Genomic DNA, 144,179 nt, shown 5'->3' on the forward strand with positions numbered 1-144,179 from the left:
ACATTATAGAACTTCTTATCTAATTATTTTTTTGTTATCTTACAATGTTCAAAAATGAAAAATATAAAATACGTGTAAACTCATAATTTATAAACATAATATACAAAATAACAAATAATACATTAAAAGAGTATATAATATAAAGAGAGAGATTGCGTCCGACATCAAACAATTACTCACATCGAATAATTCTTACGTTGTTCGATATAAATAATATAAGAATTTTGATAATATAAAATATAATAACAACATATTGGAGGGTTCAAAATATACGCGAGTTGTCCATGCACTCAAATATTAGTTTAGTTTCATTATTTTCTAACACAGAATTAAATTCTTGGAAATATTAGATAATTTTTTTTTTATTAATAAATTATAAAAAATGAATTAAAAATTAAAAATATTTCGATATTTATAAATAATGGAAAACATTTCAATCCGATTCTAACGAATCTTTTGAACGTTTTCTATTGAAGAATGATTGGAATCAAAAGATGTCTTCAACATATTCGCCGGCCGGTAGCTAGTCATCGCCGAGAGTAGAAGAAGAGATTCCGAGCGAGGAGGAAAATGTGGCTGTGGTGCTGTCGCCGGTGAGGTAGCGCTTCAGGCGATTCAAGTCGTCGGCAGCGTCAAGCATGGTGAGTCTGGTCGACGGCGACTCCCGCGTGCACAGAATCCCCATTTCCATCAACTCTCCGATCGCAACTTCCCACATCTTCTTCACTTCCGGCGACTGATCTCTCAGAGCTCTCACCAGTGAGTCGTCCACCACTTTCTCAATCCTTCCATGGTAGTGATTCTTCACCCATTTCTGCAGGCTTAGCCCCCCGCTGAACATGTCGTCCGTCGGTCTCTTTCTTGTTACCATCTCTAGGACTAGGACGCCAAAGCTGTACACGTCTCCCTTCGTAGTTGTGTTCGATCCAAATCCGTATTCTGCATTGACGAATGAATGTTGCTTGAGAACGAAAAATGTCTAGTGTAACTCAAATTGATGTGGCTTTGATCAAATTAGGGCAACAAATTGGATTACAGTGAAAGTGCAGGAATACAAAATATATTTAATTCTTGAAAATGTTGTGCCTTTCCCTATTGGCAGAGTTTCACTTGTGGATCAATTTAGAAAAATTTAACCGGAAGAGTATGATAGATGGCGGAGTAGGGTTTAGTTAACCCTAAAATTTGATGCCTACAGTTCGAGTATGTATGGAGCTTTGGTGGTAAGTTGATAACTATGTTTAAGGCAGTCATGATTTTGTAGCACATAATTGACTGGAATGTGAATTCAGTAGGCCTATTTTCTTACTTCAAACACTGCTGACCATGCCAATCGTCGTTCCTTTTGCATTAGGTGCGGTTTAAAAGGGTTTTTTTCCTTTCCTTGTATATATGTATAGGGCTTGACCATCAAATGCTGATGCCTATCTAAAAAGTTTGCTTTTTGTAACCATTTTCAGAGACGACACCATTTATCATCACAAATATTTAGTATTTGTGACACATGGGTGCTGTTGCCAATCCATTGTGAAAAGTTCAGGAGAGTACTTTTGGCAACGAATCTTATTAACATAAAGAGTGTTTTTCATGGGTGGAGAAGATGAGAAGTCTTTACCTGGTGCAATGTACCCAATAGATCCACATAACATATTTGCAGTGGAGTTCCCCAAGTTTTCAACCACCCCAGCATTTCCCACTCCCACTGTCATGACCAACCTTGCAATTCCAAAATCTGACACCAAAGCTGTCATGTCCTCATTAAGAAGAACGTTGCTTGGCTTTAGATCACAGTGTATGACTCTCACTGGAGAGTGGTGATGCAGATAAGCCATTCCTTCGGCTATGTCACAGCAAATGTTCACCCTCTGAATCAGGCTCAAGTCCAAATACCCTGAAGCTACGCCAGTCCCTGAGTTTGGATACAGCCAGCTGTCCAAACTTCCATTTGCCATATAAGGAAGAACAATGGCCTTGAAATCAGGCAGACTGCAAGCTGTTATGATCCGAATCAGGTTTCTGTGACGAATCCTCTTTAGAACTTGGCATTCTCTATTGAAACTCTTTGTAGAATTCCCAGTTTGCACATGCAGCACCTTCACAGCTATTGCTGTTCCATCTGGAAGAACTCCTCTATAGACTTGTCCATAGCTCCCTGAACCAATCAATCTCTGTTCATCAAATCCTCCAGTGGCATCAGAGAGTTCTTTATATGTTATTCTTGGGAAATTATGAATTAGCTCTGGTGCTGATTTCTTGTCCCTTTCAGCCTTCTCACCAAAACTTATTGCTTTTATGTACCGGCATCCCATTACACAACATATAGTCAAGAAGAGCATTAATGCAGATATGATGACGCAGAAGATAATCAAGAATACACGAGAATGAAATATGTGCTTCTTTTGATGGCAAATGGGAATACCTGGAACTGAACCACAAAGATGCTGATTACCTAAAAATGATAGATATGTGACAGAATCAAAGATGCCACCGGATGGAATTTTTCCAGAAAAGCAGTTATATGAAAGGTTCAGAAAGCTGAGAGAATGAGTTTTATTTAAGTTTGTTGGGATTCTTCCTGACAAGTTATTTCCTGAGATATCAAAGACTTCTAGGTTTCTAAGATCACCTAAGGAGTCTGGAAGTTGTCCTTGCAGAACATTATGTGAGAAATTTATCACCCTCAAGGCAATGCAACTTGATATCTGAGGAAAGATATTTCCATTCAGGTTGTTTGATGAAAGATCCATCTCTAGTACATTTTCCAGCTTGCTGAGTTCAATCGGCAAAGGACCTTCAAGATGATTGTGCGAAAGATTCAGGAAAATTCTGATCTCCTTTAAGCCTGATATTTCTGCAGGAATTCTCCCTGTTAATCTGTTATGTGACAAGTCTAGCTTGGCAAGATCGGTGCACTGCCCCAAACTTGGAGGTATTCCCCCTGAAAGGAGGTTGTTGTTGAGGAAGATAAAATTAACTTGAACCAAATTTCCTAGACTTTTAGGGATCTCCCCAGAAAATCTATTATAAGATAAGTCAAGCAGCCCAAGATGCGGAAACAATCCTATTGCTTCTGGAACTGGGCCAGTGAAAGAATTGTGCGACAAGAACAGTTGTTCCAAGAGTGATAACTGACTAAGTTCTGCCGGAATTGTCCCACTCAACAGATTGGATGTCAAGTTCAGCCATATAAGACCTGTCAGATTTGCCAAACCTGGAGGAACTGATCCAGCGATTTTGTTTTCTTGTAGCAACAGATCTCCAAGTTTGATGCTAAGTTGGCCAGTGGAACTAGGGAGCTCTCCTCCCAGGCCCATGCCAGCCAATTCAAGCTCTTCCAAAATAGAGCAGTTCGTAAGGGCAGTGAAGAAAGGATCAAGGTTAGTGTTGCCATTATGGCTAACCATTTTAGTATATGATAAATGAAGATATCTAAGTCCGGATAACTTTTCCACTATGTCTGCAGGCAATTCACCTGAGATTTTGGTATTCTCCACATCCAAATTATACATGTGTGAAGCATTAGTTATTGAAAATGGGATTTCCCCAGTAAACTGGTTGTTATACAAATTGACGTTCCAGAGGTTGGGGCAGTTTCCAATTTCTGCTGGAATTTTCCCTGTGAGAAAGTTCTCAGAGAGGTCTAAGTTCTGCAGCAAAGTGCAGTTAGAGAAGAAGGAAGGTTGAAGTGTACCTGTTAATCTGTTCGCGTGTAAATTAACAAAAGTAAGGCGAGAAAGGAGGGAGAAGGACTCGGGTATCTGACCGTGCAAATTGTTCCCCATAAGCCAGAGGCGATGGAGATGTCGAAGAGATGACAATTCTTGGGGAATGGTGCCAGACAAGTGATTGTTGGTGAGCTCTAGGACTTGAATCCGGGTGAGGTTTGCTATCAAAGGTGAAAGCGATCCGACAAGTTCAGCATCCATAAGGCTAATTTGTATTACCCGGTGATGCAGTTTATTGCACCGGACACCAGTGAAGTTGCAGGTATGAGTGGACTCATTCCAGTTGAGAAGTGTAGAGTTTGGATCAGCTGAGAGGCTGCTTTTGAATGCAAGGAGTGCAGCTCTATCAGTGTCCAAGGAGTGAAAAGGAGGCTGGTGTTTTTGCCCAGAGATGACGATCAAGAAGCATTGGAGCAGGAAAAGGTACACGCTTCTCTTGGAGACTGTCATGTTCCAATGGAATTGCCAATAATAGGTCTTTCTGTGAGACTTTATGCTGCCCACTCTTGTACGCTCATGGTGCTAAATAGTAAATTAAATCTTACAAAAGACTAGCTAAGCTAACATGTGCTTTTTTGTTTGCCCAGGAGAAAGAAATAGGGATGGCACCGCATAGGCCATAGAGACTAGTTTGGCTAAAATTTTTGTTCTAAATTTGTATCGGGTTTACTAGACTCTAGAAATGGCAGAAGGCACAAACATGTCCCTCAAGTTGGGGCTTATAGCCGTTTGTGCCCCTGAACTTGAATGGGGGACCTATCATGCCCCTCAAGTTCCAATTTTGAACCTATTACATGCCTAAAATCTCAAATTTGGACCGATCATGCATCTCATTGTTCAATCAGCACCACGTGAGTTTCACATGCAGTTGAGGTGCATGAAGGCAGCACCATCATCTTCTTCTTTCCTTATTCCCAGTGCTAGCGAGGGAGGGGGGTCATCGAGGAGGGAGGTGGGTCATTGCCTTCTGCCAAGGCCGTCAATTCAAGCTTGATGCTTGACATGGCCGACGATTTGAATCACTAGCGGCCACGTTCGTCATGGCCAATAGAGGTCCGATCACAGTCACTGGCAAACAAAGGCACGGAATGGCAATGGGAGGTCTGATTAGTGGTTGGTCGTGGCCGACGCTTTGTGGGTTCGTTGTGGGTCGTGGCTCGCCGTTGTGAGTGCGCCATGGCCATGGCTGCGACCTTACGACTTCCTCATGGATTGCCTTCGCCATCGCCTATGGTGGGTCTCATCTTTACGGCACTTCTTTCACTGTAATTTTTTTCGAATGAAATTGACAATTGTGGGCATCGAGGATGTGCTCACCTCTACCGCGACCACATCGTGCTTGATGTGTTCGCCATAGTCACGGCCCTTTGTCTTCTCAATCGGTCGGCCCTTTGAGTTCGCCTAGCAGTGGCCCTTAACGCCATGGACGACGACCTTTGGTCACTGCCAAGGCCAAGAAGCTTCATGCTTGACATGGCTAATGTGACTAGAGGCTACAGGCTTTAGGTGGTCGGCGATGATGGATGAGAAAGGAGAAAAGGCCGACGGTGATGGAGAAGAGGAAAAAGGCGGTGGCAGCAACCTCTATTTCTTCCCCCCCTCCCTTGTTGGTGACCCACTGAAAGTACACGTGTATCTCACACGCACGCATTTGGGATTTCAAGTGTGTGATAGGATCAAATTTGAAACTTGAGAGGGATGATAGGTCCTCATTTAAGTTCAGGGGCACAAACGGCTATAAACCCCAATTTGAGGGGCATGTTTGTACCTTATTCCCTCTAGAAATCGTTTTCACACTCACATAGTTGACTTCTATATCCACCACATAAACTCACATCTGGAGGTCAAAATGCCATCCTCAAAAAGTAGCACAGGAAGGTTGATGGCACGTAAGTGGGAGGAGATCTTTTGGCAGGAATAGTGCAATTTAGGCATGATTCCAGGAATGACCAAGGGCCAATCACTTGTTGAAGAGGTTGAAACCCTGATGAGTAGATTCTCAACTCAATCCAAATGGATTCCCATTCAGAGGACAAGAAGAAAAACGGTAGATGGTGCAGGACCATATTGGTGGACCAGATTCCCCCTTGATTTCTAATTCTCTCAACTTTAACCCTTGGATTCAATGATGTTAAGCATGGTGGGTTCTGGATCTGGCAGGTCGTGCTGACTTTGGAACCACTTTCTGCATCCATGATTCCAGGACCTGCTGACAGCATTTGGAGAATGGAGATAGTAAATTGTGACGAGAACCCAAAATGATTGCAGTGTCATTTCCCCTAATAAGTCAAGGCTTTTGGAAACCACACTTCCGTACAGGATAGGATATATTAGTGGCTCCGTGTTGGTTATCTTAATTGTGTTTTCCATGACTGCTTTGTGGCATAATATAACTATTGATCTATCAGGGGCGAGCATTATCCAGATAAAACCAAACCAATTAGGATGGATTTTGTTACGTAAAAAACTTGATTTTCAGTATCAACACTAGTGCTTTAGTTTTAACTGAATAGAGTGCAATATGTGCTATTGCAATGAAAATAGCCATAAAGTTAAAGTTTATTTACCAAAATTTCATTAGGCATAAAAACCTGTCATCCAGTTGAAGTCTTATAATTCAGTCTTAAATTGACTATTCAAATTTCATCTCTACTCACGTTTATTATATAGTTTATTCCGTTTAATTTATTCAATTAAATTCGATTTCCAAACTCAGTCAAATCCGACCGAACAGCCGAATGTACACATCTTACGTATAGACATAATTAGTTGGGTAAAATCCATGTAACCAACCCAACAAATGTAAATATAAATAGAACCTGACATATTATTATTACTACTATTATGGTTAAACCAATCCAATGTTTTTGGCAGCATTCCACTCTTTCATTCCGTTCCACTTCAATTCCTCGTTGCAAGCAAGTACAACTGTTGTAGCCTTAAAGCTAAATTAACAACAACCAGTAATCACAATATTCATGAACTCCACATACTTCGTCAGTATGCATACTTAGTTCTCGCTCTTTGTGTGCTTAGCCAACTGCAAACACATTTGCAGCATTCCCTACAAATAATCAACCAAAGATCATCCTATACAACACATATATACATCATTTTTCAAAGAACTTGCTAAGAACAGTTTCCCGTAAAGCGACTTCTTTCTCCTCGTCGTCTGTCTCGGGCCCCTCTGGCATGCTCAATGCCTGGCGGATAACAGAATTAACCTGCTTCCTCAATCTGGCATTGTCGATGAAAATGTCTGTCAGCATCTTCCTCAGTTCATCCATCTTCCCCATGTTGCCGTCATTGCCATTGTGAGTTGCAGCTGCAGCAGTATTTTCAAGATCTTGCGCAAGGAGTTGTGCCTGTTCAACGTTAAGAACCATGCCTAAATGATTCAGAAGACACTATGATTGCATTAAACTTGCAAAGAAGACGAGGAATCTGAATCCCAGTCAACTCCAAACAACAAACAAACACTGAAAAACTACCAGGTCTCTGTAATCCAGCAAAGGATTCACTGAAAACGCAGCTGACACTTAAGTCTATCTTGTTTTTGAAATTTTATCAATATTCAAAACTTTGAATCACAACACTGGCATGGACAAAATGCAAGGTGAATTTTGTCCATATCAGCCATGAGTCAGGCACCCAGACAATTGAGCATTGACACAAGAACACTCCCAGAGGCATGTTGGATGTACATCGAAATTTCTCTTCTGACATTCCATAAGTTAGTTAATAAGCATGGGAAGAGGGTTCAAATGAGACTTAAAAGGGGGAGAGAAACCAAAAATTTGTTGAGGCAAAAATGTGCAATGTGGCAGCCAGGATTGCAGAAGCAGGTAGCTAGGTGCCACTCAAGGAAAGTGACACCAAGTAATGCTAGGTGGCAGCCAAGAAACCCATCAGCAGCTTCAAGTGCTTATAAACAGGCTTTCCATCAATTTGTTTTCAACACAAAATGGTAGAGAGAAGCTCTCCACAAGGCAGAGAGAGAAATGGAGGAAAAGAAGAGAGAAGAGAAAGGATGAGGAAAGAGCTGCCATATATACACACACACACAAAAACATCCTACTGCAGGGGAATTAAAGAAAGCTGAAAATGCTTCAGAATATGGTTGCGGCATGAACGAGAGGAACCTGGCTGTTGTAGCATTGCTGGAAGTGGATAAAGAAGATTTGTAATTGTAGAGGAATTTTGCACGAGTTGCTGGGAGTTGGGTGAAGCTACTGAAAATGAAGAATAATAAAATAAAGGAGCAAATATCTATGAGAAAGCTGCTCATAAAGGAGAAGATAGATATCTATTGGTTGTGGGGAAGTAAAAGAGATGTGAGGATTACACAAGTTGCATAGGCATGCAAGTGAGTTGGTGAGAGTAAACAAACAAGGAGATCTTTCTGTACTAATGGAAGAAGAGAAAGCTTGATACAAACCAGTTGGGTCTTTGAAACAAGTGCACGGTTATGGTTCATTTATGTTGGCATTATGCACAAAATAATTTTATGGCAGCTTTTTATGCATTAAAGAATGATTATAAGCTCCTATAAAACCAAAAAAAAACAATGATTATGTGCATATGTATGGGCATTGTGAGCATGTTGCATAATATGAGTCAAGCATGCAGTTATGCAAGCATCATTGCCAAACAAGCGGGTGTGACACCTCTTGGCATGGGAAATGTGTGAAAAGGCCAAGGGTGAGCCTTAGGCCATGTGAATGATGTTGCCAGGTGTGTGGTAGGATGGGCATCAACCAAGGGAGCACCCATTAGAAAAGGAAATAGAACTGAGGCTACCTTCATGAAATGTGTAGATGATTCGTGATGTATGATTACATTGTCATGACATGCCTTTCTGAGAATTCTATTATCATACATTGCATTTTAACATTCTAGATCATGTAAAGGGATGGGAAAGAAGACTAACTTGGTTTAGATAAGGGTTGGAAGAAACCATGCATGTGTCTTTAAATTCATACTAGGTGTTATCTTGGTTTAATGTTTTGATATATATGCATGATAAGAACGGCGAGAAAATTGAAACCCTGGCCAACAAAGTGGGGGTGAGCAAGAAAGACCCAAACTGCTTAACTATACCAAACTGACCCAAACCACAATTTTGCAAAAGAAGCAGTTGGTTATGGTTTGGCAATATTAAAAACCGCCTTAAGTTGTTTAGTTTGGGTTTTGGGCTTTGATAAACCGCAAAACCGACTACCCAAATAAAACTAAGTTAATTGTTATTCAAGTTTTGCATCGAGTGGCTGGAAAGTTTAGAAGGACACAGACATCCTATTGAGGATTATGTGCAGCAGTGGTAATTAGGAAAAGAATCATGCTAGATGTACAATCATTTTGTACATCTTGGGCTACATAAGGGAGTATTATGACCAAAATATCTTGCGCCTTACATGCGCCTCTATACACCTCATGAGGGGTTTTTTTGTCATTGGTACACCTTTATGTAGCCCAAGGTGTACACAAAGGTGTACCAATAACATTTTCCTTAGGAAAATTAGGCTAACTGTATATTATATTGAGGGGTAGTTAGGGAAATGTCCCGATTATAACATCCCTTGTAACTCACTCCCTTGTGTCTAATAAGAGGCATGCAGACACTTGTGATTGATCATTCTCATTGATAGTTCCCGAGAGTTGTATTGTAAGATAACAACAACATATCCAGCCTTTATCCCACTATGTGGGGTCGGCTACATGAATTCTAGACTTCCATGTATTTCTGTCTTTTGTCATATCCTCATTTAGATCCATATATTTCATATCAAATTTTATGTCTCTCCCAAAGTCTTCTTGGGTCTACCTCTACCTCTTTTTGTGACTAATTGTTCCATTTCATCAACTCTCCTCACAGGAGCGTCTCTTAGTCTCCTTCTCACATGACCAAACCATCTTAGTCTAGTCTCTCTCATCTTCTCCTCGATTGACACTACTTCTACCTTATTACGAATAACTTTATTTCTAATTTTATCCTTTCTTGTATGTCCGCACATCCATCTTAACATCCTCATCTCCGCTACACTCGTCTTTTGCTCATGTTGGTATTTGACTGCCCAACATTCTGAGCTATACAGCAAGACTGGTCTTATAGTTGTCCTATTAAATTTTCCTTTCAATTTTAATGGGATTTTACCATCACATAACACCCCCGATGCATTTCTCCATTTTAGCCAACCTGCCTTAATTCTATGTGCGACATCCTCGTGGATTTCTCCATCTTTTTGAATCACTGATCCCAAATATCGAAAATGGTCTTTTCTTTGTAAGATTTGGTCTTCTAATTTTATTATAACATCATCCACTCTTGCATTTTTACTAAATTTGCATTCCATATATTCTGTTTTCTTTCTACTTAATTTAAATCCCTTAGATTCTAAATTGTTTCTCCACAACTCAAGCTTAGTGTTCACTCCTTCTTTTGTTTCATCCACCAACACTATGTCGTCTGCAAATAGCATACACCATGGCACATCTGTCTGAATATCTTTAGTGAGTTCATCCATTACTAGGGCAAATAAGTATGGACTTAGTGCAGAACCTTGATGCAGTCCTATTGTAGTTGTAAATAGTTCAGTATCCCCTCCGCATGTTCTGACCCTTGTCTCTACACCATGATACATGTCCTTAAGGGCTTGTATATAGGCTATTTTGACTCCTTTCTTCTCTAAAACCCTCCATAATACTTCTCTAGGGACCCTATCATAGGCCTTTTCTAAATCTAGAAACACCATATGTAGGTCCTTCTGATGATCTCGATACCTTTCCATTAGACGCCTCAGTAAATATATAGCTTCCATTGTTGATCTACCAGGCATAAAACCAAACTGATTTTCTGACACATTTGTTTCCTTTCTGAGTCTCTGCTCTATTACTCTTTCCCAGAGTTTCATGGTATGACTCATTAACTTAATTCCTCTATAATTTTCACAGTTTTGAACATCTCATTTGTTCTTGTATATAGGAACCAAAGTACTCTTCCTCCACTCATCTGGCATCTTTTTTGATTTAAGGATGGCATTAAATAGTTGCGTTAGCCAAGAGATGCCCTCTTCTCCCATACATTTCCATGCTTCTATTGGTATATTATCTGGTCCCACTGCCTTATGATTTTTCATCTTTTTTAAAGCTTGCCTTATTTCATTTGAACTTATGCGTCGATAGAATGTGTAGCTCACATTCCCTTCGGAATTACTAAGATGTCCCAACCTAACTCTTGTGTCACTACCATCATTGAATAATTTTGTGAAATACTCATTCCATCTCTCCTTAATCGCTCCCTCATTTACTAAAACATTTTGATTGTCATCTTTTATGCATTTCACTTGATTTAAATCCTGTGTTTTTCTTTCTCTTGCTTTAGCTAATTTATATATATCCCTTTCTCCATCTTTTGTATCAAGTCGTTTATATAGATTCTCATATGCTTTTGACCTTGCTTCACTAACAGTGAGAACTTTGTGTATTAGTGAGAGAAGAGGGATTGTGCGAGTGTGATTCTTGTACTTGTTTTTCATCAAGTTTTAGTGGATTTCTCTCTCTAAAAGTGGCTGGATGTAGGACTGATTCTATCAGTTCAAACCAGGATAAAATCTCGGTGCCTATTGTGTGGTTTGATTGTTCTTTACTTTAATCTTTTCAATTCTATCTCTGTTCTTTATTTTTTATTTATGTTGTATGTTGTATCGACTAGTTGTGAGGGTGAGAGTTAGTGATTTGTTGGCTTCTTGAGTGATTTAACAGACTGACAGTGCTCTCAATTCTAACAAATTGGTATCAGAACTGGGTCTCTCATCAAGAACCTTCAAGAATCATTAGAATTTAACACATACCCGCAGGAATGGCTTCTACAGCCTCTACCACACGGTATGATGTGGAGAATTCGATGGCCAAAACGATTTTGGCCTATAGAAGATGAAGATGAGGGCCTTATTGGGAAACCTAGGTCAGGAAGAAACCTTAGAGGCTGAAAACAAAATACCCAAAAGCAGAAAAAGGAAATTAGTGAAAGGAGAAAGGAAATCAACAAGAAAGCATTTAACACTCTAATTCTTAGCCTTGGAGACAAAGTGTTGCAGGAGGCATCAAAGATGACAACCGCGGAGGACCTTTGGAATAGGTTAGAAACTCTCTATATGACCAAAAACCTCTCTACCCGGTTGTATTTAAAAACAAAGTTCTTTTCATTCAAGATGATTGAGAGTCAAAGGTTACAAGATCACATTGATAGTTTTAATAAACTATGTTTAGATCTTGAAAACATTGATATTAAATATGATGATGAGGATAAGGCTTTAGTCTTATTGCACTCACTTCCAAAATCATATGAGACTTTTGTAGACATCTTGAAGCATGGTAGAGACAAATTGGCTCTAGATGATGTTATAAGGCTTTGAATTCTAAGGAGTTACAACATAAAGTAGAGGTTAAGAAGACTGTTGGAGATGTGTTAACAATGAGATTTAGGATAGAAAAGAGAGAGCCTAGAGACATAAAGGTAGATCTCGATCAAAGTCTAGAAGTGGCAAGAAAATTGTTTAAGTGTTTCCATTACCATGAAGAAGGGCATATAAAGAAGCATTGCCCAAATAGGAAGAAAGTTTTCGAAGATAAGTCTAGCCCCGAATTCTCAAACTCCATTTGTGAGTTTGATTATGATAGTGCTGATGCACTAGAGATATCAAGTAAGGATGAGAAGGATGTGTGGGTGCTTGATTCGGGATGCTCATTTCATGACTCCCCATAAAGAATGGTTGCAAAACTATAAGGATATTGGTGGAGGTAGAGTCCTTTTAGGAAACAACCATGAGCGTAGCATAATGGGAGTTGGGGATATAAGACTTAGGATGCATGATGGTATAGTTAAAACCTCAACTGCTGTAAGGTATGTTCCTGATTTAAAAAGGAACCTAAAATCCCTTGGAGAGTTAGATAAGAATGGCTATTCCTATAAGGGGGATGGTGGAGTTCTTAAGGTGTCAAGGGGGTCTCTAGTTTGCATGAAGGCTGTTCTTAAGAATGGCATTTATGTGCTGCAGGCAGCCACATTTGTGTGGTGATGCAGCCTTAGGAGAAGCCAAGAGTTATGAACAGTCCAGTCTATGGCACTATAGGATGGCCCATATAAGCGATCAAGGCATTAAGAAGCTATCTAATCAAGGAATTTTAGGTGCTGGAAAATTTACAGCATTAGATAAGTGTGACACTTGTATCCTAGGAAAGTCTATAAAAGTTAAATTCCCTAGGAAAGCCACCCACTCATCATAAGCCCAATTAGACCATATACATTCTGACCTATGGGGCCCTAGTCAATCCTTAACTCATGGAGGGGCAAGATATTTCTTATCCATAATAGATGAGTACTCTAGGATGGTTTGGGTTCATGTTTTAAAATCAAAAGATCAAACTTTTGAGGCTTTCAAAACCTGAAAAATTATGATAGAGAATCAAATGGGTAGGAAAATAAAGATCATTAGAACCGATAATGGTCTAGAGTTTTGTAATAGAGACTTCTCCCAAATGTGTAGTGAAAATGGCATTCTAAGACACCTTTCAACCCCTGGAGACCCTAGGCAAAATGGCTTGGCAGAGAGGATGAATAGGATCCTCTTAGCGAGGGTGAGATGCATGTTGATACATGCTAGGCTGCCTCATTTTGGGGAGAGGCTGTAACAACAGCTGCATATGTGATCAATAGATCCCCATCGGCTGCAATAGGGTTTAGAACTCCTTATGAGATGTGGAAAGGCCATAAACCAAGCATTGAGCACATAAAGGTTTTTGGTTGTATTGCCTATGCTCATGTGAAGCAAGGCAAGTTAGAGCCCAGGGCCAAGCATTGTCCATTTATAGGCTATCCAACAGGGGTAAAGGGTTACAAGCTTTGGTGTTTAGAGGAAGATATGCCAAGGACTATAATTAGTAGGGATGTAGTCTTTAAGGAAAATTCGTTCTTAAAAAGTGATAAGATAGAGGATGAGAAGGAAAAGGCAAGGAAAGCTGTTAAGAAACAGCTCGTTCATGATGCTGCCAGGGTTGGATTGGATGCAACAAATGGCAGCCAGGATGCTGCCAGCAGTAGTCATGATACTGCCAGTGGCAGCCATGATTTGGATAATGCTGCTTATGACAGTCCAATGGACTTAGCAGCAGGATAGCATGGTGCTGACTCAAGATCCTCTAGTTCTGATAACTTCCAGCCATCAGAAGATGATGATTCTTCTAGTTTTGATGAAATTCAGCACTCTGATAGTGCTGGTTCATCAAGTACAGGTGGTATCCCTAGTATTGATAGGTAAAATGTAGCTAGAGATAGGCAAAGGAGAGTAGTTAGACCTCCATCGAGGTATGGATACTCTGATTTAGTGGCATATGAACTGTCCAGAGCATCAGAAATAGCTGGAGAGGAGCCTATCTCATATGAAGAGGCTGTAAGATCTAAGGATTCAAAGAAATGGCCTGCAGCCATGGAATCCGAGATGGAATCTCTTAGAAAGAATAAAACTTGGACCTTGTTTAATAGACCCTTAGGTAAAAGGGTGGTAGGCTGTAAATGGTTGTTTAAAATTAAGGAAGCGGCTGGATGTGGGACTGATTCTATATGTTGTATCGGCTAGTTGTGAATTGTGAAGGTGAGAGTTAGTGATTTGTTGGCTTCTTGGGTGATTTAACAGACAGCCAGTGCTCCCAATTCTAACATTTTTTATAGTTTAATTTTCTATTTAGTTATATTTTTATTAATGGTTTAGTCAACAACTCCCAAATTTTTTAAGTTTTTTTTAAAACAAAAATAAAAAATCTCATTGTTGCTATGTTTCCTCTTTTTCTTGTTAGTAGTTTTTAATTGTTATAGTTGACAGTGCCCAAACCGCTAAGCTATAGTTTGAGTGGTTTCAAGCACATACTAGTTTGAAAAATTGGCAAACTGCCAATAGTGATTTGGTTTTGAAAAACACTTTTCAACCACCCAAACCAACCGTTGCACACCCCTAATGAAAACTTGACCTGGGACAAAAGGGATCAAAAGAATTAGAGAGACATCCATCTGGGGTGAAGACTCCCATGCAACACAAGGGTCAAAGGATGGGGTTTGAACGGGTGCAGAGCGCCTCATGTCCTAACAGATTTTAAATTTTCTAGAAACTAGAAACAGTTCAGCACTTCCAAGATCGGGCATAGAATTTGCAGCATCAACGTATGGGGGGTGTCATTCTTCTAGTTTCTTCCATGGCAATGGGTAAGAGTTTACCTTTGATTACCAAAGTAGAAAACATTTAGTACCGGGTAATTAGACTGACTAGTGACTATTCAGATTGTCATGACCCTATGAGCAATAAAGGGGTATTATTGTAATAGAGTATAATAGTTTGTTAGGAATATTTTAGTAAGTAGTTAAAAGCACATGGGAGCGTATACTAGACTGTTAGAAGGCAAATATGCGTATATAAGGTTGCTGTAATGGGTTGTTTCTTTATCCAAAAATTAATGAATTGAATTTGTTTCTCCTCCGCCGAATTCTCTCCCTTTTCTTGATCTTCATCTCCTCCTTTTTTGTTCTTCTAATCCCCCCCCTAACACTTGTTCTAATCTCTCTCTCATTCTTTCAAATTTCCCCCTAATTTCCTCATGTTCTTGGCCTTAACTGAATCGGATTCTTCCGATTCCCAAACTAATCCTAGGTTAAGCCCTAGATTCATGACAAATTGGTATCAGAGCCACCGTTCCTCGATGGTTCTCTCTATTAAGTAATTCCAGCGATCGTAACAGCAATCAGCGTCCGACGAATATCCGGCGATACAAGTAAACTCTTGAGGAGCTGCAATAGTACTGATCGAACTAACCAGGAGCTCTAACAGAGTTGATCGAATCCTCAGGAGACCGCACCAAAGCCCATCCTAAGCCTTTGATTAGCTCGACTAAAATAGAGCAGTCGCTCCTCGACTATAATTTCAATCGATTCTAGACATGGAGATGAGGCAGAAGCGTTTACGGAAACCAGCAGTAGCAGACGAGTTCAAGTGGTGATTTTCTTTCCGCATTTCAGATCTCAGTCGGAAGGAAATAAGGATTGATCAAAACTGAGATGCACGAGTGAATTTCAACGTTCGGGATAGAAGTGACCAGGTGACTGTTGGTTGAATCTTGGAAATTGATTCCGCGACCTAAGGAGAAAATTGTTGCAGTAGGTTCGGCTTGAAGAGGAACAGCACTTGCAATTCGCCATTCCTAGAATCAAAGTCGGAGGCGAATTAGGTTGCTGAAGGCGACTTTGAAGGACCGAGGGAATCACAAGAAGTTGATTCTCGGCGGATTGATTGCCAACGGTTGCTACAGTGGCAATCCAGACAAAGTCGCTTGAATTTCGAAGCCAAGCTAGGGTCCTTCAGTCATTGGACGGTGATTGGGTGTGGGTAGCGGCCGTTGTAAGTCTTGATTTGTGGCGGCGATTGCAATATTTCTCAGGTTGTTGATTCTCTATTTCATCGCTGCAAAGTAGTTTCGGCTTGAAGCTGTAGGCGAATTCTGTCAGAGAGACGAATTCCTCCGACTTCGCTGCTTGTGAGTTCCGACACCCTATGTTGCTAATTTCCAAGTCTAAAGGTGTTTGAGATGAGAATAGGAGGCTTTGGCAGCAAGCGAGCCAAGAAGTCGTGATTGGTGTAGGAGTTCCGAGCGATCACGAGCAAGTCAGGAGGTTGTTTATCCATTGCGTTAGTCAACTCTAATGGGCAATTCAATTGCATATCAGAGTGGTGCAACGGATTCCATATGAGAAGTGAATTCTTCTAGCTTATCCAGCTCCTTGATTGTTGGTGCTAGAGGCTGTGAGCAAAGGAAACAAGAGGTAGATTTTGGCTGTAAATTTTTGGCTAACTTGGGTCAAAGTAGAAAGGCAAAGAAGAATGGGTGCCCCAACTATTGAGTTGCAATTGAGGCAAGTATAGGAACTGCTATAACAAGCAAAACAGAAGCATGTATAGAACTCTGGCCATCGAAGTATGTTGTTGGTGAAAAGTCGGCCATGGGTAGCAGTGCATATATGAGACCATTGGAGTCTCAATTGTAGCAGAAGAATGCTGCATTTTCAGTGAAAAATTTTGCTCGTGAATCCATGGGAAGCAGTAGAAGCATGAGGCAATTGGAGCCTCAATAGCAACAGAAAAAGGCTGCAATTTCAGCTGGCAACAACAAAAATCAAGAGCAATTTAGTCGAAAAAATCAGGCATGGGGAAAGTTGGATAATGAGTCTAGCCAAGTTGATAAGGAAACAAGAAGTGTGATACGTGATACGAGCAAGGATTTCGGCCATATGTTACATGAGCAACTGCAAGAGTTTGCAATGATACTAACTAAGACGTATCATTACAGCTTTCCAGCTGAATTCTTCGATGATTATCGTGGAAGTTTTAATAGAGAGAAATTCCTAAAAATGGAGCAGCTGGAGAAGAAGTGCAACATCAGAAATGATATTAAAGGTGAATGGCATTATCCAAAGGGAATCTGTAATGAACAGATTGATAGGGCAGCAAAGGCAAAAGAAGAATTAAAGGAACACACCGATTCTTTTGGAAAAAAAGTTCTCGATCGTGACATTTTTTGGATTCTACAACAAGATTAGTCCAACTTTAGGAAGAAGGAGAAGAGGAAGAAGAGGAGGTGGAAGAAGAGAGCAAGGAAAATGAATTGGAGGAGGGCACTCAATCAGTTGGCAGCGTCTCAAGCACCCTTACTAGTGCTGAGGCACTTGATGCTATTAATCTCTGGAAGCAGCAGAAGAATGAGCCAAAAAAGCCTCTTCACCAAGTACATGAGGAGATTGGGGTTGGCCACACTTTACAAGAACAAGAAGCTTGTGATTCCGGTGATGCACATCCTAATCTAGATGTAAATCATGTTAGGGAAGAAGGTCGAGTTGGAGGCCAGGCGTCTACGGCTGAGAAATCGTTGGCTGGAATTGAAGTGGCGCAGCCCCTAATGTCAATGCTCACAAAAAGCCTTGGTATGAGTATTCAAGACTAGTCTACAATCCTCAATTGTTGCATTTCGAGGCTGTTGTTGATATTTTTGCAACAGAGCATGGCTGTGGGTCGAATGGGAATACAATAACAGCAACTATGGTTGTATATCTGCTCTCCTTACCTGTATTGGACGGTAATGAAATACTAACAAAAGTCACAAACATGGATAGTCTTTCCATTGGACTCCAAGGTTCAGCTACTAGCTATGTTAATCCAGCAGTGGTTGATCATGTCCATAGGTTGGAGACCAATCTTGATTGGATAGCTATTACTGGGGGTGATTGTATTGGGCTGGAACTTGATGAAGTTTTTCCTATTGACGTTCTAGGCCAAATTACAATTGGGATTGATCTTGGACACTTAGGAACGAGGAAGAAGAATAGGCCTAGAATGAGAAAGAAAGAAAGGTAAATTAGATAGAGAAGGTGGGAATTGGATGAAGCAATGGCTACTTGCTGCAAGTTCTTGGGAACAAGAACTCTCTCAAGGAGGAGGGAATTGTCAAGACCCTATGAGCAATAAAGGGGTATTATTGTAATAGGGTATAATAGTTTGTTAGGGATATTTTAGTAAGTGGTTAGAAGCACATGGGAGCATGTGTTAGGCTGTTAGAAGGCAAATATGCCTATAAGGTTGCTATAATGGGTTGTTTCTTTATCCAAAAATTAATGAATTGAATTTGTTTCTCCTCCTCCGAATTCTCTCCCTTTTCTTGATCTTCATCTCCTTCTTTTCTGTTCTTCTAATCCCCCCCCCCCCCTACACTTATTCCAATCTCTCCCTCATTCTTTCAAATTCCCCCCTAATTTCCTCCTGTTCTTGGCCTTAGCTGAATTGGATTCTTCCGATTTCCAAACTAATCCTAGGTTAAGCCCTAGGTTCATGACACAGGTATCAAATTTGGGTTGTTTTGCATTGCTTTTTATTTAAATCCACTAATTTCTTCATTATCTGATATGGTTCTTTACTTGGGCAGTGTGTATCTTTCTATACCATTACCCTACATACTTGATCCTAAGCTCTTCGATAAAACATAAGTATCTTTAGAATATGATTGATATCTTCATTACAAAGATAAAACTTAGTTCTATTCATCATTTCAATCGACAAGTAATACATTCCAATTCTTCAAAGAAAACATAAGATCTATCAACAGAAACAACCAAAAACATATCAAGCCTTAACCACTCTATAGATCTACACCTGTTGATCCTTCATATTTTGAGCTTCTACTGCAAAAATTTTTCAATTTTCTTTATACATAGACCTCTAATAAGTAGAATGCGAATGATTATCTCCTGCTGCAATAATGTAAGAGCAACAAACTTTCTTTCGAAGAAAAAACTATGAAATAATTACTATACCCTGATTACATATGAAAAAATATGGGCCCCAATTGGCTAAAGTTTTAAGGTGTTACAGTTCCAAATTATACAAATTTGGGAGAATGACTTTGTGCAAGTTAGTTTAGAGAACTGTTGTCAGAAAATTTGTTTCAACAGGCCCTAACCAAATGGGCCTTATGTTCCTTTTTTATGTTGCCACCTTGTCAAGTCTTGATTCTTCTAAAAATTGTCACCTCCACATATTTTATTGTGCCATGTCCATGTCGTAACCGTGCATTCAGGATTAAAAAAAAAAAAAAAACTACAATTTTTAAACATATTTAACATTAAAACTATTTAAAAGAATACTTGAAAATTTTTGAAGAAAATGTAACTGAGTAAAACTTGCTAACTGCAGAAGCAAGTGTTGTGCACAGTAATACAAAAGCGCAGAGAACCTTTTGCTTTGAGGAACTCGCCCACCTAGTCAAGTCTTGATTCTTCTAAAAATTGTCACCTCCACATATGTTATCGTGCCATGTCCATGTCGTATCCGTGGATTCAGGATTTAAAAAAAAACTACAATTTTTAAACATAACAACAACAACAACATATTCAGGCTTTATCCCACTATGTGGGGTCGGCTACATGAATTCTAGACTTCCATGTATCCAGCCTTTACAATTTTTAAACATATTTAACATTAAAACTATTTAAAAGAATACTTGAAATTTTTTTAAGAAAATGTAACTGAGTAAAACTTGCTAACTGCAGGAGCAAGTGTTGTGCACAGTAATGCAAAAGTGCACAAAACCTTTTTCTTTGAGGAACTCGCTCCTCAGCTCCCATGAGTGAGTTTTGCTTGGTTACTTCCCTTTGCAAAATTTTGTAGTAGTCTTAAATAGTTTCAAACCTGTAGTATTTTTTAAAATAGGTTCAAAAATTGTATTATTTAAAAAAATCAGCATTCAGATTAAGGAGAGTCATTAAGAAAAAGTTTGTGGTTTCAGCTGAACCATAAAACTGAAGAGATAAAATTGCAAATACAAGAACAGATTGTAATTTGAAAATTACAAAAAGAATAACAAGAGACAAAAGGTACCTCAGCCAGAAGAAAACCAATCCTATTATCAGAAGTAGACAGTAGATCCATAGCATCAGATGGTGAAGAAGCATCCACTATCAGTTTATTTTCTTCCTCAATGAGGAAATTAACACTGCATTCTTCAAGCCGACTGCGAAGGATTTCACATTCATGCAGCAATTTCTCATTAGCAGCATTGGAATGTTCCCATTTTTCCTTCTCCTTTTGTAGAACACTCTAAAAAACACAAAACCAAAAAAGAAGAAAAGAATCCAGGTGGAAGTTTAAGATTTAGCTCTTCAAAAATTATATGACAACAAAACAAAGGATCTAATCACTGTACCTATACATACAGAGATAGCCAGACAAAATGAGCAACAACAAAATATCAAGCCTATCCCACTATGTGGGGTCTGCTAGACAAAATGAACAAAACGAATAAATCCTAAAAGAGTATACAAAGAGAAGAAACTTTATAGCCCCAAGATATGGAAAGGAAAACGAAATGTGAAATAAAGACTATTAACATGGGGATTTATATATAAAACTTCCCACAACTTCTACTCTCACATTGAGAGATGATTCTCTCATGGTTCTCAGACAAATAACTGTCAATCACTGGAAGAACTGTGAAAGCAAATAAGCATGGCTTGATAACTAAAGTATTACCTCAATTTTTGCTTTTTCTTTCATTAATCTGCTAAGTTCCTGCTTCAACTCTGATTGAGAACTCCTGAGTGATTTAACCTCTTTCACTAGGAGCTTAACATCTGCTTTTGATTTCAACTCCAAGTCTTCATGATGTTTCTGCAAGGTCTTAATCTGTTCCCTGGCACTATCCAACTCTTTCTGCAACATTTCATTCTCCTGAACAATTGATACTTTTGTTGACTCCAGTTGCAACTTCTCATCCTAGAACCTCCAACATGTCATTAAATACCCAAATGGAAATTTAAATAAATGTTGAGACATAATGAATATTTATACCTGTTCACATTTCAGCTTCAACTCCATTTCTATACACTTCCTCTGCATTTCTTCCACATCCCACTGTGTTTGAGTAAACCTTTCCCTTTCAATTAGAACAGCTTGCTGCAGGTTTTCTTTGCTACTCTGGTTAGTAGTTTCGAGGTCCACTTCCAAGTATTTGACCTGCAAGAAATCATCCCAATAAGACCGTAATCTGTGGAATGATAATAATATCATATGCCACACTACAAGCCATAAACCAATAATATCCATAAAATATGCATATATTAAATTATTTAAGTATGATGTATGGTTGTCCGGAGGAACTCCATCAGTGACTGAATGCAGGTGTACTGAGCAATCCTTAAATCTTAAATCAATTCACATCCCACAAATCCATTGACATTATTGAGAATTATCCTGTCTCAATATACAGTGATGTCTTTACTGGACTTGTTTGTAAAGCCAAGTTGAGAGAATGCAAGTAGTCAGCTCCTCAGGGTTCATCAGGGAATAAACCATCCAGATTGAAAAGTATGAAAGGTGCCTGGCAGAAGCTAAACCAACTGTATTACACTTTAAACTGAGAATAGATTGTCAAGCTCGTAGGCTGTAGGGCTTATCTTGTATATCAGTTGTAGCAGATTATTTCTCCGCAGAAGATCAGTTACAACCTGTAGCTGATTTCTAACTGTTGATTGGTTAGCTATACATAAAGCTAACCAACTTATATTAAGAATCAACTAAGAATTCAATACAGTTTCTCATTTCTCTCTCAATTCTATTCTATGTTTCCTCCCTAATTTCTCTCTTCTCTCTCTCCGTTTCTTTCTTCCATTCTTTCAGGTTCAAGACTTAGGTCTAGACATAGATGTCTTTGCCCTTGTTTCTACTGCTCATTTTATAAATATGGTAAGTATTTGTCAATAATTTGTTTTTCCATTCAAAGGCAACAATAACAACAGTAACAATAATCCCACTACTCAACAACAACAATAATCCCACTGGACCTCCAATCATCCATATACCCAGTAAGCCTGTTGTATCCTATTTCATGTCCAAGTCCAAGGGTTTCCCACCAAGTTTCTACAGTCTTTGTCTCCCTCTTTTGTTTCAAATTTCCACCATTTCATCCACTCACCTCACAGGCTCTTCACTCAGTGGTAATTGGTTCAGATTCTTATAGAACAATTATCAAGGCAAAATTCAGGTAGATTATTGAAGCCAAATGTACTAGATGAAAGAATGAAAGAGAACTTTATTCTTGGTAATTAGTCAAGTGTCTTCCATTATGAAAATCCATTTCCACTTCATATGTAGCACACGGGATGAAAGGACTAAAAACAAAGAAGATTTATCTATCAAAGAAGTACTACAGTCTACACTTGATAAATAAGAGATGATTACTGGGAATACCTTTGTTGTAAGATACTGTCTCACAGTAAGCTCTTGATTTAGCCTTGCTACAAGATCTTCCATGTCTGTTTTTGCTGTAGCCAGTCTTCGCTGCAGGGTGTTAAGAACTCTATTCAATTTATTATGTTCATCTGATGGTAGAGCAATAGATAAGTCCCTAGCCGATTGCAAATCAGAATCCATAAGAATATCCATGGCTCCAGGAATTTCAAGCCCTTCAGGAAGGTCAAGGGAATTATCACCAACAAAATTTGCCACCCCAAGATATGAATTTTCACTACCTCTAACAGAGTTCACATCACTTCCAACACTTTCTGTTGACAATTGCTGATGATGGCTACCCAATTTGCAGTTCTCTGGTTTTGATGAAGGCTCAATTTCATCCTCACGAGGAAAGGAAGATTTGGAAGTGCCATAAGTGGCCTCCTTGCTATCCAGGGCACTGTTTTCATTGTTTGAATCCTTTGTATGCCAAGAAAACTGTCCTTGGTCAGATGTTCTATTTCCCTCATTAAGTTCAGGATGGATATCCCTTCCATGGATCGTTTTTCCGAGCTCAGATGTTTTATAAGCTGACTCATTGTCATAATCTGATGTTATGGATGAAGTATGAGCACACAAAGAAACATCTGAGTTGGACTGCAATTGATAAGGCCAAACCAGACCAGCAGAATTCGCATCTAAGGCTTCTTGATTTGATTCGTAAAAGGCTGGAAAAGTGTCATAACACCACAAAAGCTTTTTAATATGGTGATTTATATCTTATTTTCTCAATGCCATTTGCGGTTTAATGGAAAATGTTTCTTCGTGAAGTGAAATGCAACATAATACATTGGGACTAGCAGGAGGGGACACCTACATGACCTTGCGGCAGCTTCTAGCTCAAGGAAAATTGCCACTGGAGCACTTCTTGACAAATCAATATCTGATAGTAATTGTCCCATCCAATCCTCTAAGGAATGTCTTCTCTGCAATCAAAGCAACCATTTCAATAAAATTAATATGATAGTTTCTGAAGAAAAAAAAAATATTTAATATCAATAAACATGTAATTAATGAACACTGATTACCAACAAATTGCCACATATGTTCCACTGAACAAACCTGACTACACTTTCAGGTTGCTTGAGTCTCAGTTGTTTTTTACTGTACAGCTCTAAATGGTACCATGAATTCTGTTGAAGTCTTAATGGCTGGCAACCAGCTAAGCATGGGTGGGAACCTTGCACTAGTGTTCAAAAATGCGGCCTAGGCAACCGCCAAGGCGTTAGGCGGCCCCTGGCCACCGCAAATATAGGGAAGTCAGTCTCCTAGGTGCCAGGTCTGATTAATCGGACCCAATTGGCACCTAGCTGCCGCTTGACTTTTTTGCAAGCGTCATTTTGGCCAAAACAACGTTGATCCCCACAAAAATCCCCCCCTTTTCCCTACTTCGCATGATACTTCAACCTTCTCCTCAAAGAAATCCCTAATTCTCCTTACTTTTCCCCCTTCACCGCTGCCACTACAGCCTACATCCGTCGTCTTTTTCCCCCATCACCACACTGCCGCCAAATCATTCTCTTCTCCCTTCGCCGCTATGCAAGTCTCCTTCAACCTGTTGTCGTTCTCCTCTCCAAATCGATCCTGCCGTCATTCTTTTCTTCGAACCCAAACCAACCCATTTTTGTCATCGTCTCTTCGTCGCCGTTTTGTTTGCACTTTGCAGGTATATATATATATATAGAGAGAGAGAGAGAGAGGAAGATTTATATATATATAGATATTTGTATGTGTGTTTGGGATAATATGAATTTTAATTTAAAAAATAACAGTTTTCCTAGTCCCTGCCTAGGCAGCCTAGGTGCTAAGCCCAGTCTAATGCCCGACTAGCACCTAGTGCGTTTTAGAACACGGCCTTGCACCCATGCTACATGCTGAAGGCATGAGGGGGGCATGCCTAAACCTTAAGTGTGGAGGGAAAGCATGAGGAAGGAGGGCAGTGTGTACAAGACAAGGTGCATCCATATAGTGAACAAAGTCTCTAGGTTGCATGCTCTCACAATGTGTAGATGTCTCCCAATAAATAGTCCAGAGGCTGCATGTAGTAGAATATCGGAGCTGCACAAGTGGCACACCGGAGCATGTCAATGTTGCGTGCATGAGGCAATATGCCACACACACAGCAACAGGCCTGCATGCACAAAATGCAGCAGAAGATCCTCGCAAGCAGCATACAGCCCAGGAGTGTGCACAGAAAGCATGACATAGAGACACATGCTCAAGAGCCCACATGGCTACTAGGCAAGCTGGACTCGACTGGACTGAAACTAGTGTCAAACTCGGAATCTGTGGAAGGGGTTCCTCCCGTAATTCTGGAAGGAACAATTTAGGGGGAAGAATTGAGAAGGGAAATTGAGAGAGAGATTTAGAGAGGGCGAGAGAAACGTGAATGAGAATGAGAGGGAAAGGAATCTGTGGAATAATCCTCACATGAATTCCCATCCTCAGCTTATCTTCATTTATAGGAGAGCTACACAGCATGGCGCGGCAGTTAGGAAACACCCCATGCGCGCGCCATTTGAATTAGCAGCTAAAGGGTTATTACAATTCTGCCATTACCCTCTAATTACAATTATACCCCTGGCCTATGACAATTCCCCCCCCCCCCCAAAATATTTCTTGTCCCCAAGAAATTACAGTAGACTTGTACTTCTAGGAAAACGCTGCAGGAGGTCTGGGAGATATTCCCATGAGGTGTTATCCGGGTGGAGGTTGGACCATTGCACTAAAACTTGCGTTAGGGGAGCCTGGTCCTGGTGAACCACTCGTCAATCCAATATTGCTACTGGCTCGGTGGTGGTCTCAATGTTTTCCAATGGAGTTGGCAGTGTGGTGCTGGAACTGTTAGCGGGGCCAGTGGATCTTTTCAGTAGGGAGACGTGGAATACTGGATGGAGGCCCACTCCCTCAAGCAATTGAAGACGATAGGCGACCGGTCCTACCCTTGCCATGATCTTGAAAGGCCCGTAGAATTTAGGACTGAGCTTAGAGATTGGTCCCTTATGGAAAAGGTGTTGTTGGAACCTCTTCACCTTTAAATACACCTCGCTTCCTTCCTCAAACTACCTCTCTGTGCGGTGCTTATCTGCCAATTGATTCATCTGTTGATTGGCTAAGGCCAATTCCTGCTTAACAGCTAGTAAGGCGTCTTGTCTGTCCTTGAGGTATTGATTTGCGGATGTCTCCTGAGGAGAGTAGTGCATTACAGCTAGGATGATGGGCAGCAGGTACCCAAATAAAGCTTGGAAATGAGTTCTCTTGTGTGCAGTATGGTAGTTGGTGTTATACCACCATTGGGCCAGAGCTACCCAATGACTCCAGCTCCTGGGTTTGGACACACACAAGCATCTAAGGTAAGTCTCGAGACATTGGTTGACTCTTTCGGTCTGCCCGTCGGTTTCCGGATGGTAGGCAGAAGAAAGATGAAGTTTAGTGCCAAGCCCTTGAAATAGTGACTTCCAAAACTGACTTGTAGATACTTTATCACGATCAGAAACTATCACCTTAGGCAACCCATGGACCTTGAATACTGAATCCATTAGTTTCCGTACGACTTCCTTGGCTGTGAAGGGTGGGCCAACATGAGGAAGTAGCTGAATTTAGTTAACTTGTCTACTACCACCAAAAGAGTGTCAGCCCCTTCAGATTTTGGTAAGCCTTCAATGAAGTCCATTGAGATTAGTTCCCAGGCTTGTGAGAGTATTTCCAAGGGCTGAAGGAGGCCTGGATAAGGAATTTGCTCATGTTTGCACCGTTGACAAGTAGTGCATTTTGTGACAAATCTGGTGACATCTTTTTTAAGGCCCTTCCAGTAAAAAAGTTGTCTTACCGACTGGTAAGTTACGTTGAGCCTGGAATGTCCCCCTATGGGGGTGTCATGCAAGCTCTGAAGTATCTTTTTCTTCAACAATTCGTCTTCCCCAATCACTACTCTGTTCTGGAACCTCAATAGTCCCCTTATTAATTGGTAGTTAGGATCATTAGTAGTCTGTGCGGAAAGCCTGATGAGTAGCTCTTTAATCCAGGGAGTCTGATCATAACTATGGGTAATGTCTTGCACCCAATCTGCCACCACCGCCGAAATGGCCTAACAAGCGGCTAGCACCTCTCTCCGGGACAAAGCATCGGCTGCCTTGTTTTCCTTTCCTTTACGGTATAAGATGGTGAAGTCAAAGCCCATGAGTCTGGTTACCCCCTTCCTCTGTAATTGGTTGTGTACCCGTTGTTGGGCTAAGAATTTGAGGCTCTCGTGGTCCGTCTTGATGGTGAATCTCTTGCCCTCCAAGTAGTATCTCCACTTCTCTACTGCCATTAGGACTGCCAACAACTCCTTGTCATATATACTTAATCCCTGATGTCGAGGGGCCAATGTGTGACTTAAATAGGCCACTGGTCACCCTCCCTGGCTCAGCACTGCCCCTATACCGGTGTCACACGCATCCATTTCCAAAATAAAATCCTTGGAGAAGTCGGGTAGAGCCAATGTTGGGGCTTGCGACATGGCTGCTTTGAGAGATTCAAAGGCGTCCTCTGCTTCCGGACCCCACCCAAAATTATTCTTCTTAAGCAGCGTGGTAAGGGGTTTGCTAATTATTCCATAACCTTTTATGAAGCGCCTATAATAGCCAGTTAGGCCGAGGAAGCCTCTTAGTTCCTTCAGGGTTTTTGGTTGGGGCCAGGCCTTCATAGCTTCAATTTGGTGAGGATCAGTACTAACTACTCCTTGGCCAGATATAATATGTCCCAAGTATTCAACCTGTCCTTCTGCAAATGAGCATTTAGACCTTTTCACATACAACTGATGGAATCTAAGGATTTGAAATGCCAGCTTGAGGTGGGATAGATGCTGGTCTAAGGTAGTGCTGTATATGAGGATGTCATCGAAAAAAACCAACATAAATTTGCGTAAGTAGGGAGCAAAAATGTGGTTCATCAGTGCTTGGAAGGTTGCAAGCGCCTTGGTGAGGCCGAAAGGCACTACCAAGAATTCGTAATGCCCTTGATGGGTTCTAAAGGCTGTCTTAGGACAATCGACTAGGTTCATGCGGATTTGATGGTAGCCGGCGGTCAGGTCAAGCTTAGAAAAAATGGATGCACCTGTTAATTCGTTTAGTAGGTCTTCAATAATAGGTATAGGGAATTGGTTTTTGATGGTTAGTGAGTTGAGTTGCCTATAGTCTACACAAAACCTCCAAGTGCCATCTTTCTTTTTCACTAGGAGGACTGGCGAGGCATATGGGCTTTGGCTTGGTTGGATCAAGTTTCTAGACAACATTTCTCCTATGAGTTTTTCGATTTCAGCCTTTTGTATGGGAGAATATCGATAGGCCTTAAGATTGACTGGTTCAGTGTTGGGTTTAAGGTGAATGGAATGGTCAAGGATTCGATGGGGTGGCCAGGTTTGGGGAGCGGCAAACAAATCCTCAAATTCCATTAGCAAATTATGGATGGGTAAAGGGAGGTGTACCTTACTGTCCTCTGTTGCCAAGGTAGTGTCCCTTGGTGCAGCAAACTTTTGTACTTCCTCTGACCTTAACCCCACGTCCACAGCATAAATGGAGTGTAGCTATCCCACGGCAGTACTCCCCTGTTCCAGCAATTTTTGGATTCGTTTCCCTAAAACCACCCTACAATCCCCTGTTTCTTAACTCCCATGTAAGGTAACCTGTTGGCCCTCCAGATTAAAGGTTACTTCCAACGTGTTAAAATCGAATATCAAGGGGCTCACTATTTTCATCCAATCTACCCCCCAATACAACATGGCACCCTCCCAACTTGAGTATTCTCAAATCTGCCGAGAATTCTCGTCCACTCATTAGCCACTTGAAGCCCATACATCTGAGTTGGCTGACCATTCTGGTCCCATCAACTATTAGTACTGACAGTGGGGGAGTCTCCTGGAGGTTGCACTGTAGGTTGTGGGTTGTGGTCTCATCTAGGAAGCTATGGGTGCTGCCACTGTCTATCAACACGACTATCTTCCTTTTCCGGGCCACCCCTGTCACCTTTACTACTCTACCAGCTGCTTGGCCCTGCAAGGCATGCATTGAGATCTCTCCGCCTTCTTTTTCCTCAGGAATGCCTTCATTTCCGTCCATATCCACTTCCTCCTCCTCGACTTCCTCCTGGCCTTCCATGGTAAGTAGGAGTTTCTTACACTGGTGGCCTTGTCCATACTTTTCACCACAACGGAAACATAGGCCTAGTTGTCTCTTTTGGTCCACCGTGAGATTTCTTGGTTGGGTCACAGGTTGGAGAACCTTACCGGTAGGTCCTCCTCGCGGACTTTGGAAATTACTTCCCCTATGATATCCCCCATGGGTGTGATCCTCTCTGCTATTTTTGGTCGACAACTTATGTCTCCTCGCAAACATTTCATCGATAGCTCGTGCAATCGAGCTTGTTCCGCTGCTTGTGCCACCGTGGTGGGGTATAACATCTTAATCGTCGGTCTGATTAACTCATCCAAGCCGCTGATAAAACTCGAAACAAAGTACTCCTCATCCAAGCAAGGCTGTGATAAGGATAGCAAGGATCTTAATTCTTCAAATCTAGTTTAGTACTCCTCCACTCTTCCATTCTGTTTTAATTTGTTAAACTCCTCAATTACATCCGATCTGGTCCTCTCTCCAAACCTTCTGCACAATTGATTAACAAACTCTGGCCAACTCAAGTCCAACCTGCCATGACTCCAATTTTGGAACCAAGCATCGGCCACATCATCTAAGTAGGAAGCAGCCATACAAACCTTATCACCTTTTGCGATTCGATGTTGATAGAACACGTGTTCACATCTGCGTATCCACCATCTTGACCTATCCCGATCGAAGGCCGAAATCTCCATCCTCAGCCCCGGTTGAGTGGAATTGATACCCCCAAAACCCCTCTGATGGGCTCCCTCCCCTGCTTCCATTGGTTCTTGTGGTCGCAACCTATTCACCGGTGCAGTCAGTATTAGTGCCGACGTTGACCTTGAGGGAAAATCCGTTGGCAAGCTAACATTCAACTACCGAGCAAACATGCTTAGTGCTGCCGTAAGTTGCTGGCTGAGACCCGAAAATTCTTCTCGCAATCCGGTCACAGCCCGATCCAACGTAGTTGTGTATTCCAATCGACTCCGGTGGATCTCTTCCTGTGTATTCCGAATTCCTAACTCCAGCGTCTCCAATCTATCATCCACCTGCTCCTGATGTTGTCGCAATCCCAACTCGATCGCGTCCAATCTAACCTCCATCTGCTTCGCTCACGTTCCGTCGGCCATTCGATTTGCCAGGTCGCGGGCTCTGATACCAATTGTCAAACTCAGAATCTATGGAAGGGGTTCCTCCCGTAATTCTGGAAGGAACGATTTAGGCGGGAAGAATTGAGAAGGGAAATTGAGAGAGAGAGATTTAGAGAGGGCGAGAGAAACGTGAATGAGAATGAGAGGGAAAAGAATCTGTGGAATAATTCTCACATGAATTCCCATCCTCAGCTTATCTTCATTTATAGGAGAGCTACACAGCATGGCGCGGCAGTTAGGAAACACCCCATGCTCGCGCCATTTGAATTAGCAACTAAAGGGTTATTACAATTCTGCCATTACCCTCTAATTACAGTTATACCCCTGGCCTATGACAACTAGCTGGCAACAGGTTGTATCAAAGTATTCGGACATGTCAATTGTGGCAATAGAAGCACGTGAGTGGACTGAATCCATGAAGGACTCATGGGCAAGTATGGCTGACTGCTGATGTAAGATGGTTGTGTGCAAAAAAAAAGTTTTCCTTGGCTGAATTAACATAAGTGACCTACTTTTCTCCCACTCTCAAACTCTGAGACAATAAGATTGACAATACAATTTAGCACATATAAAATAAGTTTATGGTTAGCAAAATATATATATATAGCACATAAAAATAAAAATAAAAACCATCAGCACTCCCCAACTAAAACATCTATGGTGCTACGCAGGCCTCGGGCATTGGAAAACATGCATATAACATATCCCCCAGCTGCTAAAGATAACTAAATTGCATGTCACAATGTTGTGGGTCCTCTACCAGCCAGAGGCATTAACATTTGTGGAACTCTAAACTCTAATAGTATGAAAGAAATTATTCCATCATATAAGCTTCCCAAAATGGAAAGTTAATCAAAATATCACTCAGCAAAAGAAAATGAATAATTTGCCAGATTACAGTCTGGTCGGTCCCAACCCAGCACCAAATGAAGGGCACGACAAGCCACCTCGGATGAAAAGATATGGAGCAGTAAATAATTTAAAGAGATCAATTGTTTTCTGATATGCTTGCATCTGCATTACCAAACCAAAACCAGAACATTGACTTTATGCCCTTCTCTTTGTTTGTTTGGTCTTCATTTCTAAATAGATATCTGTCAGCTTTTGGTCAGTCAGTTCCTTGCATGAGAGATTAAGCTTACAAAGTGGCTGTCCTATATGCACTAATTTATTCAACCTTATTAGTCTCACCAAATATGACAATACTGGAAACTTTTCAAAAGACAAGGTAGAATCTCATTTTCTCACCCATAAATGACAACATCATGTTATATTAATATGTTGTATTAGAATTCTAGAGAATTCAATGTACTTCAATGTTCACTGAGTCCACATTAATGCACCCAACTCTTGAAAATATCCTAAATTTAAGGGTTGTTAATATGATCTGACATAGACACACACACACACACAAGAAATTCAAACTCTATTCCATGTAAAATATGAAGGCGTCTAAATCTCAAGGAGTCTTTGGCAACATCTCAAAAGCCTAATGGCCAGTTTGGTATCCGTATTAAATGGTAATGGGATAAAGTTAAGGATAGGATAAAATAGTGATGGAAGCAAATAATATTGTCTCACGTTTGCTAAATGAGATATTACCTTAAGTTACAACTATCCCATGTTTGGATTGTCAAATTGTGAATGAGGTATTACCTAAAGCTAATTTGACAATTTACCAATTTGCCCATTTTCTCTCAAGCTCAAATTCAATCCCAAAAATTCCGTCTTCAGAACAGCCTATAAATAATCTGATTAAAACGAATTAAAACCATGTTCTACAAGAGTTTCATGACATATTCCAATAGAAGATGAAAAGAATAAAATCTTTTATGAAACCAAAACATTCAAACTCTGCTCTTCTTTTTGTGTACCAAAAGGTTGTGTCTGTACATGGAATGTGCTCATCTTCCTGGGACTTTAATTGGTGGGAAAATGATTCCCATGTTTGGTATATTAGATACTAGGGAATCTCTTTTTCCCATGGGAATCACATTTCCATGTTTTGTGGGAATCAATTACCCACAAAACTTGGGAAAGTCACTTTCCCAAGTGATGGGAATGTGATGTAAAAATTTTTGGACAGATTTGACCTCAGCCTTTAAAGAAAGCACACCCTTTAACTTCTTCATTTTCCCCAAAACAAAACCCCTAGAGCTGCTGCATTCTCTCTCTTCTCTGTGTAGAAAATTTCTGCTCTTCGCTCTTTCTCTTCCCTGTGCGAACAATTTTTGTTATTAATTTATGTACATTTTTAAATTCTGTACATCATTTCAGTGGTGTTGGTGTCATGGGGTTTTTATTGATTAGTGTCGTTGGTGCCATGGTGGTGTTGATGCTATCCAAGATAGGGATCTTTTGCTATGTTGGATGTCTTGGTCCCACAGGATTTTCTCATCTTTGTGTTGGTTTTTTATCTTTTGCATTAGTTGGTGGCACAGTGGTGACAAATTTGGTTTTCTCCTCCTGGAGGTGGGGTTACTTTTGGATGTCTTCTGCTTTGTTGGGTACCCTTTATTGTGGGTTTGATTAAAAATATTGCTCTGATGGATTTTGATTTATATTTTAATAATATTCCTCCAGTGTATAGCATCTTGTTTATTTTAAACAAATTTGGACTGATAATAATATATAAAAAATAATAAAATTAATTGAGAATTAATAAATATATTATTATGTTATTTTGAATTTTTGGTATTATATTTTGGTATATATTTACTTAGATATGATATTTTAAATTATTAATACTTAATGAATGCCAATTATGCATATAAAATTTCTATTTTAAGCCATAAGGGTATTCTTGAAACTTTCAAATACTTTTCTGGTAAAGTGCTTAAACTACCAAACATACTAATGTTACTTTCCCAGGATTTTAATTCATACATTCCCATGCATACCAAACGCATCAATGTTACCTTCCAGAAATAAGATTACTGGGAATGACATTTCCAGGAATCACATTCCTGAGAAGATGAAAAAGAAGAAGAAAAACCCCAAAACTGAAAATCAAAAAACCCCCAAAATTAGAAATCAGTGTTAACAGTAGAAGAAATCACATCTGGAAAATCTGTCTGCAAATCAACATGATCTGGAAATTGGGGAAGAAGAAGAAGAAGAGATGGTGGCAGCGGTGGTGCTGGTGTGCAATCTGCTGATATGGAGATAGAGGGACAAAGGAACTGATGAAAATGAAGAGAGAAAAGATAGAGATGGAATATATATCTAGGGCAAAAATGGTCAAAACGATGCATAAATTTAATGCCACTGCACCTGGATTATTTATTACCAGGGGGGTTAGTTTATCCCACCTCAGTGGGTTAGTTTTATCCTATCAGGTGGTACTACAAACACAACTTTTTACACCAAATAGGGTATTAACCATTCAGGTAGTATTACCACCAATTAATCTGCCTACCAAATGGGCCGTAAGTAGTCAATGCTAATCTTAGGTTAGTCATCTTTTAAACTTGGCTATAGATGATAGCTCTACATGATCAAAAGTAAATATGCCTACAGAAACATATGATAACGAGCAATCAACTTCAATAGTCTGAAGTTTCGCATGATATGGTAACACAAATGAATTTAAAGAGACAATGAATAAAGCAAGTTGAAGTAATCAACATCTTCATAAAATGCAATTACAAATATTTATCACAATCTAAAGGCAGAAATTTTATGGAATTGTTCCAAAATTCTAGAGGGGAAAAACATCTCAAAGGCTATTAGCAAGCATGCAAATTATACAAATATTTATCAAATTCAAAAAAGTTAGAAGTTATGTACCTCTTCTAACAGTGCCCTGCTTTTATTTTTCAAAAGTTTCTTTGGAGGAGCTGGGGGCAATTTTTTCTTGGGAAATGCCACTCTGAGCTGAAAATAGAAGGCTGTGAATAAAATAAGGATTTCCTAACACAAGTTTAATCACATACAATGAAGGCAGAGCATTAAATTTGATCAACCACCAAAATGACACAACACTAAAATAAAAGTTACAGATTTGAGTTTGGTTAGCACATAATAAAAATTGAATGTAAATTATCCATATTAAAGTTGCTTGACAACTTTGCTACAAGAATTTGGAGTAGAAATTGAAACACACCTCAGAAAATAGCTTCAAGAATTCACTAAATCTACGCAGTAATCCCCGAGTAGTGGTGATCCCTTCTGGTGATTGTATACCAATTTGAACCCTGTAAAACTGTTTCTTAAGAATGTCAACATAGGAAACAAAAAGTTAATAGAACAATTCAGAGATAGCTTAAGCAAGAGTTTTTTCTCACAACTGTATCAAGCAAGAGGTCATGATCACGCAGTTTTAAGTACAGCAGGTAAGGAACTAGCAGAAATTGCCACTAATGCACCCACCAGCAGAAAAAGAAAATGAGAGGACAGACAAACAAAAAAGACTGAAGGTGAATAATCCCTCATGGAGATATGAAAATTCAAACAATATATGCAATTTGTAAAATAATCAACATCTGAGAAATTTGCATAATTCAGTGCAAATAAAAAAAAAAGACAAGCATCCTTTGTTTCATTAATTGCCAAAAAAAAAAATACATCCTTAGTGCCATACTGCTCTTTTCTTCTTCTACAACCAACTTCTAAAAATGCTGAGAAATTTGCATAATTCAGTGCTAATACAAAAAGATAAGCATCCTTAGCTTCATAAATTGTCAAAAATATCTTTTGTGCCATGCTACTCTCTCTTCTTCTTCATAAGTTTAGTTTCTTATTTGTCTAGAATTCCTAACATTTGATCCAATGAATTTCACACTAGTTGTCAGCCATCTGATGCAACCCTCCTTTATCCAGGCTTGTGACCAACTACAAATAGTAGGAACCCCTTCAACACTAGACATGTTGAGGGGGATTACTCAATCCATAGAGGATATGACCATAGATATAATAACCTTATAGAGGATATGGACATGGATAGGGATGGTTAAAGGTCTAGAATCCATGTACCCGACCTACCTTGTGGGATAAAGGCTTGTGATTGTTGGTGTTGTTGATAAGTTTAGTTTCATCCTAGTACACAGAGCATCAAAAACTTCTTGTATCATACAAATACACCACAATTTTTAATACAAAATTTTCAGAAACAGCTAGATAAACCTATCAATCTGCAACTGAAAATTGGCATATCTAGTTCATGAATATAACCATCAAGCAAGGACATAGAATTAGTAAAACAAATCAGCAGAATAAGCAATATTCCCATCCAATGAAATTTTCTCCCTTGCAAAGGATCAATAAAGCATTTATATGGTGCAATGATCAAAAGGAAAAATGACACTCCACCTTATAGTTTCATAAATCTCTCACAATTGAAAAATATAATGATCAAAATGCATCATATGAAATGAGACAATTGCTGCCTCTGATTGATTTATGGGAATTTAAGATAATCTTTTTGTTGTTGTCTTAATACAACAATAAATTTATGATGCAGGAAAGTGCGACGTGGGTGGCTCAACAAGGTGGTGGGCTGCAAGTGGCTGTTCAAGATTAAAGAAGGTGCTGGGAAAGAAGATAAGCCTAGGTATAAGGCTAGACTTGTGGCTAGGGGCTTTACTCAAGTACCTGGCATAGATTTTAATGAAGTATTCTCACTGGTTGTAAGACATACTTCAATTAGGATCTTGTTAGCCATAACAGCACACTTAGACTTAATGCTTGATCAAATGGATGTCACAACAACCTTTCTACATGGAGATGTCATGGTCCTAAGGTTTAGCCTATGACTAGAATGGAAATTGGAAGGATCCGATACAGTGAAGGTCAAGAACAGAATGTATAGAAGGGAAGTTGAAGAAGAATGGGGGGAGAAATTAGAGAGAATTGAGGGAGAATGGCAGAAGAACGAGAGAGAAAGATTGGAGAGAAATTGGAATTTCTATTATCATTCAACATGAGAATCCCATCCATTTACAGCAGCCTTATATAGGCATATTTGTCTCCTAACAGCCTTGCACATGCAGCCATGTACTCCTAACTAATTGCTAAAATATCTCCTAATAAGCCTATTATAACATTACCCCTTTAATGCTCCTTGAGTCATGGCAATTCCCCCCTCCTCGAGAGAGTTCTGGTCCTCAAGAACTTGCAACAAGTAGCCACTGCTTCATCCAATTCCCGTCTTTGCTATCTGATCTATCTTTCTTTCTTCATTTCTCCTTCTAGGCCTCTTCTTCTTCCTCGTTCTAAAGTGTCCCAGATCAACTCCAAGCCTAAGTTGCCCCACTTCCATAGGAGAAACTTTATCGAATGCAAGCCCCATACAACCACCTCCTCCTATAGCCGTCCAATCAATTTCGGTCTTCCATTGGAAAACATGATCAGCCACACCTGACCTGATATGGTTAGTAGTTGGAACTTGGAGTCTAAAGGAAGAGTTAACTGTATCCATAGCTTCCTTGGATAGTTCATCCCCATCCCATACAAGTAAGTTAAGCATCCCTAGTTGCAGTTATTGCATTTTATGCCCATTGCCATGTTCTATTGCAAAATTACTAGCAACATCCTGGAAATGCAACTATGGGAAATTGTTGACTTGCCTTAAATACTTAGATGAGCCTTGCTTGTGAGCTTCAAAACTAGGTGCTGCCACAACCCCAATTCCAACAGTCGGTTCCTCTGTCAATACAGTAGATAGAAACATGAATTTTCCCACTGGAGCAAGAACCAGTAGAGCAGTTGTAGTTCCATTCCTTACTACCAAACTTTTGGCTTCTTCAGTTATCTCTCTCAGCTTCCCACTAGTTTATCAGCTATCCCTGAAATTCCTTACCCAATCCACACATCTTCACAACATTAGAAGATGTTTCCATCAGGGATACATGCTCAATCATGCCATTTCCAGTGATAGTAAGGGACTCAATCTTCCTTACCAACCAAACCCAGCCCTGAATTGCAACTCACCAACCGAGATTTGAAGAATTGCAACAGCAAGAAACTCCTTTCCCAGAGCTGTTTCCTGATCATTGTCATACACCCCATACTTATCTTCTCCACTTTCCTCTTCCAGCCTTTTAGTAGGTGCTTCCTGAGGTATTATTTCTTCTTCTAACTCCTCAATCACTGCAGCTGAATCCCTCTCCAATTCTAGAGATTCCTTGGTGTCTCTTGTCATTCCTGACAACTGATTGAATGCCTCAAGCATCTCTTGTTTTGGACTTCCGATATTATCATCTAGATCATCCTCATCAACAACCTCCTTTCCAAAGGAATCAGGGTACTCCTTTAATTCTTCTTTTATCCAAACACCTTGAACCAAGCCCTCGGACTTTCTGTTGTTGCTGCCAACACTGTCCTGACAGCCACAGCCACCATCCTTATTAATTCGACCGAAACCAGTATCCTTCTTCCACTCTATTCCAAGGAATTCCTCCTTGTTAAAACTTCCGTAATAATCATCAAAGTATTCCACCGGAATGTTGTAATGATACTTCTTAATAAGTATTATCGCAAACTCTTGTAGCTTCTCGCATATCATAAGGCCAAATTCTTTGCTCGTATCATGTATCCCATTGCTTGTTCTTTTGTCCCCGTTACTGCCAACTAAAAATGCAGTCTTCTTTGGCTGACATTGAGGCTCTATTCCAGCTGAAATTGAAGCATTCTTCTACTGTAATTGAGGGTTCATCTGCTTCATGTATGCACTACTCCCAATGGCCTCACAAGCAGGTCATTCCCCTGAAAATGCAGCACCCTTCTGCTGCGACTGAGACTCCAATGTTCTCGTGCGTACACTACTCCTCCTAGCCGAAATCTCACTGGCTAGAAAAGCAATAGGCCAAGAAACCACATCTCTTTCTATCATAAATCCCCACACTTCCCTTCTGTAACTGCTTCACCCAATCACCTCTAAAATTGATCTAATAAGTGGCAAATTGCAGCCACTGTTATGCTTCAAGATCAAGTCTATTGTAGCAGCGGGAGAAGTCGCACAATTACAGCGACATGATCAGCCTTCTTAAGTCCCCTAGATCGCCATCAGAAGTGAGAATTGATAGCTATGGTGGTCACCTTCACAACCGAGATCGTCGGAGTCAAGGAACTGATCTAGATCGTATGCTACTCCAGATTTCCGTAATCGCCTTCAATTTTCGAGAGTCAAGCTCGTTGCGTCGGAATCCATTGGCCAAGTCGTCTTCCAATTCCAAGCCTCAAATATCAACCGACCTTCCATAATCGCCTTCAATTTTCGAGAGTCAAGCTCAGTGTGTCGGAATCCAATTTCTGCTTCGTCACATGATGATCGACTCCGATGCAGTCGACATAATTTGCTGGATTCAATCCGGAATCCATCTAACCTTACTTCGCACGTCAAAACCGAGCAAGACTTGTTAAAATTCGATGTTGTTCATCAACATCTTGCCTCGCCCATTCCGAATCTGTTGCTAGATCACCTTCGTAAATCACTATTGGAGATTAATATCTCCAAACATCAACCACCTTCTAGGTCACCAGAGTCGCCAGCCCTAATCGCTAACCTATCAAGCTGCAACATCAGCAACGCACCAGTTGGTCACTCCAGTCACAACCCTCCTGGTTGTCTGCGTCACCACCTTCGACGGACTCCCACACCAATCACGAATGCTCCTCAGTTTGCGTCGCCTCTGGTGCTGTCTACGTCACCAACTTCAGCGGATCTCCCGTACCAGTCGTTCGCTCTAGCTGCGAATCCTCCTAGCTTGCTTGTCTTTGATTCTGGACAAGATTACTAGAGCCTTAGCCGCGAGCCAATCCCCTACTTCTCCTTCAAATCCAAGCCAACACTCCCTTCCTCGTGCATCGAAATCAATTTCGAGATTCAATGGCCGTGGATCATAGGCTCATTCAGCCTCCAAACAATTGGTTCCAAATCCGCCTAAGCTGTTATCGATGCCTCCAAGAAAATCGAACAACTCTTCCAGATCACAAGCCGTGATCACCTGTAGCTCAGCTTACCCAATCGCTTCTTGTAACTCGACCAGCTCCGAGAACTGTCCTCCAAAGTAGCCTTAATCAGTTCCAAGGAACGCCTTGCTTGGTGACAATCTGTCCTTAGTTCCTTAGGAATCAGATCAGAATTGCTAACCAATCGATTCTGTTGAAGCTCCTTGACAGTTCACCCATATCACTATATCTGCCTCAATTCCGTCTAGAATCGATTGAAATCACAACCGAGGAACGATGCTCTGATACCAATTTGTCATGGTCCTAAGGTTTAGCCTAGGACTAGAATGGAAATCGAAAGGATCCGATACAGTGAAGGTCAAGAACAGAATGTATAGAAGGGAAGTTGAAGAAAAATGGGGGGAGAAATTAGAGAGAATTGAGGGAGAATGGCAGAAGAACGAGAGACAGAGATTGGAGAGAAATTGGAATTTCTATTATCACATGAGAATCCCATCCATTTACAGCAGCCTTATATAGGCATATTTATCTCCTAACAACCTTGCACATGCAGCCATGTGCTCCTAACTAATTGCTAAAATATCTCCTAATAAGCTTATTACTACATTACCCCTTTAATGCTGCTTGAGTCATGACAGGAGAGTTGGAAGAAAATATTCTTATGGAGCAGCCAAAGGGATTTGAGGTTAGAGGAAATAGAGAGCAAGTGTGTTTGCTTAGGAAGTCTCTCTATAGATTAAAGCAATCCCCTAGGCAATGGTATAAGAAATTTGACTCTTTTATGATTGTCCAAGGATTTAAAAGGAGTGCATATGATAGTTGTGTATATTTCAAACATATGCCTAATGAGGTATCAATATATCTTCTCCTATATGTAGATGATACGCTGATTGCAAGTCAATCGGTCATAGAAATCCAAAATTTAAAACTGAGATTAAGGTCAGCCTTTGAAATGAAAGAATTAGGAGAAGCTAGAAAGATATTAGGCATAGAAATTAAGAGAAATAGACAGCAAAGACAGCTTAGTTTATCCCAAAAGACATACCTTAGTAAGCTGGTTAGAAAGTTTAATATGCTAGATGCAAAGGAGATTTCTATTCCTTTTGCACAGCTCTTTAAACTCTCTCATGAGCAATCTCCAAACAGCAAAGCAAACATGAGAGAAATGAGTAAGATTCCTTACTCAAATGTAGTGGGCAGTCTAATGTACAGCATGGTCTGTACAAGGCCTGATTTGGCACACTCTATGAGTGTATCTAGTAGATTTATGACCAATCCAGGGAGGGCTCATTGGGATGCTGTGAAATGGACACTGAGATATGTAAAAGGAACATTAGATATGGCTTTGGTTTATGGTGGAGCAAAGCTAGGAGAATAAACTTGCATTTTAGGATTTTCGGATGTTGATTATGCAGCCAATCTAGATAGGATGAGATTCTCAACCGGATATGTTTTTCAGCTATGGAATTCTACCATAAGCTGGAAGACCAACCTACAGCCTGTGGTGGCTTTATCCACCATTGAGGCAGAAGAATACATTGCTGTCACTGAAGCAATAAAGGAAGGTCTTTGGTTAAAAGGGATTGTGGGTGAACTCCTAGGAAGAAATGTCAAGGTTAAGTAAAGGTGTGATAGCCAAAGTGCAATCCACTTGGCTAAGAATCAATCCCATCATGAAAGAACCAAACATATAGATGTTAGGTATCATTTTATTAGGGAGATCCTTGAGAAGGAAGAGGTAAACCTAGTTAAAGTTGCAAGAGGAAATAATGCGGCTGATATGTTTACAAAACCGGTTCCTTTGTCCAAATTACAGCATTGTTTGAATATTATTAATGTTTGTTTGTGTAGGTGATCAGGTGCATGTCAAGCTAAAGCCAGAAAGGAGAGCAGGTCAAGGCTTTGATGATTGAAGAATGGAGTGGATCTTACTCAAGACAATGGTGGAGATTTGTTAGTGTTGTCTCAAGTAAATCCAGCATATTGGCAATTAGGATGCATTGGAATTTGGGGTTATAGATAGGCGATTTTTTCCAGCTTGTAATTAGAATTAAGTTTGGGGGTAAAACCGAAAATGTCTATACCGGTTATAAGTTCCTAGTAATTAACGCCCTATTTTTCTATAAATAGGACACGGGCCTAGGCTTAGTCAATGCATAATTCATTCTCACAAGAAAGTCGAAAGAGGAAAGGCTGTGTGTGATTGAATAGTCTTTGTAATCTTGGAAAGGCTTGTAATCGTGAGGGAGAGGGATTGTACTGTGATCATTCTTTCTGAATCAAAGAAGGCTGCTCTCGGGAGGCTTTAGAGATTGGATGTAGGGTTGTCCTAAGGGGCAATCTGAACCAGGATAAACGACTTGTATTCTTCTGTGGTTTGGTTTATTTTTCTGTCATTTACATTCTGCTTTTTTCATTCTGATTTCATCTATGTTATCGTTAAAATCTGAGAGTATGTGCATGTGTGAGGCAGTGTAATCCAACTAAAGAATCTATTTCTAAGTGATCCTAAGTTAACACAAAGAAAGAACCCCGCCCATCTACAAAGTCATTTCACCTCAAAGCAACCATCTCATTCTCCAAGACCAAGCAACCTATAAGAGCATCTTTACCCTATTGTTATGAAGAACCTTCCATACACCATCATAAAATCCTAAAGGCTAAATAATCTCCTCTACCTCTCACTCTCTCTTAATTGCCTTGGTTCTCTCCCTTCCAACCTTTAAGTGCTCTTGGAACTTCATGTTACCCGTCATTACTTCAGGCCTTATCTTACCCAAGTCCACATCAAGTATACAACATCCTAGGCACCACCAAATAATATATTGCAAATACTTCTCACTAACAATGATATGTCAAATATCTTCCAACAATAATTAACAAAAGAACAAAAATATATGACCACATATGTTGCCAACTTAAAAAAAATAGATTAGGAAATTTCAATTAGGTAATTATATTCTTAAAAATTGCATGCAAACAAGTAAAAGTCCTCGTATAATACCAAAATAAATTGAGTATCAAATATTATTATGCATATAGAAATGCAAAGAAGTGCAATGTTCATCATCATTAAAGCCCACAAAGTGCCTAGAGTGAAAAAACTAAACAAATGTGTATACCACCACAGGATCTGATCCACTTGATTCAGGGAGGATGACCCACGAAGGAATTGTCACACAATAACTCCATCCCGAGTGAGGATCATGTGGCCATATGGAGTCTCGTCCGTCCTACATTGGAAGAGAAGAAACTTTTATATCCTACGAGAAATTAGACTTTTTAGAGACAAAATGAATAGCTTAGTATATAAACTATATAAAAGGCCTAAATAACAATGCAATAAGCATAAATATTGGTCTACCTAATCAAATCAAATAACATCACAAGCACCTATAGTCATAACACATTCCATACCAGTTATAGTTGTGAATAGGTAATATATCAATTCTCATAAAAGGATATATATTTAAGTTCTAACATGTCCATGCAAAAATCTCAGACACTTTGTAACACAACTAGCAACAAAATATGCATAAAATGTCACAGCGTTTCTTATTATCCACGGAGCAAAATAACAAAAGCAATAATTGCATCCACATAAGCATAATGAAAACCATTATAAACCAAGTATGTGGTAAACTGCCTAGGCCTTAAAATCACCCACTATCTCTATTAGGATTAGGAGTTCTTTAGACAACTCAATCAATGTTTACACATGCCAATCTCTCACACTCCTCACCCGAAATCTACCCAATCAATAGAAATAAGAAAGTAAAATGTAAGAACAGAATTAAAAGGAATGAATAACAGTGAAAGAAACATGTTATCTTGGGAGCACTTAGAATTAGATTATTTAGACTGAATTCACTGCCTCACAAGTGCGCACACTCACAGTTCAAACAACTACAGAGATCAAATCAAAATGGAAGAAAACATAATGTAAATTGACAGAAAATTAAATCAAACCACAGAAGAACACAGAGCCTTTATCCTGGTTCAGATTGTCCTTGGGACAATCCTACATCCAACTTCTAAAGCCTCCCGAGAGCAGCCTTTCTTTGATTATCAAAATGCGATCAGTACAATCCCTCACAATTACAAGTCTTCAAGATTACAAAGAACTATTCTAATTCGCAGCCTTTTCTCTTTCACTTTCTCATGAGAATGAATACATCGCCTATGCCTAGACCTCTGTCCTATTTATAGAAAATAGGGCGTTAACTACTAGGAACCTTATAACCGGTATAGACATTACTGGTTTTGAGCCCCCAACTTAATTATATTTACAAGTTGGAAACCGCCTTTCTATACCCCCTAAATTCCGATGCATCCTTACTGCCAATTAGCTGGATTACTCAAGACAACACTCTAACAAAACAACCAAACCAACACAAGAGGGGAGTGATATATCCTGGTTTGGATTGCATGAAAAGCAACCCTACATCCAGCCTCAATCCAAGAGCAATTTCACTAGAAATCCAACCTTTGAACACTACAAGAAGTCCCTCACTCTTATCCCACCCAAGTACAATCTTTCTTGGAGATTACAAAGAGCTTTCTTGACACAAGCCCTTCCTCTCACACACTGCACGCGCACAATATCAAAATGAATGATTGGTTCTACCTCAAATGACTGCCCTTAGCCCTATATTTATAGACAAATTAGGGCGAACACTTCTAGGGATAAAACAGGTATTGCAATACCCAAAACACCCCTAGGTTACATGTTACCATTAGAATAAAACAATCTAACTATCGCTTGAAACCGATCAGGACTTTACTGCTCACTTCTAGATCTTCTACTAGATGCAAAACAACTCAACAAATCTCCACCATTTTGCATGAGAGATTTCTAGAATCCGGCTCCACCACTTGTCTTGAGTATGGATCCATTCTTCATCCATCAAAGTCTTGAGCCTTCCAACAGATGAACTAAACCTGCTCTCATCCAGACTGCTACACAAACCTGATCGCTCAAACACAACAAACATTAAGAATATTTAAAACAATGCTGCAAACTTTATCAATAAAACAACCTTGGATAACATTTCAGCTGCATTGTCTATACCTGCAACCTTTTATTTAGGATTAATTCCTCCTCAAGGATTTCCCTATCAATATGATTGATTCTTTTCATGGTGGGACTGAATTTTTTGGTCAAGTGGGCTGCACATTAGCTATCCCAACTCAACTCAACCTAGACATTCCTCTAGGAGTTCTGCTGCATAATCAGCAGTCAATACCCCTAACTGCATGGCTCTTCTTCTAGACTTACTCCACCAGAAACCAAATCCATATCAATGTTTAATTTTACATACCAAGGAGTCCAATTTCACAACATCCAAGTGAACCTTACCTGAATTGACCATAAATTTGCTAGCCATTGCAACAAGTCCACTCCCTTCTATTCCCACATACAACACAACCCTCGTTCTCAAGATTACAAAGCGACCTTTTCTCTAGCCTTTCTCTCAGAACACTCACAGTACTCGTTACAATAGAATTGAGAACTCATAACATGTCAATTCCGGCCTTTAGGCTTTACCACTACATTTGAGTAAAAACCTTACTCATTTCTCTTATGTTTGCTTCATTATTAGGAATTGCTCTGCACTTTAAACTTCTTTACCAGCTTACAAAGGTATGTCTATTTTGGATAACTGACCTAAATCTCAGCTTTTAACTTGAGGATCTCTATGGATGATTACCAGAGAAGATACATTTACATCTCATTAGGCATATCTTTGAAATAATTCACAGCTACCAAATGCACTCATTTTAAACCCTTGGACTATCATAAGAGAATCACATTTCTTATACCAACACCTTGAGGATTGACTTAATTCATAGGGAGACTGTTAGAATTATTAGTATATATTATAATTATTATATGTGTGTTTGTAATTAGATTAAGCCCGTAGGTTTAAGGCCCATTATGCTAATTATAAATAACAAGTTAAGAGAGGCTAGTTTCTTAGGATTTTTTTCTCCTAATTATTTTCTCACATGGTATTAGAGCCACCGGTGAGAGAAAAAATCTTAATCGTCGATGTGTATCGTTTTCCAGCTACTTTTAAACCCTAACAGTCACTGCCCAGACCAAAACCCTACTGTCCGCCCACCACCCTTGAGTTCACCGCCTCCAGATCGACCGACCGCTGAAGAATCGCCGCCGTTGGACCAGCCACGTGCCCCCACGCGCTGCCTCCGCCTCCACGAGCCAGCGCGTGACAGCACGTCTGCCGATCTTCTTTCGTCGGATTCTCTAGATCTAACCACCTCCGACCCCTAAAGCTATTTCTGGTGTCAAAATCTTCATCATGTCTGACTTCAATGACGCAGTTTCTGCCAGTGCTACTCCCGCTTCAATTTATGTCATTACCCCTACTGTCTCTCAATCCTTTGTTGTCTCTAATCTTGGGACAGCCAATATTACCACCATCAAGTTGATAGGGTCTTCCAATTATCTCTCATGGACAGCCTCTGTCAAAATGTGGTTCAAAGGGCAGGGTCAAGCAGATCATCTTACCACGAAGGCTGAAAGTGTGCCAGAAGCTAATCGGGCAAGATGGGAACAAGTTGATGCCCAGTTATGTAGCCTCCTATGACAATCTATTAATCCATCCATCATGCAGCTCTTTCGCCCCTTTGAAACTTGTGTTGATGTGTGGAAGGAAGCTGAAGAGTGTTATACAAACAACATCCAACGTTTGTACACTGTGGTCTCTAATATCCAGAATCTCAAGCAAGAGTCGTCCATGGAATCTTATCTAGGGCAGGTTCGAGCTCTCATGCAAGAATTTGATGCTCTTCTTCCTCTTACTACAACCCGTACCGAACAGATTGCTCAATGAGAGAAGTTTTTTATGGTTATTGCTCTCTTTGGTCTGAAACCAAAGTTTGATGCCATCAGACATCAAATCTTGACTAGCTCCACTAACCCTACCATAAAGGACTCTTTTAAAAGGTTGTTGAATATGATAGGTGCACATGGTATGTCTTCTTCTTCTCATGTTGTTCCTCCAGCCAAATCTTCAGCTCTTGTATCTTAGGCTTCCACCGTTGTAGGAAATAGAGGACGCAATAATAATCGCTCACGTCCACAGTGTACCTTTTGTAAGAAACTGGGTCATCTTGAGAACAAATGCTGGAAGAAACATGGTCGACCAGCTGCTCCACCTGCATCATCTACTAGTGCAACTCATGTATTTCAGAGTGATCCTAGTCTTACTCAATCTCCACCAAGTTCGCAATTGGTACCTATATCTGCAGCTGAGTATAATGCCTTCCTGAAGTTCCAGGCCACCTAGCTGTCTCATCCTGGTAATCCAGTTGCTTGTGTTGCTTAAGGCTCATCTGTTAGTCCTTGGATTATAGATTCTGGCGCCACTGACCATATGTGTGGTAATGGGCTTCTTTTCTCTTCACTTACCCATTCTGATACTTTACCTACTGTTACCCTGACTTATGGTACCAAAACTGCAATTAAAGGGATCGGCCAAATTACACCCACCTCTTCTTTCTCATTAAATTCTATTTTATATGTTCCGGATAGTCTTTTTAATTTGATTTCAATTAACCAACTCACCAAAACTCTTAATTGTTCTGTTCTCTTTACTCCTACCTCTGTTTGTGTTCAGGACCAGGGTACGGGGCGGACGATTGGCGGCAGGTGTGAGTCACATGGTCACTATCATTTTGTTGTGCCTAGTTCACCGATAGCTTGCACTAGTGCCGCTTCCCCAGATCTTCTCCATTATCGTCTCGGTCATCCCAGCCTCTCCAAATTGAAGAAATTAGTTCCTAATTTGTCGTCATTGTCCATATTTAATCGTGAGTCGTGTCAGCGTGGTAAACATGCTCGTCATTCTTTTTCTCGTCGGGTCAATAATAGGGTTGAGGCTCCATTTTCCCTTGTGCACTCTGATGTATGGGGGCCTAGCCGCATCCATTCTAGTCTTGGTTTTTCATATTTCGTTACTTTCATTGATGACTTTTCTCGTTGCACTTGGTTGTTTCTTATGAAGAGTCGGTCCGAATTGTTTTCTATTTTTCAGACATTTACTGCTGAAATAAAAACACATTTTGGAGTTTCTATACGTGCTTTACGTAGTAATAATGCCCCTGAGTATTTTTCTTCTCCATTTATTACCTTTATGACTTCTAATGGCATCTTGCATCAATCCTCTTGTCCTTACACACCTCAACAAAATGGGATTGCTAAGCGTAAGAATCGCCATCTTATTGAGACTGCACGAACGCTCCTTTTACATGCCAATCTTCCCAGCAAATTTTGAGGCGATGCTGTTCTAACTGCATGTCATCTCATCAATCGCATGCCATCCTCAGCGTAACAAGAGCAAATTCCTCATTCCCTTTTGTTCCCTACTCAGCCACTTTATTCTGTTCCTCTTCACGTTTTTGGATGTATCTGTTTTGTGCATTCTTTTTCACCTAGACAGGATAAGCTTGCTGCAAAATCTCTCAAGTGTATCTTCCTTGGCTATTCCCGGTTGCAAAAAGGCTAGAAGTGTTACTCTCCTGAGCTGAATCGCTATTTTTTGTATGCTGATGTCACATTCTTTGAACATCAGTCCTTTTTTTCGGTTGCTCAGCCTGATTCACAACGTCTTCACCAGGTTTTGCCTGTTCCGTTTTCTTTTCTTCCGCTGTCCTCCTTGGATCCATCTGTCTCCTCTGTGGTGCCCACCCTACCGTTTTCTAGTCCACCTACCACGGCTCCTCCACTTCTTACCTATCACCGTCGTCCTCATCCCGCTACCAATGCCGGCATTCCTTCAACCCAGGACTCTCCTGACTCGCTCTCTCCGTCTATTGTCCCTCCTGCCCTGGATCCTGAGCCCGACAATCTCCCTGTTGCTCTTCGCAAAGGTACACGGTCTACTCATAATCCCCATCCTATTTATAACTTTTTATGCTATGACCATTTGTCTCCTCCTTATAGTGCATTTGTTTCGAGTCTTTCCTCTGTTTCTATTCCTACAACCACAGGTGAAGCTCTGTCCCATCCTGGTTGACGCCAGGCTATGTTCGATGAGATTGACGCCTTATATTCAAATGATACTTGGGATTTAGTATCTTTACCACCAGGAAAGACTCTCATTGGTTGTCGTTGGGTATTCACACCCAAAGTGGGTCTTGATGGCCAAGTGGAACGTCTTAAGGCCCGCTTGATTGCCAAAGGCTTTACACAGATCTATGGGCTGGATTACAGCGATACTTTCTCTCCTATTGCGAAAATGGCCTCTATTCGTTTCTTTCTCTCTCTGGTTGCTACGCGTCATTGGCCACTCTATCAACTTGATATTAAAAATGCCTTTCTTCATGGTGATTTGCAAGAAGACGTATACATGGAGCAACCACCTGGTTTTGTTGCTCAGGGGGAGTCCAATGTAGTCTGCAAACTCAGGAAGTCTCTCTATGGTCTGAAACAATCTCCACGGGCAGGGTTTGGCAGGTTCAGCACTGTGGTTCAAGCCTTTGGTCACACTCGAAGTGAGGCTGATTATTCGATTTTCTATCGCCATTCTTCTTCCTTATGTATCTATCTTGTGGTTTATGTAGATGACATTGTTATCACAGGGAGTGATCAGGTTGGAATACAAAAACTGAAGGAACATCTACATCAGCACTTTCAAACCAAAGACTTAAGCCGACTTCGGTATTTCTTGGGTATTGAAGTTGCTCAATCAGGAGACGGTATCTCAATTTCTCAGAGGAAGTATGCACTAGACATCTTAGAAGAAACTAGTATAGTGAATTGCAAACTAGTTGACACCCCAATGGATCCGAATGTCCGACTCTTGCCGGGACAGGGGAAGCTTTATTCAGATCCTGGAAGGTACAGGAGACTGGTAGGCAAGTTGAACTATCTCACAGTCACTCGTCCTGACATTGCTTTTGCTGTGAGTGTAGTTAGCCAGCTCCTTAGTTCACCATGTGATTCTCACTGGGATGTTATTATCTGGATTTTGAGATATATCAAAAGAGCACCAGGTAAAGGTCTACTCTATGAGAATAAGGGTCACACAGATGTTTGTTGTTATGTAGATGCAGATTGGGCAGGATCTCCTTCTGATCGTCGGTCAACTTTTGGATATTGTGTTCTTGTGGGAGGAAATCTGGTTTCTTGAAAAAGAAAGAAACAGAATGTAGTAGCTAGATCTAGTGCAGAGGCAGAGTATCGAACTATGGCTAATGCAACTTGTGAGCTCATTTGTCTTAAACAACTCCTGCAAGAACCCAAGTTTTGTAAAGTGTCTCCTATAAAGCTTATTTGTGATAATCAGGATGCCTTGCACATTGCTTCCAATCCAATATTCCATGAGCGGACTAAGCATATTGAAATCGACTGTCACTTTGTTAGAGAAAAACCGGTTGAAGGTGTTATTGTTATAGAGTTTATTAACTCCAATGTTCAACTTGCAGATGTCTTCACCAAGTCTCTAAAAGGTGCTGGAGTGGAATATATTTGTAACAAGCTTGGTGCATATGATATCTATGCTCCAACTTGACGGGAAGTATTAGAATTATTAGTATATATTAGAATTATTATATGTGTGTTTGTAATTAGATTAAGCCCATAGATTTATGGCCCATTATGCTAATTATAAATAATAAACTAAGAGAGGCTTGTCTCTTAGGTTTTTTTTCTCTCCTAATTATTTTCTCACAGAGACCTTCTAAGCAACCATAGTTGCTTACCCTTTCTCTCTAACGTCAAATCCCTTGGGCTATTCTATAAGATCATTTCCTCTTAAACCTTCATGGAGAACAGCTGTTAGTGACAACTATTTAGGCAAGAATTAAGTCTTAATGTGTTGTCATAGCTTAATAGCCACTAACCTAGTCTTTTACCTAAGCTTTTCTCATTTCCAGCACCTACCTTAATCTCAAATAGTCGCTCACAGCTCACAGCCCACAGCCCCTTTATCCTAAGGGTTCATCCACTAAAGTACAAAGCAACTCCACTTCTCATTTCATGGCACCCTACCATTTGATGGAGTCTTTGAGTGCATCTCCTCTTCATAGAAAAAGAGGTTCCTTACGTGCCTCTTCTATAGCACTTAATAGTGCATAGGAGTCTAAAACCGAAAATTCCATACCTCACCGGTGGTCTTATGTTCCTTTTTACCCATCCTAGGTAACATTATACCTTCCATTCCCTTTCTCACTGCCTATACTAGATGATCCTCCTTTCCTTTCCCTTTTCTAACCTGGATTTTGATCAATGGAGCTGTCTACATCATTTTCCAGATTGTCTATTTCTAAGTCCTGGTTCATGGGGCTATTTAAGACATTTTCAAGAAGTTCTACTTGCTGTTTATATTACACAGCCTTCTAGATTACCTTCCTTGACATTAGTTTTATCTAATTTTATGTCTTTCATGGTGGAGTTTCTATCACAAGTTCCTTAGCTATAAAAGACCTAGGCACACCTACATCCAGCCTCAGTCCAAGAGCAATTTCACTAGAAATCCAACCTTTGAACAGTACAAGAAGTCCCTCACTCTTATCCCACCTGAGTACAATCTTTCTTGAAGATTACAAAGAGCTTTCTTGAAACAAGTGTCACGACCCTAGGGGATAGTACTGTAATTGGGAGGGTATTAACCTTATAAACCGTTAGGGTCTAACTAAAGGAGTTGGTTGGTTAATAGGCGGGAATGGGTTGATTGTATAACAGTTTGTTGTTAGGCTACTTGTTAGGCAAGAGTTGTTGCTGAATTGGCTAGAGGTTCTATATAAAGGAACCTACAGCATTGTGGAGGGATATCGGTTGAATGAATAATCAATTCCTCTATTTCTTGATTCTCTCTCTCTCTCTCTCTCTCTCTCTCTCTCTCTCTCTCTCTCTCTCTCTCTCTCCTTATTTCTCTCTCTGTTTCTATCTCTCTCCCTCGTTCTTACATTCTATAGTTACTAAAATTGCCAGCCCTAATTCGAGGGCTTGACAAAGTGGTATCAAAGCCGGCATTCTTGGCAGCCGGCAAGGTGGGTTAGGTATGCGAGTCGGATGGAAGCAACAAGGCCAAACCAAGGGTACGAGGATAGTACGAAAGTCTAATGACGGATTTTGGTTGCAATTGAATTCCAACACTCTTGGGGGTTAGTGCATTCGAAGGTTTTGGGTCGGAATTGGAGTTGGAGTCCGATAGGAATTGGAAGGCGAATTTTTATTTTTTTTTATCAAAAGGAAAATATGTATAAATGATCAAATGAATGTACAAGTACACTGGGCATACCCAGAAAACAAGGGATAAAACCAATTACATAAGACCCATAGCTAGAGACTCATATTGGACTAAAACATAGGGATACAAAGTAAATATTGCCTTGTATACACAGGTTTTAATCCTTCTTATGATGCACTCTACTATGGGCTAAGAATCCTCAAAAACCATCTTGTTATGAGCCTCCCATAAGTAATACACCGTGCTGCCAAAGGCCATATGTTTAACAATGCATTGCCAGGTTGAACCTTTCGCCACCTTCTTAAGCCATCTGAAAACTCTGTCAAGGGAAGACAATCTACGACCCATACCCATCCAATCCATAATATGGAACCACACACCCAAGCTAACACGACAGTGAAAGAACACATGCTTCACTGACTCCACCATTACATTACATGACGGGCATGCACGATCAATGTCCAAAAAAGGGAGCCTATCCCTGGTCAACAGCTTTTCCCTGGAGCACAACCAAAGAATGAAAGCGTGCTTGGGCACCAAGCACGAGCTCCAGACAATCAAAGCCCAGGGCACCCTCTGGCCTTTAGGCCGAAAGAAATCATAAACTGCAGAAAGACAAACATTATCTCTTCGTATCCAGCTTGACATAATATTAATCGCATCTTGGGGGGACCCCTGGTCTTGAATAAGTCTATCTCGGATTCCAAAAATCCTTTTCAGCAAAGGCGAATCATCCCTTCTGCTTGATTTTGGTTGTGAGTCAGGCAGTCAGTGAAGGTTCAAGATTCAGTCTTGATTGAATTTCAAGACCGATGCTTCTTGTCTGAGAAGTTCGGCCATTTCTGAAGCAAATTCCGACTTGGGTCGAAATTGAATGCGAAATTGGAACAAAAATTTCCACAGGTGGGACTGAACTCAAGCCAATAGTGCCGGGCAGAAGCCATCGCGGTGTTGGGCTTCTTGAATCTGTAGCGATCAGGAATTGAAGGATAATGGTCGGTGTTGGGTTTCTGGAATCAATAGCGATTGGAAATTGAAGGCGAATTCAAGCGATCAAGGACTAAAGCTGGAGCAAGCCCAGATTGCGACCAATTCCATTGCGGACAATTGGCCGACTTGGGAGGCAAGCAACGACTCTCGGTCAAGTCCAGAAATCTTGAAGCCGCAAAGAACCGCACGCTGAGCAGGAGGTAATCTCTGGGAAACAAAGTAGGAGGTACTCTCGCAGCCTGGAATTTCGTTAATTCACAGTCTATATTTGGGATTCAAGAAGCAATTTTGTTAAAAGATTCAAATTTCGACTGATTCCGATGGATTTCAATTGAAGCAGAATTAGTTGGCAAAACCTGAAGCCGCTAAAGAGGCGAATTAGGTTTACCAGAACCAATTTTGGTTGCCAAAGGGATCCTTAAAAGCTAATCAAGAAGTTGTGACAGGGGTGAATTCTCAAGAATTGAACCTATCAAGATGGCCGAATAACTTCTTGAAAGTGATCAGCCATTTGGGAAACATTTGAGGAAACATGTGATGCGACGAGGGAAGCAATCAAGGACATCGACAAAAAGTTGGACAACCTTTTGATTCTAGTTTCACTTAAATTTCATGTTAGTATTCTAAATGAATGTTTTTCTAAGGACTACTCTGCTTCCTTCAACCAAATCGGAGGTAAGAATTACATAAAGGAGCTTAACAAGCTGAAGCAAGAGGGATTGGTTTTGGAGTATTTGGTCAAATTTGAGAAATTGAAAGCAGTTGTGCTCAAATTCCATCCAACTTTAATCGAGTCTTATTTTGTGTCAAAATTCGTTAATGGTCTTAATGATGCTCCGAGGCTTAGTGTGAAAATGTTTTGCCCTACTACGGTGGAATAAGCGGCGGAGAAGGCGAGGTTGCAAGAAGTGGCACTGAAAGCCATTTATAGAAAGCACGGGCTACCATCAGAAAATTATTGTAAGAGCAACTCGCAAGTTCATAACAAACCACATGTCGCTACAGGAGTTTGGACGGAACAGTCAGGGCTAGAACAACTTTACAATAGCTCTAAAGATGCCAATACAAAAGCTATTGAGGGTGGACAGGCAACCGATGAGGACTTGGACCAAAGAAAAAAACTGGAGGCTAAGGGCAAGAATGGGTTGGAGGAAGTAGATTCTCAGAATATTGCTGCTTTGCATTCTGTTGTGGAAAAAGCTGAGGAGTCACAAGTCAAGGAAATTCCAGCCGAAGAAATAACCTTGCCGTTTTGAGCAATTTTGATCCCGAGTATGACAGTATTGCTATCATTTCACCTGGTGTGGACCAGATTCGAATGAAGAAGGAAGAAAAGGTTGTTGCTATTTGGTTAAAGAGTTTTGACATTGAAGAAGGGACCCTTAACATGTATTGCCTTGGAGTTTACATTTTATTTTGGCAGCAAGAACAAAAGCAACAGAACACAAGAGAAGATGGGACAAAGCTAAGGAGAAAAAAGAAAGTAAGGAAAAAGAGGAGAAGAATAAATCCGATTGTTAAGACTGGAATTGAATGAAGAACAGGGATTAGCAGCTATCAATTCTTGGGGACAAGAATTGTTTGAAAGGGTGGGGATTGTCATGACCCTAGGGGGTAGTACTGTAACTGGGAGGGTATTAACCTTGTAAACCGTTAGGGTCTAGCTAAAGGAGTTGGTTGGTTAATAGGCGAGAATGAGTTGATTGTATAACAACTTCTTATTAGGCTGTCAAGTAGTTAGAAGAGTTGTTGTTAAATTGGCTAGAGGTTCTATATAAAGGAACCTACAACATTGTGAAGGAATATCGGTTGAATGAATAATCAATTCCTCTCTTTCTTGATTCTCTCTCTCTTTCCTTATTTCTCTCTTTGTTTCTATCTCTCTCCCTCGTTCTTACATTCTATAGTTACTGAAATTGCCAGCCCTAATTCAAGGGCTTGACAACAAGCCTTTCCTCTCACACATTGCACTTGCACAATATTAGAATGAAGGATCAGTTCTACCTCAAACAACTGCCCTTAGCCCTATATTTATAGACAAATTAGGGCAAACACTTCTAGGGATAAAACGGGTATTGCAATACCCAAAACACGCCTAGGTTACGTATTACCATTAGAATAAAACAATCTAACTAACTGTCGCTTGAAACCAATCAGGACTTTACTACTCACTTCTAGATCTTCTACTCGATGCAAAACAACTCAAGAATCTCCAAATTAATTACTGTCTCCCTTTATGTATTTGCTTCTTCAAAGTGTAATTTCAATGTGCCATAATGTATGTCCGTTTCTCCACAAGTAAAAGAAAATGATCCTTGGCAAATGCTCTAGATGTGATCTTAAATATGCTTTGCAACTTTTTAAGTAAGTTTAAAATGCATGTCTTCCACCTAGTTGTAGACTTTTAATAGTTGTGCTCATGTATAAACAACAACAATCACGAGTCTTAACTCCACTAGGTGGGTTCATGATAAAAGATTCAACAATTTTTATACCAGATATCAGCCATCCAACACAACCATCCTCCTTTATCTAGGTTCAGAAGTCTGAACCAGCTATAAATAGAAAGAATACCTTCAATTCTAGGCGTGTTGAGAGGATTGGTGTTAAGGAAATTACACAATGCTAGAATAGCACTCATGTCTTCGAATCCTTTCAAATTAGATACTTGAGAATAAATGCTTCAGCTTTTTATCACAAATTTATTTTTACTCAAGCTCAATAGACTCAAAATTAAGCAGTCTTTGCAATCATGCATCATCAATTTTAAGCCAATAGCCAACCAAACAGAAAGTATAAGCTTTCAGGTAGCTTTAGCCAGCTTTGAGTCCAAATAAGCAAATCCTGATTGTTCACATATCCAATTATTGAACTATGATTGGTAGCTCAAAGCTTTAGGGGGCAACATCAATGAGTTGAAATTCTCAAATTTTCTAACTAAAAAAGAAGGGCGCGCACACACACCAGCTTCCAAATTTCCCCCAAAACCTCTGCTTTCTTACAGTTCATATTTATAAGAAAAGTTCCACCATCTTTTGGTCCATGTTCATGCTCATGCTCATGCTCATTTTACACATATTAAGTCTAGCCATGCAGCATCATTTTTGAAGTGTTCCATTGGATATAATGTATGATTCATGCAGCAAAACTGATATTTGTACATCTCTATCATATGTGTGGTTCACCAATTACATATAAGAAGAAGTGCATTACAATTGCTATACAGCCATTGCGGGTTTTGGATGCCAAATGGGCAAGCTCGCGAGCCTTTTGAGAAATGGTAGTCACCAGGATTATGGTCAGGTCACTATAAAATAGACTAGGTGAAAGTAGAGGTGATATGATATATACATAGAGAGAGAGACAGACAGAGACAGTGGAGGTCGGAAAATGAAAACCAAAGCCTCTACAATTGAAGATAAAGGAGGAGGGTAAATGAATGACTTTGACACATGAAAATGGAGGCTCTAATTATAGTGGATCATGGGAGCTATACACTTGGTCAAGCGCTCGAGTGGAAAAAAGAGGAAAACTACCTTAATTGCTTAATGTGGCAATCTGGAAATAGTAACAACCACTGTAGTGCTACGAGAATTTTTAAGAGACAAGAATTGTTTGGTTAGAAATTTGTCAGCATAGAGTGTACGGAACTATAAATATATCTTTGACAGAGTATGCCAGACAGACAAGGATGGTGAAATAGATAGCGTGGAGATCTGAAGTTGCCAATTGTCGCCCATAATCCAATAATCCAGGGAGTAAAGGATATCACAGCGTTTGACATAAAGTCAGCTCTGTTATCTCTAAAACCTGTAGGTAACAAACTTAGCCACTAGTTTTACCAGACGCTAGCACAAACACATATCTTAACACATGAATTCAAATCCAATTGTGACAGTGAAATGATCAATTAAAAGTAACTCGATAGAAAACCCTAACGAGCAGAACGAATCCCACAGGACACGTGAAAAAACAACCAGAAGAACATCAATCATACCCAATGTTGGGGAGGAGGGCTCCAGTCCATGCCAAAAGGCAGCGGGGAAGTTCCGTCGTGGCGGTGCCTGGGAGGAGCGGTGGCTTTCTTCGGCAATACCGGCGGCCGTCCATCATCGCCGTCGGCTGCGGCGGCGGCGGCGGCTCCTCTTGGTGCTAAATAAGGGAAAGGACGGTATAGAGACCCGACGATCGTCGGATCGGCGAATCCGAAATCGTACATGCCCGGATCGAGCCCGTACAAGTTCATCTTGGAGTCTCTGGTTACAGCTTCCTTCCCAAGTCCGCCCCTTCCATGCTTCTTTCACTCTTTTAGCAATCCACCGCCTCCAATCATCCAGAACCTTGCCGGAATTTTTCCCAAAAATAGTATTTTATTTATCCAAACTAATTAGTAATTCCTTAAAGTAGCACTCGTCTTAATTATTTCTTTTATAAATCATTTTAATGATTTTTTTTCAAAAATACAATAATTTTAAATTTTTATTTAAAAAATAGTACAAATTTCAAACTATTTACAAAACTACTATAAATTGTTCTAATTCGGCCTCCACCAATGCCCCTATTAATTAACAAAGTAAAACTCTCTAGTACATTTTCATTCTATTAAATAGTTTTAATTTTTTGTATTTTTTTTAAAATATTATATTTTAACGAGCTGAATTGTACACTAAAAAACATGAAAAAGTTTAAAAGTATCATTTTATATTTTTCATGAAATATTGGTTATCACAAGCCACAACTTTTTTCTAGTATAGTTGCTTAACAAATTATAACTGTTAAGTTGACTTGTAGTTCTTAAATGCTAGATATATATATATATATGTGTGTGTGTGTGTGTGTGTGAAAGAGAGAAATAAAAAACTTATAAAAGTTTTAAGATAAACTGCAACACAATTGAAATTAACAAAAATATAGTTATCTCTAATATTTAAGAAATAAAAAATATCTCATGGATTTTGTAACTTTAGCTATATTTTTTTCTCTAGTTGTTATTTCACATGTGTTAATAATTTTAATATAGTAAAAAAAAATTCATATTTTATCTCTCATCATTCTCTTCTTCTTCCCCTATAGTGAAATAGTCGGAATTCAAGTATTTATTAGAGTGTATTTGATTGGCAGGAAAAATATGAAAAATAAATTTTGTTCTAACTAAATTATGGGTGTTTGATTGATAATTTTTTCTATGAAATTTGTTTTCCACCTAAATACAAAAATACCATATTTTTCTCAAAATAAAGGAAAATCAATTATTAAAGGGGGGTTGGTTTTAATTTTCTTTGGAAGTTGAAATTTATTTTATTTTTCACCTTGTGCAATCAAACACACCCTTAGTCTCTCTTTTTTCAATTCGACGATGATTTAGCCGTTATCAAATCAAATATACATATATATATATTGACAAATTGTTAGATTATAATCAATTCACCAAACAAATGATAAAGGTAGATGGAAAGCAAATATGAGAATTTTCATCATATTAACTATCAACGTTCAAAATTGGTCGACCGTGATTCATTAGCCCACACTGGTGTAATGAATCCGAGAATGAGAAATGGGGTTATCAGGTTTGGTTTGTTGATCTGCTGGCCGATCAGCCCCTACAAAATACTCTAATGCTTAAGTAAGTAAGCAAATAAGGAAATGTGGAGTATCAGTAAGTTGGTAGGAAAAACATACCTTGGCTCTCGGGAGAGCTGGCTGATATATAGGAGAATGAGATGTATTTCTACATATGTTGTACGTCTGCAGGCGATGGGATAGAATATCCGGCGCCGGCAAAAGTGCCCATGCAGCTGCAAGGTACCGACATGACCCTTATTAATGTCGATGGGATCCGTTATTAATGAGGATGGGATCTAAGGTAGGCGTGCGGAAATCCAAAAATGGCTATAATGATGTTGTTGTAAGGGGCCAATATGGGACCGACATGGGCCGAGAGGATGGGGCCAGGCTGGGCCTGAATGGCCCAGCTAGGATGGCTCTTACCCCTTTAATATTCTCTGGCATATAATCTTCTCGTTATGCAAGCTGATCGATTAAGCTGTTGAACTGCAAGAGTCGTTGGGAGGTTGCTCGAATTGTAGTTGGCAGCTCGTATCAAGCCCGCTTGGTCTTGCGATTTGAGCTCAGGTTCTAACAATGTGCGAGCTCGCTTCGACGAACTCAGTTCGGGGTTTACTAGGCTTTATGCAATTGGGTCGACCTGCTAGGTCAAGCCCAGCCCATAAGGAATAGAGCGGAAAATACCTATAATATTAACAATGTTAACGTCGATAGTATAAAAGGTTATCTAAAGTTGTAAAATTTTGATTTGTCATTATTATTTTTTAAATATCTAACGTATTTATCTTTTTTTTTTTCAAAATTTTTTAAATATTGAATGTAATATTCCAAAATCAAACTTTAAGGGTAAGGGTAAATTACCTAAATTTCAATTGGAAACTTAATTTTTCATTCAACGTTTGGACAAATCATCAAACCAACACATATACAATTGATAGAATAAAATGAAACTATTAACATGTGCCAAAATAATTAGACGCGATCACGAAGTGTTATGAAATAATGTCAAAAAATTGAATTTTTTAAATATTTTTTATATATTATATTTTAAAAACAAAAATAAACTATATCAATAAGATTCAAACTTGTGATGTTTAATTATAATTAATTTAATGTTACCATTATACTAAATCTTTTCTCATTTAAACTTTATCAAAAAAATAAAAATTGAAGTACAATTGCCAATCGCCACATCATACTCCTTTGTTTGAAATATATTATTTACTTATTTACATATATATATATATATATATAACATGAATCACACATCCAATTGCTAATCGCCACCTAGTACTCCGTTATTATGATGTTTGGGACCATATAGGGTTTTTATATTATTTTGAGGTTAGATGATTTATTTTATTTATTGATGATTATATTCAGATGACTTGGTACATCTCTTAAAATATAAGGTAGAATTTAGTACCATTATACCATTGTTTCATAAGGTGGTTTCTACCTAGTTTGGGTTTCTATTAGGAGATTTTGTATTGATAATATTTGTGATTATTTTAATCAACGCATTCATAGCTTCTTTTAGCAATAAGACATTATTCACGAATCCTCTTACTTTAATACACTCCTAACAAAATGGGTTACTGAAAGAAAAATGAGACATCTACTCAATGTTACCTGAGCCCTCTTACATTATCATCATACTCCCAAATTTTTTTGCAAGGAAGCTGTTTTAATTGTAGCTCATCTCATCAATAAGGTTATTTTTAAAATTCTTTAGCACCAAAGTTCGTTACAATGTCTTTCTTACCACTTTTCAAATTTCAGTATTCATGCCTCTCTTCTCCTAAAAGTATCTTTGTTCATATTCATAAACAACATAGAGACAAATTTGATTATTGGGCCCTTACATGCATCTTTCTTAGCTACTCTAAAACCCAAAAGGGATACAAGTGCTATTATCCTATTTCTTAAAAATTATATATTTCTACGGATGTTACTTTCCTATAAACTAAATCTTTTTTTGATTCCTTTCTTATTGGTCACTAGGGGAGACTCTTAGTTGTGACTTCCATTTTTGGATTCACCTTTAAGATAGCCAAAAACTAAACTAGAAATCAAAACTTCTTCAAACCTTTCTATACCAATACAACATATTATTGATTCCTTAGTTTTAGGTTTGGGTGAGCAAGATAATAAAAAATAGAGTGATTCTTTAACAAAATAACTATTGTTGCCACCTATTGTCAAGTTTAAAGGATCTTCTTATGTTTTCAAGAAAAATCCCAACCCATTCTAGATTCCTAGCATGTGTTAATATCTAATTCTTGTCCAAGTACTGAAATCACTCATTCATCTACTTATAACAATTATATTCCCAGTGATTTGGACTTACCTATTGCTACTAGAAAATGAACTAGATGTTGTATATAGCATCCACTAGCCAATTACGTCTCCTATCGTCGGCTCTCACAACAATATAAAATCTCCTTGTCATCTTTTAATGTCATTATCATTCCTAAAACAATTGAAAATGTATTAAATGATCAAAATTGGACATAAAGAGCTTTGAAAAATAACCAAACTTTTGATATGGTGCCTAGGACAAATAGAGTAAGAGTTGTAGGTTGTAGATGAGTGTTTGACTTAAAATATGAGGCAAATGGGATATTAGAGAGATATAAGGCACAGTTGGTTGCTAAGGAATACACACAAACCTATGAGGTAGATTATTTAAAGATCTTTGTACCAATGGAAAAGATAACAACTGTATGGATTCTCCTATCGTTGGTTGCATGTTGTGGATGAAATTTATAACAATTTGATGTAAAAAATGTATTCCTCCATAGAGATTTCAAGTAGGAAGTTTTTATGAAGCCATCATTAGGGCTTAATAAAGAAGCTTTAGACAAGTGTGTAAGCTAAAAAATGTTCTTTATGGGCTTAAATAGTCTCTTAGAGTATGGTTTGACAATTTCACTAAAGTTGTGAGAAAGATGAGATATTAGCAAAATAGAGGAGATCATACCCTCTTTTTTAAACATTCAATAAAATGGAAGGTAATAGTCTTGCTTGTATATATGTATGATATCATAATTGGAAATGATGTTGTGGGGGCAACAAAGACTCGAAGAAAGCCTTGCAAGATAATTTGAGATTAAGGATTCAGGTAAACTCAAGTATTTTTTTTGGAATATAAGTAATATATTCCAAAGAAGGAATATTTATTTCCTAAATAAAATATGTCTTAGACTTGTTGAAAGATACTAGATTATTATGAGGAAAAACAACCAACACACCAGTGGAACCAAACCTCAAACTAGGTGAGAATTGAGATTGTCAGCTGGTGAACAAATAAAGGTATAAAAGGTTGGTTGGTTGCCTCATATACCTATCTTATACTAGACTTGACATTGCATTTGCTAGTCAATGAATTCATGCATAATTCGAATGAAGAACATGTGTAGTTAGTCAGAAGGATTTTGAGTTATCTAAAGTCCACACGTGAAAAAGGAATTCTATTCAGTTCAGGTAATGAACTAGTTATTATAGTTACATAGATGCAAACTATGCTAGTTCTTTGATTGATAGACGATCTACTACCAGTTATTATGTGTTTATAAGAGGCAATCTAATGTCTTAAAAAGGTAAAAATGAGGACATAGTTGCAAGGTCTAGTGTTGAGACAGAATTTTGAACTATGACCCTTGAAATATGTGAATTATTATGGTTGAAGATTATTTTGGATGACCTAAGAATTGCTAGAAGTCAACTAATTAAGTTGTTTTGTGATAACAAGTCTGCTATCAATATTACACGTAATCTAGTGTAATATGATATAACAAAATATGTTAATATAGATAGACATTTTACAAATGGGAAGGTGGAAGCTAAACTAATTTGCATTCTCATTATATGATCCAAAAAATAATTGATCAATATATTGACAAAGAGATTGCCTACAAGAAAATTTGAGAAGTTATTGTGTAAACTAGGAATGAAAGGGAATGGTGATTCCCATTAGAGATATAAGAAATGATTCATTTGTAATGTTGATTTGTAGGTTGATTTTAGAGATAAATTACTAGACTAATTACGTTAATTTATTTCCTATCTCTTGTACATATAACCTTTTCTACTATTATACAAATGAAATGTTTTCCATTTGTGTAAATCTCTAACGGGGGTTGTATTAAACAGGTAAAGTAAGTCGAATACAATCATTCACTCATTATTTATTCACAATTAACATAATTTGTTTAGCATCAATATTTTTTCATTCATTCTACCCGAAACAAAGGTTGTTTCAATGGTAGATATGAATAAATTCCATTCAAGAAATGTTTCAATCAATTGATAAAACTTGACACGTGTATAAAGAGACTGATTGGAGAATCTTAGTGAAAAAAACGAAAGAAAGACGAGGGTTCATGAGGGAGTGATTGGAAAATCTTAGTAAAATTAAAAAAAAATAAAAAAAAAGTTTCATTGAATTGTCTATTGTCATTGAAGCTCAAAAGAGAGAGAGATACAAACATCATCATTGACCATAGTCAAAAGGAAAAGGAAAGAGAGAGAAAGGATTTTTGGATATTTTAGAAATTTTAACGATTGTTGAATAATTAGAAAATGGCAAAATATTACAAAATTTTAAAAATCAATAAATATCTATGCATTTGTCAAGAACACATAAACAACTCTAGTATTTTCACTAAATCTCAAAAAATGAAGCACCAAAATGACAAAGATGGCTCGAAAAGCATTTTGCTGCTTCAGTGATTTGTGAAATGTATTTTGCGGGCTATTTATGTAATTTGTGAACCGTTTCGTAAATTATAGAAAATTGTCGAAAACGTATTTTTGGCGACCAAAGTCTCGAACCCCAAAGTTCCCTCTTTTCAGTCTTATTGTTCTTTTTATTCTTTCAATTATTTGTTTCCGATTCCCGAAGTTCATTCTCTTGGTCATAAAAAATTGTTGCTTCGGTACTCCACCACCACTATTGTTCTGGTACTCCAAAAGTTCTCTTTCTTGGTTATTGTTGCTTATTGCTCCCTTGCTTTTGGTTGTTGTTCCTTCATTTTCGGTGGCCATCGTTGCATGGTTGTTCCCTTTTTTGATCGCTGCTACTCGTTGGTCTTTCCCTTTCTTCTCTTGGTTGCCGCTAATTATTTCCTTTCAGGTATGTTTCTGTAATTATCCCTTCAAATAGTATCTCATATTAGTTTCCATCTTGATTATAACAGAGTTACCTAAACATATGCTACCTAAAGAGGATCAAGGTGAGAAAATGAGTGTGTGTGGACGGTCCAGTGTGAGATTTTCTGCTTGTGTTTTTTTTTTTTTTAATCTTTCACATATAAGGCATTTTCTTTTTTAGCTTTATTTATTTATTGGGTTGGGGAGAAGCTTTCTTTTATTATTTATGTTTTACTTTCCTTTAGATCCATTGTATTGGGAACTAATACTAATTTTTATATTTTTCCATATGTTTCTCATATTAATTTTATTATGTTTAAATTATTTTTATATTAAAAATTATATTTACAAAAAAAATTCAATATTTTTTTAATTTACACTTACGTTTCCATTTTTTTAAAAAAAATATTATTTCTTCGTTTTCATTTCATATAAATAATATTTTTTATTTCTATTTTCATACAACCTAAATATTAGCTTGCCCTCTTCTAAAATTAGAAAAAAGAATTTGGACCAGCCAACGATCCGAAACTGGACTGGGCTAATGGCATTATCAACATAAGACCCAACAGAGCTACGGCCCCATTCACCGACTCAAATCTTAAACCCTTCTTAAGCCCTTTCATCACATTGACACAACGGCTTTGATTCTCCGTACCCGTCGGCCGGCCGGTCGATCTTCCTCGTCATGGCGAATCGTCTATGTTGCCGACCGTTGCGCACAATACTTACGCCTTGCGTCTCTTCCTGCTCAAAGTACAGCAATGGTAACAAAGCCCCAATTCCTCTTCCTCCCTTCGTCTCAGCTGGAAATGGAAGCAGAAGCTATAATTATATATCCGAGATGCGAAAGTCGGCCTTGGAAGGTAACATCATCAGGCTTCTTCGCAATGAGATCCAGTACGAACTCGATCGCTCTCCTTCGACCTCACTGGTAATTTATCGCTCTGTCTGTCTCTCCCTCTGTGGTTATTCAGCTAAAGAAAACTTAAGAGAGAAATTGGAATTCATTTTGTTGGCGTGTATAATGTAATATGCTTGTTTCTGCAGCAGCATGTTCCCGAATTCAATTCATTTACTGTGGATGAACGGCCGTGTGAGCAGTGGATTAGATTGAGTAGGAAATTTGGAGAGAACGAAGAGATTAAAGTCGAAGTCACAATGTTTGATGGCTCTGTTCCTGTTGAGAAGCCTAGCAGTAATGTTCCCGCGCCCACAGCCGAAGATGATGTAAAACTTCATATTACTCTCATTGTTAGCATCTTCAAGGGGAAAGGAGAGCATGCCTTGGAGTTCGTGTGCTCAGCATGGCCAGATTGCATTGAGATTCAGAAAGTCTTCACGCGTGGTCACCATCACAATCGGATGGCGCCTCTGCCTTACACGGGTCCTCCATTCAAGTAAATGCTCTTTTCTTTTTCTTTTTTTTTTTTTTTTCAATTTCCTCTCCTCGTCTTGTTTACTGACAATTGGAGCAATGGATTTCATTGATTCATAATTTAAACCAAGACAATTTCTTATACTTTTTTGATGCAAGTAGAGAATCACTAATATATGGAATCTCACCGGTACTGTTGGCATTAGAGGCCATGGTTCATGGAGAAATGCTGTAAAGAGGGGGAAGTTTGTGGAGTAGGCGAGTAGGCAGGAGGAGATTGGTTCTTACAGTTCAGGTCGAATTTCCCCATCTAGTAAATTGGCTCTTTGGCTATTTTCCATGCTTGCTGAAGATCAAATAACTACTTAAAAATCATCTGCCATGCCATGCCAGTAGTTTTTGGGGTACCTCGTCAGTTTGTGGTTTCAAGAATTGTCTTTGTTGGACAACTGATTTGTTCATAAACCTCTCTTTGTGGTCTTTCCTAACCTTTTGTTGTTGGTCAAGGTCAACAATTAAGAGGATACAACAATAAGAACAACAATATAGGCCTTAATCCCGCTAGATGGAATCGGCTACATTAACTCTAGTTCAATTTATAGCTATATTTTCTATAAGGCCATTATATCTATATCATGTCTAAGGGTTTTCCATCAAGTTTCCTTCGGTGTTTTTTTACCTCTTTTGCTATACATATGCCATTGTGTTGGTCTTATTCTCATGTATCCGAGCTATCTTAATTGTGTTTTGTGCATTTTTTTTTTCGTTTAGTGCTTTGTGTATTTTATTTTCAATAGACATTACTCTAAGTCTAATGTTAGTATGTATTAACCGCAATTTTAGTTTCATCTTGTCTTGTGTAGCTGTACATTCATTATAATGTCTTGATCTCATTATGCTCATATTTTACATGTGTTGGTATTTCATTGCCCAATATTCTAAGCCAAATGACAAGGTTGGTCTTTTAGCTGTTTAATACAACTTTTCTTTTAGTTTTAAGGGTGTTTTTCAATCTCATTAAATGTTGGATACATTGTTTTATTTTAACCGTCTTGCCTTGATATTTTCTAAGTAATATCCACAATAAATTCCCCCCCCCCCCTTTTTTTTCAATTATCAATCAAAGACATCTAAACCAATCTTAGGGATAAGGAGGATCAAGTGTGAACTATTTCTCCCTCACCGTGGAGGATGTCTTCACAAGTTGATTTTTCACACCTTGAAATTTGTCTCTTTGACATCTTTTTTTCTGTGTGTGTATGCTTGCTGCAAGGTCAACTTACTAATTGGCAAGTAAACTCACCTTTCATACCATCATAATAGGGAAGTGCAGACACTTCATTTTTGGTATAATAATGTCTGGTAGTGTGATAATGTTGGGCATATGGAATATTTTAATCAGTGTAGTTGAAGGCAAGAAAGGCACTTCCTAGGAGCTCAGGTGACGCAAGGCGCCATGGAAGTGCCTCATGTAGTGCTAGGGAAGGCCCCTTTACTTGGGCACATCATAGGCAAGCGCCTCTGATGAGGCGTCACCTAGGCAAGTGCCTTTGATGATGTGCCGGGCACCATAGGTGCTCGCCTAGGCTGGAACCAAGAAAAAACAGAAAAAAGCAAAATGAAAATGAAATGTCATTGGCTCCAAAAGTCAGAGAAGATCGTGTAATGTCCCAAAAAAATATGATAAGAGGAGGAAAAATAAGAAATCAAGTAGAGAGAAGCATACTCAAGCTCGTTTCTCTCCTACAAAGCACTGTAATTTTCTTCCAATTTCTCCATGTTTCGTGCTTTTTGACAGCTGTAATGGACATAATCTTGCAGATTGTGTAATTCACACTCTCTGTTTTTTCTTGTCTCTCTTCACTTTCTTTATTTGGTTTTTTACATCATTTACCTTTATTGTCATTGGCAAAAGGATCATTTCTTTTGACATTCTTTTTTGAATTCGACCATGATTTCTTCATTGAGTAAGGTATTTGTTGAGAATCACAAAATCACTGAATAAAGTAATTTCCTCATTGTGTTCACTTTGTGGTTCTTCCTCAACAACGACTTATTTCATAGAAAGAGTTGTTAAGCTCCATCTCATAAGTTTGAATTGTCTACACTTTAGAAGCCTTGGCTTTACTCCCTGCTAGATTTGGACCTGGGTGCACTATGTGAATGCATATCTAGACAATAGAGTTCTCAGACAAGTGGTCCTTGCAGGTGATATTTAGATTTCTCCATCTATTGATGCAGTTGATGACTAACTTATCCTTCTTCTGATGTGTTGTTTTCAAATTTTATACTATAACAGTGATCGACAAAGTATTATTCTGTTTGTTCTTAAGTTTCAATGGAATTAAGTTCTAACTTTTGAGTAGTAGCAATACAATCTTTGATGAATTTCCAATAACAAATATTAGTCATTTGATTCTTCTCTTCAAGAATGTTAACTCAAAAGGTTAATTGTTTGTTCACAAATTTAATAATAGGACCACTTTTAATTTGGTAAAAGGAAGAAAAACTTTGTAATTTTTTTACTAGAGGTCTTGATAGCCTACTCAAATGGACAAAGAATCTTGGTGACTTTGATGGATGACAACAAATTTATATTTTTGTCTTGAAAGCTTGATATAATGTTCCTAAATTAGACAAGGAGATATTGTTCAATTTGGTAGAAGAGGACATTTTGTTGGGCTATGCTACCAACTTTTGTGATTTAAGCTTGATAGTTTCAAATATCTTATTTGATAATTATCTCTATTTATCGTATGGGATAATTATTGTGTTTTGAGAGGAGAAAAGTTTTCTGATAATTTTTATTCACAGTGAGGTATATATATACCAATCTACAAGGTACAACCATGAGACAACATATCTTTCTAATATATATGTACAACACTATCCAACATATATATTATATATGTACAACACTAGTTCTAACACTCCTCTTCAAGTAGACGCATATATATCATATGTGCCTAGCTTGGTGACAAGGTCTTAGCCTGACAAAGGGTAAATTCTCCTTGGTGAGGAGAATTAGGGTTGGTTTTGAGAGAAAAAGAGAGAGCGAGAGGGAGAAAAAGAGAACGACAGGGAGAGAATTGAGAGAGAAAGAAGGAATAGAGAGAAATTAAGAGAGGAAATAGACTGTAAATTCATCAAAGTATTCATCTATGGTTCTTATTGAGAGGGAAAGCCCTTTATATAGGCCCATCCTCAATCGTTACAACCACTTAACTCTCCCACTGTTATATGTTACAATCTTCCAACTATATCAACATCCTATGGTTACAACCTCTAACTACCTTTTCCACTGTAGGGTCCTGACACTTGGTACAAATGTAGGCAAGCCGTGGACCTCGTAATGATTTGGTAAGAAGATCAGCTAACTGGTCATTAGAGCCAACAAATGAGGTACTAATCTCTCCAAAAAAGCTAACAGTCAATCTCTATGTGTTTGGTTTGTTCATGAAAAACTGGATTAGAAGCAATATGAAGAGCCGTCTGATTATCACAAATAAGATGCATACGCCTTGAATCTCCAAATTTCAATTCTGTAAGAAGTTGTTTGAGCCAAATCAACTCACATGTGGCTAAAGCCATGGCCCAATATTCCGTTTCTGCGCTAGATCTAGCCACAACATTTTGCTTCTTACTCTTCCAAGACACCAAAATTCCTCCAACCAAGATACAATAACCAGAGGTAGGGCGCCAATCTGTAGGACAATCATCCCGATTTGCATTAGTATATCCAACAACCTGCTTATGTCCTTTGTTCTCAAAGAATAAGCCTTTACCAGGAGCACTTTTAATGTATCTCAAGATACGCACTAAAGCATGCCAGTGACTAGCACAAGGGGAGTCCAAGAATTGACTTACCACACTAACAACAAAAGAGATTTTTGGCCGTGTAATGGTGAGGTAATTAAGCTTCCCAACTAGTCTCCTCTATTGCCAAGGATCCTCCAATGGCTTTCTCTGTCCTAGTACAAGCTTAAACATTAGGATCCATAGGAGTATCTATAGACCGGGAATCAAGCATACCAGTCTCTTCCAAAATATCTAAGGCATACTTCCTTTGAGAGATGCACACACCATGGGCAAATTGAGCTACTTCAATGCCAAGAAAATACCTGAACCTGCCCAAATCCTTGGTCTGAAAATGAGAATGCAAATGAGTTTTCAACTGCCCAATACTAACCTCATTGTCTCTTGTAATAACAATGTCATCTACATATACTACTAATAATATGACTCCATTAGGAGAATGACGATAGAAAACATAATGACCAGCTTCACTTCTATACATACCAAAAGACTGGATGACAAAACTGAAGCGACCAAACCAACATCGAGGGGATTGCTTCAGGCCATATAAGGATTTCTTCGGCAATATACCAGTCGAGACTCCCCTGAGCAACAAACTCGGGAGGTTACTCCATATACACTTCCTTTTGAAGGTTGCCATGAAGAAAAACATTTTTAATATCCAACAAATAAAGAGGCCATTGTTGAATAGTGGTTATAGCAAGAAAAACACGAACAAAAGCAATCTTAGCCATGGGAGAGAATACAACAACAACAACAACAACATATCCAGCCTTTATCCCACTATGTGGGATCGGCTACATGAATTCTAGACTTCCATGTATTTCTATCTTTTGTCATATCTTCATTGAGATCCATACACTTCATATCAAACTTTAATGTCTCCCTCAAAGTCTTCTTAGGTCTGCCTCTATCTCTTTTTTTTTTATTAATTGTTTCATTTCATCAACTCTCCTCACAGGAGCGTCTCTTGGTCTCCTTCTCACATGACCAAACCATCTTAGTCTAGTCTCTCTCATCTTCTCCTCTATTGGCACTACTCCTATCTTATTACGAATAACTTCATTTCTAATTTTATCTTTTATTGTATGGCCGCACATCCATCTTAACATCCTCATCTCCGCTACACTCGTCTTTTGTTCATATTGGTATTTGACTGCCCAACATTCTGAGCCGTATAACAAAACTGGTCTTATAGCTGTCCTATAGAATTTTCCTTTCAATTTTAATGGGATTTTACCATCACATAACACCCCCGATGCATTTCTCCATTTTAGCTAACCTGCCTTAATTCTATGTGTGACATCCTTGTGAATTTCTCCATCTTTTTGAATCACTGATTCCAAATATCGAAAATGGTCTTTTCTTTGTAAGATTTGGTCTTCCAATTTTATTATAACATCCTCCACTCTTGCATTCTTACTAAATTTACATTCCATATATTCTATTTTCTTTCTGCTTAATTTAAATCCCTTAGTTTCTAAATTGTTTCTCCATAACTCAAGCTTAGTGTTCACTCCTTCTTTTGTTTCATCCACCAACACTTTGTCGTTTGCAAATAGCATACACCATGACACCTCTGTCTGAATATCTTTAATGAGTTCATCCATTACTAAAGCAAATAAGTATGGACTTAGTGCAGAACCTTGATGCAATCCTATTGTAATTTTAAACGGTTCAGTATCCCCTCCGCATGTTCTGACCCTTGTCTCTGCACCATGATACATGTCCTTAAGGGCTTGTATATAGGCTATTCAGACTCCTTTTTTCTCTAAAATCCTCCATAATACTTCTCTAGGGACCCTATCATAGACATTTTCTAGATCTATAAACACCATTTGTAGGTCCTTCTGATGATCTCGATACCTTTCCATTAGGCGCCTCAGTAGATATATAGCTTCCATTGTTGACCTACCGGGCATGAAACCAAACTGATTTTCTAAGACCTCTGTTTCTTTTCTGAGCCTCTGCTCTATTACTCTCTCCCAGAGTTTCATGGTATGGCTCATTAACTTAATTCCTCTATAATTTTCATAGTTTTGAACATCTCCTTTGTTCTTATATATAGGGACCAAAGTACTCTTCCTCCACTCATCTGACATCTTTTTTGATTTAAGAATCGCGTTAAATAATTTCGTTAGCCAGGAGATACCCTCTTCTCCCATGCATTTCCATGCTTCTATTGGTATATTATCCGGTCCCACCGCCTTATGATTTTTCATCTTTTTTAATGCTTGCCTTATTTCATTTGGACTTATGCGTCGATAAAATGTATAGCTCACGTTCCCTTCGGAGTTACTAAGATGTCCCAACCTAACTCTTGTGTCGCCATCATCATTGAATAATTTTGTGAAATACTCCTTCCATCTCTCCTTAATCGCTCCCTCATTCACTAATACATTTTGATTTTCATCTTTTATGCATTTCACTTGATTTAAATCCCTTGTTTTTCTTTCTTTTGCTTTAGCTAATTTATATATATCCCTTTCTCCATCTTTTGTATCAAGTCGTTTATATAGATTCTCGTATGCTTTTGACCTTGCTTCACTAACAGCTTTTTTTGCTGCCTTTTTTGATTCTTTATAATTTTTTTGATTTTCTTCATTGTTACACTGATATACAGCCTTCTAGCAATTTTTCTTATTTTTAATTTTCAATTGCACTTCTTCATTCCACCACCAAGACTCCTTAAGGTTAGGGGCTCTACCATTTGTCTCTCCAAGCACTACCTTTCTGTGTTCTCAGGGCATTAGCCATTTCTCTCCACATTTGGTTTGTCTGTCCTTCTCCATTCTATTCTCTTCTACCCCTTAATTTTTCTTTGAAGATTAGTTGTTTCTCCCCTTTTAAATCCCACCACTTGATTCTTGGATTTTGTTTTATGTGATTTTTTCTCTTCCAATTTCTTACTTGGACGTCAAGTACTAGAAGTCTATGTTGAGTAGTCAAACACTCTCCCGGTATCACCTTACAATCCCTACAACATACCCGGTCCTCTTGTCTCATGAGGAAGTAATCTATTTGGGTGCTTGATGTGATATTTTTATACGTGATTAAGTGTTCGTCCCGTTTTTTGAACCTAGTATTGGTTATGTTGAGCCAATATGCCATTGCAAAATCTAAAATAGACTTATCCTCATTATTAATTTCCCCGAATCCATACCCTCCATGTACCTCTCTATAGCCGTTTTCGTCTCTACCCACGTGACCATTTAAGTCACCTCCTATAATCACTTTCTCTCCTCTTGGTATCATTTGTATGAGTCCCTCTAGGTCCTCCCAAAATTTTGCTTTTATCTCCTCACCTAACCCCGCTTGTGGTGCATATGTACTAAAAATATTCATAGTCATTCTTCCTAGAATAACCTTCACCATAATAATTTTATCCCCTATTCTCTTTACATCCACTACCTCATCTACTAAGCTTTTATCCATAATGATCCCCATTCCATTTTTTTGCTCGATCATTTCCTGTATACCATATTTTATATCCATTTCCTGACAAAGTTTTAGCCATGGGAGAGAATATATCACCATAATCCAGGCCAAAAATTTCTGTATAGCCCTTAACAACCAACCGAGCCTTCAGATAATCAACAAAGCCATGTGGACCAACCTTAACAGTAAACACCCACCGGGACTAGATCTTACTTCTCATTAGCCAGCAAGGGAGACATCTCCTCATCCATAGCATGTCTCCACCAAGGTTGAGAAAGAGCTTTCATCATTTGTCTTAGGAGTAGAAACAAAAGAGAGAGCATATACAAAAGTAGAATAAACAAGTGACAAACGGTGATAGCTCACACAAGTATAAATGGGACCAGGATTTCGAGTGGAACGTGTACCACGATGAACATGAGCTTGGGCAGAGTCAGAGGGAGACGAGATAATGGCCCGAGTTGGAGGAAGACATGAGTCTAAAGGAATATCATCATTGGCAATAGGAGGAGTTAGAGCTAGAGGCACTGATGGAGGCTTAGAACAACGCTGATAAGTTTAAAGAGGAACATGTATTGGGATAAGAGGAGGAAAAGAAGGGACGAGAAGAACCTCATGAAGGGAGAAAGAAGACCCATCAGATGAAGAAGAGAAAAAATGTGTAGACTCAAAAGAATGTGACATCAGAAGAGAGAAAGTATCTAGCAAGTTCAGGGGAGTAGCACTTGTATTTCTTCTGATGACGAGAGTAGGCTAGAAACACACACTTGATAGAGCGAGGAGATAATTTATCACGACCAAGGGAAAGAAGATGGACAAAACAAGTTGATCCAAAGACACGAGGGGGGATAGGATAGATGGGATCACGAGGAAAAAGTAAAATATGTGGAATGGCCCCATTCAAAACAGTGGATTGCATCCGGTTAATTAGATAACCAGAAGTGAGAAGAGCGGCATCCCAAAAAACAATAGAAACATGCATATGAAGGAGAAGTGTCCGAGTAGTCTCAATGAGATGACAGTTTTTACATTCAACCATCCTATTTTGTTGTGGAGTATAAGGACAAGAGAATTGATGAACAATACCCCGAGGTGAGAGAAAAGCTTGAAATGCGTGAGAACAGTATTCCTTGGCATTATCACTGCAAATGATCTGAATGGTATGCCCAAATTGAGTAGAAATTTCATTACAAAAGGAAGTGAATAAAGATACAATTCAATACGATCTTTCATTAAGTAAAGCCAAGTATAACAAGAATGATCATCAATGAATGTAACTAAATAGGAGAAACCCTATTTAAACTTGATTTTACTAGGATCCCAAATGTCAGAATGTACAAGATCAAAAGAAGCATCAGCTCATTTATTAAGACGACTAGAATAAGAAGAACGAACATGTTTGCCTAGCTGACAAGACTCGCATTCTAGAACAACCAACAAAGACAATGAAGGAATCATCTGTCGAAGAGTAGAAAAATGAGGATAACCAAGCTAAGAATGAATTTGAAGAGGAGATGCCCTTGTAGTAGTACAAACAGATGCCGTAGATGACAGTAGGGCAGGATGGTAAAATCCCTCAAATTCACATCTGATGCCAATCATTCGTCCTATACCCCGATCCTACACAAGAACAGAATCAGAATCAAAGATGGCACAACAATTCAAAGAACAAGTGGGATGACTAACAGAAATGAGACTATATGGGCAACTAGAAACATGTACAACATAATTAAGAGAAATAGACAGAAGTGGATCAGCCCTACCAATATTAGTGGGCAGGGTTTTAGACCCATCAACCACAATGATAGGAGGAGGGGAAGCAGAGGAATCAATATGAGAGAATAAAGATTTATTACTAGAAATATGTTTTGAAGCAGCAAAATCAAGAATCCAAGGACTAAGTTGAGCATGAGTAGGACATATATGAGGAGTACCAGTGGGTAACACAACAGAAAGAGACCCTTGGGCAATCGAAGCTACGGGGGATGTGGCCTGTCAAGCTACCTTAAATTGATGATACTCAACCAACTCCTTAGCAGAGATCATATATGTAGAAGCTGGTCGCTCAGTATGAGAGGTATCAGGTACCATGGACTGTGCGTTTGCACTCTCAGGAATTGCAACATTCGCCTTGGGAGGGCGACCATGGAGTACATAACATGTATCCTTATAATGACCGGGGCGACGGAAGTAATTACAATAAGTGCACTTACCACTGTGGCCACGCCTAACACCTCTACCACGACCACCTCCAGGTCTAATATCCGAGAATCCAGGAGTCTGAGAGGCAAGTATGGATTGCTTTCCAACTAAAACCTCATAAAATGTTTGTTTTACTACGAAGGATTTGGGCAAACGCCTCTTTTATGATAGGTATAGTGGGACTGCTCAGGATCTGAGTGTGAACACCCTCCATATCGGCCCCAAGGCCTATGAGGGTAAGCACCATAAACAACTTGTCTCTTTGCTTCTTCTGCTTAGTGAGATTGGCTGTAATAGGGAGCATGGCATTAAAATTTGTCACAACAGACTGAATACGACCCAAGTAAGTAGGCACATCTGAGTCCCCCTTCTGAATACAGAACAAATTACTAATGATAGTGTATAAATGCACAATATCATTAAGTAGTGTTTGTTAACTAAGATATAGATTGGAAAAAGTGGGATATGGAAAGCATCCTGGACAAAAGTGTTTTCCATTATGTTTGTTAAATTTATCTAGAAAGAAGTCATGTGACTTCTTATCTTGAACTTTCTAGATAAATTTATCTCCCCCCCCCCCGGCCCTTCATATAAGTTATCTTGATGCAACCTTATCGTACTCATTTTAACAAACGCTACCTTAGTATATAGTTGCTGAGCATGAGACCAAATATTAAAACAATTCTCGTAGACACGAAATAAGGAGAATAAATCAACATCTATTGACTGCCACAACAATGTATCCAACTGTATCTATGTAATCCCATATAGTCCTATTTGCTTCAGCGATGTCAGGAAGTTTCGTCGTCAAATGGTCACTAACACCATGCCCACGAAACCACAACAAGCGTTGACCATGACATATAATTCTTACCATTCAATTTTTTAGTAGTAATGGTTGTAATACCAAAAGAAGACGGTATATGCATAGGAACAATCATAGGTACAATTACAGTCGAAGGGGAATCACCACTTCAGGATTTGAAGAGGTCATAGTGCAAAACCCAAGTCCAACCAACAATAGCACAACCCCAATCTGAATCAAAATCTTACAAACCAAAGTGTTCTGAACCAGATCTGAACCTAATGGCCCAAAATAGATCTGAAGCTGCTGCAAACTAGATCTGAAGCTGTAAAACCTAGATATGAAACCAGATAGTGCTGTAAACTAGATCTGAAACTGTAAAGCCCAAAGCTGGTTCAAGTTGCTAACGATGATGGAGGTGGCCGACAGCGACGGAAGGAGAAACGGTGGTGATGACAGATGGAAACAACTAAGCTCATGTTGGCCTCTTCACGTCTGTGGCGAGCTGGTTCAGGATGAGGGTCGTTTTGGAAAAGAGAGAGGTGGCGATGATAGACAGAAATAAATGGTGGCGACGGTAGACGGAAACAACTGAGTTCATGTCAGCACAAGATGAGGGTTGTCTTGGAAAAGAGAGAGAGATCTGAGAGTCGCTAGCCGAGGAGAAAGACACACACCAAATCTAAAAGTCACAACTGTAGATGCACGAGATGTCGTCAGGAATCGAGTCAATCGAAGAGATATGTGAGACCAACGTTGGATAGTGGCGGTGGCAGCAGCTAATAGAGTTATCAGCAGTGGTGGCGTCGACTAGCGGCAACAACGTTCAACGACAGTGGTAGCGGCGGCTGGAACTAGGGTTAGGGTTTGTCTAGTGGCTTTGGTACCATATTGTGTTTTGAGAAGGGAAAAGTTTTCTGATAATTTTTTTTCACAATGAGGTATATATATATACCAATCTATAAGGTACAACCATGAGACAACATATCTTTCTAATATATATGTACAACACTATCCAACATATATATTATATATGTACAACACGAGTTCTCACAATAATAATGGAATATTTACCTTTATTTATTTATTTTATTGTAAAAATATTTCTCCTTGTCCTAAATGATGGTTAAGTTAATAAAAGGGATAATTGCAATGACCTGCCTAAGGTTTGACATAGTGTTTGCAATTCATTAAACTTAAATTCACCTCGTAGAAACTTACTTGGAACATCTTTGATCTAAAAAAGGTATACCTAAGATCTATATTCCCATTCTTGTGGAGGAATATTTTCCAAAATATAAAATAGTCACCACACTTCCCAGGGGCAGGCAATGATAGAAATCAATAGCCAATAAGCCAAGAGGGGGCTGAATTTGGCTTTATAAAATTTATAGTTTTTGAAAATTTTGAAACCCTTTTTACGAACTGAATATGGTTTGCTGAAAAAATAGTAATTTGTACCTAGCAAAAAAAAAAGAAAAAAGAAAAAAAGTAATTTGCAAATGAAGAAAATATCAATACAGTAAAAGAGGCATAAGAACTTATAGTGGTTTGGCTTCTCCCAAGCCTATTACGGTCCTCAATCCACTATTTTTTAAAAAGAACAACAAATAGAATGGTGTATCACAACACCAATACAAATACACGCTAGTACACTACTAATTATACAACCCGCCAGAGTGAATATCCTCACTCTTGCAACAAGAAATAAGAGAACCTAGAAATATAAAGGAGAGAGTGATCCCTAAAGATCAAATAATACAAAAGAAAGCTCATTAATTGAAAGAATATCTTCAATGAAGGCTCTCTTTAATTCTCTTTGTGTATGCTGTCTTATTTTTGCTCTACAATGGTTCATTATATAGAGAATGGGAAACTAGCCATTTTCTACTGTTGAGCCACCTACAACAAACCAGAACTAGCCGTTAGTGTGTGTTAGGCAAAAGACTATTGACAATTTTTGTAAGAATGTAGACTGTTTTAACAACAATTTTATAGTTTCTTGAAAGCTGTTGAAAGACAGAAAACAAGCTTAGTTCATGAACTTGAAAAACTTGAAAACTGTCAACAAGATTTCTCAATTGGTTGATAGTTGTCTTCTTACATTGAAATACAAAGAGCGCTCATTCCATCTGTTGACCATATGATCAAACCTTGGGCCATTTTTCTGCATACTGTGAGAAATAAGAACATGTCATTCTGACTGTCGGCTGTGTCAAAGTCAGTTGATAATTTTCCTATAAACAGGTAGATACTGATTGTTAACTATGTAGTTCCATTGGTCGACAGCTTTTATGCATATAGTCAGATAACATTCTAATTGTTGAGCATTTGTATCAGTTGGTCAACACTTTTGCCTTTTTTTCAAAAACTGTAGAATGCAAGTTCAAATACTATCCAATTTCTTTCAGATTGAAAAATATGAGTTGATTTAAGAACTTGATGTATTAGGCCATGGAAACATTTTTGTTTTTTGTCAAACTTTATTTGCTTGAAGTATTTTGAGATTTTCAACATATTCAAAAGGCTTTACGTGGAAGATAAATTCTTTATTTAACCCCTAAATTTCTTCTTCAAATTATGATCCAAGATTTGCTCAAAACCACATTAAGTTCATTTTCTACAATTTCAAATTTTCATTCACGTTTTGCTACATCAAAATTAAATTGGGTTTAACAAGAAAAAGTGTGGATACAGTTGCAAGTCCTAGGGATCTTAGGTCCAAAAAGTTAACTAAAAGCAATGTTTTGAAAAGTGCTAAGCACAAAAAGTCTACAGAGCTTAAGCGCAAAGTGAAGTGCATACTTAAGCAAAATGAAGAGTATAAACTTTTATAAGTATAAAAAATATAAACTATTAAAGAAGTAATCATTAAAAAAAACTAAATAATAATAAGGGTTGCAAATTTAATAAAAGATAAGATACAATTTTTCATTTATATTTTACACTAGTTTACAAATTCATGCAATCATAGAAAAAACACATAGGGGACATATAAAAAGAATATAATCTGGTCAACTGCTAATCCTGATAGAACTTGGAAGACAAGTTGGTCTAAACTCTTAGTTGAAAGGATTTGAATATGCTAAGGCTTCTTTTTTAATTTTAATTTTTTTATTTTGTTGACTCTTCTTTTGTTTTTTGTAAAAGTTAGGGAAACAAACCCATTCTATTTTATTAATGCAATTTATAAAGAGGATTGGATAGAAGAATAAGGAAAAAAATCATCCATTATTTACAACAATTCCCAATTAATCAACCTGTAATTTATAACAATCTCCAGTCAATTAATTCCTAATTTACAATCAATTGATAATACTTGATTACAAAAATCATGAATCAATCATGAATCCCTAATTTAGGGCAATCTGGAATTAATCATTAATTCCTAATTTACAACAATTAGGAATAAATTAGCAATCCCTAATTTACTTCATGTTTCGTTCAATATTTTTAGTTTGGTAAATACATCCAAGTATTTTTTTTTTAAACAAATATATATATGATTTTGTTTAGATCTTTCTAAGATCTGATAATAATTTTTTTTGGGTAAGGATTCTATACAAACAGCCACACTATTGCAAAAATTTAACCAAATCTAATCATTCATATTGTTTGGTAAAAAAAAAAAAACCAAGTGTATTTCTGAAGCATGTTTTATTGTGCTTCAGAGCTCAAGTAAAAGCACCACTTAAGCACGCTTTATTGGCACTCAGCTAAATTTTCTGAGCCTCACACGAAAAAAGCCTCAAGCATGTTGTGCTTTGCGCTAAAAGTGTGCTTTTTTAAACGCTAACCAGGAGGGGAAATTGTCATCAACCAAAAAGTGGCTTTAGAGGCTTGGAAAAAATAAGTAAAAATAGCATGCAAGTCTCAAGTGTCATTTTAGAGTTGCTGGCAAGGTGGGACACTGTCTATCTTTGTGATATCTATGAGACTGTGAATAGAGGCAAAGGGTTAAGATTATGCTTTGGTAAACTCTTTAGTCTGCTTAAGCTATTTTGATATCACCCAGGGTTTGAGCTGGAATTCTTCAAAAGTTTTGCAACCTGGTAGCTTATACGTATTTATGTAGCAAAAATTGAGTTATACATGTGAATTTTGAAAAATTCCATCAAATTACTTTATGTTGAGGCAGGAAGGTTTGTTCTCTTTCCCTTGCAATTAGAAACAGGAGGTAGCCGTTGAAATTGGGGCAAATTGGGAAAATTGAAAATTTTCTTCAGATCTCATGGATTGAAGTGGCAAAAATCACCTTGTCCTTTGCAAATAGAGATTTGAGCTGGTAAGATTATTCCTAAAAGCAGGAGGTGGCTTTGGGTTAGACTTTAGTGAAGGTTGGGTCTGTCCGAAGACATTTTGTCGAGACTTGGTTGATTGAGAAGAATTCTGAGTTGACTGAGATCCCTACTCTATTGGATGATCCACACATTTGCTCTACTCAATGCTATCAACCGCCAAATCCTTGGAGTACATTGCCTCGGTCAGGTCTCTTGAATGCAACCCTTAATTGATTGAATCAAAGGTAAATAGAAGAATAGCTCACCTCAGTCCAAAATGAGTGCTAAGCTTTGTTTAACTGACCAGAACAAGTATAAATGTCTTACAAAGCCTTAACCAAGGACTTTACTTTGAAACCTATCTTGCAACCCACAAATTTTATCATAGAGGCTGACAACACCGATCCTGGGAATGCAATGACATGGTTAACCAGCACACTCTGATGAATGATGGTTCCCTTGCGGCTTCTCATGGCAAGGCCGTCGGACCAGGTTAGGGCCTGGCGCAAGGTTTCGTAGCAAAAAGAATGAGGATCTAGACCTGAGGTAGGTGTAGGTCTTTGTCAGGTCAAAGAGGGTCTAAGTAGGTTTTTATGAAGTGATAGTTTAATTGAAAACGAATATTATGCCAAAATTTAAGTATATTATCCATTTAAAAAATGCTGAAGATACATGGCCAAATTTTATTGGAGAAACTATCCTCTCAGTCCCAGACATTTTTGTTAACAAAACTGAAGTCATCATAGGAATATTGTATCTTTTTTCACACGACACCTTTGATTAGCCATTGGCATAGTCTTATTAAAGTCCAATGTTATTTTCCAATCGGCCAAAATTAGTGTTTGCAGGTGTATTCCATAACCACATTCATATCTGTTTCTGCATCCATATTTGCACATGTGCTTCTTAGTTGTCACGTACCAAAAATCTCCCTAGAACTTTTGAAGCCTGGTAACAACCAAAGCGAGTATAGCAAAGGAGACTAAGGCTTAGTTTGGCTAGGCGTTTGTTTGATAGCTGAAAAGCCGAGTAGTGTTTAAGTTGTGTAATAGCGTTTAAATTAAGTAGCGTTTAAGCCAATAATGTGTTTGGATAAATATGCTTTTAAGCTATTAGTGTAAAATTATGTGTTTGGTTTGTAAAAGCTGATAAGCTATTAGAATTTGACAAAAAGACTAAAATAGACATGATATTAAATAATGTAAATAAAATTTAAAAAATATAATTTTTAAAAAAAAATTAAATTGATGTATAGCTAAAATACTTACAGTTAATAAATTATAAAACATAATTAAAAATATATAATTTTTAAATTTTATGTATAAATTTGGATTTAATTCATAAAAATCTAAATATATATTATATTAGATTCTTCAAAAATATATTTTATTAAAATTAATATATATTATATGTTATGTGTAAAATTATTGCTATATATAATATATGTTATATACGAACTATAATATATATATATATAGTATTACATGTTATATATATATATATATATATGTACATAGTGAAGAACTGAAGAAGGAGGTCGGCAACAGAGAAGGAGATGGGCGACGGCGTAGGAGGGGACGGCGACGACGCAGGAGATGGCCGCGAGAGGAGGTGAAGTAGGCGGCAGAGACGCGACGGCATTGGGCGGCATGCGGTGGCAGATCTGGAAGCAGAGGCGGCGATGGCGGTAGCGGGACTGAGGTGGCTAAACTAGGCTTGCGATGGCGGTGAAGAAGCCGGCTTGCGGCGGCCGAGCTTGGCGACGGCGACGGTGGGGGCGATGGCGAGGCGGATGGCGACGGGCGACAGTGGCAGTGGGAAATTGGTTGCAGAGGTTGAAGATGAAGGATATTGGTTGGAAATAGATGTTTTGGTTGAGGATAAATGGGTAATTTCCATGGTCAATGTAGCGTTTTCTCCCATAGCGATTTGCAAAAGTTGAGGGGGAGGAACTTTTGAAAACGCTATTCAAATAGCGTTTAAGCTGTTGAGCATTTAAGCTATTTGAGTTTGCCAAACATTTAATAAAAAAAGCTTGACAGCGGAAAAGCTATACTAATAGCTTAAAAGCGGTCAAACCACTTAGCCAAACGGACCCTACATATTTAACCTTCAACCAAATGTATCTCTTGTTTTTCTTGCTTGAAAACTATGTTTTGGGAACATCTGAACATTTTCTGAACACAATTCAAAATTTTGAAAGAATAAGTAGTGACGATACATGAAACCATTTTGCGCTTCCAAACCAAATATGCCCTTCATTTCATTTCTTTTTTTTTGTGGGTCTGGTAATATCTTAGGAGTCTAACTCTTAATCTCATTGGAAATTCTTCAGGGAATTGGATGATGAGCTGCAAGATTCGCTTTATGGGTTCTTGGAAGCAAGGGGTATAAATGATGGCCTTGCTGCTTTCTTGCATGAATATATGAAGAACAAAGATAAAGCCGAGTTTATTCGTTGGATGGGCACTGTCAAGTCTTTCTTTGAAAGAAACACAGGGCTTGGTCATGCAAAGTTACAAAGCAATTGAGATTTACGTAAGATTTCTTCTAATTCCGTCGTTGTTTGTGCTGCAAGTAGTGGTATATTATGATCATATCTGCTCTTGACACTGGAATCGTGTTGTAGGATTTAGGTCAGCCCAATTAGGCAAAGAGAAATTAAAAATTTTCAGATGTGAGAGCTTGGAACTTGCTGTTTTCTTGCAGAGAAACAAGGGAAAATCCTTCTTTCTTTTTTTTTTGGCATAAAAAATGTAGTTGCAGTCGCCCTGGTTCAGATTCTTTGCTTTCTTGCATCACAGATTGCATTAGGTTTTCTTTTCTTTCCTTCTAGAATCACAGTCATGGCCAGCCGCCTGGTTCAGACAATGCTGTATTGAGGCCCATCTTGTAAAATGCATATTATTATCAGAGTCGAAAGCTTTTGAGTTATATTTTATGCATCTGTTGGTAGATTTATTTTTTTATTCAAATCATATAAAATACAAGTTATACACAAAATATATATATAACTAGAGATGTTAAATGAGTTGAGACGGTCAGCCCAACACCCATCACCTGAGCTGAGCAGTGTTGGGTCTAAAGTATTTGAAGTTTGACCCACCCAATTAAATGAGTTAGATTATTTTGGAATTATTGTTCTTGTGCGGTCTTTCGCTGTTCGTGCTCTCGATTTTGACAGAAGAAGTAAATCACAGATGGAGACTTTGTTTTGCTATGCAGGGTAATGAATTGAACCCACGACCTATTGATATGAATCACAACTTATGACTCAACTACTTGATCTGTGTCTTGGTGTGACTTAGTTTTTTCTTGTTTTGGTAACGCACAATCATGAGCGCCCGCTGTTGTTCGGTTCCACGATATCAGCAAGAGATGTAAATCAGAAGACTCAGCAGTCAGTTTGATCCCTAGTTCTGCCGCAAACGTGAAAGTGACAAGCAATTTTCAACTTTTAGAATCGCTCTGACTGTTGAACTTTCTTCCCTAACCAAGGCTCGAACACTGAACCTGGAGGCCTAAAAAGCAACATTCCAAAATGTACTTTTTTTGTCAGCGGAGCGATGCCCTACGGGCGACTTAGATCATTTTGATCCATAATGTCTGTGGTTTACTTTGCCAATTCTAAATTAAAACATAAAAAAAAAAATCAAAACTTAATAAGTCTAATTCATTAGAGTAGGGATGAGTAAGAAAAAATGAAAACAATTAAATTGATCGCTTCAAATTGCTATCTCACAAAAAACATGGATCATTTTAAAAATTATTTAAAATAATTTAATTTATGATTTAATAAACTCTAAAATCCACAACAACCCTAATAAAATTAAGTTTACCTTCTAATTATAAAACTATGAATTTTAATTATTTATTTTTTGAAATAATAATTAATTAAAATTTATAGTCTTGGTTTTGAATTTTAAATAATTGCTAAGTGAAATATTAAATTCAAAAAATTTCAATTTAATGATTTGAAAAAAAAAAAGAACTTTCAAATAATTTTTTGGTTTAATAAAATTGAAATAGTTGTCAAGTAAAATGCCATCAAATTTTTTTACCTCCTCAGCAATGCTAATTAATTACTTGGAAAGGGTTGGTTGAGTCACAACTTCCATGTTTTCCTTTTCTTCAATTTTTATTTTAAAAATAAAAATAAAAATATTAGTGTTATTATTGTATTTTCATTTTCTTTGTTAGTTGTCACTAATTGTTATACTTTAAACCACTTAAACTACTTATGTCACCTAAACCAGTTGGAGGGGTTTCACACATATGGTGAGTTGATTGTGTTTGGAAAATAGGTGAACTATTTATGGAGGTCTCATTTAAAGGAAAATTTCACATACCACTTTTAATTTTTGCTTAAATTGCATTAATCATTTTACCCCTTTTTAAAAATATGTCATTTTCTCTCTTACTTTCTGTTATTTTTTTTTCATTTTCTCCACATCGTTTTATCCCTACGAGGTCTTGCCAATCATTATTGTTATTCTTCTTTCATCATTGTTCTTATCTCGCAAAAGTAAGATTTTTTTTCCTTTTTTCGAGTTTTGATTGTGAACCCTTATATGTCAGTTTCAATCAAAACTAATTGTGTATGATTCTCTCTTATTTTTCATCTATTTTTCTTTTTCTTTTTGTATATGTGCATGTGCATGAACACAATCGTTGGTGACGAGGTTTAGTTAATACCGATGGTCTTGATTCGATACTTTGGATTAGGATTTCTCTAAAAACCTTAATTATCATTTAGGGCTTTGCAAAAACTCCAATCGTTTATAATGATTAGAGTTTTCTCTTAAAACCCTAATTGATCACAACAATTAAAGTTTCTTTGGTAATAAAAAATAAAATAGAAAAGTAATTGTTGGATCCATTATTTAGCAATGGTGATTGATGGAGATGGGTGACTTCACGATGGCTAATGGATAAGAGAAAAAAGGTAAATAAAAAAAAGAGATAAACATAAGATGGAAATAGTCGACAAATATCAATGGTAACAATGTCAAATAGTCAAGCAAATATAACACCCATGAACTATTGATATTTTCTCTCAATCACCGATGATAATCTCTTCTTTTCTCTCTATTTCTCTTATCTGCTCTTTAGATTAAATTGTGGACAATGGTAATAGCAATTGACAATGATTGTTGTCACCATCGATAATTTTTTTTTTATATAGTTGTGGTGAGAAAGACTTGGGAAAGAAAGCCAAGAGGGCATTTTTGAAATTTGAAAACAAAAAATAAGTGGTGATTTTTTATAGTAAAGGGACATTATTGCATGGTAATAAAAATCAAGAAATGCAGATATTATTTTCAAAGATGTAAGAGTGATGGGTGTAATTTAAGCAAATACTAGAGAAAATATACTATTTAAAAATATTTTCTTAATTGCCCGACTCTACCGCACCCCTACATAAGAGTACATACAAAATACTTTATTATGAAAGATGAATAATTTAAAACATTGATAATTACAGATAAAAATTTAATTATTTTTTTATAATTATAATAATTTGAAGCAATCAAATATAAAAAGATTTATACGGTAACACTTAAAACAGTTATGACTTTTAAACAATGAGACCTTCATTTTGTTTTTATAAATAACACATTTTGTTAACAATACTATTAGTGTATTATATTTAAATTTTTGTCTCTTTATAAAATATTTTACAATTATAAATTATAAAAAGCTGATAAATTTATCCTATTCTCAGGTTGACGTCTAAATCTACCCCTATTCTCTGCTGAGCAAAGCAGTAAGTTTGGAATGCTTATACAAAAATAATTCTAAAAGTAGCTCTGATTAATATACCCATCATAATATGTTTGCACAAGCAAAAGCCTAAATCTCATTAAAATCTAACCGTAAAGCCAACCCATAATAAGGCCATCCCTTCCCCATGAGTTGAACCTTAAAAGTGGGAAGCTTACAAATACTGGGTCTTGCAGGCATTTATTTTTTTGGCGACCTTTATTTATTTTGATCATTATAACATAGATATTATTTAGAAAAAACAGATCAATCCCAATTTTTTCAGGTCGGCTAAGCTCTGACCAACTTAACACTGCAGGGGACACTCCCATGGAACATAAGTTAGCAGATATATATATATATATAGACAATTTTAAGCTCTAAAAACCAAACCCTGCTGAATTAAGGTTTTGAAACTATCAATAATGCCAAACAATGTTCAACTAGAATTCAGACTGCCGAACAAAATTACACATACCTTAAAAAAATAAAACACAAAAACTGCGAATTCAAGAAAAGCAAGCAAAAAAATTTTTGACTTGGTAGAAATGTTTGTGCTCAGGTCATGAAAATGTTTCCTAAAGAGACTCCCCTCCCACTCCAAAAAGACCAACAAGTAGTCAGAGGAGGCAAGGCTAGGGTTGGTTCTGGCCACTCAATGGGATTTGATATACTCCTGAACAATATGGAGACCTTCCGTTTCCTCCCCATAATCCTGCACAATATATATAACACACATGAGTTTCCCATGAAAAGATACTGCGAGTAGTAGTAGGATATAATAATCCCATTCCATTTGTCGATGATACCTTCACAACAACGCACGAGCAACCCACAACTTTCCTCGCCTTCCCCTCCGAATCAATCTTGCACAACTGCATGCCAATAGCATAACAAAGAGATATATTCGTTAGCCTCACAGTTCCCCACCAATTAAAAGAACAGAGAATCAACGGTACAACCATCAATAGAAGTGATGAAAACTAGAGGTCAACAACCAAATAATTAATTTTCATAAAAGCAGACCTTTACTTCTCATGGTGATCAGAAGACAAAATTGATGATTGAATTGCTGGAAATTAATTACGTATGAAACCCATACCAGTAGAAAAAAGACCAGAACAAATTTTAAAAATTGGACGGGTGCAGAACGGTAGGATACCTGAAAAGGTTCTCCGGTAAACAGCTTGCATGTGGAAAGCAACATTGGAAACAAAATGCATCTACATATCTACCATCTAATCAGGAGTACTGTAGTTCCCAAATTTGCAAATCCCTCTTTTATTAAACATGTTAGTAGGCAGGTTTATATGTTTTGCCCCTCAGAACTTGAAACAATTCCAACTTTATGATCCTCTAAATCAAGCGCAACAATGTAAGACCAAAATTGCCATTTTAGAGTACATAACATTAAAGAAGGCGCCAAGTTTCAGCAAGAAAAGATCAACTGGCAAAGTCATGAATGAAATATTAAAAGGCGAGCAAGAGATATAAATCTCATAAGAACTAGCAAGCTAGCAATAGAGTTTTACTTACACCAGACCACTCGCCAAGAGTTTTAGCACTTGGAACTGTTATCAAGCTCACGTTGTGGTCTGCACAAAGTGCTTTCACAAGTTTGACGTAATCTGGCTGGTTGCAGTCCTCTGCCAGCACACAAAGCTGTGCAGCATGCTTCTCAATCACCTTTGCACCTTCATGAAGACCTCGAGCAACCCCACCATGGGCCAAGGATTTCCTCAACACAAGCTGCAGGGCTGTCATAATGTCCATAGGCTCACCAAGAGCTGGAGCTGGAGCTGGAGCAGGAGTCTCAGCTGCCACCACTGCATCCTCACTGGAAAAGAAATTGACTAAAACAGTGAGTAACTTTAATAGAAAGGAGAACAATCACTGCCAAAACAACTTTTTTTTTTGTTGCTAGATCACTGCCAAAACTTCATTAGAAGTAATAAATGATCATGTCTCTTAATCCAAATTCATAATCCAGATCTAAATCAGGCAATTGCTAAGGAACAAGGAACAAAAACCACACACATAGCAAAGGGTCCTATGAAAATGGGGCAATCAGTAAGGAACAGAAAAAGGAAAGACAAGTCCAAAAAGCATGCCTTGTACATTGAAAATATTATAACTTCCAAACCCTATTCTAAACTAAAAGTGGAGTTTCTTAGATTCTTGCTTAAAGTAGAAAAAGAATGGTAACAGGTGAAAATGACATACCCTGACATTTTGCTTCTTCTTCAAAGTCCTTTATCTCCAATCTGCTCAGACAGAAAATTAAATCAGACTGAAAACAAGAGACAGTTTAGGTAAAGAAATTTTTTTAGCACACAATGAAATTGCAACTCATGCCATTGTAGGTAACAAAAAATTACCATAATATATACAATATATGGGATGACATGTACCAGGCCACTGCCCAGCTGCTACCTACCAAAGTCAAGGATGGTTAACTTTCCCTCAAAAGGAACAGAAGTGGCCATTATTACACAGTAATAAGCCAATGAAGACATTCAAAGACTGGTTTTTCTAGTTTCATTCAGACAGCAATGTAGCATTTTAGTACAATCAATCATTCATGCACAATCTTGTAGTCTAGAAATCTTGACTCCAGGCTTGACATTTCTCCAATTGTTAAATTGGCAACCCACAGGTTCTAGAATTTTCCCAAGAATACTTGTACAGAGATTACATAGGCTAAGTGCCACACAAGCACCAAGCAGACAAGATTGGACATAACATGGACATTAGTTCTAGAAATTTCCTTAAGAATATTCATACATTCTTGACATAATTGTCAAAGGCGCAAAGGTGCTTGGAGCCTAGGCACAAGGTGCAAAATGCAAGCACACACCTCATAAGTCATGAATGAAGCACGCATTTATTCAAAAATGTGTAAAAAATACTTATACACCAGTATTTTCAATATATACCTATAAAGAGGTAAATATGAACAAACAGTCATAAATAACAAATAACCAACATTATATAACAACTATTATTAACATAATTTCAACAATGTACTAGAATATTATTTCATCAAAGTACTAGACATGTAGCCAAACCCAGATGTGTTATAAAATAAAATAAACAATTAGTTTATATAGTTGCACTATAAAAAATAACACAACAATAAACTTAATTGAAAAACAACATAAAAACAAACTTCTGAGACAGAGAACACCATAAAAGAAGAAATAATACTGAAAATAATATAAATTAGTAGAAAATAAACAAAATGTTTCACCACATAAGAAGAAATAATATTGAAAATAACGTAAATTAGTTGAAAATAAAGATACAAAAAAATCAGAGAGAAATTGAAGCAGAAAATAAAACAACAAAGGAAAACCAAAAAGAAAAAGACGCAGCACAGTAGCAGGAAGAAAAATCAAACTGCAAAAACAAAATAAAACAATAGTAATTTCAAAATAGGTCACCGGAGGATGTTTGCCTGCCTCCAGTGACCCTGACAACGAAAGCAGCTGGCCAACACTCAGGCTCACGCTCCTACTGTTTGTTGACGCATAAGCCTCACACGCATATGGTTTCCGGCGCATGAGAGCTCCAGCAGCCTCAAGTCTTGCCAATCTACACATACATGCACTCGTATCGACAAAAACAAATTCAACACCAACAAATCCAGCAAAAGAATTCAGACAAACAAAATAAGAAAAAAAAAAGAAGTTAATGTTGAGTTTTCCATGAGGCGCATAATGCATGCCTTTCACCTGCGCTAAAGGCACAAGCCTCATGTGCCTTCGCAGCGCCTTCTGGATAGCACTGTGACTCACCCCTTCTTCGACAACCATGATTCTTGTAATACTCTTTAAAGACCAATTGTAGATATAAAATTCTCTAGAATATGCTTCTTGATGGACAAAGAGCATAGATATTCTAACATAATAATGGGAAAAAAAAAAGTCTTCGATATTTAGGGAGAATTTTTAGATGGCTAATACTGGCTGTTGAATCAAATTGATCTTAGCCATTAGTTGAGGAGATAAAGCTAGAAATACCCCATCTTTCCTCGCTAGCATCAATCAAGCATTCAAGCAATACAAGAGACTTCTCTTTCTTCGTGCCTACTTTGACTTGCTAGCTACCATCTTCTGTTAGAAGGCAGAAGTTGGAGTTTAGCTACATTAGCTGCCAAGTGAGAACTTGGCTATCTAAATGCCGGAAGACTTGGCTATCTAAGGCCGTGTTTGGCTAAACAGAGAAGTGTCTCAAGTTTCTCAATACCTAAGGTAATCTCACTATATTACCGTACTCTTGTCGTAGACAGGTTCAGAACTAATTGAATTATTTTCACACTAATGTTAGTAGACAATACAATAACAAATAATCGAATCATTCAATCTCAAGCAATTCAAGCACCAATAAAGAAATGCAAAATTTGGCGGCCAGTTCCGAAACAAACAAAAAGAAAAAAAAGGGATTACTATCGTCCAATTGCAAGAAACATGAACATATACATGCTTCCGAATATCCACCTTTTTCAGTTCCAGATCTAACGTTCGTCGCATTGACGCTTAACCCTAAGAACGATAGTGGGGCATGAAGTCAACTAGACCAACACGTCCAGAAAATCAAACAAGATTAGCAGGAACCACAGTACAGGAATTTAACTTGTTTGTTTAGAGAGAAGAACGAACGAGTAAACAGTACCGGTATGGATAAGGAGGATTGGAGATTGGAGAACTCTTGCTGCCGTGCCTGCTGCGAATGCCAATGGAGGAAGCCAAATAGCGCAACGAAGCGGTTAAAAGGCAAAACCCTAGATACGACCCATTCCCTAATATCCATCCGGGCCGGGCCGTCCTAATGGGCCAATTCTCTTCCTTCGGCCTTGGGTGGGTTTGGGCTAAAACCTTTCCATAGGTTTTAGAGATTGTTTGAAATTGTTGTGTTTTTTAATATAAATAAATTATTATTATTTTACTTGTATATATGTGTATATGTCCGGTAAATTGATGTATATATGTGTATCTATACATAGAAATAGAAAAATAATTAATAATGAAATAAGATAAAAGAAAGGGATCTTAAGGTAAATTACTTTCATAAAAAAGGGCTTGTGGATCCTTCTCATAACACTTATGTGACAATTAACCTAAATTGTGAAATATACGATATATAGTTGCCATCAAAATGGAAGGATATTTTATATAAAAAGTTTGAATTGATTACCTGATTATAGGGTAGATAGATAGGTAATTCAATTAAAAGATTGGAGACCAAGATTTGGAATTTATATATATATACAAAAAAAAAGAATAATAGTTTTTACGATTTTTTTGAGAGGTACAAGAGTGAGTTTTAAAGAAAATAAGATAGAAAGTTAGAAAACGAGGGCATAAGCTTTAGCTAAAAGGAAAAGCTCCAAAGCAAAATAACTCTTTGTCGAGCTCACCATCAGAGGGGTACGAATATATTTTCTTTTTTGTATTATTTGACATGATAATTTTGACTTCATGAGTGCTATTTTAAGTACATTGTGGAAAATGATGAAAATGACCATATTTATACTTGTTAGGTATTCTTTGAAAAATGTATACTATATGTGAATGTTTTAATGAATTTAACATTTATTAAAAATGCAATACATGCCAAAACTTCTATATAGTACTTGATAAATTTATAGCTTGCCCCCTAAACCTTTGAGTATTAAGTATGGACGAACATTTTATTTAGTTATAAATTGTAATTCTATGTTCTTTTGAGCTTACAAAATACATAGGTTTCATTTGGTAGGGTTATGTATGAAAATGAATCCCTATGTAGTATTATGTAGACCATTGAAATATTGAGATGAAAGATAACTTTATTATAAATGTTTCGAATGAGAAATCAATATATTTATGTTTAGTAACACATTATTTTGGCTTAAAATGATGTTCCTAGTGTATATTTTATGTTCTCAAATATATATATATATATATATATATATATTAGGATGTGTTACCAAGCTTTTAGATTAAGAATCATTGAAAAATTATTTTTCTACATTTAGTTATGATTTTTTTTTTGTGAAATCTATCCGAATGGTTTAAAACTAAACACTAGTACAAACCGGTCAATTTTAACGGCTTTTTGGGAACAATATAAAGAGCATTAAATTACAAGATAATTGTAGGTAATGTTATAGGAAGTTTAGCCTCTTTAAAACTTTTAGTTTCACATAATTTTAGTTCTTATGACGAAATATATGCTTGATTTAGTATGATTGTGCAGTTATTCGATCAGACCAATTAATTTAGACTCAAATTCAATAAGTTCAAATCTTAATAAAATAAAATGTATTTTTAATATGTTATAACTTATTGAGTGACTTTTCTAACGGCATATGGCTCCCATAGAAGGTGAAGATATGGTCAATCAAATATCCAAAATACAAAAGCGTGTTGTCGCAAGATCAAAACTACACACAATAGATTTTATATAACTTTTTGATGGGTCAAATGATGTCATTTGAAGTTTTTATTTTTACACAAGATCGTCTCATGAGCTTTCTATTTGTCATGAAATTTTCATAAATTTTGATAATAATTTGGATATTGTAAATATTCAACTTCAATGGGATGCTGAATTGCAATCATATTAAAGAAAAAACTTAGGAGTTTCTTAAGCCTAAGGATAGCCTAAAGATGACTAAAAAGAGTATAAAATGGTGATATCACTTAGCTTCAATCTAAGCATGTTTAAATACGTTAAAACTTTGATTATCATCCTTATTCGTGATCTTAGAATAAATTATTACATTTTTTATGGATTAAGGGTAAGACTCTCTAGTGATCAACGATATGAACTTGCTTAGCCAAATGAAATTGTATTAAAGGATTCACTAGACGAGGCAAGGAAAAAGAAAATTAATTTAGTAATGAAAGTTAAATTAATTTTAATTATTTCTTTTAGTAAAAAAATTTCCCTAGTTTTTGATGTACAAGTTACTGAAGACCTTATGGCCTTATGTATGTAGATTTTAATGTTTAAATAGTTTTATTACATATAAGTATACTTTGAATTATTTGCATATTTTTGTACCCTTATTGAAAATTTATATTGTGAGTTGGGTGTATAGGTTGCTAAAGGTCGTGTGGCTTTATGTTGCTTGTTTTGGGTAACTAAACAAGCAAATAAAAGTAAATCCAAGAAAGAAGTTGTCTCTAAAAAAAAATAAAATATTGTTGAGTCCTTTCCATGAATCTTGATGATTTTGATGTTTAACAAAATAAATCATGAAAATATAGATAATAATTTCTTAGAATTAAATTTATGAAGTGACTTCATGTTTAGAAGAAAATTAATCGAGTATGAAATGAAGAAAACCAAGATTGAAATTTTTAGTGTCAGAAACTTGAGTATCGTAGAAAGTAATTCTCAAGTATTTTTATGAGAAATCGAGAGTATCCATCTTCATGAAAATCTCTAGATTTGACTATGCCTTACATGTATGATTTATATAAATGTAAGGGAATTATATGAGGTATTTTATGAAGCATTTTACATGATTAGAGCTTGCTATCTTATTTAAGTATGATTAAATGCATGGTTAAAGTTTAAGATTACTAAACATTCATGGGTTCACGATGAGGTGTGCAAGTATGGGTTTATTCATGGATTATTATTATCAAGATTAGCGTGCCTATATTTTGTGTTGAGTAGGTAAAGCATGCTACGGATTATTCTGTTGGGGTATACACATGGGCTATTAGGGGCCGGGCTTATGTGGTATGTGAACCCCACAGATTAAATCAATGCAAGGCTTATTGGCTCCGGAGATTATGTATGTATTGCGTTCATCCTAATTATGTATTTATTATATAAGCATGAGTCATGTTTTAGTTGCATGACATTGAGTCCCACGCTAGTTTATTGTGGGTGTCAGTAGTATGTTGCACGTGATATCATGACCCATGCCAATTTTTAGTGGATTCATGAGTATGGTATATTTCATATATGCAATGCATGAGATTCAGTTATCTTTTCATGTCTCACATCTTATGTTTCAGTTTAGTTATTCCATCTTCCAATTATTTTATATTGTTTGCTGGGTCTTGTGGCTCACTTTGCTTATGTCATTCCAGGCAAGGACAGGGCTAGAGCAGATGCCGAGCTTAGTGGAGTCTGAGTGTTGATCTTAGACGTGTACAAAGTAGTCCAGAGTTCAGGGCTTCTTTTGATGTCAGCTTTCGCTGTTTTGTTATGCATGGGTCAAATCAGTGTATTTTAAGACTTATTATGTATATATGACCCTGATGTACATAGATTTTCCACGGATATGTATGTTATTTATGTACTCTTGTTGGGGGTTTTCAGTTAAGTTGTTTGGCATTTTTGCTTATGTAAGTGGCATGTACCATCCTTATTGACACTTCCTTCTTAGGTCCCTAAGCTAGGGTACTTAAGGGAGAGGTGCCACACTATCAGGGTGACATCTCATCCCGACACAAATATTGAAATTCCAACAATATTATGCCAATGAAAAATCACGACTATCAATGTAACAATATATATACAAATATGACAAGATGTGCATAAATTACATATGATTTTTGCAACCATCATAAATATCATGCTCCATATAGGAAAATTTTAATATGTATAGGCTTTTGGGAAAAAAAAAAAAAAAAACACTCACCTTTAAATATAAACTCAAATTTTCTCGAAAAGCGTGCACTACCTCGATTTTTGTGCTAAACCTCAAAATTCGCACAAATCACTTCACCCCAAGCCCAAAGCACCCTATCCATTATGTTTATTCAATTAATCATTAAAATCTATTTTTTTCATAATTTCTTTCTATTTTTCTCCAATTTTGCTTTTCTGATATTCTAGAATAACTATCTACTCAAATAATTTTTCACCAAAAATCCTAAAATATTTTTCTAAGAATTTTTTTAAAAAAATCAAAAATTACCTGGCTGCCACGCATCTAGCGCATGAACCATGAGTGAGGACTGGCACGTGTAACCCACAAGCTAGTCGTCTTCTCCGGCACCAGTACACCGGTGATGTTGGCTGATGACCCTGGCTTGCTCTACTTTCTTGGTCAATCACGTTGGTACCAATTTTGGCTTGAAAGGAACATCGGAGGTACCCCAACCAGCCGTTTAAACCCTCGGTCATGGCTACCGCCTCCTTTTTCCGGCGACGCTCGAAACCTCACCAAAATTACACAAAAACTCTCCAAAACTTCTAGAAATACTCTACCACTCTCAAGGATTAAAATTCCCTTATCCTTGTTGCTCGATTTTCCCTCTAACATGCTCAATTTCAAGCTTCAAACTTGAAAAATTTTGGCTACTTCGATTTCCTTTTATACTCAAAATTGACCCTCCAAATGTCGAATCTCACTTAGTCCAAGGCCACTAACGCACCCACTTTCCCTAGGTCGGTCCAAAACCTTGAAGAGAGCTCCCAAAAATCCCATTACAGTGGCCCAAAATTTTGACCACTTTCAACTGAAATTTCAACTATAATTGTCGTTGACATGGCCTTTTGTCGGCCAAGAATGGTCTAGGCCTTGCTCAGAAGCTGCCTATCCACTTTCTCGAGTCTCCCATGGCCGAATTCGGTGATGGGATGGGTCTGGTCGGCCATGGCCGTGGAATTTTTTTGCAAATTTCCACTTTCACCCCCTCTCAACTTTAGAAATTTCATTTCAGCCCATTCCAAGAAGCCCCTGGTCTTTTCATCACTTTCATTGAGACCCTCATGTTCTAAAATTCTCATTTGACCCTTGAAGTTTCAGAAATAACGTCATTTCAACCTCTTTAAGAAAATTTAAAAAATTACAATTTGGCCCGAAATTATGCCTTGATTGCGAAACCCCTTGTTTCATCCCGAAACCACTTAAGGGTTATTTATCAAACCAAATTTGACTCTTTTAGAAGCCCCTTATGACAATTCAATTTTTTAGCCTAATCCGAAGTTGTACCGAAAATTGTCTCCGATTCGATTTCTTTCAATGTCATAAATCATATTTCAATGTGTTCATTAGGGACATACCTATTTCCTTAGGTATCTAAGTTTGCGGGCATTCCCTCTAGCTGATTTAGTCATTTTCTTGGACTATTTTGATACCGATTCCTTTGAAACTTCATATTTCTTCCCATACACTTATTTCAAAAGTAACCCAAAAAGTTTTAGGTATTACACTGTTGGCTTTGAGAGAGGCTTTTGAGGGTTAGAGGCATTTATGACCGAGTGGTCACACATGATTGAGTGGCCACTCAGTCATGATTAAGCAATGACCACCCAGTCACCGCTCAATCTTTCTTTGCTTGTTTTTCCTTATTTTCCTCTTTGTTCGATTAGTTTCCTTCATGCTCGTTTGTGCCTTCATGGATAAAAGGTTTAGTGGGGCATCATTAAATTGCTTTTGACCGAGTGGGCACTCGATCATGGTTGAGTTTAGCCCTTCCCTGACTTTCTCTTGGTCTTTTTACTTTGCCATTTCCTTCATCTCTTAGTTACTCTTCAATAATGGGCCATTTTTAGCCTTGATCCTTCACGATCGACCGAGTGGAGCCACTCGATCATGTCTCATCTTCTTTTTTCTTGTTTCTTCATTGCCTTGCTCAATTATACGCTTGCTTAACAGGTTATGCGTCATGTTTCATCAATGGGTTGATGGGAAGTCTTCATTGCCATGAGCCTTCCATGATCAAGTGGGGGGGGTGCTCCACTTGATTGTGTCTTGATTTTTTCTCATTTTGTTCTTCCTTTGTTGGTTTTTACTGTTGGTGTGTAGATTTCGGTCCATTTAGATATGTATTTGGCCCAGATGCCCACTTGTAGATTGTGACCCAGATCTGCCATTTGGATCAGCTCCATATCTGGATTGTTTTCTATTTGTAGGGCATATCAGAAAGAATATAGTTTTTGAATATGAGATATAGATAAACATTTAATTTAGTTTTGCTTACATATTGTAACTCTATGTTTTTATGAGCTTCTAACTACATAGGTTTTATTTTGGTAATATTTGGATGAAAATGGATCTTTTTGTAGTAATATGTAGACCATTGAAAGGTTGAGATTGTTTGGTGATATGTTTGAAATGCTATGGCACACACCCAAGAGGGGTGAATTAGGTAAATTAAAAATTTGTTTGAAACTTGAAATTCATTTGATGGAAAATAAAAATTTAATGCAGGTGGGGATAATGAAATGCTAGCAATGATAAACAAACCAAATAACACAAGCAAAAGAAGAACACAAAGGATTTATAGTGGTTCGGTTTAACCAAAGGCTAATCCATTATCTTAGCTCCTCATTAAGGATTTTGCAAACAATCCACTAAAAATCCTCTTATCACTCCGAATAGGCCCTTTAGCAACAAGTTAGGAAAAATACAAATCTTACTTAGACAAGTAGGCCCTCTAGCCACCAAAGTTAAGAAATACAAAAAGTGTACAATAAAGAGAGAGTTTAAGAGATAAATATATTAGTTACAAGATCTTTCAAAATAATACAAAGCTTGAAACAAATTTACAAAGATAGAGCAAAGACTTGCAGAGATAAAAATTAAAGCACTAATATAATTTAAGAAGTATGAAATAATTTTTAAGCTCATTTCACTTCATTTCTATCCATTAGTCTTCTTAAGTTCATCATTGATTTGTATTTATAGGCATCCCAAAAGATTCGAGAAAAATATAGCTGTTTATGACCGTTGGGATTTGAAAAACTACTCATTATGGTTTTCTGTGAAAATAGTTAGTCGATAGAAGAAAATAGATAGTTGACAAAATCACTTAACAAAACAAGATATAGTCGACAGATTAATACACTTAGTCGACAGAACCAATTTATTAATTTTGTTAGTCAACAAAACCAAGGAGTTAGTCGACATAAATAATTATTATATTTTGTTAGTCGACAAACTGAAGAAGATAGTCGATAGATGCAAGGGCTTAGTCGACTAAGTCAAGTATTTAGTTGATAGATGGAAAGAATTTAATCGACTGATTAAAAACTGAAATTGTTGATTAAATATATATAAGTTGTTGCGCATGAAAAAGTAAGAGAACATCTAAGAGGAGTGGCAACGCGCACATACTTGCTTGTTGGTGGTTGCCCATTTGAGTCTTATCGAGAGACATTTTTTTATTTCAAAATATAATACATAAGTTTCTTTATATATCAATTAGTGCGCTTATGTAACAAACCAACTTGTAGCTTGAGTGGTTGTGCGAACGTGCTTGATTGCATTATCTAAAATTTAATTATAGGTAATGATTGCTTAGAAAATAAAAACCACCCCACCCCCTTGAAAAATGAATTTCATGAAAAAAAAACTTTAAATGCTTGTACCATACACATTTTTTATTGAAAAGTTAAGAGTATTTGATTGTTTCCATAGAAAATATATGTAATAATTATATATTTTTTATGGTAAATGTGTGTAATCAAACACACTCTAAGTATTGCTTGTGGCAAGTTCGAATGTTGGGACTGCCACTTTTAATGATTATTTATTTAATTAAATTATAAGCTCTTTAAAAAATAATTTTTATATTGCATTTTTAATCAAATAAGAATATAATAATCCAAATGCCATAGAAAATTTTTCCCAAGATTTTTTTACATTAGATTGCATGATAAATTTATTTTCATTTAATATTTTTTTAACATAATATTCCAAATGCTATTAAATAAAAATATAATGTTCCAAATAGCATCAAAAGATTTAACACGAGATTTTTTAACATTTCATTTAATTTTCATTCAATATCTTTGATCAAATAGAAATATAATAAATCAAATGTCATCAATAAATTTATATCAAAATATTGACATTAATTTGAAAAAAAATTATTATTATGCTTAATTTATCACATAAAAATAATTTGAAACACTAAATTAATAAAATAACATCATCATCAAAAACAATTATTTTTCACCATTAAAATGAAATTAAATTTTTGTCATTAAAATTATATTAAGGGCATAAACATTAACCATCAAGAACACACATTATCTTTTGCTTTTGAAACATTTTACTTAATATATCTAATTATTCAAAACTAATTAGTAAAAATTATTTTAAGAGATTTTTTTAAACCCTAAAACTTGTTTGAACAAATCTCCATCTATAGAAAATTATAGATCATTTGGTTTTCATTTTCACAAAAATAATTGAAATTGATTTTTGTTTGAAGATCTAAAAACTATATATTTGACTTAAGATATAAATTATTTATTTTTCATCATCAAAACCAACACAAGAGTAAAATATCACTTGAAATGAGAAATTAGCATATACATATGTTTAGTAACACTTGCTATTTCGGTTTAAACGAAGTTCCTAGTGTATTTTTGTGTCTTCAACTATATATATATTTTTTTCAAAAAATAGGACATGTTTTCAAACTTTTGACACAAGAATCATTGAAAAATAATTTTCCTACATTTAGTTATAAATTTTCTCATGAAATATGCCCAAATAGTTTAAATTAAAATACTACTACGAAATAGTATATTTTCATAGCTTCTAGGAAAGGGCAGGCAATGTATTAAACTATAAGAAAATTTTGGAATATGATTAGGGAAGTCTAGTTTCGGGTAAATCATATCAAAAATTACTAAATTTTAGTGTATTTTTCATTTTGGTTACTAAACGTTAATTCTTTTCAATGTGATCACAAAAATTTAAAAAGTTTTGAAATGTGGTCACATTTAAGATTTTTTAGCCACTCTATAGCCAGAGCAGGTGACGCGACGCTGATGTGGCAAACAATAAAAATATTATTTAATAATATTTTAATATAATAATATTATTATATATTGATACATGGCACTTTCTGATCAGTTGTCATTACACAATAATTTTTATTATTTGCCACATCAGTCGAAAAATCTTATATGTGACCACATTGTAAAATTTTTTAAACTTATGTGATCACATTATAAAAAATTAAAATTTAGTAAATAAAATGAAAAACACACCAAAGATTAGTGATCTTTGGTGTGATTTACCAGTCTAGTTTCTAACAAACTTAGTTTCACAACTATTTAACTTTTGTGGAAAAATGTTTGCTTAATTTGGTAATAATTGCACAGTAGTCACCTGATTAAATTAGTTGATTTAGAGTCAAATTTAGGATATCAAACTTTAAAAAATCAAATTAGTGCTGGATATGTTATAGCTCATCGAATGATTTTTTTCTAACGGTGTATGAATCCTATGAAAATGTGGATATTTGATTAGGCAAATATCCAAGATTCAAAACTGTACCACACTAAGAACAAATCTATGAATAGTAAAGTTTAAATAATTTTTTAAAGGGTCAAATGATGTCGTTTGAAGTTAATATCTTTACACAAAGTTGTCTTATGAATGTTCTAGTTGTTTTCAAAATTTGATGATAATTTATGTATTTTAAATATTTGACTTTAATATAATGTTGAATAATAATCAAATTTTAAAAAACAAGATCATAGTCTCTTAAATCTAAAAGTGAGCTAAACTTGACTTAAAAAAAATGTAAAAAATTGTAACATGATTGCGGTTCAATCTAAACACATTTAAATACGTCGAAACTTTGATTATAACTCTTGATTGTGATTTTAGAATAAATTGCTGTGTTTTCAAATAGATTAAGTGTGAGACTATTATTGAGTTAACTTAATCAAAAGGAAATGTATTAAGGGATTTACTAGATAAGTCAAAGGGGAAGGAATTAGCTTCGTAATAAAAGTTAAATTAATTATTTTATTTTAAAATTTTCTCTAATTTTTTTGCTTAGTAACACATTTAAAAGATCGAGGTGTTACAAAGGATTTTTAGAGAAAATGAGGCTCAAAGGGTTTTGTGGTGAATGAGTGATTTTAATTGGAGACTTTGTTATATGTTTTACTATTTTTGTTTTATGGCCCTCTTATATTACTTGCGTTGGGCAACTCTTATGCAGGGGCCGGCACAAGGCATAGGCTATAATGGCCTATACCTAGAGCCTCCAAAAAATATAGCACCCCAAAAAAAAAATACAACAGTCACTTGAGAGAACAAAGTGTCCCCCCCCCCCCTTCAAAAAAAAATTGGAAGCCTCCAAAAAATACAACACTCTACCCTTTTTCCAAAAAAAAATTATTATCGTCGAGGATTTCATTGAGTTTTGGACCGGCCCTACTCTTATGTTGTTTACAAGAAGTAATGTGTGAGTCTCACATCCTTTATGGGCCAATCCCTTTTTGTTTTATATGAAAAGTCCTAAGTGGGTTTTGCAAACATTTGCTTTATAGTATTGTATTCTATAAATCCATCTCAATCAGACTAGATTTACAGCACAATCATTTCTTGGTTCCCAAAAAGAAGTCAATGACATTACATTATAATAAAATAATATTTAATAAATTTTTGCCTTTCAAAATGAAGAGGCCTAATAATTGGAATTTCATTTACCCTCCACCTCTAAATTATAATTTTGATCAAAATTAATTAAAATTATTAACAAAAAAAAATTAGAATTCTTAGGTTTCACTCATTTATTTGTTTTATTTTTATAAATATCCTCTATCGATCTATTTATAATATATAGAAAATTTTCTGATTTTCTTAAGTGTTTTTCTTGTCTTACAAGTTGTGAAAAAAAATAAGTGTTGAAATCATATTTCTGACATTATTTTAGTTAATATTTTGATTTAATGATTATATTTTTAATAAATCTCATGTCTATATTTTAATTTTGAATATCTAACATTTAAGATTATAAAAATAAAATTAGAATTGATTCTAAAGCATGCCATAAAGTGACCCAGCACGTCCGTATAGAGCCAGCCGTCCATTTGGGGTTTAGTCTAAACCGCACAAAAAGTACAAAAGGCGGGTCCCAGTGGTTCGAACCGAACAGGGTCAAAGATTTGCTGTTTGCGCTGACTGACTAATGTCTCCCTCCCCAAGTCTAAGCGCCACCATCGCCACATTTTAATCTTTGGTTGGCACGTGACTCTCTTGCGGGTCACTCACGCTTCCCCGCCCCCACATCATTCGCTCTGTCACCTCCTCGATCTTCTTCAATTAACATTAATTGAAATGGTTTTAAATAAAATTAATGTATATTACGAATTTATTTTAATACTATTCCTAATATATAATTATTGATGATTAATATTTTATATGAAATTTTATTTGAAAATAACAAAAAATAGGATATTTATATATTTTAAATTTATTAAAATATATTTTTTATAAATAAATATTTCATAAAATAAAAACTCAAAGTATCTATAATTTTATGATAAGAAATATCTCAAGACTCACCCAAAAAAATTAAAAATAAATAATACTAATCAAATAATATATATACATTCGTCGTAACATTATGAGAATGTATACAAATGTTAAAACAAACTTAAGATGGATTTATTTTGAGATTGAAACTCGAGATCTTTATATGTCTTATTTTTCTAAGTATTATATGATTTTTTTCTGCTAATTACTCGAGTACTTCTTTAATAATAATTATAGTAAATAAAAAATAATATCTTTTTAAGGCAAGATAAATATAACATTTAAAATGGTTATTTTATTTTTTTTTAACCTAGGAATTAGAGATTTTGATACATAAAGTTTAGGCAGAGACTTGAATTTTTTTATAACTTGTAAGCAATCAACTAAACTAGATAATCTAATTGTGCTAGGTTAATTTGAGTTTAAGATCTGTGCTCGTTGTAGTGTAAACAATATAAATGTTATGTCGTTATCTGAAATCAAACACACAATCTTGTGGCACTTAATACTTAAATCTTGCACGACTGACTGCTTGAATTATAGCAGAGACTGAAATAGTTATTTTATTGTGATATTTGTTACGTTAAGTACTTAAATTTTAATAGTTTAATTCATGAATTTAACGGTGATAAATTTAAAATAAAAAAAATAATATAACAAAGTTGGAAAAAAAAAGAATGAAGATATTAGAAGATGAGAAAATCACATATATATTATAAATAAATAGGATTAAAAATTGTGCTTGAGAAAATAAATAAATAAATAAATAAGTGAGGCATGAGAATTATAATTCCTTTTTAAAGATTCCGCAGCGAAATTGGCATTTGGAATTGGTCTGGGGCGGGTCAGTGTAAATCCCAGGCTCGCTATAAAACGGCGTGCGTTCGGGTTGCTACTACTAGTCGCGTACTTGCCTTGCAGGAGCAGGACTCTCAAGGGGGAGCAGGTTTTGGAATGCTTCTGCTCTGCTCTGCTGTATCCAATTCCTCTCTCTCATTTTCTTCCTCATCTTGTTAGTTGCTGTACCACAGCGACAATCTATCTTTTCACCTATTGAATTCAATAGGTGCGTGCAGGTTGATGTGTTCCTGTTGCCTATTTCTTTCTCAGTCGATTGATTGAATCGTGTTTTCAAGTGTCGGATTGTCTTCGCCGCTTCGAATAGCGGAGTCCGGTATCGCTATGGCGGCGGCGGCGGCTTCAGGTACTGCGCAGACGCAGTTCATCGTCGGCAATGGTCGGAATCCGAGTTTCTCCAATACGCCTCTCATTGAGAACTTGGAGCCTGATCAGATTGTTGTGCCTGATGTGAGTTTCCTTCTTTTCCCTTTTAAATGGCTTTACAATGGTAGACCTTATATTAGCAACGAGACTGGCGTTCTCTTTTCCTCCTATTTCGTTTGCTGGAATCTTTTGACCAAATTATAGGCTAGTCAAAAAAGGAATGGTGTTTTCTGGACTCTCTCTCTCTCTCTCTCTCTGTGCTTTTAAAAAGCACGGGCGGTAAGACTTAGAACTATTGCGGAAAGCACGGACTGTAAGATTTAGAACTCGTACGGCGAGCTGGAAGATTCAATTTACAGTAGTAATACGGAGCAGTAATGAATAACGCTTTTTTTTTTTTCCCAACTTGGAAAAATTTTGATCTGTAAATCGTTAAGACGAACCCGGAGGATCATCCTTGATTGTACGGGTATAAAACTGAATTTGGTGAAGCAGAATGAAAAACCTGTGTAAGAAGTTGGTTTCGGCACGTTGAATCTGGACATTTGACTTTTCTAATGCATTTATCTTGAACTAAATTTCTCTAGCTATGATAATTCTTTAAAGAGTTGTGGAATGATGATTGGATGAACTGAATATGTTCAACAGTTTCTCATATAATCTGAGCTTTAGAATGGACGGCATTCTTTTCTATAATCTGTTTGTGCACCACCTTCAGATCTTTTATCAACTATAAGGTTTGTTCAGTTGTAGAAAACAACCTCTGTGCTTTGATTTTTTTCCAGAGGATAGAAAATCATTTTCATTGAGCAAAAAAAGTGCTTATTCATCTGGAAAATAATCCTTTGTTTTTAGAATTTATTTTTCACAGAAAATGAAAAATGAAAACTCTATTTCCCATCAAATATACAGACTGTTACTTGAAATGTTTTTATTGTTTTCACAAACAAAAGTAGGTTTTCCTGTGTTTTCCACTTGGAAAACATGGGATTTGTATAGAAGGGAAAATTTTAGATGAAGATGAAAAGTAGAGATGGAAAGTCAAATAAAATATTCTGCAACTAAACAGGCTTTAAAATTTATTTCCCAATTTTTTAAATTTGTGTTGCTACAGTGTTCTTAAAGGCCCAAGGCGCACAAAGGAGCACAAGAGTGTTGAAGCCTCAGGTGCAAGGCGCAAGGTGAGGCGTGTGCCTGGTGGAACTTGGCGCATACTAACTAAAAAAAAGAAAAAGAAAAATATATGTCCTACTTGAAGAATAAGGTATAAAAATAACTCTTAATTCCTAATGATATATTCACAAGCATGTTATGAAGAAAATTAAAAAATTCAACATATACTAACTAAGAAAAATATTAAAACAAGTTACATACCTGTAAATTTCAGCAAAGAAAATCCTATCATATTTCAGTAACTGACATAAAAGCATCACAAAAGTTAAAAAAATCTATGAGAAAATTCTTTAAGTCAACTTAAATTAAATTTTAAACAATTTATAGGTCTTAAATCCTAATTAGGATTAATTAATTATGAAATTTAAATAATCTAAAAATCATCCTCATCATCAAGATCAAACATTTCTATATTTTCATCATTAGAAAAATCAGTCTTTTTGGTTTGAGAATCTCATTTGATTTATTGTTTGTTTAGTATTGGAATTATAATATGAAAACTAAATACCAATTCCAATTAGTATTTAGTTATAATTGAAATTGGAATCTAAAAAGTTTTCTTCTCTTATTGGGATTGGATTCTATTAAAAATTGTAGCAATAAATAAAATACCAATTCCAATAAGTAAATACTAATTCTAATTAGTATTTAGTTATAATTGGAATTGGAATTTGAAAAGTTTCATTTTTTATTAGGATTTCATTAAAAATTACAACAATAAACACTTAAAAAGTTAGAACAGTAAAAATATTTAAAAAAAAACAGCCAGGCACGCCTGAGGGCCTAGGCGCTCTCAGCTTGCCTGCGCTGGCCTGGGACCATTCCAGGCGCAACAGGTGTGCCTTGCGCCTAGGCGCGCCTTTAATAGCACTGGTTGACTATTGGAAAGCACCCTTAAGATGTTTTTTATTGTTTCTTTACAAAAAAGGGGGTAGTTTTTTCCTGTGTTTTCCATTTTAGAAACATGGGTTTTATGTGAAAGGGGAAAACTGAAAAACATTTTTTGTAACTGAACTGGCCATAATGGTTTCCAAACTAATTCCAATTCCATGGTTTGCAGCTTTAAGAAATAATGATTCCATCAATTTTTTATCTATCTGGGAATTTTATTGGCCCATAGCTTTTAAACTCGATGAATTTGAGTATTGTTATAGTTATTCTTGACAAAGGTTTTACATCTGGGTCTCCATGAATGACTGCCGCACATATAAGTTGGAGCTACTGTTATTTAATAGGTATGGCTTGATTGATGGCTTCCATTCTTTACATATGCAGAAGAAAGGCTGGAGAAACTTATTTGCGTACATGGGTCCTGGGTTCCTTGTTTCTATTGCCTATATAGATCCTGGAAACTGTAAGACAGTAAGAGTACTATTTTTTATTCTGTTTTGTAAATATATTTGCAGCTTAACTTTTAGACCCTAACATGATATGACTAACTACAGTTGAAACGGACTTGCAGTCAGGAGCACAGTACAAGTATGGGGTAAGTTTATTTTCTTGTCTGTGGTTTTAATTTAGATTTAGTAGAACTTGAATGTTTTAAACAGAATATGGTAAGGGTTGATATAGCAATGTGTTGAACATTTTGTAGGCGGTATGCGCTAGGCTGAACTCTGATTCAGGGCACCTTTGTTTGTATAGCAATAACTGTCCTTTCTTGAATTTTTTGGACAAATGTGTTGTCAGTCATCATGAAAATTCCATGTAAGATGGTTAACCTTGTTTTTAGGTAGGTGGTTGAGCATTGTAACACCCTAAATTTTTCTAGAAATTCTGAAGAATTAAATTAACTCCGATAAGATTAAAGGAGAAAGGGACAATAAACTGGTTAAGTGGAGAGTAGGTCCAGAAGATGGGCTAAAGAAATGAAGCTTCGGCCAAGAAGTGTGATTTTGCTGAGGCGGGTGTGCAGCCCAAGAAGGGGGCGCTCAACCAATTACCAAGTGGTCTGAGCTTCAAGCACGGTCTAGTGTCAAATGGGTCGGTTGAGTGCTTTCTTGGCATGGCGAAAAATAACAGAGGGAAGGGGAAAAAACAGACTAAAAAAGGTAAGGTTGCAGGTCCATGCCTCAAGGAAAAGACCAGCCGCACGAAATCTAGCAGGCTGCTTGAAATCTGATTGAGGAGACTGCCATGGAAAGCTACTGCCACCCTACACCTTAGAGGCGGGCAGGACAAAAGGAGAGGAGCAGGTGAACAGATGACTGCAGCAGGAATCTGCCACCCTATAGGGGAGCACTCCTAGCCATGCAGTGATGGAAGTTTTTCAGCTGACCTCTATAAAAAGAGAGGGAGAGCATTCTCTCTTTTTTAGCTTATGGGTAGTAGTGAGTGAGGAAGTGAGGAGAGTAAGGGAAGAGAGAGAAAAGGGTAGGAGAGAAAGGAGAATGGGGTGTGCATGCTCCCACTTTGGCTTCTGTTGAGCAAGAGAGCAAAAAGGAAGGAAGAAATAGAAAAGAGATGAAAGAAATAAAAGAGAAAGTGAAGGAGAGAAGGTGAGCAGGGAGGCGGAAGCAATAGAGGGGAGAGCTAGCCAGTGAGGTCAATTGGGAGCCAATTGAGGTGGGATGTCAGCTAGTAATGGGGAGACCATGGGAGCTAGCAAACCTCTCAAGAGACCTTCTTCGAAAGCTTATTCTAATGAGGTGAGGTTCATTGTTTGTTTTAAACTAGCATGTTGCATGATATACTACTATGTAACTGTTCATTGAGGCACCAATGCATGTTCTTTGAAACTTCTTGTTGCATTAAAGAAAATCGTTTTTTGTGCGTACTCATGAAACTATGGCCATAGGGTTTGATACAATGTGTTGAGCGCGATACATCTTTTACAATAGGGTGAGTGTCAAGCACCCTAGACCAATCTTGCAGGTTGGTCATTTGATAAAAGTTTAAACTGGGTTGCCATTCATTTGGTCACAAAACACAACAATAACAATAACATATCCAGCCTTTATCCCATTATGTGGGGTCGACTACATGAATTCTAGACTTCTGTATATTTCTGTTTTTTGTCATATTTTCATTTAGGCCCATACACTTCATATCAAACTTTAATATCTCTCCCAAAGTCTTATTGGGTCTGCCTCTACCTCTTTTTTTGACTAATTGTTCCATTTCATCAACTCTCCTCACAGGAGTGTTTCTTGGTCTTTTTCTCACATAACCAAACCATCTTAGTTTAGTCTCTCTTATCTTCTTTTCGATTGACACTACTCATACCTTATTACGAATAACCTCATTGCTAATTTTATCTTTTCTTATATGGCCGTATATCCATCTTAGCATCCTCATCTCCGCTACGCTCGTCTTTTGCTCATGCTGGTATTTGACTGCCCAATATTCCCAGCCATACAACAAAACTGGTTTTATAGTTGTCCTATAAAATTTTCCTTTCAGTTTTAATGGGATTTTACCATCACATAACACCCCCGATGCATTTCTCCATTTTAGCCAACCTGCCTTAATTCTATGCGTGACATCCTCGTGAATTTCTCCATCTTTTTGAATCACTGATCCCAAATATCGAAATGGTCTTTTTTTTGTATGATTTGGTCTTCTAATTTTATTATAACATCCTCTACTCTTGCATTCTTATTAAATTTACATTCCATATATTCTGTTTTCTTCCTACTTAATTTAAATCTCGTAGATTCTAAATTGTTTCTCCATTACTCAAGCTTAGTGTTCACTCCCTTTTTGTTTCATCCACAAACACTATGTCATTTGCAAATAGCATACACCATGGCACTTCTGTCTGAATGTGTTTAGTGAGTTCATTCATTTGGTCACAAAAGCATTAGGAAAAACTATGTTCATTGGGCTTGATATAATGTTTTCTAACCCTCACAATCCTTACTAAATGTTAATCACTTACCTGCACATTCAAATGTACTTGGGTGAAACTAGTAATGCTAAAGGGAAAGAGAAGATGGATGAATAGATGTTTGATTTCACTGCATTTTGTAAACATTTTGTAAATACAACATGAAAAGAGTAGGGAGGTATATTGTGGCTTATGTTCGTATCTTTTTTTTATTTTTTTTTTGGTATGCTGGCAATGTTGTAATGAAACATAGATGTTAGTTGATGTTTTGTTGAAATAGAGATGACATGTACTAAACTGGCATAAACAAGAAATTAAATTCCCAAGATAGAAAAGGGAGATAAGGAGTAACGGTCAGGAAGAAATTGCTTGACAGATGATTGAGCATGTTGCTTGGCTAACAGGTTGCTCAGCAAGTGGTTGAGCAACGAGCTATGACTTGGAAGAAAGAAAAAAAGAAGATTTCTGCAAGCAGCAAGCTTGTCCCACAAGAGATGAGGTATATATGAAGGTGTCCAACTGGCTTACTGAAGTATCATGCTTGACCAATTGAAGCTTTTAAGGTTGTGCATCAACATGCTGCTCCCAAATTGCAAAGGAGGCTAATGCCACATTTGTGGCAATGTGCAATCATTAGGACAACACTAAAATAAAGAAGGGCAAATTGCATTACAAAGAAAAAGCTTTAACTTTTACCTTTGTTTCAATTTTAGACTATACTTCTAATTTTTTCAATAGTAGTACCTAGCTTTATTTTGTTTTAATTTTGGACCGTTGTTACTATTCCATTAGTTAAAACTGTTGAATAACATGGTCTACTGAAGTAGTTGACGTGGTTGCCACGTCAACCCACAAAAAATAGATTTGAATGTATACGTAAGCACTTAGTTAAATAGATAATTTTATTTAAAATTAATAAAAAACTTGTAGAGACTGGCTAGGGTGACAGGCTGCCACCAACAACACCACCCTTATTGGCAATGGGGGTTGAAATAACCATTAATGGTGGTTAGGAGAGAGAGAAAGAGAGGCAGGCATGGTGGTTGCAATAGCGATGATGATTTCTGGTGGCGTTGGAGGTGACAAGTGGCAATTGTGGAGGTTGAGGCAGTTGTTGACATAGAGGAAATGGGGGAGAAGGGTGAGAGATTAGAGGGAAAGGAAGATAGTGTTGGCGAGGCATGGTGGTGCCGTGTTGGAGGCAACAAAAACTCAGAAAGAGAGAGGGACAGAGAGATGAAGGAACATAGAGGGAAAGGACCCCCCCCTTCATTGGCAACAAATTTAGAGGTTATTGAAGAAATCAATGGAGTTTCCTTAATGGAGGAAACCAAACACAATCAAACCAATCGCGCTCTACTAGGCCCCAAATATTCTCGTTCATCCAAAACCAATTCAACCTCTCCTTGTCTAAAGAAGCCATTGGAATCACCAACCAAGTACATGGAAGATGTAGAGGACCAGAGGTTGAAGGTAGTGGGAACTGATGAAGAATTGGAGGTTTAAGATGATCGAGCCAATGGAGAGCGACTTTGAATGAAGGGAGGGATGGGGGTAGTTGAGATGACAAAAAAGGCGGATGAAGACAATCCCCAACAATGGGGCTTATGTTGTTGGTGGTAGCCTACCATTGTGGTTGGTCATCTTCAATCTTTTATTAATTTTAAATAAAATATATATTTAATTGAGTTCATATATATATAGACACAAATATATTTTTTTTAGGCTGACGTGGCTACTGAAGTGGTAGCCATGTCGGCTACCTTGGTGGTAGGCCACATCAACATTTAATGGCCTCAATGATGGTCTAAGATTGAAATAGAATTAAAGTTAGGTACTACTATTACAAAAATAAAAGTAGTACAAAATTGAAACAAAGGTAAAGTTGGGGTTTTCTTCATGCAATTAGCCTAATAAAGAATAAGAGGAAAACATTTAGGGTAGATTGCAGAGACTGCCCATGTGGTTTGACTCATTTGCGTGGCAACCCCTTATAATTTAAAATTGACCTTAGAAGCCCTTGTCTTTTCAGTTCTTTGAATTGCACTCCTCATCTGTCAATTTTAAGAGTTTATGTTGTCTATTTTGAGTCAATACGACATAGTTTTGTGTTGAATAACCTTAATTAAATTAAATTTAACAAAAACTAAAAAAAAAAAAAAAAAAAAATGCTAGCTTGGAACCCATTGCCGGAAATGATGGATTCATTGCTAGAAACAATGGTATTGCTGGCTAAAACTCATTATTTTCTGCTATGAGTTTCCAAGATGACCAAAATAGGAAACGATGGGTTTCAAATTTGAAACCTAGAGAGCAAGAGAAGAGAATGTCAGATCCCCGACCTGACAAGGGAAGATTGAATGAGAGAATTGGGAATTTAGGGGGTAAGAATTGAGAGAAGGGAGAGAAAGAGAGAGATGAGAATTGAGAGGGAAAAGGAATTGAGGAGGAAACTGATTTTCTTACTTCATTCATCTTTTGGGTTTAGGCGTGGATCAATGTTATTTATACTGATCTTTAGCCTAATTTGGGCGCCAAAACATTTATCCCACTCGCTCACTTGGCCTTACAACTTACCATAGGACATGTTGGAACATTCCTCCAACTATGCCAAAAATGGTTATTTTACAAGGCCTACCTGCCTCCTACATCAAGGCTTAATAGCTTGCTAACGTGATAATCCCCTCCTCTTAAAGCATTTCTTGTCCTCAAAAAATGTGTAGCAAGCTGGCTGTGTTGGGAAATTGTTGGAGAAGATTTGGAGAATACTCTCATATCTTTGGTGAGAGGAACCCCATGCCTATGAATCACCCTTTTGTCTAGGATAGCTGTAGGTATTGCTTCTTTCGTTTCTTCTCCCACTATAGGCAGAAGCGTAGGGGTGGATCTCTGTGCTCCAATGGCTTTCTCGAGGAGAGAAACATGGAAAACATGATGGATTTGTGATCCTTCTAGTAGTTGCAACTTGTAGGCCACTATCCCAATCTTCTCTGGTATAGTAAACGACCCATAGTACTTAGGGCTTAGCTTGGAGATGGGTTAGTGGGTCAGGGCTTTGAGATGCTGTTGGCTAAGCTTCAAATAAACATCCTCTCCAACTAAGAAATCCCTTTCACTCCTTTTCGTGTCAGCCAATTGCTTCATCCTATTTTATGCTTTAGCCAATTCTACCTTAACTAGGCGTATAGTGTCTTGTCTTTGCTGCAAGTACGTCCCAATTGTAGCCACTATAGTCTGTCCCCCAATAGCCGGTAGTAACCTTGGCTTATAGTCATAGAGAGCTTCAAATAGGGTCATTTTGATCGAGTTGTGGAAGCTCGAGTTATACCATCATTGAGCTACTGCCAACCATTTATGCCACCCCCTTGGCTACAAAAAAACTGAAGCACCTCAAGTAAGATTCCAAACATTGGTTTACCAGTTCTGTTTGACCATCCGTTTCAGGGTGGTATGCCATAGACATAAGCAGCTTAGTGCCTAATGATCTCATAAGTTCTTTCCAAAATAGGCTGGTAAATACCTTATCCCTGTCTGAGACTATAGACTGAGGGATTCCATGCATCTTCACCACATTATCCACGAATGTTCTAGCCACTTCTTGTGCTGTGAATGGGTGGGATAGGCCAATGAAATGACTGAACTTAGAAAATTGGTCCACCACTACCATGATGCAATCCTTTCCCTTTGACTTTGGGAGCCCCTCTATAAAATCCATTGTCACATTGGTCCATGCTTGATCTGGAATGGCTAAGGGTTGTAGTAGACCCGAATGAGCCACTGTTTCATGTTTGCACTGTTTATATACATCACACTTTAATACATAATCTCATACCTATTTCTTTAACTGAGGCCAAAAGAATAGTTGTTTTACCTTATGATAGGTATTTTGTATGTCCGAATGACCACCACTAGGGGACTCATGTAGTGCTTCTTGTATTTTGCCCTTCAACTCCTCACAATCTTCTATCACCAGCTTGCCTTTGTATCGTATTACTCCATTGTTAAATGAATAATCCTTTCGGCTATTTGCACTTATGCTTAGTTGCTCCAATAACCCTTTGGTCCACTCACATTTTAGATAACTGTTTGTAACCTCTTGGAGCCAATCTGGCACCACTGCTAAAATGGCTGCAGTCATTCCTTCTTCTTGGCAGCGAGACAAAGCGTTTGCTGCTACATTTTCCTTCCCCTTCCTGAAATGTATCACATAATCCAACCCCGTAAGTTTAGTCATACCCTTCTTCTACAATTGGGTATGCAGCCTTTGCTGCAACAAAAACTTTAAACTTTCATGATCTGTCTTAATGACAAATCTTTCTCCCTCTAAGTAGTGTCACCACTTCTCCATTGCCATTAGGACTGCCATCAATTTTTTCTCATAGATGCTGAGTCCTTGGTGTTTGGGGGTTAAGGCTTGACTAAGAAAGGCTAGGGGCCTACCATCCTGTGAAAGGACTGCCCTTATTCCATAGTTGCTGGGTCTCCAACGTGAATGGCTTGCTAAAATTAGGCAAGCCTAGCACGGATACTTTACTTAGTGTCTTCTTCAATTGTTCAAAAGCCTTCTCAGCCTTAGGGTTCCATTTAAAGCCATCTTCCTTCAGTAACTCAGTCAATGGCTTAGATCAAGTAGGGGGTCAATTCATGTACCTGCCAAGTGGCTGTAGATGACTGACACCCCTGCTTAGAGCCTCATCCCTCCCTTGTCTCCAGCTGCTCGATGGCTTCAATTGAAAATAATTGTGCCACTTGAGATACCTTCTTTCTCAATGGCTGTTGCGGCTTCTTTCCCTTGATCAGTTTACACGATCCCACCTCCATGTTTCCCTGCTACACCACTCTTCTCCATCCTTCTCTAGGGTCACCTCCATTTTATTGAAATCAAAGCTGATTGGACTCACTCCCCTCATCCAATCAACCCCAAGTACAATATGACATCCCCCTCAACTTAAGTAATCTCAAATCAGCTTCGTAATCCTCTCCTTACATTTCCTAGCAAAATCCCAAGCATGTGGATTTGCTGATTACCTTGTTCCCATTCGCTACTGTGATCGACAAGGGCTGAGTGCTAGCTAACTAGCACTTCATCTTCTTGGTTGTCCTTTCATTAATAAAACTGTGGGTATTCTCATTGTCTATCAAGACCATAAGAGTGTTGTCCTACACTTTTTCCTCCACCTTAATAATCTTGCTGCTAGCCATTCCCTCGATTGCGTGCAAGGAAATAGCTCCATTGCCCTTTTCTTCCACACCCTCAATCACAACCAAATCTTCCTCTTCCAAAAAGAGCAACTGTTTCTTGCACTGATGCCTTGGGGAATATTTGTCCTTATCCCTCTGTTGTAGATTCAGGTTAGGAGGCATCGTTGTCAAATATCTCATCCCTATTCCTCCCCTAAAAGTATCCTTACTTTGCATTCGCCCTCCAGATAGCACTCCCAGATTGACCCCTTTGTGTTTCTTCATCAAGGCCTCCACAGTTAACTTCTGTAAAGAGGCTCCCTCAGCTGCTTCTTGTACATTATGTGGTTTCAACAACTTAACCGCAGATCTTATCTCATCATTCAATCCTCCCATGCTAGATATAAAATATTCTTAGGTCATATGGGGGTTCTTACTCAACATGAGGGACTTCAACTCCTTGAACCTTAGCTGATACTCTTGCATAGTACCATCTTGCTTTAGCCTATTAAATTCTTCCACAATGTCCATCATCCCCCGTTCACCAAACCTTCCACACAATCCCTTGGTAAAATTATCCCAAGTGTATGTCTCCCCTATCTTAGACCATCCCTAAAACCACACATCCCCCACATCATTGAGGTAAGCGGATGCCAGGGTCACCTTCTACTAATATGGGATTTGGTGGATGCTAAACAGCTTCTCACATCTCCGTATCCACTAACTAGGCTTTTGTCCCTCAAACACTGATAATTCCAATTTTGGAACTGGAAAACCAGCTTGGTGCGGAAGAATTTGAATCTCCCGCCTCCTATCCATCATATTTCCTCTTACAATTGTTGGATCTCCCTCCAATTTTGATGATCCAACAGTACGGTTGTTTCCAGTTCCTGGTGGAATCGGTTCCATCCTATCTCTAGGGGAAAAATCAGGAGAGATTTTTACTTGATTTTGGCTAGAGAACACGAGCATGAACTGCTGCAATTGATCGTGCAACAAATTTCCTTGCTCTTGCATCTCTTCCCTGATCTGCTCACGCATGTTTGTGCGCAAATTTGCGTGCAAACCTTTCTGTTATTGTTTCCAATTTCTGATCTACCGCTAATTCCAGCCTTCCTTCTACCAAGTCCACTCGGCTCTGCGTTTCCATATATTTCATCTGGGTGTCGTCGGCCATGTCTAATCGCCCTTCAAAGTTCCGTTGGCCAAGACTTTGCTCCGATACCAATTGGTCAGATCCCCGATCTGATAAGGGAATTTCTCAATTGCTGAGAAATTGATTGAATGAGAGAATTGGGAATTTAGGGGGGAAGAATTGAGAGAAGGGAGAGAGAGAGAGAGATGAGATGAGAATTGAGAGGGAAAGATAATTGAGGAGGAAACTGATTTCCTTACTTCATTCATCATGTGGGTTTAGGTGTGAATCAGTGTTATTTATATTGATCTTCAGCCTAATTTGGGTGCCAAAAACAGTTATCCCAGTTGCCCACTTGGCCTTACAACTTGCCATAGGACATGCTGGAACATTCCTCCAGCTATGCCAAAAACGGTTGCTATTTTACAAGGCCTACCCACCTCCTACATCAAGGCTTAATAGCCTACTAACGTGACAGTGAAGAAGAAGAAGAAGAAGAAGAACTTGTTCCATCGAAAATTCACCAAATTTGTTGCTGCTTCTTCTTCTTCTTGAAATTTGTCACAATGATGGGTTCGATTTGCAAAGAATTGAACCCCATCGAGGCCAAATCGAGCCCTTTCTCACAATCATCATCATTGTCATCATCATCTTCTTCTTCTCATTATGTTTCTTTGAATGTATCGCTTCCGGCCAAAACCTATCAGAGCTGAATGCAATTGTTAGCTTGGTGATGGGTTTCTAGGCTGACATTGCTTTTTTTTTTTTTTTTTAGTTTTTGTTCTTTTTTTAGTTAAATTAGTATAATATAATTTAATTAAGATTATTCGATTCAAAACCACGTTGGATCAACTTAGAATAGATGGCATCAACTCTTAAAATTGATGGAGGGGGTGTACTTGCAAAGAAAGCACATGGTCTTCCACAACCAATTTTAAAGTACATGGGTGTTCAAACCGTAGAGGATGTCTAATGCAATTTACCCAAATATATATATGTATATATAGATGTATATAATAAATATTAATTATAATGTAGAATGGAAATTAAAGGCATTACTAAGGACAAATTTCAGGCACATCGAAATGGATTTACATTATAACTTAAAATCCAATTTGATCATAATGCTTTCATAAATTAAATGGTTATTAGCCTTAACTAAAAATGAAATCAAGGATGTTGCCAACTAGAGTGTATTGAAGCCTTGAAGGATGAGCTTGACCCATGATGGAGGTTTGAGGGTTAACTAACTTCTAGTAAGGTAAGCGGGAAAAATTATTTTGGTTTTTTTTATAAATTAAATTATTTTTATTATTGAAAAAGAAATAAAAAATAAAATTTCTCTATTTTTGACAATGAATGACATCCAAAAGATAGCGGGGCGTTACAAGCATTTTGATAAGTTGCTTTATGGACATTTGTTCTCATCACTGTGATTGCAATGATTTTCTTTGTGAAGTTGGAGTCAAACATATCACTATATTTAATCTTCCATTTATGTGAGGCATAGAGTCAAGAATTGTGTTATCATACTATTCTTCAACACTGTCACTCTGATAACCAGATCTGTGTATTTTTGTTTCTTGAGTTAATACTATTCTTGCTCATGGGCATCTCTGCTTTTCAGTTGCTTTGGATTATACTAGTTGCTTCATGTGCTGCTCTTATCATTCAATCTCTCGCAGCAAACTTGGGAGTTGTCACTGGTATATGATTTCTTCATAATGATCAGCTATCTATCTACACCCCACCTAGTTGTTTCCAAAGTGTTATTGCAGATGAGCTTATATCCTCATTATACATGTTTTATTTTGTAGGGAAGCACTTAGCAGAACATTGTAGGGCAGAGTATCCAAGGGTGCCAAACTTCATCTTATGGATTCTTGCTGAAATTGCCATTGTTGCATGTGACATTCCTGAAGGTATGGCTCCTCTTTGTATAATTGGAATGCAAGAAAGTCTGTGTCATTACTCATTTTTGCTATTGTTAGGTAGCTTTGATACTTGATAGGGATAATCAAACACAAAAATTAATTTTGTAATACCCACAGAAGATCAAATTCAAAGATATGCAAATTTTACATGGTTCAACAATCTGTTTACATTTATGGGCAAAGAAGTAAAAATTCACTATGTGAATAATGACTTACAAAAAAAGATAAACTATCACTCTTAACCCTAAACCCTCAAAACCAATCTCACAATATCAATTATGTGATGGAACACAACCATGTCAATTATCTTCATTCATTGCCATCACATGAAACTTTCTCATATAAAAATCGTGTTGAAACTTTATTTCATCACTCTCTCACTAGACGGTTGTATAAGGGCAGGCATCCGGCATAATTTTGCCACATTGTTCTTTTGCATGGATTTGTATTGTCAATGTGACTTTTAGAAGTCAATTAACATTATGAATGTTGTGCCACCAATCCTAACTTGGTTTGGATAAGGTAAAGGTGCAATTGATGACGATGATTAAATAATTTTGTTAAACAAAAAAAAGCCCTCTTCTCCCGAGCATTTCCAAGCTTCTAGTGGGGTAAATGCGAAAGTAAGAAATAAGATTTTATTTCTAAATTGAATTGAGTTGAGCAGAATAAAATAGTGCTATTATCTTCCTTTTATGGTAGGGGAAAGAGAAATGGGATTAGCTTAGATTAACTGTTAGAATTGGAGTATGCAAATCACACAGAGGAATCAAGAGAAAGAACACATAAAATTTAATATGGTCCAATTGCAACAAATCTACATCCATGACTCCAAAATTGGGATAATATCCAGTCAATCAATCAATAATGTGTCTTTTGAACAGACAAAACGGTAAGCCTTGCAATCCAATCAACTCAAAATAAATCTCTCACTAACTTCCAAATAACTTTGGCTATTGAATTATGGCATACTTGAATACATACCGAATGGACCTATTTATAGGCAACTACCTGTCTGGAATCAGGTTTCCTGTCACCATCCCTATGCTTATCCAACGTGGTTAGATTTTATCCTCATCTAATTTTGAATTCGAGAAGTTCTCCGACATTATTCCACATTGATACCATACAAGAAAAGAGCACAAGGGATGGAGAGTGGATGCGCAAAAATATACATTGTGGATTCCAAAGCGTACAATTATGTTGAGGAACATTATAGCATTATTTTATTCAGCTTAATTCAATTCAATATAAGAGCACAACCAAATATATAGACCTCTAAAGATTGAGATAAAGATTATCCTTTGTTTTTAAATTATCACCGATCTCTATAACAACTTAAACCTACTTTAAACCTATCTTTTATTTAATTTAAATTCTAATATTACATAAATATATGTATCTTGGTTTCTGATATATCTAAATTCTAATTAGTGCTCTTGTTGTGTCCAGTGATCGGAACGGCTTTTGCTTTAAACATGCTTTTCAAATTGCCAGTGTGGTGTGGTGTCCTCCTGACAGGGCTCAGTACACTGATTCTACTAGCACTACAGCAATATGGGGTATTTAAACAAGTCTTGACTTCATGGTTCATTCATATGAGAGGAAGCACAGTTGAAATGAATTCTTAAATGCATATTTATGATAAAGGCAATCTGAACATTTTTTGTCTTATTCAGTGGATATGCTCAATAATTGCTGACTTTGTGCAGGTGAGGAAACTTGAGTTCTTCATTGCGTTTCTAGTATTTACAATTGCTGCTTGCTTCTTTGTGGAACTTGGTTATGCGAAGCCTAATGCTTCTGAAGTGTTGAATGGACTTTTTGTTCCCCAACTGAAGGGAAATGGTGCAACTGGTCTGGCAATTTCCCTCCTTGGTGCTATGGTTATGCCGTAAGTTTCTTATGTTTCCCTAATAATAATGGTTATTTGGTGGTAAAATTTCTTGTTTGCTTAGTTGTCTTGCATTTGATGCAGGCACAATCTCTTCCTCCATTCAGCTTTGGTCCTCTCAAGGAAAATACCACGATCTGTTAATGGCATCAAAGTAATATCTTGTAGTCCAATGGACTACTACATTTGACTCATTTTTCAAACGTGTTGGTGGTTGTCTTGAGAAGTTGCATTTAGATTTACCTTGTGGTAACTAAAATTTGATTTTGTTGTTGAACAACCTACATGAAAGCCAACTATGGACTAATTGTTAACACCCTTTTTACTCCGAACTAGCTAAATTGCTAATGAGTTTGAGATTTTGAGTTTTCTTTTGTCATGACCCTAGGGTTTCAGCAGAGAATTAGGGCCAATTCCAGGAAGAATTAAGGCAGAATTTGAGAAGGAGAGGGGAAACAGAAAGAGGCAGAAGAACAGGGAGATCGAGAGAGAATAGAGGGAGAATTAGAAGGGGGAAAGATAGGAAGAGAATATGAGGGAGAGACAGGTCCGAGAGGGAGAGAGAGAGTTTGGGAGAGAGGAGAATAGATGTTTCAATTGATATTTTCTGGATAGTCCCCACTACAACAGCCTAGTAGCTTTATACAGCTACTACAACAGCTTAACAGAAAATACAAGATAACTACCCTAACAACTTAGCAGAATCAGCTACTCCCCTTGAGGGATAATTTTCCATACTCCACTCTACCGTAAGCTCTTATACATCCTAGGGTCCTGACATCTTTTTCTTTATTTTATGTTTTTATTCAACCAGAAATATGTGTGAATATACTAGCTGGTGTATCTTTCTCTTTAGGTATTTTGGTTTTTTTTTTTGTGTATGGAGGGGAGGGAGGGATGGGCATTATTTGTCATTTGTCCTTGCTAATTGTTTGTGGAGGCACCATGTTTATCCATCGTCAACTCAATGGCCAGAAGGCCCATGTGTAATGAGCTAGTGATTAGGTTATGTTATTCACGCAGTTATTGAACTTAAAGTTGTGTACTGAAGAGTGAAGGATGTTTCCTTGAAACTATTTCCATCACAACCTGACAACCCATGCCTCCCCCTAACCGAAACCCTAGAAAGGGCAAAAAGAAAGGAGTTGCCTTTTCTCCTGTTTTTTTCTTTGATCAGCCTTTGCTTGTAGTGGCACTTTTATCTTCTGAAAATATTGTAGGTCTTACTTGCTGAGTCCAATATAGAGTGGGTTTTTAGTCAGTTCATGAAATATTCTGTGTTCTTATTCATTCACTAGTATCTCTTGAAAATTTTCATATGAAAATGGTGTTGGAACTTTCATCATTCCCTCTCAAGAATGTTGTGTCACGAAGAGCATCTAATGTAAAATTTTGCCAAACTATTCTTTTGCACGGATTTGTATTATCAGAATATGACTTGTTGAAGTCAATTGATATTATGAATGCCATGTTAGTGACCAAAACATGGATAAGGTGAAGTTAATGATGATTCATTTATTTAATTACTTCTTGAAGTCTAATAATTTTGTTGAATGATTTGCTTTATTTTATTTTTTATGCTAATGGCATTTAGAATGATTTGAGATTAAGACTTGTGATTGCTGCTGCTGTTGTTGAATGTTAGGCATGAATCCATTGACAACTAAATGTTAGTTCCCCTTGCTTACAGGACGCTTGCAGGTTTTATATGATAGAGAGTGGCTTTGCCCTAATGATAGCTTTTCTCATTAACATATCAGTAATCTCAGTTACTGGAGCTGTTTGCAATTCCTCAAATTTGAACCTGGATGATCAAAAGAACTGCCAGAACTTGGACTTAAACAAAGCCTCCTTCTTACTTAAGGTTCCATACCTTACATCCCACAACATCTAGTGACAGTTTAATGTTCATTTTAGTGCCTTCGGTTATTTTCTGGTAAACAAATAAGATTTAAAATCAAAATATATGGTCTAATATTGCATTTCTTTAACATCTTACTGTAGTCCTGATAGTCATGATAATAATTTATTGTTTACTATTCACAGAATGTTTTAGGCAGTTGGAGTTCAAAGTTTTTTGCAATTGCTTTGCTAGCATCAGGTCAGAGTTCTACAATAACTGGGACATATGCTGGACAATATGTCATGCAGGTATTTGCTATAATTAGATATTTGTTATGGTTATTATTGTCTTAGGACAAATCACTTTCAACTTATATTGTGCATATTTATGCCACATGTGACTCATCATGCAATTAACATAAGAATCTTGCTAGCAGATCTTTTAGATACTGATCTAATTATGTCCTTAAGAAGGTTGAAGAATGTGAGATAATAAGAGATGTAAGAAAATGTTTCCATGGCTCATTGAACTAGTGGTCAGTAATTTATAAACCATATCCAAGGTTGGTCACAGGGACTTGTTCAGTTAATTCATTAAGGAACTTACATTTTCTATTAAATTGTCTTAAAAATCATACCTGATTTTCCTTTAGTTCTTGACATTGAACTAAGGGAAAAATTAGAAGTCATGCAAAGGTTGGATAATTTTGGAAGTCAAACAATCAAAAGCAACTTGATGTTCCCTATAATTTTCTTAAATGATTGGAACATCAACTTGACATAGACTTGGGATAAAGTTCCTCCTTTGTGACTTCAGGTCACAGGATTGAGTTATGGAGAGATCGTCTTTTTATAACAAGGGTAAAGTTGTGTATAAAGAAGACCCTTTCTCAACCCTTTCAAAGTGAGAAACCTTGTACACTTAGGGTGGGTGGGTGTGTCTGTGTGTGTGTGTTTTTGTTTGTTTTGTTGGAATATCAATCCATTATTGTGATGTTACAGCAGTTCTGCATCTGGTTCACTCGCCAACTTTGTTGGTTGTTTACTTCTTTTCTCAGGGCTTCCTAGATTTACGGTTGAAGCCATGGATTCGTAACTTCTTGACACGATGCTTGGCCATAATTCCTAGTCTAATCGTTGCAATCATTGGTGGTTCTGCAGGAGCTGGAAAATTAATCATTATTGCGTCGGTAATATTTCTCTAGTTCAATTCAACCTTGATATTAAAAGATAAAGTAGTCTACCTAAACTTTATGTCTTTGTGGGCAAACAAGCATTTTCATGCTACCATTTTTCACTTTTTTTTCATTTTTGATAAAGATCTGGGAACTTTGTTAAAGAGCAAATTCTAATTTGATGCCTGGCTTCACAAGTGAGCTGGTGCTATCTAACAAACAATAATATCTTGCCAGCAATTTTAGTTATTAAAACAGACTTAACCTTGCATTTTTTTTTTTTTCCATTTTTGGCAGATGATTTTATCATTTGAACTGCCTTTTGCTCTTATTCCACTTCTCAAGTTCACAAGCAGCAAGACCAAGATGGGGGCTTATGCCAACTCCACTCTGGTAATCTTCATCTGAAATAACAAAACTGTTCTTATTTTCATAAATATGACGAAGCATTTATATTATTGGCTGGTAAGCTTTGCATGATCATTAATGAGTATAGTAAGCCAACCAAAGATAAAATGTGCTAGACGTGAGATTTCGGATATTATCTCTTATCAGCTAGAGCCCGTAAACCAATAGCTTGGAGAAGCTTGCATCTCTGCATAATTTTGCATGTGTTAAGCGGTTTCAGCCCAATCCTTTTATATCTTTGTGCAGATTACTGCAACTACTTGGGTCATTGGATCACTCATTATGGGCGTAAATATATACTATCTGGCAACCAGCTTCATCAAATTACTTCTTCGTAGTCATTTAGAAGTTGTTGGCACTGTGTTGTGTGGAATTCTGGGATTTTCAGGGATGTTGATTTATCTGGCTGCAATAGCATACTTGGTCCTAAGACAAAACAAGGAGGCTACTCACCTTCTGTCACTGACAGAACCCGGGAATTTGCGAATGGCAAATGAGTTAGGTGATGAATCAGTATATAGTCTACCCAGAGAGGACATAGTAGGCATGCAATTGCCCCAGAGGAGGGGTGCAGTAGATGTTCTCTAATTGGTAAGCAAGGAACACTAGGAAGGTAAAAAATAACCCCCTTACTGTAAGGTAAAAAATAACCCCCTTACTGTATATGTTTTCCATTGCCCAGTATGCAAGGTACATTAGAGGGCTATGATGATCTAAACCTTTCAGCTTTGTTTCTGAAAAAGACAATGGAAATGGTAATAATTAGATAATTTGAACCATTACCCAATTGCTGGAGATCTTCCCTCCCTATTGTCCTGCTTTCACTTAAAGTATCTTAAAAAGAAGGCATCTCCAAATGTGCCAGGCTCCCTGCCCTGTAAGAATCAGGGGAAGTGATCTTTGTATGCAACCTTTTTCTTCTTTTGCAAAGAGATTGTTTCATCAGTTTGAACCATTACCCAATTGCTGGGTTTGTATTGTTTTCTCAAATGTTTAATTCGTTGAGGGAATAGAGCTAAACTGAACGAGGGAAATCGTTCAGGATTTAGTTTAATGATCATTTAATAGTTTTTCCTTTCTATTTAAATTCACTTTGTTAGGAAATTTGTATGCCTGCAAGTTCAAAATTCTTTTGAGGTTGAGAAGCGAGATAGTGTAGGAAGCTATTAAAAAGAAGATGATCATTCCCTCTAGGATGCTAGTTAATTTTCTTTTACTTGACAACACTGTGAGGGTATCCTCCATGCCTTCCACAAGTTGCTTTAGAAAACGAATTGAAGTAACTTCATGCAAAATTTTGGGCAGTCCATAGAGAACTTGATGACAAATGATTTAGGCAATCCATTAGTGCTTTAATTATATCCTAATTTCAGCCATCTTTCTCAAATAAAGAAATCATAATACCACCAGATGGTAGCTTAGTGAGTGGTTATAAGTGACGTTGGGTTTGATTACAGCGATCCTCAAAACACTTCTCCCCGTGTCTTACGTGGTCCGCTGCTGTGTTTCATTGAGTTTAAGTGTTGAAGAACTAATAATAGTGCTATGGGATCTAGCAAATGGGACTTTTGAACGGTCACTAGGTTATTAGCTGCAACATGTAAAATATATTATGTAAATTATATTTCCAATTATGTGGTCCAATTAATAGGATAATGGGGGTAGTGGAAAGCAATTATCTTGATGGGAGAAACTGCTCCAACTGCTATACAAGGACGGTTATCAGTTTTGTTTCTTTCTATAAATCGACAGAAACCATAACATCCATCATTAAAGTCGTTTATGTAGCAAATAGGAAATTGATATCGAATCAGAATACGCTCTAAGGAAGAAACATGACATCCTCATCATCTGTCAATTCAAGTATGCACTTTAATTTACAGCATGAAGTCATAATGATTTTGCAATGTTATTTTGTGGTTGAATGTTTATGTTGTATACAAATTTTGATTACATGTGATATCAGAACACTGGTTGTGAAATTGTATGTTTTCTGCTTTAATGTAGGGGGTGTTTGGCTAAGTAGTTTGAGCGCTTATAAGTTATTCATTTAGCTGATAAGTCGTCAAGTTTATTTTGTTCATTTAGCTTATAAGTTGTCAAGTTTATTTTGTTGTGTTTGGTCTTCGCCAATCGTCCCATTGTGGTCTATTCATCTTCTTCGGTAATGTCATTTGTTGTCTTCTTCTCTTGGGACCCATTTTCTCCATTTGTCAACCTTTGGTTGTCAGTGGCTTGTAGCGATGAAGGGCTTCTCGTCACGTGGTTGAAGACAATCGAAGGAGAAAAATAGTCAGCGACCAAAGCTCTTTGTCGCGTGTAACTGGTGGTGATGACGAAGTTGTAGAGAAGAAGGGAAGAAGGCGACGATAGTGGTTTAGAAGTAAAAACCCTAGGTTGTGTGTTTTTGAAAGATGGGTTTAACCCATTTTTGGAAAATGGATTGGGTGAACTCGATCCATTGTTTGGGGTCTGGATCTAATTGTAGGACAATGGATCCACATAGACATGGGCGAGTTGACCTGACCCACTAATCTCGACGCATTAAAAATTAAAAAAAAAAATTCAATTAAAAAAAAATTCCCTTTTAGTACAAACTATGTATGCTTAGGCAATTATGAATAGTCATCAATGTGACCAACTAAAATGTTTCACATGCATAAATATCAATTGTAATTATAAAAAAAAAAAATATTATTGTTATAGTTTGTTAGTCGTCAAAGTGATCAAATTAAAATGTTTCACATGCATAAATAACAATTTATCCATAGTATTAAAATGCCTATCAAGATATTACATAAAGAAATTGTGTTTACTAATCATTAGACTTTCAAGGTTTACCCAACGATAAATTATTAGTCATGATTAGTGAGCATTATCGAGGTGTACTAGTATTTTAACAAAATGCGTTTATTTATGATAATGTATAGTAGTATCTACCCAAAGAAGAACTATTGTATATTTGATGTGTTGATGTCTAAATCTATTAAGAAATTAATTATGAGCATTTATGATATAGATATTACGATCCAGTCACAAGCACTGTCTGTTATTTTGTAGAATGGTTTGAATTTCTCAAAATGGAACGAGCAAGTTAATTTTCACTTTAAGAGTTTTGGATTTTGATTTGGCTCTATTAGAAAACAAATCCATTGCTCTTATGGAAACAAGCAATGAAGATGAGACGCCCTATTATGGAGCATGGGAATGGAGTAATAGGTTTATGTCTTATGTTTCTTAAGATGACTATTGCTAGCAACATTAAGTCAACCATTCCACAAATAGAAAGGGTAAAAGAATACATGAAGTTTGTAGAAAAATAACATTTTTGTTATGTAGACAAGTTATTTGTTGGTACTTTCATGGTAGAGCTCGAGACCATGAAGTTCAATGGGTCGCAAATTATGTAAGAACGCATTATTGAGATGACTAATATCGTAGCAAGATTGAAGTCCCAAGGATTAATTGTGGAGGATTCCATTTTAGTGTAGTTCATCTTGAATCACTTCTTTTTGAGTATGGGACATTTCAAATTAACTACACCATTATTAAGAAAAAGTGGAATGTGAACGAACTGATTAGTATGCTTGTTCAGGAGAGAAGGCTAAAGAATCAAGAAAGTCACTTTGTTAATAGCGTTAGATACAAGGTTAGGAAAGGAATGAAAGAGAAAGAACATAAATTTTTTGTTTTTAAAAGAAGAAAAGGGCCTGCTAATGCCTCTCAAGCTGAAAGGAAGGAACATAAAAATGATAGATGCCATTTTTGCGAAAAGTTTGGACACTATTAGAAAGACTGCCTGAAACGTAAGGCGCAGTAAAAAAAAAAAAGGTAATTAAAATACCTTAGTATGTTTCAAATCAAATTTAAGTGAAGTTCCTTATAATAACTAGTGGTTAGATTATGGTATCATGCTGCAGGGATTCATTACGATTCGAACCACAAATTTAACTGAAGATTTTCTATTTATGGGAAATCGTATGAAGACTTCAATTGAGGGCATAGGGACTTATATTTTGGTTTTGGATAATGGTTATCACCTAGACCTATTAGAAATTTTCTATGTACCTTTAATTTCTAGGAATCTTATTTCTGTTTCAAAGTTGGATTGCTCTAGATTTAATGTAAAGTTTGGATTTGATGGTTTTAGTTTATTGAATGTTAGAATTGTTGGTTGTAGTGTTCTTATTGATGGTTTATATATAAATAGAAACTTAATGATGTTTTTGCCAATTCCCTACTTACTATGTATTATAATATTGGAATTAAAAGTAGCATACTAGATGAAAATTCTACTTAATGTGGCATAAATGATTGGGTTATATATCCAAAGAAAGAATAACAAGATTAGTAAATGATAAAATCTTACTTAACTTGGACTTTATTGATCTCGGGATTTGTGTGGATTGCCTTAAAGTTAAGTAAACCAAACATAGTAAGAAACAAACAACAAGAAGTACCCAACTTCTTGAACTATGTACATTGACATTTATGAATCTTTTAACACTTCAACTCATAATAGAAAAAAATGTTTCATCACCTTTATAAATGGTTTTTCACGTTATGATTATGTTTATATTATTTCATGAAAAATCTCAATCAATACTTGCTCTTGAAGCTTACACAAAGGAGGCTGAGAGGCAATTAGATAGAAAGATAAAATTTATCAGATTTGATAGAGGTAGTGAATTGTCCGGCTAATTCTATCCCGCAAGTGGACGGATCGTGATAAGTAATATAGTAATGAATAGTGATGTTTACTCTCACTGATTTAACCTTAACCTAACATACACATTAACAAAGACTTCAACTATAATGAAAATTAATTTACTAATAAAAGATGCAAACAAAACAATTTCTTTGATTCAAAAACTCTCAAAGTTAAGGCACTAGGGTTTGTGAATCCACCGTCAGCCTTCTATGATTCAATTATTCATTACTCGGGTCTTGCTATTCCTTATCTTAGGTTGAAAATTGATAATCCAATTACAACCAAAAGTCTCTCTCGATGGTCATTCAGTTCTATGTATATATATGAGATTAATTATCTCTAATTAACATTCGAACATATAAACATGCATTTAATCACGGAGATCATCACAAAAAGATTTCATAGGGCATAACGGTATCTCTACCTATTATAGGACCCTACGTTGTTAGCTACCGTGTCTAATCCATTTTGAATCTTTCGAAAGCAATACAAATCACAAATATGTTTTAATGGTGATCAAGCATCAAAACAATATTATGAACATAGCAAACAATCAACTCGAATGGATAAGAAAATAAAAAATCGAATAACTTTAAATCAAACCATTAGAAGTCGAGGTTTCATCATTCACCCTAGTTATAAAAACTTAGCAATGCATTCTTGCAATCAAAAGAAAAAGAAAAGAGTTGGAATCCATAGCAAAGAATTGAAGAAGAAAAGAAAAATACAACCCAATAGTAAAATCTTCAATCTTTTGTTGGCTTCTCTTCTATGCCAAAAACTTTTCAAATCTTCCAAGAATAAGTCTTTATATAGTGCTTTTTAGGTTATCAAAGTCCTACACCTTGAAGGAGTCTATCCCCATTTGATTTGGATTGAAACGAGCTTAAAATGGTATTTTCACGAAGCTTTGAACCCTACCGCGGTATGCTTGTTGTTGCAGACCCGTGAGCTCCAGATAGCAATTCCTAAAACGGTCTTACAACGGTATGCATTCCGCTGTAAGACCGTGAGCTCCAGATAGCAATTCCTAAAGCGGTCTTACAGCGGTATGTATACCGCTGTAAGACCGTGAGCTCCAGAAACTAACTCTTACAACGGTCCTACAACGGTATGCATTCCGCTATAAGCCCGCTAGCCTTCTTTTTTGACCTCTTACTTTATTATCTTCCACTTTTTGCTCTCGATACTCTTTTTCTTTCTTTTGAATCGATATCCGACCATGCCTCCAAGCTTAATTTCAACTCCCATCATGCACCAAAATCACTCTTTTTGCTCCAAGTGTATTCAACACGTGCTCCACATTTACATAACCATATATAGAACCAAATCAAGTAGAAATCATGCCCATTGAATGTATAAATGCTAAGTTTATAGACCAAAATAAGTGTATAAAAGACACTTATCAAATACCCCCAAACTTAGACTCTTGATCGTCCCAAGCAAGATTATCGACTCAAATATATCACCCCTCAAGTAGAGAATAGTTAATATTTCAAACTCACTTACAAGTTGGATAGCCTTCCAGGTAGCCTCAAATTTTGGTACCATTCATAATTCACACAGAGTTTTCTAGTAATGCTACATAAATGTTTTGGACTTATTTAATGTTTTGACGTGTGTGTGTGCGAATCCTATCAGGTACAATATCATGCATAAGATTGTTGGTATCCTGACCCTTTGATGGTCCTGTACACTTTCCCGCTCGTGATATGCACTCCACCTCCAAACTTGGTCTTTTCATTCAATCCCTAGGTGCTGTTAATCACTTTTTTCTTTCTTGTTCAAGTTTGGTTGGACTAAGCCAAAAATGGCGTTGTCTCGGTTTGTGAAAACTCTATTTTATTTTGAATGATTTGAGATGCTAACATCCACTAGACAATCAAACCCGCCAGTTTTCTCAATCCCCAAGAGTTACAAACATCGACACCATTATTGAGATTTTTTTTTCTTTGGCCTTGCAATTTTTTTTTTTTTGAACGAGTGCATTTTATGCTCCTTCTCGTTTTTTTTTTTTTTTTTTCTCGATATCTTATGTGCAAGCCTTCACTCCATTAAGCTTTCTGAATGTCTCTTGTAACGAGCTTTCAGCCGATGACTCCCAATCCAAATGACCACGGAGCATCAGGTTTTAAGATACCCCTACGGGCATAATCACTCAAGTCATTCAGGCTATGAAGAAAGGTATAAGATATACATAGGCTCAAATTTAATTTGGCGCACGACATAGTGATATCGGGATTAGATCACTAGCCTATGGTCATTGCCTAGCTTCCTTTAGTATGCCTAACACATTCCACACAAATTGTTAATATGCACAGAGTCAAACACATTCCTCAACATTTGCCATCATGGCTCAACCTTTCCCAAACTTTCCTTTTCATTATGTTAGGTGATTAAGTTGCTCACAAAGTTGGTTTAAGGGTGAAAGTCTAAATGGAAACCTAACAGTGTAGTCAACCTATGCATTGAATCTTCTAACACATGTGCTCAAATTAGTCTAACATGGATAATGAATCTCAAAACGAAATGAGTAGCATCACTATCTTTACTCTTGGGTTGCCTCCCAATAAACGCTTGTTTAAAGTCGTTAGCTTGACTTTGTCTCCATTTTCAAGGAGGCTTGAACATTTTTCCATCAATATTTTATGGGTGCCAATTAATGGACTTATTTCTTGAATGTTAGCAACTTTTAATCCAATTCCCTTCTTTTGCTCCCTCAACACCCTTACCAACTTTTCATTTTCATGACTTGGTGGGTTGGCTTTTGAAGAAGAAGAAACATCCAAAGAACACAATTTGTCTCTTTTGGATGGACAATATTTTTGCGTCTCTCCCAAAGAACCCACGACCACGACCTTGTTCTTGGCATCCAAACTTTGTTCCTGCTCATCAAAAGAGTTAGCAATGCAATTTTCTTTAGGGTCATCAGGTCTCTCTACTAAATCAACAATGCCATCTCTCATTAAGACTTCTTTTTCATTGCCACAAGAATATTTCATAGCCTTAAATACATTAAATGTAACCGTCTCATCATAAATTCTAAGGCTAAGTGTTCGTTGCTAGACATCAATCAAAACTCTCCATGTGGCAAGAAAAGGTCTCCCTAAAATTAAGGGCATATCATAATCTTCTTCGATGTCCAGAACAAAGAAGTCAACAGAAAAAATAAATTTATCCACTTTTACCAAAACATTCTAGACTACTCCCCTCGGATATTTGATACTTCTATCAGCCAATTGAAGAGAAACAGTGGTGGGTGTTGGTTCTTTTAATCCAAGCTTCCTGAAAATAGAGTAAAGCATTAGATTTATACTAGCACCCAAATCACATAGAGGTCGTTCAAATAATAAACTACCAATAGTATAAGGAATAGTAAAACTCTCTGGATCTTTAAGTTTCGGTGGTAGTTTATTTTTCAATATAGCACTGTTCTCCTCCGTTAGCATAACAGTTTCATGCTCCTCCAACTTCCTCTTATTCGAAAGGATCTATTTCATGAACTTTGCATAGCTGGGCATTTGGGCTAAGGCATCCGCAAACGGTATATTAATATGAAGTTTCTTGAATATCTCCAAAAACTTCTCAAATTGCTTATCCATCTTGTTCTTGCGCAACCTTTGAGGGAATGGAATCGGAGGAACATATGGCCTTACCAGTGGTGGCATCACCTTCTCTTGGAGCCCTTGTTTGACTGACACTTATAGTTCTTCTTGATTATTTAGAGCTTTGTACTCATTTGATTCAACTGCTGTCTCTTGAACTTTTGTAGTCTCTTTCGCAACTCTGGGTCTCTTAACATTAATTTCCGGGAACTGTACCCCGCTCCTTGTTGTGATTGCATTTACTTGCTCCTTTGGGTTCACCTCGGTGTTGCTAGGCCAAGTGCCCGGTTGTCTCTCTGTTAGGATTTTTGCTAGCTGACTGATTTGATTCTCAATATTCTTAATAGCTGCGTCAGTCCAATCACTTCGTTCTTGAAGCTTTGAAACTGCTTCTTCCCATCCTCCTTTTTCCCCTTGTGGTCGCCCTTGTCTTGGTGGATTTTGGATGTTCTGAGTATTACCATAAGAGAAATTAGGATGATTCCTCCAACCCATATTGTATGTTTGTGAGAATGGGTTATTTTGCTGCCTTGAAAAATTTTGCTGACGTTGGAAATTCTGAGCATAGGCAGCTTACTCCGTGAATGGTGGATTTATGAGCAGCGGGCATTCAGACGATGGATGAGTTGCTCCACAAGTTTCACATATGGGGAGTGACCTCTGCACCATATTAACATTAGAAGAGTACTTTAAAGCTTCCATCTGCTTTGACAGTGCATCAATCTTGGCTAACATCAACGTGTTAACATACACTTCATGCACTCCAGCTACTTTTTTATGTGAGCTTCTATCTGGCCACATGACTAACTGCTCACTCATTGTCTCAAAAAGGTCGTGAAGCTTCCCGGCTAATTTATTTCGGATAGATCCTCTTGCTGTGAAATCAACTGCAGAGCGACTTTGAGGAGTGAGTCCAGCATAAAAAAAATGATTTTGAGCTGGTAGTGGGAAGCTATGACTCGGACACTTTCTCAAAAGCTCTTTGAACCTCTCCCATGCCTCATGAAAATTTTCAGACTCAGCTTGTTGAAAAGTTGAAATCTCATGCTTAAACTTGATAATCTTGGCTGGTGGGAAGTATTTGAGTGTGAACTTCTGTACCAAATTTATCCATGTAGTAATATTACCCGGTGGTAATGAGTCTAACCACTCTCGAGCCCTATCCTTCAGAGTGTGAGGGAAAAGGCGCATCTTGAGTGCCTCTACATTAATTCCTTGATACTTAAAATTCCCACAATATTCCAGAATTCGAGACAAGTGATAGTGTGGATTTTCCTCGCTCATTCCATAAAAAGGTATGTTGTTGGCGAAGAGATTGATCACGTCTGGCCTTAACTGAAAATTCTCATGCCCATAAGGAGGATAGATTATGCTTGATCGGTTCTCAATCTTTGGGGGCATCATGAAGTCCCCCATCAGAATATCTCTTTCATTGACTTCAACGGGTTGTGCCATTGGAACAAGTTGGTTTGCGTTGTCACCCATGTTACTTAGTTGCTTTTCCCTCCTTGCTCTTTGTTCACGACGCCTTTGATGAAACGTTCTTTCTATCTCAGGATCAAACTCACAAATGTCTGAACGTTTTGAACGGCTCATGCACTATCTCAATCCTTGCACACACACAAATTGAAATAACTTAGCCTAGAAAAATAATGAAAACAAAATTTGATAGTTAAAGCTAATATCAATCAAAACAATAATCAAAAGAGTTAGTCCCCGGCAGCAGCGCCAAAAACTTGTCCGGTTAATTCTATCTCGTAAGTGGACGAATCGTGACAAGTAATATAGTAATGAATAGAGTGTCGTACCCACGAGGACTAACTTTTGATGTTTACTCTCACTAATTAAACCTTAACCTAATACACACATTAACAAAGATTTCAACTATAATGAAAATTAATTTACTAATAAAAGATGCAAACAAAACAATTTCTTTGATTCAAAAACTCTCAAAGTTAAGGCATTAGGGTTTGTGAATCCACCGTCGGCCTTCTATGATTCAATTATTCATTACTCGGGTCTTGCTATTCCTTATCTTAGGTTGAAAATCAATAATCTAATTACAACCAAAAGCCTCTCTCGATGGTCATTCAGTTCTATGTATATATATATATATATGAGATTAACTATCTCTAATTAACCTTCGAACATATAAACATGTATTCAATCACGGAGATCATCACAAAAAGATTTCATAGGGCATAACGGTATCTCTACCTATTATAGGACCCTACGTTGTTAGCTACTGTGTCTAATCCATTTTGAATCTCTCGAAAGCAATACAAATCACAAATATATTTTAATGGTGATCAAGCATCAAAATAACATTATGAACATAGCAAACAATCAACCCGAATGGATAAGAAAATAGCAAACCGAATAACTTTAAATCAAACCATTAGAAGTCGAGGTTTCATCATTCACCCTAGTTATAAAAACTTAGCAATGCATTCTTGCAATCAAAAGAAAAAGAAAAGAGTTGGAATCCATAGCAAAGAATTGAAGAAGAAAAGAAAAATACAATCCAATAGTAAAATCTTCAATCTTCCGTCGGCTTCTCTTCTATGCCAAAAACTTTTCAAATCTTCCAAGAATAAGTCTTTATATAGTGCTTTTTAGGTTATCAAAGTCCTACACCTTGAAGGAGTCTATCCCCCTTTGATTTGGATTGAAACGGGCTTAAAACGATCTTTTTACGAAGCTTTGAACCCTATTGCGGTCCTACCACGGTATGCTTGTTGCTGCAGACCTGTGAGCTCCAGATAGCAATTCCTAAAGCGGTATGCATTCCGCTGTAAGACTGTGAGCTCCAGAAATTAACTTTTACAGCAGTTTTACAACGGTATGCATTCCACTATAAGCCCGCTAGTCTTCTTCTTTGGCCTCTTACTTTATCATCTTCCACTTTTTGCTCTTGATACTCTTTTTCTTTCTTTTATATCACTTTTTGCTCTCGATACTCTTTTTCTTTCTTTTGAATCGATATCCGACCATGCCTCCAAGCTTAATTTCAACTCTCATCATGCACCAAAATCACTCTTTTTGCTCCAAGTGTATTCAACACGTGCTCCACATCTACATAACCATATATAGAACCAAATCAAGTAGAAATCATGCTCATTGAATGTATAAATGCTAAGTTTATAGACTAAAATAAGTGTATAAAAGACACTTATCATGAATATTATAGAAAGTAAATTGAGTTAGGTTAGTGTCTAGGTCCATTTGCTATACTCCTTGAAAGTTATTGCATATGTGTACAGTATAATATGCCAGGCACACCACAGCAACATGGTGTAAGCAGAAAGGCGTAATTAGACATTAATGGATATGGTTTAAAGCATAATGAGTAATGCTTCGTTACCCAAGTTTTGTGGATGTATGCACTCAAAACTGCAACATATTTATTGAATAAGGTTCCTAATAAAGCAGTTTAAAAGTCACATTTTGAACTATGGATAGAAAGGAAACTTAGCTTAAGGCACTTGCATGCTTAGGGTTGCCCAATAAAAGTGAGAATTATTGATGAAGATAGAGTAGAAGATATAGAGTAGCAACCAGAATTATCCACAACTAACTTACTGATTTATGTTATATTTTTCTGTAAATTAATTGTTGTAATCTATTCCTAGAAAGTATAAAGTAATCTAGTCCTATATTGTAGGAATTATCTAGTCCTAAAACTTAGGAGATTTCTTAGGAGTTGTTCTCTATTTATACTTGTACATTCATTCCTTGTAAATGTGAGAAAGTATTCTTCCTTTTTCCCAATTATTTAACATGGTATCAGAGCTACCATCACAGCCTTTGAAACCTTAGCTATGTGCTTTCATTATATGCTTTCTAACCTCTCTTCGAGTGCCTTTATTGCACTTCTTCATTCGTTAGCCATCTGCTTTTGTTGTTAGCTTTCCCAAATTGTCCAGAATGTCTGCATGATCTAATATTGTCACTGGAGAGTCTTTGCTTGGGGTGGAACGGTTTACCAGATTTGTTCTTGAGGTGGAGCAGCCTGCTGATCCTAGTCAAGAGACAAATTTTGGTGTTGTTATTGGAGATCTACCAAACATCCACCTATCTTATCGCCTAGATGGAAAAAACTACTTGCAATGGGTCCAATTGGTGTGAACTTTTCTCAAAGGAAAAAGGAAAATTTCCCATCTCACGGCCTCTCCTCCTAATGCAGATCATCCATTGTTTTCCACATGGGAAATCTAGGATTCCCAGATCATGTCTTGGCTGTGGAATGCCATGCTACCTGAGGTAAGTAGGAATTATATGTTTTTGGGGACTGCTAGGGAGATTTGGGAGGTTGTAACACAAACTTACTCAAAGGTACAAGATGCATATGTTATCTTTGAAATTAAGACCAAGATTAGTGGGGCTAAACAAGGTGGGATGTCAGTTATGGAGTATTATAATTACATGAAAGGCCTTTGGCTAGAGTGGGATTACTATCAAAATATTAAGATGATATGTAAGGAGGATGCTATGACCCTTAATCAAATAATGGATAGGGATAGGATTGTTGAATTCTTGCTTGAACTTAATCATGAATTTGATCAAGTTATGGTGTAGATACTTGGCCAAGAGAAGTTACCATCCATCAATGAAGTATTTGCCATGGTAAGGAGTGAGGAGAATAGGAGGATTGTGATGCTAAAGGAGGTAGCCATTGATGGTTCAGCATTGATGTCAAACAGGGGCAATTAATGGACCAAGGAAGTTAGGGAGGATGGAACAGTAGGTAAAACCTGGCAGCAAGGATGGCCTATGGTGCTCTTTCTGTCAGAAACCTAGGCACACTCAAGACACTTGCTTCAGGCTACATGGAAAATAGGCAGTTTTCAACAAGCTTGGCGAGTTTAAAAACTTGGCTCTAAAGAACTAAGTCTACCTATCTCACAAAACCCAAGAGGAGGGCAAATCTGGAGAAAAGACTGATGCAAATGGCAGCCCTGATCTCACTCAACTTAATGTTGATGAGATCCATAAGCTAAAATCTTTTCTTAAGACTATGCAAGAAGGCACCTACTCTTTAGCACTCTCAGGTAACACAAATTCTGCATACTTTATTGCCTTAAAGACTATTTGGAATAATGTTTGGATCTTGGATTCAGAAGCCACTAGTCACATGACACCCAATCCAAGTATATTTACTACCTACTAGCCACTCAACACCTCCAAACAAATTACCATTGCCAATGGGAAATCAATTCCTATTGTTAGTCAAGACCAAGTTAACCTTTGCCCAAATTTGTCTCTTAAATCAGTCCTACATGTCCCTCAATTATCAACAAACCTTCTCTCAACCCATCAACACACAAAGAACTTGAATTGCTTAGCCAGTTTTTCTCCTAATGGTTGTGAGTTTTAAGAACTAAAGATCGAGACGAGGATTGGAGTTGCTAGGGTAAAGGATAGGTTGTACTGCTTCATGGGAAATGACTCTCATTCACCTAGGGACTAGCTACAGATGGCATACTCCTCAAACAACATATCACTTAGAAATATGGTTGCACCATTACCACCTTGGCCACCCTCCATTCTCACCTTTGAAGGTTATGTTATGTTTCCTACTTTCATTAAGTCTATAGACCCTAACATATTTCATTTTGATACATACATCTTAGCTAAACAACATCGTGTTTTTTATTCAATCAATAATAAAATCAGTTTAAAACCTTTTTCCTTAATCCATTCGGATGTTTGGGGGCCTTGCAAAATCCCTAATTATTCTAGGGCAAAATGGTTTATCTCATTCATTGATGATTGCACTCGTATGACATGGATTTTTTTGCTTAAAGATAAGGCAACCACAAGAACAGTATTACCAAACTTTTGCAAAATGATAGCTATCCAATTTGGAACCCCTATCCAAAAATTTAGGACGGACAATGCCCGTTATTATTTCAATCATCATATGCATCAATTTTTTCCAACAAAAAGGGATTCTCCAAGAATCTTTTTGTGTTGACACCCCACAACAAAATGGCATGGCCGAACGAAAGATGAGACATCTCCTTAATGTGGCCCATACCCTACTTCATCATCATCATGTGCCTAAACTATATTGGGGAAAAGTTGTCTTAACTATTGCATTTTTTATTAATCGGGTGCAACCAAAATTCTTAACCATCCCCATTGCATGCATAACTACACATTTTTTAGATTTTAATGTGCACAACTCTTTACCTTTTAGAGTATTCAGTTGCGTGGCCTTTGTCCATATTTCCAAACAACATAGAGATAAACTTGATCATAGGGCAATCAAATGTGTATTCTTAGGCTATTCACCTATCCAAAAAGGATAAAAATGCTACCATACTCCTACCTGAAAACTATATATCTCTAAGGATGTTACCTTTATTGAAACCCTTCCATTTTTTCATTCCTCTATCACTGGTCACCAGGGGGAGCCTGCTTACAGTGACCTCGGTGATCTTTGGAATACCACTGACTGCAACCTATCAATTCCAAACCCAGTCTCTGATGTCATATCAATTTCAAACCCAGCCTTTGCCCCCACTTCCAAACAGCTTTCTCAATCCAGCCTCAATTCCCAGCCTTCCCATACCATTGATTGCAGCCTATCTTTAGGTACTGATAGCCATATAGAAGGACAAGATCATGTTGAAGTGAATGAGGAAACAACCACTCAAATGTTGTCACCTCTGGTACGGTTTAAGGGTTCACCCTATGTTTATAAGCAGAGGCAGCCTGGCTAAGAACCCAGCAGATCCAGTCCTCAGTTTCTAGTCAAGGTAATGATCTCACACAACCTATTCCCATAACTTCTAATGAATCTATCTTTGATGATCTATACCTCCCTATTGGTGTTAAAAAAAGGGTGAGAAACTGCACAAAACACCCCTTAACCAATTACATCTCCTATCACCGGCTTAAGGGGGAGTGTTAGCGAAGATAAAGCAAAAGATAAAGATAGAGTAGCAGCCATAATTATCCACAACTAACTTACTGATTTATGTTGTATTTTTCTGTAAATTAATTGTTGTAATCTACTTCTAGAAAGTAGGAAGTAATCTAGTGCTATTGTTGTGCCATGGAAAAGTAAGGATAATAAAAGGATGAAAAAAGTGAAGAGGCTGGCGACAAAAATTGCCGCCAGCTGGCAGCCTTGCGACTGTCTCATAGCCGCGAGAAGCAGGCTCGCGACTGCATGTCGTGAGAAGCAGCCTTGTGGCTGCTAGCCGCGAGAAGTAAGCTCGCGGCTACTTATCGCGAGCTGCCTCGCGGCTGCATGCCGCGAGGCACAACTAGCTCACGGCAGTGTTTGCCGCGAGGCACAGCTGCCTCGCGGCGGCCTCGTAGCAACCTCCCCCATTTTTTTGGCTTTGGCTTTAATCCATTTAGTAGCTGCTATATGTTGACAGCCACCTTTGAGAATCGTGCCTTATAAATACCCAGCTACAAGGCATTAAATGAGGACTTTCAAATTTGGTAAAATTTAGACACTTTGAGTACACTTTTACTGTTTTCACGAATAGTCATTGGGATTCGAGACTGACTTTGGCATCGGAGGGTCTTCGCGGGGAAAGATTCCCGCGAGCCTTCTAACCTATTTTCTGAGCATCAACAGAGCCAAATCCTTGCAGCGAGACCTAACGGCGAAGGCTAAAGCTTGCGGCGAAACTTTGTGGCAAGAGCTTGTGGCGAAAGCTAGTTGCAAGAGCTAGTGGTAAGAGTGGCAAGAGCTTGTGGTGAGAGTTTGTGGCAAGAGCTAGTGGCAAAAGCTTGTGGTAAATCCTTTCGGCGAGCATCCTAACGGCGATCTCCCTTGAGGCGACATCTCTTACGGCAACCCAACTTCACCCGACACCGAGCTCGAGTGGACCTCACCTCACAAATTTTAATTGTTGTATTTTGACAACAACAACTATATTCTAGGAATTATCTAATCCTAAAACTTAGGAGATTTCTTAAGAGTTGTTTTCTATTTATACTTGTATGTTTATTCCTTGTAAATGTGAGAAAGTATTATTCTTTTTTCCTAATTATTTAACAAGAATATATAATCCACATGAAAGGAAATTAGACTCTCAAATGACAAATGATTACTTTATTAGTTATCCAGAGAAGTCTAAAGGGTATATATTTTATTGTCCAAACCATAGTCCAAAAATTGTGAAAACTGGTAATGCAAGATTCTTAGAGAATGGTTAAGTTTGTGGGAATGATGAATGCCAAAACGTGGGAATGATGAACGCCAAAACGTGGAAATAAAGGAACATCGTGATGAAGTAATAAAGGCATTTAGGGTATTTACCTATAATTGTTCCTTTTTCTCCTGTTGTGCCAAATGTTGCTCCCAACACTAAAGAATAGTTTGTTAATACTGAACAACAAGTGGTTGAATAATCACTGCCTGAAAGTACTAACTCACAAACAACTAATGCAGATCAATCACAAGAAACGACATTAAGGAGATCTCAAAGAACAAAGAGATCAACTATTTTGGATGATTATGTAGTTTATTTATAAGAGTCAAATTTTGATGTTGGAATCAATAAATATCTAGTTTCGTTTTCACAAGCCATAGAAAGTGATCAATTAGATAAGTGAATTGATGCTATGAAATATGAGTTGAAATCCATGGAACAGGATGATGTTTGGGATCTTGTTGAGTTGCCAGAAGGTTATGAAAGAGTCAGATGTAAATGGGCTTTTAATACCAAATGCGACTCAAAGGGCAACATTGAATGATAAAAAGCTAGATTGATTACTAAGGGTTATACCAAAAAAGATGACATTGATTATAAAGAAACATTTTCGTTTATCTCAAAGAAAGATTCACTAAGGATAATTATAGCACTATTGGCTCAATATGATTTGGAGTTACACCAGATAGATGTGAAAACAACCTTTCTTAATGGGGATTTGGAGGAGAAAGTCTACATGGATCAGCCTGAGAGTTTTTCCATAGAAAGTAAAAGTCATATGATGTGTAAACTTAAGAAATCAATATATGGACTTAAATAAGCTTCCTGGCAATGGTATATCAAGTTTAATGATACCATAACATCTTTTGGATTTAAGGGAAACATCATTGATCAATGCATATACCAAAAGGTTAGTGGGAACAAGTTTATATGTTGATAATATCTTGCTTGCTGTTAATGATTTGGATATATTACGTGAAACTAAAGTTTTTCTCTCAAAGAATTTTGAAATAAAAAATATGGGAGGGACATATCATGTGATAGAAATTGAATTATTTCGTGATAGATCACAATAAATGTTAGGATTTTCTTAGAAAGTCTATTATCGAAAAAATTTTTAGAGAGATTTAACATGAACAAATGTAAATTCAGCTTTATGCAATGTTCAAAGAATGATGTGGAATGAAAGCAAGTGGAAGCAATTTCATATGCTTCAGTTGTTGGCAGTATTATGTATGTGTAGACCTACAGATTTGCACTAGGTCGGACATAAGTTTTGTAATCGGCATGTTAGGTAGGTATCAAAGTAATCCTGGTCTAAATCATTTGAAAGCTGCAAAGAAAGTGATGAGGTACTTGCAAGAAACGAAGAATTACATGCTCATGTATAGAAAATCCAACATTTTAGAAGTAATTGGATACTCATATTCAGATTCAAATTTTGCTAGATGCATTGACAGTAGAAAATTCACATTTGGATATCTGTTTCTATTAGCAGAAGGAGCAACATTAATTATAAAGGCAGAGTTTGTGGCATATTTTGAATCCACAATCCATGCATTATGGATGCAAAACTTTATTTCAAGATTTGGGGTTGTTAACACTGTAAGCAAGCTATTGAAAATTTATTGTGATAATTTTACAACAATTTTTTTTTTCCTAAGAACGACAAATACTCAAGAGGTACCAAACATATAGAATTGAAGTATTTTATCGTTAAGGAGGAAGTTCATAAACAAAAAGTGTCGATTGATCACATAAAGACAATCTCACGATAACAGATCCTTTAACAAAAGGTTTACAACAAAAGTTATTTAAGAAACATATACGAATGAGATTTGGTTGTAATGATGATTAATGTTGCTATAAGACTCTTAGCTCAATAATGTGTTTCTGACATACAATACATTTTTCCTATTTCTTATGTTTGTGCGTACATTATTGTTTACAAGCAAATAGAAAAAGTCTTTATAGACATTATTGTGAACCATTATAGATTTATGATGAATTGTAAGTGTTGTGGTATATGGAAGGGAGTGTATGACATTAAATAATGCATGACTGCCATAACTCGCACTAAATAATTTGTTATGTTATAATGTTATGTTATCAACCATTGTTATTATGATAATCAGGCTAAGTGGAAAAATGTAAAATATATTTTTGATTATGTGGCTCGATTAGTGGGATGATGGGGCTCGGCCCGCCTCCTGCTTGGCCCGTGAGAGAGGCAGGCTGGCCGGGGCAATGGAAACTGAGGCCTGGTACGGCCCTATGGCCCTTAATAAATGGGCCAAGGTGGGCTAGGCCGGGCTGAGGTATGCTGGCCTGGCCTGTGGGCCTGCTGAGCTGGGTCGGCCCGTGGGCTGGCTATCTGGGCCGGCCTGTGGGCCATTTATTTTTAATTTTTTAAATATATTTTTTTTAAATTTTTTTCTCAAATGCAACAAATATTTTTTAAAATATGTTTATAATTTTTATGTTTGTATTACAAACATAATATTTACATTAAACATAATTATAATTTTTACGAACATATTTTTTCTAATTACAATTATAATTTTTACAGTAAACATAATTTTTACAAACATATTCTGTAAACATTATGTTTATAATTATGTAAACATAAACATAATGTTTACAGTAGACTAATTACAAACATATTTTTTTAAATATTTTTTTATTTTTTTCTCAAATGCAACAAATATTTTTTAAAATATGTTTATAAGTAAACAATATTTACTTATGATTTTTAGGTTTGTAAAATTATGTTTGCTGTAAACATAATTTTTAATTATTATATTTAAAATATGTTTATAATTATTAATTACAAACATAATTTTTTAAATATTTTTTTATTTTTTGGTGAGCGGGGCCGTGGGCCACATATCGCTGGCCCGGCCCGACTCGCCCCGCATTTTGCTGGGCTGGCCGGGCTGTGAGGCAAGTCAGGCGGACTGGTCTATTTGCCATCTCTAAGAATAATGGAAGGGCAATTTTTTTTATGGGAGAAACCGCTCCAATCACTACATAAGATTAGTTATCTATCATCTCTCTTTTTATAAATTGATAGAAATTATAACATCAACCATTGAAGTTGTTTCTATAACTAAAGCCAAGAGAGAGAAATTGACATCTAACCAGAGTACACTCTAAAGGAAGAAACATGGTGTCCTCATCGTCTGTCATTTCGGATACACACTTTAATTTATTTCGGATATACACTTTAATTTACAGCATAAAATCATAACAATTTCACAATCTTATTTTGTGGTAGAATGTCTGTCTTATACAAATTTTGATTACACAACAGGCCTAACTTCATACATAAAGAGTAACAAGTTGGGCAAAATTAGACAGTTTATACAATATTCTTCAATAATTCAGTCTTACCCTAAACCCTAGGCAAAAGTAAAAAGTAACTGCAAGTGTAAAAGGACGAACAAAGTTGCCTAATACTGGAACACATGAAGCTTAGCTGAAGTGCAGTTTACAATGCACTTTACTGCATGGATGGAAGCTTGAATTAGATTTTTACCAATACGATCCTTTTCTTGAATGAAGACATTAAAGTACTTTCAAGCCATAATTAGAATCGTACTCTTACGATCGAAGTTACGATCACGATACTGCTAAGGAAGCTCAATTTGATTTTAAGCCATTCAAAGGCACAAAAGATGCCTCTTTTTTTTTGGAAAAAGGAAAAAAAAAAAGAAAAAAAAAGAGGAGTAATCAAAATCAAAACCTGAAGTGAGTCACTTCCAAACCATACCAGTCCTTTCAATAAGTACCTGTGCGCCCTATTACCGTAACTAAGATCATTTTTAATCATATTCTCAATTATATTATAAATAATTTACTTTTTATTCTTTTTTACCTCAAAACTTATATTTACTCCAATCACAACGTACTCTCTATTTGATTCTATATTTTATTTATTTATTAATAAATTTTAATTTTTTATTTATAATTTTTACCATTTTAAAATTTATTTTTTAATTTAATAATAAAAAATACTATTCGTCTCCTCCATTGCATCTACTAATCTCCGCCATTCCTCGAGTTTCATCATGATCAACCATCTCCATCGTGTATGTTCATCTCCTCCTCCGTCGTGTTTGTCTTCTCTGACAAAACTTAGACGATTGCAACTGTGATGATGACAGTAATGGCAATGGTTATGGCAAGGGATGGGAATTGCTAAAAGCAGCAAAGGAAAAAGACTTTGTTATTTGGATGGCAAGCAAAACCCTAAATGGCGAGCTGCATTGAAGCAGCTTTTTCCCTCTCCCTCGTTAAAATTTTGGCTTAGCGAGGGAGAAATAGCAACGATGGAGACAGCCTAATTAACTGCCGACATAGGGAGCCATTATAATATAAACAAGCATATCAGAAATACATGAAGACAGACAACTAATAAGAAACAACACATGGCAATAACACCATATGAATTGTGAAAGCTTAAATACAAACAAATATAGCATTAAGCTCCAATATGACCACACGCAGAAAACCATTAACTGTCTTACCAATCACTCGATCCAACAGGAAGCACCTGACGTTAAGAACTAAATCAAATTCATCATCTAACAACATTACAGCGACAGGCATAAAAACCCGCAAAACTTTTTCAAATGATTACAAGACATGGGTATAACTTTTTAAGTGAGAAATCAACAAAGTTTCCAGCTCCTTTGTGGCGCTATCTCAGATTTTGTCATTATTGGAAAATAACAAAGAATGAAAGAGAGAAAGGAACATGCAATACTACTGGTTCAATGGTCCAGCTTGTAAAAGGAAGAGGTTCCTACAGAACCGAGATGTATCTCTCTTCATCTTCTTTCCAAGTGAGCAAGCATTTGGGCCAAAATGAAGAGAGATACATCTCTCTCTTCATTTTGGCCCAAAAGGTAATATCCTCTTTTATATTGCCTTTTGGGCCAAAATCAGGGAGCTGACTGGCTGAAATTACCAATCTGCCCCTGATTTCCAGCCAAATATCAGGGTCCTATGAAAAACACACTACTTAGCAGCCTAACAAGTATGATGGTGCTGTGCTGGAAAGATAGGGGAGAATTAGAAGACCAAAAATAAAACATCCATTTTCATTTTTGGTAAATAAGAGGACACAGCTGAGGACAGCAGGAACAACCTGCTGAGTGACCAAGTTGAAACTTGAAAGAGTCTCCTGGCAATTTGATCATATAACAGGCATTTGTTGACAACAAATGAGTCTGATGTACTTGTGCAAACTTAACCAACAAGGAGCAGAATTCTTCTAGTGCAATGAAATGCTCGATTCACTCCGGGGAAAACCAAGCAATTAGAAATAGAGAAACTGGAAGAGACAATCATTAACATACAACATAAACAATCATCACAAGCCTTAACCCCACTAGGTGGGAAAGAATCCACCATTAATATAAACAAGAAAAATAAAATCCTCCAACTGCCTTAAAAGCTACTCAACCTAAACTTTGTGCCAATCCAATCCCTTGTCCTGAAGATAATCTTTTTAATTTTTCACATATTCCAATTAACATAACCAACACTAGTCACCACCCTCAGTCCACATGACAATCTCAACTGGTAAAAATATATTATAAAAAATTCAGTCAAAATATCAAATACCAAACCAGCTACAGTCTCAAGAAGCTAAACCCAAGATTAATTTACTCCTAGCATAACTAAGCTACAATTTTAAAACCTAACCTACTTCAGGGGCACGTATTACAAAACCACACAATTCAACGTCTTCTCCTTAAATACTAGGCATATGCAATAATCTGAATTATAGGTTTTATCACTAGTTTCATTAACTTTCCTCTATTGAACTCAGGATTGATACCTAAGGATATTCAGTTCCCAGATTAGCTCAAAGGTACAAGCTTACTCTGCTCTTAAAACACGAACATATTTCAATGACCATCCATTTCTAAAGTCCAACAAAACATCAGTTCCCTTGAATACTAGTCACATACAAAAATCTAAATTCAATGGTACCTCAGTGATTCATATTAAATTTCCTTTGCTAAGAGGATGGTTAAAATCCAGAGGACTGCTTTTTCCAGATCAGTTTCTAGGTTCAAGAATGACTGAATAAATAATTAGCATACAAATGAATAAACGTACAGACAATATGTAAATAAAATCTAATTTATATTTTTGATGATTAAACCGATCTGCAAGTGCAATACCACATGAAAATAATGCCAACGAAACACAGGAAGACTAGAAAAATAAAGAAGCCCTCTTGACAAAATGCATTAGATGACCTAAGAAATACAAAAAAGGGAAAAAAACTAATTCAGGAAAATAAAGGATTTAAGATGTACCCAAAACTGCAAGCAAAGAGTCAGATCACGTAACTCAAAATCAATTTTTAAGTCAAAATCAGGAAGACTGTAATGCACAAACTAACTTATGCACGTGGTTGTCAAAGGCACGAGGCACAGTAAGATGCAAAGGTGCTTGGAGCCTGAGGCCCAAGGTGCAAGGCACAGGCACCACCTTTTTGGATGTGAGATCCACATTAATTCTAAATTTGTATAAAAATACTTAATACATCATTTTTTCACCATATACCAATAAAGAGGTAAATGCAAACTAAATTATTATATTACTATAATAACCAAAGAACCAACACTATATTACTATAATAACAACTAAACTAATATTATTTCATAAAAGCACTACAAGTCTAAACATCAACATGAAGAATCATTTCAAATTCAGGTTTCAAAACAAGAGACAAATTTATAAAATGAAAAGCAAGCAAAATGAGATACAATTTGCAAACATAACAAATCATCGTCGAACATAAAGCATTGTTAAATCATGGTCCGACATAACAAAACAAAGCCTCTATCAAAATCACAAGTAATATTTAAATCATAGTCCATTAGTTTCAAGTCTAATATAACAAAACATTAAGAATGAAATGCCAAATTGCCCATTGTACTTTGGCCCAAGGGCTAAATTGGCCATTGAACCTTAGAATGACCCAAATAAGTCACTGAACTTTCATAAATGGGGCCATGTTTGCCATCCATCGAGTTTTAGTTTTAATGTCGTTAGACACAATCAATGGTTGGCTAACATGGCCCCATTTATGAAAGTTTAATGGCTTATTTGGCGCCCCTAGGCCAAAGTACAACATTGATGGTTGGCTAACATAATCCTCTTTATGAAACTTTAATAGCTTATTTGGCCCATTTTAAAGTTTTGTGGCCAATTTGGCACTT

At 37.1% G+C, this 144,179-nt stretch overlaps 4 protein-coding genes and 1 non-coding gene across 14 annotated transcripts; 3 read left to right on the forward strand and 2 right to left on the reverse strand.

The window, feature by feature from the left end:
- Positions 1–6,534: 6,534 nt before the first annotated feature.
- On the reverse strand, positions 6,535–56,345 carry LOC127793940 (PX domain-containing protein EREX). Of its 2 annotated transcripts, XM_052324757.1 has the most exons (10): positions 55,995–56,345; positions 41,912–42,022; positions 33,985–34,083; positions 33,669–33,755; positions 23,415–23,523; positions 22,556–23,265; positions 21,158–21,322; positions 20,840–21,082; positions 20,189–20,407; positions 6,535–7,090 (listed from the first exon to the last, which is right to left on the reverse strand). In XM_052324757.1, exons 1-10 carry the CDS (start codon positions 56,241–56,243, stop codon positions 6,836–6,838), a joined length of 2,247 nt encoding a protein of 748 aa, XP_052180717.1. In that variant the 5' UTR covers positions 56,244–56,345; the 3' UTR covers positions 6,535–6,835. The 2 variants fall into 2 exon arrangements, with proteins under 2 accessions (XP_052180717.1, XP_052180718.1); XM_052324758.1 differs by lacking the exon at positions 41,912–42,022.
- A 6,946-nt stretch (positions 56,346–63,291) lies between these two features.
- LOC127795892 (uncharacterized protein At2g39795, mitochondrial-like) lies at positions 63,292–82,282 on the forward strand. 4 transcript variants are annotated; one of them, XM_052327864.1, is made up of 4 exons: positions 63,294–63,650; positions 63,767–64,116; positions 80,971–81,173; positions 81,861–82,282. In XM_052327864.1, the coding sequence occupies exons 1-3, from the start codon at positions 63,405–63,407 to the stop codon at positions 81,164–81,166; spliced, it is 792 nt and encodes a 263-aa protein (XP_052183824.1). In that variant the 5' UTR covers positions 63,294–63,404; the 3' UTR covers positions 81,167–81,173; positions 81,861–82,282. The 4 variants fall into 4 exon arrangements, with proteins under 4 accessions (XP_052183825.1, XP_052183824.1, XP_052183823.1 ...); XM_052327863.1 differs by lacking the exon at positions 81,861–82,282 and adding an exon at positions 81,265–81,580; XM_052327865.1 differs by lacking the exon at positions 81,861–82,282 and having other exon boundaries at positions 63,292–63,650; positions 63,770–64,116; positions 80,971–81,580.
- Positions 82,283–84,769: 2,487 nt separating this feature from the next.
- Positions 84,770–89,180, reverse strand: LOC127795964 (40S ribosomal protein S12-like). Of its 2 annotated transcripts, XM_052327957.1 has the most exons (6): positions 89,073–89,127; positions 86,777–86,831; positions 86,622–86,662; positions 85,935–86,235; positions 85,208–85,273; positions 84,770–85,113 (listed from the first exon to the last, which is right to left on the reverse strand). In XM_052327957.1, exons 3-6 carry the CDS (start codon positions 86,627–86,629, stop codon positions 85,054–85,056), a joined length of 435 nt encoding a protein of 144 aa, XP_052183917.1. In that variant the 5' UTR covers positions 86,630–86,662; positions 86,777–86,831; positions 89,073–89,127; the 3' UTR covers positions 84,770–85,053. The 2 variants fall into 2 exon arrangements, with proteins under 2 accessions (XP_052183917.1, XP_052183916.1); XM_052327956.1 differs by lacking the exon at positions 86,777–86,831 and having other exon boundaries at positions 89,073–89,180.
- A 12,313-nt stretch (positions 89,181–101,493) lies between these two features.
- Positions 101,494–121,226, forward strand: LOC127796004 (metal transporter Nramp6-like). 5 transcript variants are annotated; one of them, XM_052328021.1, is made up of 14 exons: positions 101,494–101,590; positions 101,721–101,952; positions 104,317–104,395; positions 104,487–104,527; positions 114,814–114,892; positions 115,004–115,108; positions 116,573–116,682; positions 116,833–117,014; positions 117,099–117,168; positions 118,705–118,878; positions 119,061–119,165; positions 119,915–120,046; positions 120,329–120,424; positions 120,686–121,226. In XM_052328021.1, exons 2-14 carry the CDS (start codon positions 101,827–101,829, stop codon positions 121,025–121,027), a joined length of 1,641 nt encoding a protein of 546 aa, XP_052183981.1. In that variant the 5' UTR covers positions 101,494–101,590; positions 101,721–101,826; the 3' UTR covers positions 121,028–121,226. The 5 variants fall into 5 exon arrangements, with proteins under 5 accessions (XP_052183981.1, XP_052183983.1, XP_052183980.1 ...); XM_052328023.1 differs by having other exon boundaries at positions 101,495–101,590; positions 101,711–101,952; XM_052328020.1 differs by having other exon boundaries at positions 101,500–101,619.
- An 8,478-nt stretch (positions 121,227–129,704) lies between these two features.
- Positions 129,705–129,811, forward strand: LOC127796108 (small nucleolar RNA R71). Its single transcript, XR_008021937.1, has one exon. It is a non-coding gene; the product is annotated as a small nucleolar RNA R71 (small nucleolar RNA).
- Positions 129,812–144,179: the final 14,368 nt, after the last annotated feature.

This window comes from Diospyros lotus, chromosome 2 (genome assembly GCF_014633365.1).
Source record: "Diospyros lotus cultivar Yz01 chromosome 2, ASM1463336v1, whole genome shotgun sequence".
Classification (NCBI taxonomy): Eukaryota; Viridiplantae; Streptophyta; class Magnoliopsida; order Ericales; family Ebenaceae; genus Diospyros; species Diospyros lotus.

Bases quoted from the DNA above. Each gene is read 5' to 3' on its own strand.
- LOC127796004 (XM_052328021.1), top strand. From the start codon at position 101,827: ATGGCGGCGGCGGCGGCTTCAGGTACTGCGCAGACGCAGTTCATCGTC. The intron at 116,683-116,832 runs GTATTTAAACAA...GACTTTGTGCAG, and splicing joins TAGCACTACAGCAATATGGG to GTGAGGAAACTTGAGTTCTT. The intron at 117,015-117,098 runs GTAAGTTTCTTA...CATTTGATGCAG, and splicing joins CTTGGTGCTATGGTTATGCC to GCACAATCTCTTCCTCCATT.
- LOC127795892 (XM_052327864.1), top strand. From the start codon at position 63,405: ATGGCGAATCGTCTATGTTGCCGACCGTTGCGCACAATACTTACGCCT. The intron at 63,651-63,766 runs GTAATTTATCGC...TTGTTTCTGCAG, and splicing joins GCTCTCCTTCGACCTCACTG to CAGCATGTTCCCGAATTCAA. The intron at 64,117-80,970 runs GTAAATGCTCTT...GAAATTCTTCAG, and splicing joins TACACGGGTCCTCCATTCAA to GGAATTGGATGATGAGCTGC.
- LOC127795964 (XM_052327956.1), bottom strand. The intron at 85,274-85,934 runs GTAAGTAAAACT...ATTGGCATGCAG, and splicing joins CTCTTGGCGAGTGGTCTGGT to TTGTGCAAGATTGATTCGGA. The intron at 85,114-85,207 runs GTATCATCGACA...TATATTGTGCAG, and splicing joins GCTCGTGCGTTGTTGTGAAG to GATTATGGGGAGGAAACGGA.
- LOC127793940 (XM_052324757.1), bottom strand. From the start codon at position 56,243: ATGAACTTGTACGGGCTCGATCCGGGCATGTACGATTTCGGATTCGCC. The intron at 33,756-33,984 runs GTGTGTTTCAAT...TTCTATTTTCAG, and splicing joins TCTTGAAGCTATTTTCTGAG to CTCAGAGTGGCATTTCCCAA. The intron at 21,323-22,555 runs GTATTCCCAGTA...GATTTCTTGCAG, and splicing joins GACAGTATCTTACAACAAAG to GTCAAATACTTGGAAGTGGA.